Source organism: Carassius auratus, chromosome 31 (assembly GCF_003368295.1).
Source record: "Carassius auratus strain Wakin chromosome 31, ASM336829v1, whole genome shotgun sequence".
Taxonomy (NCBI): domain Eukaryota; kingdom Metazoa; phylum Chordata; class Actinopteri; order Cypriniformes; family Cyprinidae; genus Carassius; species Carassius auratus.
Window position 1 is genome coordinate 17920415 of NC_039273.1, and position 144179 is coordinate 18064593.

Consider the following 144179-nt stretch of genomic DNA (forward strand, 5'->3'; position numbering starts at 1 on the left):
TAAATGACCAGCACGATGGCATGCAAGTGTTTAAATCCATGTATTTTGCTTTTGTTTTGTCTATTCGCTTGTTAAGTCTGACATCACGTAGCAGCGCTTCCATGTCCAAACCCTCTATCAGTTACCACGAGAAAACAACAAAAGGTGCTAATATAAACTCACAATGTGATAGAATACTATCGAAAATGTTATAATATTAACCTTTAACTCCATACCGAAGTCCAAGTTAGCCATACAATTAAAATATAAATATAAAAAAATATATATATAAAAATTATTTGTGTTTGGGATGCTGTGAGCACGGAGACTGTAGTGTATATCGTAAGTTTGAAAGCGTTTAGCTTAAATTATTACAGTTTTTGCCTCTTGCTTGAACACTCTAGACCAATGCTTAGACTAAAGTAACACAACTTGAAGCTTTTGTTACCATACCTCAAACCATACCTCAAACACATGTACCGGTACCTTATACAAAAGCGCTGCTTTACACTCTAGTTGCAATTCTGCAACACACTTACTCCTTTATGCAACACACTTGGTCCTGCATACTACACTCTATTTCATACATAAGACACTTCGTTCAAAAATGAAATCTAAGAGTGCCATTTGGAAAACACATGTATCCAAAATACAAAACACATCGGATAATTGCTACCACTCAAATACACAACTGAAGGCACTTACTTGCAAAACTGAACACCAATCAGACAGCTACAATAAGCCCTCAGTTTAGCCATTTCAAGAACTTTGCAAGCATGGATGGAGGGAGAGCAAGAGGAAGAGGAAGAACAAGAGGAAGAGGAAGAGCAGGAAGTGGAAGAGGAGGAGGAGGAGGAGGAAGAGGAAGAGGATGATGAGGAGGTCGAAGAGGCCATGCACTGACCCCTATTTCTGAGGATATAAGAGCTGTGTTTACAAGTATAGTGTTTATATATGTATGTATATATATATATATATATATATATATATATATATATATATATATATATATATATATATATATATATATTAGGGGTGTAACGATACGCGTATTCGTATTGAACCGTTCGGTACGAGGCTTTCGGTTCGGTACGCGGTACGCATTATGTACCGAACGGTTCGTTGGACTAATTAATTATATTTGGAAAATAAATTAAAAATTGTGAAATATAATGATATGCGTTCAACAAGGTAGCCCAATAACCCAAACGACGTAACAGGCAACGCCCCTGACACCCCCGAACAAGAAAAAAAAAACCACCAGCTTATATGTTTATGTTAGGCTACTCAGTCAGGCGCTCGCTCACTCAGTACGCGCTGAAGGCTCATTGCAAAATGGCCAATGCGTTTAACAGACAACAAATAGAAGATCCTCCAATAACCAACAGGTCTGGTGTTTGGGTGCACTTTACCAATCGATCGGGGCATCCAAACAAGTACGGTAATCAAAATGGACTAGTACTGTACTGTGTCGGAATTTCCTGAGCAGTACGATTCAATTAACAGGCCTGCACGTTATTAGATAGAAGAACTGTTATAAATAGAACGTATGCACGGGAGAGTTTTAAAAACTCCACCTACTTTGCTCTTGGCATAGTGCAGCGCAAATCGCGTGGTATCTGAAGGGCAACGCTGAGCCCAGGGTCCAGCGCCGTGCATATCGCGTCCTGTGTGAAAGACCCTTTAGCCATTTTGCAACGAGCCTTCAGCGCGTACTGAGTGAGCGATCGCCTTACTCTGTAGTGGAAAACGCAGGTTTTAAGAACATTCTTAATGTAATTGAGCCCCGTTACAATTTTCCTTCACGAGCCCATTTCAGCCAGACCGTAATTCCTGCTTTGTTCTAAAAAACATAAGCCCTATAGAGAACCAATTGAGTAAAAACACACTCAATATAAAGAGTTATAGAGTTCCATATAAAAAGTTACATCTTTGTATTTGTTCATAACTACTACAATAATATAACATTTTCATTTTTTTTTTATAAGGAGCTGTTTTTGTTTTATACAGTATGCTGCTAAGAAAACACCATAGAAGATGGGTAAAGAATAGCTCCATCATTGTTCAAAGTAAAAAAAAACAAAAAAACATACTTTGTAGCCAATTTTTTTCTTTTTGCTGTATCTAAAACGTACCGAACCGTACCGAACCGAACCGTGACATCAGTGAATCGTATCGAACCGAACCGTGAATTTTGTGAACCGTTACACCCCTAATATATATATATATATATATATATATATATTTTTTTTTTTGTTGCTTTATCTGAATTCATGTTACTGCAATGTAGAGTGCTACAATGTACAATGTTGAGCAGGCCTATTTGCTTTTTTGATTGTTTGAAAATGTGCCTCCTGAAAATATGCCTTCTGAATAAACAGTGAAAATCAAAGACTGCAGTGTTTTATATAAAGTAGACTAGTGTGTTCCCCCTGATCTGAAAGTGTATGCATATGATGCAAGTATGTGTCATTTTGTCATCAGAGTTACATTTTGAGAAAGGAATGTTAGGTTTTGATAGCAGAGTTTAGGTTTTGATAGTAGAGCTTCAATTTGACACAGATGTGAATGGTATATTTCCTAGTGTTGTGTCATGTTTACTTGTGTGTAGAGTTTTGGCACAATGAGCGAAGTTTTGCAAAATGTGTTCAGGCAATGGGCAAAAACTGTAATATGAATAAACAGTGCTCATAAACGGCTGCAGAGGTCATATTCTCAAGTGAAGTGAGTTGAGGCCTGGACCCGGAAACAGCGCTTCTTACGTCATCACTTAACAACCGAATATTTTCACCACCATTAAAAGGCAGCAGGTGCATAAATACACTTTTGTTTACTCCATGTAGTTCTGAGAGCTGAGGTGTACATTTAGATTTTCTGAAATACATCAAGGTAGGGGCGCAAGGTCTCTCTCACACACTCTCTTTCTCTATCACACACACACACATAGACACACAATATAATATGCTGTTATACTCCATATAGCTTCATATACAAGTCAGAAACTAAGCCTTTTTTTTTTTTTTTGCACAGGCCTATCTAAAGGGTTAATAGTCCCACCTAGTGATCAACTGTAAAAATATCAAATGTTACCTCTTCCCAACAGGGAAAACCACCAACAATCAAGAATTTCTCACACACACAAACACTAAACGACTTCATGTATAAAAATGTATGTATTATAAATCTAAAGCTGCACAAAAACTAAAAATGCATTAAGCCAATGTTGCTACTAATCTTTGACATGCCCAAGACTGTTATAAAAAGTAAAAAAAAAATCCAGCCAAAATTACTTTTATATTGAAAATAAGTCATTTTGTGTGTCCCCCCCCCAGTCATAATTTATGAACTTGGCAATTAAAGAGTTAAAATCTTGGATTTTTTTAAAACATTTGGTAGTTTGTGTGGCGGGGGTTACTCATCCATTACCTGGTCAGAACCTAACAGTCTTAAAGTCTCTCCAACAAATTGGTCCTTCGAGCCAGATGAGTATTCCCTTCTGACATGATGGATCCTGATGAGGAGATTGTTAGTGGAGCTCGTCCTAAACGCCATGCACGTCGATCAGCTCACCTTAAGCACTATGAAGTACAGTATACCCGTGTCAAACCTGTTGCCAAGTTCTGATGGCTCACAGATCATATCCTCAAATTGTCAGCCTCCACAGCATGCTGAATTCCATCAGCCATCCTTCTCCTCACCTCAAGCGGCTTGTTTCATTTCCTCTACACACAACAGTGAATTAGAGCACCTGCGTCAGGAGCATGCACAACTAATTCAGACTCATCAGGCTTTCCAAGCAGACCTGAGGGTGCTGAGAGAAGTCCGTGCGGAACTCAGAGAATTAGTTCAAGTTGCTCAGTCACTTCGAATGGACCTTAGTCTAACCAGAAGCCAGAATCTCTCATCAGCACAGCCACCGACATTGCAGCTATCCAGTCCTCCTGTGAGATGGTATGAATCCACACCTTTCACGGATGAGGGAAATTTAGCGGATCTTCCCCCTGGCCTGAGCCTAATGTTGACTTGATGAACCAGGTGGGTGACCTCACACACTCCAACACGGGCGCCACTGTTTACCACCTGGTGATGCCAGATAATAGAAAGTATTCCTTTGTGCTCCCGGCTACTGAAACACGACCTCCTGAGCTTTATGCTCTTGACACTTGTGGGTTTCTCCCAAATCCAAACCCTAAATAGCTTGGAGAGTTACTCACATCTGTGGCCATGCCCTTTACTGCTAACTGCACGACCATGCCTGTTACTTCACTATTCAGTTCAGTACCTTCTCATTTGAATCATCCATCCTTTGCACCAAAGGCAGAGCACAGCCTATGTTCTGTAGCACCTCATTTTAGGTCTGAATATTTATACCTGGGACCTTCTCCTACAATTCCTAAGTTCAGCCGGTCTGATCCTGGTGAGTTTGCTCGGCTCCGGATAGCTTTGGAGAACCTGCTTCCCCCAGATGGGACTGAACTTTTCAAATATCAGATCTTAGTGGATCACCTTAAGCTGGAGGAAGCTAGAATAATAGCAAATGCTTATCTTAACTCACCTACTCCATTCACTGATACGATGGCAGCGCTTCATGATAAATTTGATCAACCACATCAGATAGCTTTAAGGAAGATTGTGAGTGTTTTTGAGAGTCCTGACATAAAGAAAGGTGATATCTCAACCTTTCAGAAGTTTGCTCTCCAAGTGCAGTCAGTACTGGGCCTATTGAGAACTCTGGGACGTGATGGTGAGCTGGAGTTGAGTTGACATATGTTCCGCCAACCTGGCACAACCCCTAATCTAATTGATCTTTCAAACTGGCTTCGTTATGAAACTTGGTGCCACAGTTATGGTACTGAGCCGATGTCCAAGGGTTCACATGCAAAATTAGATTCAGGGAAGAGAACCGTGACCATCCTACATGGAGCTGGAGAATCCCTTGTTGAGACTCCCATCCATTGTAAAGGTACTGTTTCACAGACAAAGCCTGCCAAAGTGAGAAGTTATTTTGCTTTCTGTGATAAGACTGAGCATTACCTGAGACAGTGTGCCTCCTTTGCTAAGCTTACCTTAGACCAGGTCAGGACTTCGCAGTGACAACCGTTGTTGGCGCTGTGACGGGGCACACCATGCTGCTCAGTGTGACCTTAAAAAGCCCTGCAACATCTGCCAAGGCACCCATCTCCGCCCTCTCCATGAGGTGAATCCATCCCCAAAGGAGGATTCAGCTAACATGGAGAAGCGCTGCCTAACAAATTCCTCCCCAGAGCCCATCTTCTTTCTGGATAAACCCTCTGTCAAACTACAAGTTGTGCTCAAAGTGGTTCCAGTGAATCTACATTATGAAAATGGTTCCTTGGACACATTTGCTCTTCTTGTCGATGGGTCAGAGAGAACCATTCTAATCTCCACTGCAGTTAAGGCCTTGGTGATTCAGGGTATCTCAGAAAATCTTCCATTGTGTGGGGATATTAAGGCGATGTTCCATCAGGTTCGCCTTATACCTGAGGACTGTCCTCTATTGCGTTTCCTTTGGCGGGACCTGAAGATGGATGAGGCACCCAGAATTCTTGAGTGGCAGGTATTACCCTTCGGCACAACCTCCAGTCCTTGTTGTGCTACCTATGCATTACGGCGTCATGTGCAGCAACACCCCCTATGTCGATAACTGCCTCCAGAGCCTGCCTACTGCAGATGAGGCTCGGAGCTTGATTGATCGACTGCGGAATACCCTGTCTGGAGCTGGATTCGAAATTCGCCAGTGGGCCTGAAATGATCCTACTGTACTGAGTCACCTACATTCTCATGCACAAGCTGCAAGTGTGGAGCTGTGGTTGACGCAGGAGAAGTCTGACATCCCTGAATCGACACTGGGTCTGAACTGGAACTGGCAGACGCACACTTTGTCCTACAAACACTGACCTGTGAACTATGATACTCCAACCTTGAGGAACATCTATAAGGTCCTAGCTACCCAGTACGACCCCCTGGGATGGCTTCTACCTTATTCCACTCGGGCAAAAGTCATCATTAAGCAGCTGTGGAACAAGCAGAGAGGGTGGGATGACCCCAATCTACCACCTGAGCTCCTCCAGTCCTGGAATGCATGGGAGGAAGAACTCTAATACCTTCCTTGTATCTACTTCCCCAGGTCTTATATTCCTCCTGAAGTTGTGAGGGATGGAGTAACCCATGAGGTACAGATGCCAGGAGTTCAGATGCCTCTGAGCAGGCATATGGAGCGGTCGCCTACCTCCGGACTACTTACCAGGATGTTCAAACCTACCTGTCCTTCATTATAGCACGCTCTCGTGTCACTCCTAAACAAGCTCACTCCATTCCAAGACTGGAACTCTGTGGTAGTCTAGTAGTGGCACAGCTGGTTAAGCTACTGGAGACAGAGTTAACTCTACCAATCAAATCTATTTCCCTGTGGACAGACTCTACTACAGTCCTCAAGTGGTTGAATTCTGACTCCTGCCGTTACAGAGTCTTTGTTGGGAATAGAATCGCTGAGATCCAGGAGCTGATGGAGAAGTGTTCCTGGCATCATGTAAGTTCTGCAGACAACCCTGCTGATGACCTCACGAAGGGAAGACCTCTCCAATACCTCCTTCTTCCTCCTTCAAGGTCCCAAGGAAATACGGAGATACTATTGGATTCTCCGAGGCCACAAAGCTGTCCACTGGTTTCAACATGACTGCCCAGAATGTCAACATTGGAGGGCCCAACCGACAATCCCTAAGATGTCAGATCTACCTGAGGCGCGCCTTCAGCTATACAAACCTGCCTTCTATTCCTGCTTTGGGCCTCTGTTAGTCAAAATTGATAGACATACAGAGAAGTGGTGGGACATTCTCTTTAAACCCTCTGGAGTCTAAGGGTATTTTTGGGGCCCAGAGAAGTTTTGTTAGGCCCTCACATTTGTGCTTTTTCAGTTTCTTATAAATATCTAAATGGGTAAGTCTAATCTCACTGTAATCAGCACAAACTGGGCTATAATAATATGTGAAATGCATGCATGTACATGATTGTATTTTTGAGAAAAATTTATGCGTGGTTAGTGAAAAACTAAAAATGTTAAATCACTTGAATAAGGCCATGGAACACATACAGAACAATGGTTTCAGATTTTTGAGAACTGGAGCCTGTAGCCAAGAATTTTTCTTTCTAAATTATGTGAAAATCAACTTGTTTACTCACTCACAGAAAACAATATATTGATTTAAATTTTCTAAGACACTCTTTGTTGGTAAAAGTCATATGCGAGTAGGCGTCAACTATCATGAATATCATTGTGATTTACACTTGAGAAAACAAAGGCCTGCACAATGAGCTGCATAATGAGCCTGTCAGTCAGCTGTGCCACTGAGAGGGAAGAGTTACAAGAATGAATGTGAGAACAAAATAAATGTATATAATTGTATTTTTGTAGTTTATTAAGAGTATATTTAATTATCCCACAACATAATTTAAAATCCACTTGGGGGAACAGTTAAACAGTTTATTAGAACAAAGCTGCCTTTCAAACTAATTTTTTGGCATCATTACTCAAGTCACACAATCCTCCAGAAATCTTTTTAACAATCTTATTTTCTAAAAAAAAAAAAAATAATTTATTGTTATTATTATTAGCATTATTATTATTATTAATGTTGAAAAGTGCTGAGAATATTTTTCAGGTTATTTAGGGGGAATAAATTGAAAGAACAGCATTGTTTTTACATTTGTTACAGTTATCTATTTGTTACATTTATATTATTTACATCAAGCTTTTCAATGGTATAATATTGTATATTGTTATTGAAACTTCATAATGTATAACTTGATTATACATTTAGTCAGGAATTATAGTTTGGAAAAAGTCGGGCGCTTCAGTTGAAATCTTAATAGCACGTTCAGCGCGGGGGCGTGGTCACATTAGATATAATGAAGGGAGACGTGAAAAACGGATATCGTGTTGTTTTCATATGGATTACTTTATCACAGAATATCTGTTTTCGGTGGGACTTGTTTAGTTTAAAAGTAGACATCAAGCTTTCTATAGATTTCTATTGATCAAGCTTTCTCATGTCTGTTCATTGAGTATTCACGGAGTTACAGTTCATTTTAATGACGTGTTTGTTGCAGACAGCACAACTTGTTGGTTATCTTTATTTTATAAGTGCACAAAGTTTTGTTGTTTTTATGTCTGTATCCAAAAAAAGTAGACCCTTTACAGATCGATTGATGTATTGCTCTTATCTGCACGATTAAAACTGAAAGTGTAATTTAAGTTCTTTTCGGGGTTATCAGGAGAAAATGACTCCAGATGGTTATAGCGGAAGTGGATCCTCTGGCCTGCAAGATGACCCTGTATGTCAGGAACCAAAGCAGCATAAGCTTCCCATAACTCCCTTTCACCCCCCCAAGAAGTTCGTACCTCGATCTGACCATAATTCTGCCGGCGTCCCTCTCCTTGCAACAAACCTTCTTAAAGCCATAAGCAATATGTCGGTACTCAGGCTAGGGAGTAGGTCAAAATGGACAGCTCTAGTGGTCAGACATTTAAAGTTTCATGGTGGTGTATGCAGCCCATATAAACCATAAAGCGATCCTCATAGTGGGAAGTGACACAGACAGGGGAATCAGTTCAGGCACTGGAGAGTTTGAGAGCGCTGGCTTAGGGATACCAGCTGCAAATGCCGGTTTAATGGGTTACATTCATTTACTCCATCACAGAAAAAGTCTGTCAGTACACAGTCTGGCACATCAGAATAACATGCAATGTCCATATATTCTTGAATATAACCTTCAAGCAGGCGTGTGCCCTGCTTCAGTGCTAATAACAGTTTTGCAGTGTTCATAACTGGCCAATGTCCACATAAAAAGCTGCTGGATCCTTGGTGGGCTGAGTATTCTGTTACGGGACAGACGAGACATGCGGATCCATACGCAAAGCTTTATTCATAAGGCATGGTCATACACAGGCAGGGTCAAACGCCGGCAAACAGGTATAGCTATAGGGCAAGACACAAGAGCAGTCCAGTAAACTGTCATGGGTCGATTGACGGCTAATGTAATCCAGGGGGCAAGGCAAATGGATAATCCAAGCAGACAGACAATTGTCCAGACGAGGGGTGAACAGAATCCGAAATGCCAAGACAAGGGCTTAATCCAAGACAGGCGATAATTCCAGGGCAGGCGGCAGACTGAAGAGACAAGATAAGCATGCTACAGTACAAGACTAGACTAAACTAAACTGGACTAGAAAACATGGAAAGTAGCTATCAGCTAAGAGGGATAAGCACTAAACAATACTCAGCAGCCTGAATGTGTCTGAGTGAGTGTTTATATAGTGAGTGTGTGGTGGGTACAGCAGTGTGCAAATCAACATATTCAGTGTGTGTGTGATCAGTTCCTGCAGCTGTGTGTGCAATTAGTGCAATGGGTGATGGGAACTGTAGTCCAGGGCGAAGTACAACAGTGGGTGTAGTGCAGGAGTCCACGTAGTGAGCGGGTGACCACTGGTGGCGAATGGAAGTACATATACCAGATTCGTGACACATACAGAATTGTGTGCTCTGGTATTCTGGAGCTCAAATACTGGATCGAACACCTTTCACGAGCTCTCTTTCCACTTCTCTTCTTGTCAGATCTAAACTATTCTATCATTATAACGGCAAACACGTCAGAAATTGATAAATAAATACTTTGCAAAATCATTTATGTAGAGAAATTTAAAAAAGGAATAAAGAGATGATGTCTCTAATTCTAGGCATGTAGAACATAAGCGTTTCTGCATCAATGTACAGGTGCATTTCAATGAATTAGAATGTTGTGGAAAAGTTATTTCAATAATTCAACTTAAACTGTGAAATTAAATAAATTCAGTGCACAGAGACTTAAGTAGTCAGTCTTAAGTCTTTGGTTCTTTTAATTGTGATGATTTTGGCTCACATTTAACAAAAACCCACCAATTCACTATCTTTGTTTGCATGAGTGCATGTGGCATGGGCAGCTTACACATCTGGAAAGGCACCATCAATGCTGAAAGGTATATCCAGAATCTCCTTGACCTTGTAGATATATCCTTCCTTCAGCAGCAATGGGAGAGGGGGTTCCTCGGTCTGGTCAGGCTCTGTGGAGACAGGAGGGTGAAAAGGTTTTAATAGTGATACATGGAATGTGGGGTGAATTCTGTATTGTGGGGGAAGTTGGAGTTTGTACATGACGGGATTGATCTGTTCAAGAATGGTGAACGGGCCAAAGAATCTGGGACTGAGTTTCCGGCAGGGCAGGCGCAGTCTGATGTCCTGAGGGGACAGCCATACCTTCTGACCCAGTTGGTAAGTTGGAGTAGTTGCTCTGTGATGGCCTGCACACTGTCTGTTGAAGATGGTGATGAGCTTCGTCCCACACACTCTCGCTCTCCCGGAACCAGTAATCCACCGCAGGAATGTCAGAGGGGTCTCCTGACCAGGGGAAGAGAGGGGGCTGGTACCCATGTATGCATCGGAATGGTGTGAGACCCATAGATGGTTGACACAGTGAGTTCTGGGCGTACTCGGCCCAGCCCCCCAGGAACTGGTTCCAGGAGTTCTGGTGACAATGGCAGAAGGTTCTGAGGAATCGTCCTACCTCTTGTATCTTTAGTTCCATCTGACCATTGGATTGAGGATGGTACCCACCGAAGAAGCTTGCGGTCACACTCAGGAGGGAGAAAAAGGGCTTCCATACCCGGGAAATGAATTGGGGTCCACAGTCTGACACAATGTCCTCGGGGAGGCCAAACTGGCAAAACACCCAATTAAAGAGTAGTTCTGCTGTCTCCAAGGCTGTGGGTAAACCCTGTAGGGGAATGAGACAGCAGAATTTAGAGAATCTAGCAACTATTACCAGCACACAAGTGTTACCATCTGAAGGAGGCAGATCCATAATAAAATCCACTCCTAAGTATGATCAGGGAAGGTTGGGGATGGGTAGTGGATACACTTTACAGACTGGAAGATGACATGGACTCTTAGAAGTAGTGCTCTCAGTGCACCCCCTTATGAACTGTCTTACATCTCCTGCCATGTTGGGCCACCAGAAGTGGTCTTTCAGCAGCAAGAGTAGCATCAGCCCCAGGGTGGCCAGTGCCTATGGAGGTATGAGTGGTCAGAATGAGTGGAGTGTGTTGGGTCCTTGGAACATACTGACATCCAGAGGGGCAGCATGGTGGATCAGCAGGAGGAGCTTCTGCAACGACTGGCGGTGAGGTCCACAAAAATAGGGCTAGAAATAAGTTGCATGCGGATTATGTTTTCAAGCTCATCCGTTGGGACAGGGCATCCACCTTGATGTTACAAGATCTGGGTCTATAGGACATCGTGAAATTAAACCTTGTGAAGAGGAGAGCCCATCTAGCTTGGCAGGGATTAAGGCGTTTTGCTTCTCTAAGGTATTGTAGATTTTTATGGTCAGTAAATATGGCGAATGAATGAGCCGCACCTTCCAATGTCATCACTCTTCTAAGGCCTTGTTGATAGCCAGTAGTTCCTGATTCCCGATGTCGTAATTCCTTTCCGCCGGGCTGAGCATCCTAGAGAAGGCGTCGCATGGATGGAATCGAGGAGGAGAGCCTTGCCGTTGTAGAAAGAACCGCTCCCACTCCAGTGGTAGAGGCATCCACTTCCACTACGAATGGGAGTTCTGGGTCTGGGTGAACTAGGAAGGGAGTGGTAGTTAAGGCTTGCTTCAAGGTGGTGAAGGCTTCATTTGCAGCTGGAGTCCAGAACAGAGACCTGGGCTTGTTACGAAGGAGGTTGGTGTTGGCACTAGTGATGGTACTGTAGTTCTTGATAAAACGGCTGTAGAAATTTGAGTTCTTTCACTGTGGAGGGTTGTGGCCAGAACGTGATTGCTTCTATCTTCCCCTCGTCCATGTGGATACCTGACTTGCTTCATCCCAGGAAGTGCACTGACAATTGGCGGAAGGAGCATTTTTCGGGCCTTGAGGAAGAGTTGAAACTGTCTGAGTTTGGCTAGGATGGTCCTTACATGCACACGATGTTCTTCCAAGCTCAGGGAGTAAATGAGGATGTTGTCGATATATACTATGACAGAGCGGTTGAGGTCCTCCCGGAGCACTGCGTGCATGAAGTCCTGGAAGATAGAGGGGGCGTTAACCAGGCCTGACCCTGTATTCATAGTAGCCAGTAGGGGTCACAAATGCCATCTTCCATTCATCCCCTTCTCGTATGCAGATGATATTTTATGTACTGCATAAGTCTAGTTTGGAGAATATGGTGGCTCCTCTGAGTTGTTCCAATGCAGCTGGGACGAGGGGTAGAGGGTACTGGAACTTGACAGTTATCTGGTTGAGTGCACGATAGTCTATACAGGGCCACAATCTTCGTTTCTTTTATACCACAAAGAAGAAACTTGATGCTGCAGGGGAGTTGGATGGGACAGTGTAACCTTGTTTAAGAGCTTCCTCCACATACTCCTCCATGGCCTTCTGTTCAGGGATTGAGAGAGGATAGATCTTTCCAAGAGGCACTGGCTCACCCAGAATCAGATCAATCGCACAGTCCCAAGGGCAGTGAGGAGGCAATTGTGAGGCTTTGTGAGGGCAGAAGACATCATGGCACTCTTGATAGCTGAAGGGAATGTTGATATAATGTTTCTCAGGAGGGCTTTCAATGGAGGTGGTGTTCAAGGGTAACTCCTGCTTGGGTAATTTCACAGAAGCTGGGCGATTGTGAAAACATGAAGAGAAACACTTTTGTAGTGACTGAGGTGTGTGCTTATATGTGCTGGTGAGCTGATGAGATGATCGTGAACAGGTGCTGGTGATTAATACTCAGGTGAGGGGGTGCACTGTTATTGGCTGGGTGATGAGCCTGACCGACTTGTGACAACATGTTTCATAATTTGAGTTTAATTAATGAAATAAATGAACCTTTCCACAACTTTCTAATTTATTGAGATGCACCTGCATGTATGTGAAGCTTTTTGGAATCTTATCTAAGATGTAGATGATGTAGTATTCAGTGATGGGAATAACGGCGTTATAAATAACGGCGTTACTAACGGCATTACTTTTTCCAGTAACGAGTAATCTAATTGATTACTCTTCTCATCTAAATAACGCCGTTACCGTTACTGCCAAAAAATGCGGCGCGTTACTATAACTGATGATGAAGCTGTTCTTTTTTTTCATCAGACCAACTAGATCTCTGAGCGAGAGGCAAATACTTTTTTTTACTGTTCTTCCTTGGTTAGTGGGCAGAGCACGAGACAAGCGCATGAATGCTGACGATTGGCTGAGGTAGAGTAAAATTTCATTGTAAGCCAATCAGAGGTAGAGTTGGGCGGGTGTTCGAAAGCACGCATAGTAGTGATGGGAATTCGGCTCTTTTGACTCAGCTCACTGAAAAGAGCCGGCTCTTTGGCTCACAAACGGCTCTTTAAATGACTTTGAGTATAATATTTCAATTTTTATTACATAATTATTTAATTTCTATAGGCTAAATTTGAAAAAATAGAGTCGGCTCTTCAGATATGCGAGCCAGCTCCCGAAGTTCAACTAAAAGAGCCGGCTCTTAGAGTCGGCTCATTCGCGAATCGCGAACGACTCATCAAAAGCTCATTCGCGAACGAGTCGATCCATCATCACTAACGCTCATTCGCGAACGACCCATCATCACTAACGCTCATGAATTGCGAACAACCCATCATAAAGCATAGTCGGACAGGACAAGACACACAAGGAACAACACAAGCCAGTCAGTCAACGAGAGACAGGTATGGCGACGAGCCCAAATAATCCAACAGTAGCCTTCTCTAAATAGAAGTATATACATTACTTTTTCCTTCAAGAATTTAAAGAAACAATAAAAGGAAATATCAAAAGTTCCCAAAAATCTATCGTGTTATTTGCATTGATCCACTATATAAACATAATATATACATACATGGCATTTGATTGGAGGCTAGTCTCACTTCAGATGTGTGTACAATGTTTCATGTTTCTGTTAATAATGTATTGTATTAAGTGTCCATTTCATTATACTATTCAGATTTATCATAAATAATTGAACATGCACATGTATTTTAAGTTCCTTTAAAGAGGGGTAGAGGTGGGGTCACATTTGAGCATTTAAAATTAAATTTTACTTGAAAGTAACGCAATAGTTACTTTCTTAAGTAACTAGTTACTTTTAAAATTTGTAACTGAGTAACTAATTTAGTTACTTTTTGGAAGAAGTAACTAGTAACTGTAACTAATTACTTTTTAAAAGTAACTTGCCCAACACTGGTAGTATTCCCAGTGAATGATATTTAAAGTGCCTCCTTACAACCTGCCCAAAATTGAATTCATAATGAGCTCACACATTACTCACACTGTGAGGATCGCAGTATGAGGATCGTTTGAGCTCACAATGAGCTGACGTATTACTCACACTGTGAGGATAAAAGTATGAGGATCTTGTGATGTCACTGTGATCATTGCATGATCTCAAGTGTTGACTGTGTTGCCGAGCAAATTAGATTTTTGATCAGACATATAATCAATCAGAATCCAACTGTATTTCAAACTCACAATCCAATATATGAAATCATGATCACAATGTTGCATACTGTAGATAGATAGATACAAACAAAACACACACCTCTGTCTATATATATTTTTCTGTTTCATAGCCACCTCCTTTGCCCCATTAATGTTTCCTTCTCAGATCATCTTATTTTCTCTACCTGCAGCTCTTGATGTGCAGCAGCCCTTAACTTATTTATGTCCCACCTCAATAACAGCCGAAGTGGTTTGCAATACCATGTACACAATAAGAACATTGTACGTAACATTTGTAATTTTCTGTGCCTGTAAAGTGACTTGTTTGGTTCAGTTAGTTTTGTCGTGGCCACGACATATAACTTGTGGGAACGTGATATGTCGTGGCCACTAGATATTAATTTGTGTGAACGTCATATTAACTCGTGGGAACGTCAAATTATGTCGTGGCCACGAGATTATTTTGTCGAGGTAAGGACATCCTTATGTCGTGGCCTCGAGATGCTATGTGGAGGGAACGACATCCATTTCTCATGACCACGACTTCTTATGTTGTTGGGGCAATGACATGATTTTCTCATGGCCACGAGTTTAATGCGTAAACAAAACTTTGTGACCATAGCAAACCAGGATTATCAGAGATGGAATCATTAATATTATTTATACATATAAAATTTATGCATTTACATTTTATGCATTTATGACATTTTATGTTAATGTCGAGCATTTACACTATGCTATTCAGACTAAAAGTATTCAGAATGTTAAGTAAAGAAAACGAAATTGAAGCAAAATTTTTTTTATATAAACAAAATAAAAAATATACAACCAATAATTATAGGTTAATAATAATTCACACATATTACGTGGGAAATACTATCAGAACTTACAAGATGGATAAAAGTTAAATATTTATGATAAACTTCATTTGAATGCTGACGATCGCATGTAATACAGCCCGATAGCCAAAGCATACGGTTAATATAATAATTACTTAATTCAAAATAAAATATTAATGAATCCATCTCTGATAATCCAGGGTTTCTATGGTCACAAAGGTTTGTTTACACATTAAACTCGTGGCCACGAGAAAAACATGTCGTTCCCTCAGCATAAGAATATAAGGATGTCCTTACCCCGACAAAATGATCTCATGGCCACGACATAATATGACGTTCCCATGAGTTATGACGTTTCCACAAGTTATTATTTCGTGGCCACGATGAAACTAAGTAAACCGAATTAAAGATTACTGCATAGGGTGACCATTTGAGCCATTTTCCCAGGACACATCCTTGCCAGGATTTTTATATTGTCTAAAATATCCAGATTTTGGCTGTTTGTGCTGTTCAGATCGATCATTGTATGACATTCATAAGAGTTAGAGAGCAGAGCAGATGGCTCCTTATGCATTCAAATCACTCTCTTGGTACTTTGGTGTCATACAATGATCGGTGTGCAGCAACGCTTCAAGTTGAAGGAACAAACAAACACCTAACATGTACGTGTATTTAATTTCTTTGATCGTTCTCTGTAGCTCTTGTTACGTCCCGCATATGTCTAGGGGTAAATGTGGACGCAACAAAAGTAAAATATTTTAAAGAGCATTGCTCTGAGTCCTGCCACAGCACCACACGCAACAAGTTGTCCAAAAACAGATTTTATTACTTTACAGCTCGTGGAACAAGTACAAAAAGAGAAGGGAAGCATTAACTTCAGGAGAGGATAAGGCCAAAACAAACAAAACAAGCTAACTGGAATTAATGACCTGTAACTATACGAACAAAGAAAAAGAAAACAAATACAGGTTTATACCCTAGCTCCCTTCCTAGCCCAAAAACAGGAGAAAACAGGGTTAAACAGAAATGGCATCCACCTCCCTGCAGCTTCCAAAATCAAAAATAACAAAACACAAGTAGGCAAACATTAAAGTGGCCGCTAAAAGAGATGTTAATAATAGCAGCGACAAACTAACTAGAATAACAGAAGGTAAGTATTAAAGAATATCACAATGAATAAAGAAACAAAACTACTACAATACCCAAAGCAGAACACTAAGCAGCTCAACAACCACCAACTGAGACAACAGGCTGGGCAGAACACAGGCAACGCTCTGGAGAAAGCTCTTGGGGAACGTTCTCTCTTCTCTGGTAGCTGGATCTCTGCTTTTATTCGGACTCTCTCTTGATTGGTAAGCAGGTACAGCTGGAAGCAATCAACTACCTGCCAGGCAGTTGGAGGAGAAATCATGAAAAAACACAGAAACACATTAAAAGAATACAAATCAATGAACACTTCGTCTCCGGACGTAACACCCCCACCCGTAGTTACAAACTATGATTTCTTGTAGTTTGTAAAAAGAGAGAAACAAGGATCAGTCATCAATATGAGCTCTTGATAAAGCATCTGCTACTACATTCTCCACTCCTTTTTTATACTTTATATCAAGAACAAACTCTTGCAGCATAAGAGACCATCTCATTAATCTATGGTTTGAGTTTGCCATCCGAGACAGGAAGATGAGAGGGTTGTGGTCAGTGTATACAATAATAGGGCCCATATTACCGTTACCCACGTAGACCTCAAAATTTTGCAGGGCCAACAACAAGGCGAGAGCTTCCTTTTCGATGGTACTGTAATTTCTTTGGCACCTGGTGAATTTCTTCGAAAAGTAGCATACTGGATGTTCAATTCCCGCTTTGTCATCTTGCAACAACACTGCCCCGGCACCCACGCCACTAGCATCCACCTGTAGCTTAAAAGGCAAATCAAAATTCGGAGCAGACAACACAGGAGCATGACAACACTGAAGCTGCATTTTATTCTGCTAAAGATCTGTTATGTCATGCTCCTCTCGCAGCATTCCACACAAACTTCTGTTCTGCTTTAAAGGAGATCAGTTAAGGGTGTGACAACAGTAGCAAAGTTCTTACAAAAGCCACGGTAGTACCCAGTCATCCCCAGAAAACGGCGCAACTCCCGCTTGTTACTTGGCTGTGGGAAATAGATTATAGCCTGTATCTTAGCTTGCACAGGCCTCACTTGGCCCTGGCCAACTAATTTGCCGAGGTAGGTCACTCTTGCCTTAGCAAATTCACACTTAGCTAAGTTTAAGGTAAGCTGGGCTTCCAGCAATCGTTTGAACACCAACTCAAGACTTTGAACATGTTCCTCCCATGTTGCAGAATAGATAACTATGTCGTCTAGATAGACTTCACAGTTGGGCACACCCGACAGTACCTTCAGCATCAACCGCTGGAATGTTGCTGGCCCATTTCTCATGCCAAACGCCATAGATTTATACTGTAGGAAACAATCAGGAGTCAGAAAACACTGAGATTTCCGAAGCACGGGGGGTGAGAGGAACTTGCCAGTATCCTTTTAATAAGTCTAGCTTAGTAACAAAACTAGCTGACCCCACTCGGTCAACAGTCCTCAATTCGAGGAAGAGGAAAGGAATCAGGCTTCGTTACAGAATTCACCTTCCTATAAAATCAGTACAGAATCGCCACGAGCCGTCAGGTTTGGGTACGAGCAAACATGGTGAACTCCATGGACTTTGACTTGGCACTGCGAAGCCGTGAGTCAACAAATATTCTACCTCCATCTTCATAACCTGACGCTTATTGGGATTTGCACGGTATGGATGCTGTTTGATAGGCCTGCATTCGCCAACAGCAATGTCATGAGTGACCACGGTAGTTTGTGATGGTACATCATTAAACAGCATATGATACTTTTCAATTAGCCGGACCACACGATCACACTGGGGGGCAGACAGATAAGATAGATGTGACTGCAAGTTAGGCAAGAGGGCAGAGTTAGACAGTGTATCACATGAAGCAATGGCATCTTTACTCCAAAGACCATCTAAATCAGGAGAGTACACAGAAGACAAGTTAACAGCAGTGGTAGCAACAACAGGGAGAGGGTCAACAGGATCATGCTGAGACTTATCACCATCTCTACTAATGTAAGCCTTAAGCATATTAATGTGGCACACACGAGTCTTATGCTTACGATCGGGAGTAGAAACTACATAATTTGTGTCACTCAACCGCTTCTCAATCTGATAAGGTCCAGAAAATCTTGCCTGCAAAGGTGAACCAGGCAGAGGAAGCAGTGTTAAGACCTTATCACCAGGCTGGAAGTTACGCTGAAGACTACCCTTGTCGTAGCGAAGTTTCATTTTGGACTGGGTTTCAGCAAGATGAACTCTAGCTAACTCCCACGCTTTGTGTAGATGCTCCCGTACAGTACTCACATAGTCTAGCACAGACTTACGAGGAGATTCCTTAGTTAGAAACTGCTCACTTAGAAGTTTTAATGCGCCGCGAACTGAATGGCCAAAAACCAGCTCAGCAGGGCTAAATCGCAGGGATTCTTGAACGGTTCCTCTCACAGCGAACATCAAAAATGGCAAACCCTCCACCCAATCTTTACCAGTCTCGGTGCAGTAATGTACGCAGAAGAGACTTCAGGGTTTGGTGGAACCGCTCCAGAGCTCCCTGTGTCTCTGGATGATATGCAGTGGACAACTGGTGCTCTACACCCAACTCTTTCGTTACCTCCTTAAATAATTTAGAGGTAAAATTGGACCCCTGGTCACTTTGGATGACTCTTGGCAAGCCAAAAACTGAACAGAACTTGATCTCACGGGCTACAGTTTTTAGCTTTGATATTCCGCAAAGGAACAGCTTCAGGGTAACGAGTACTAGCACACATAATGGTTAAAAGATATTGGTGTCCAGTTTTAGCTTTAGGCAATGGGCCTACACAGTCAATAATAAGCCTCTCAAACGGTTTTCCAAAAACTGGCATGGGCTGTAGTGGAGCAAGTGGAATTGTTTGATTGGGCTTTCCACCTAACTGGCAGACGTGACATGAGCGTACGAATCTAGACACAGCGGTTTTCATGCCCGGCCAAAAAAAAATGTCTGGCAATTCGATGATACATCTTTGTGACACCCAAGTGTCCTGAACACACATGTTCATGGGCCAATTTCAAAATCTGATTACGGTATGCCTCCGGTAACACAATTTGGAACACAGTCAAAAATTCTGCATCTGTGGCACGTGGTCTCCACCAACGCATGAGAACGTCATCATCCCAAAAATAACCAACTGTTATCTGAGGAATTACAGCCTTGTCCACAGTACTTCCAATACATGTAGCAAGTGACAGATCAGAATGTTGTTCAGCAGCTAACTGGGTTCTATTCACTTTTAAAGGGAGTTTACCTTCACTACTCATGCCACTTAATCATGCTTACCCCTTCGACGGGCAGTTGTGATCGCACACCAATGTTCACGCAACCAGAAACAAGAGCAGACTTTAAATAGATACTATGCAGCGGAAGTGAGATGCAGCCCAATTCAAGCCCACGGACTAGTACACTAGAACCAGTGTAAGAATCAGTGGAGAATGGAAGCACGTTGTCTAAAATTAAGGACTTCGCTGCTCCTGTATCTCTAAGCATCAGAATTGGCCTAAAGTCAGAATCTTCAGAAAGAGCTATAGAGCTCTTCATTACAAATGGACTGAAAGTACTCGGGCCAAATTGTAAACTTACAGCACTCTCAGGAACAGCATTAATGAATACTACGCTTTTAGATTTAGCAGAGTTTTTCTGTGTCCAGGCTTTGCAATTTGAAATAAGATGCCCTGGGTCAAGACAGTAAAAACATACCCGCTTATCCTCGATTTTCCTGGAGCCTTGCGAAATCGGTTTAACAGGGTTAGCCACCGACAAATTCTTAGCGAATTTCTCCTCGGAGGAGAAAGTTTTAACAGAACGCATAGAAGGAAAAACAGTTCTGTGTGTAAGCACATACTCGTCTGCCAAAACTGCCGCCTCCGCAAGCTTACTCACTTTTTGTTCATTCATATGAACTACGACGCCCTCAGGAACACAACTCTTGAAATCCTCCAGCAACAAAAGTTCCTGAAGTTCTTCAAAAGCCATGACCCTGCTTGCGAAGCACCACTTCTCAAACAGTACCCGCTTTACCCTTGCGAACTCAGTAAAAGTTTGGCTAGGCAGCTTCGAACACATCCTAAACTTCTGCCTGTACGTGTCAGGGACTAATTCATAGGCACGGAGCACAGCGGATTTAACAGCATCATAATCTAACGAACTCAACTGGCAATGCTGCACATGCCTCTTGAGCTTTGCCAGCAATATTGCTCTGCACCAAAAGAGCCCACAAATCCTTTGGCCAGTTCAATTTTGTGGCAATACGCTCAAATGCTACGAAGTACGCAGCCACTTCCCCTTCACGAAAGGGAGGGACCAATCTCACATACCTACTCACATCAAACACCGTTTCTACTGGTGCAAAAGCACTGTCTGAGGGAGGACGAGACCTATGCAAAGGAGTCGGCCTACTATGAAGTGTCTGAGCTTCGAGGTCCAACTTTCAAAGCTTAATATCTCGATCTGCCTCAATTTCTAGAGCTCTCAACTTTAACCGCTGAGTTTCATACTCCTGCTTCTTGAGCTCAAGCTCTAATTCTTTTAACCGAAGTGCAGTCAAAGGATCAGAACTTGCGTCACCACCTTTACGAGGAGAAATCGACTGTTCTACCGTAGCTTCCACACCCACGTTAGAATCTGCTGGCAAAATACCTTCTTGAACAAGCTTTCGGTACAACTCATCTTTGATACATTGTTTCTTTGCCTCCTTGCTGACAGGAACATTAAAAAAAAAACTCTGCAATCACAATCAGATCTTTTTTTCTACACCTGTCAAACTCTTCCACTGTCGGAGATAAAGTAAACTTAACCAAATCAAATTCCATTATTCGAATTATAACGTATACACTTCCTCACCCACACGAGTTCGAAGCTGCTGAAAAACTTATGACCTGTAACTATACTAACAGAGAAAGAGAAAACAAATACAGGTTTATACCCTAGCTCCCTTCCTAGCCCAAAAACAGGAGAAAACAGGGTTAAACAGAAATGGCATCCACCTCCCTACAGCTTCCAAAATCAAAAATAACAAAACACAAGTAGGCAAACATTAAAGAGGCCGCTAAAAGAGATGTTAATAATAGCAGCGACAAACTAACTAGAATAACAGAAGGTAAGTATTACTGAATATCACAATGAATAAAGAAACAAAACTACTACAATACCCAAAGCAGAACACGAAGCAGCTCAACAACCACCAACTGAGACAACAGGCTGGGCAGAACAAAGGCAACACTCTGGAGAAAGCTCTTGGGGAACGTTCTCTCTTCTCTGGTAGCTGGATCTCTGCTTTTATTCGGACTCTCTCTTGATTGGTAAGCAGGTACAGCTGGAAGCAATCAACTACCTGCCAGGCAGTTGGAGGAGAAATCATGAAAAAACACAGAAACACATTAAAAGAATACAAATCAATGAACACTTCGTCTCCGGACGTAACACTCTCACCATCTCACATGCCACGACTGGTTGATTATATAACATAGCTGCATGTTATTGGTCAAACTACTTTGGATGTTTTAGGCAATATATAAATCTTGGAAAGGACGCGTCCTGGGAAAATGGCTCATATGGTCACACCCTATTACTGCATGATTGCCTGACTGGAAATAATTCAAATTATGACAATGTTTCTTTTATCCTAAAACACAACATAATTTGATTGCATGTGTTGCTAGGTCAACATATTTTGTTGACCCTGGAACAACATTTTACTCCAAAAATTTAATCTTGACCATATCCATACACCTAAACCTAACCTTAACCATGAGTAATCCCTAAAATCTGAGGGAATTTTACATGAATGACACTGACGTACAAGCACCAAACAGTGATGGTAAGCATAAACTTCACAAAATCTATAAACTTGTTAGTCAAATCTGATTGTTGATCTGATCAACAATGTTGTTCCAGGGTCAACAAAGATGTTGTCCCAGGAACATGTCTCACTTGGTAAAATCAGGTTCTGCGAATACCACATCATCACACAATATCAAGATCACAAACTGCTTTAAAGTGTTGTGTTAACCTTTAAACTCATTGGTCAGTCTTTTATTCTCACACTGACCTCCTGCTTGTTATGTTAAAAGGTGTAAAGAAAAAGAATGTACAGGAAGCTCACTCAGGAAACAGGAAAGGTGTTTGCACGCTCCTGCACAATGCAGTTTTTAGTCGCTTGAAGAAGTTGTTGATGAGGTTTATGCTCAGAAGTACTGTCACAGTAATACAGAAAAAAAGCTGGAGCTGCATTGTTATCTTTTAAAAAGGTATGTGCATTTTTAAAGATACCTTTCTGGATTTTCTGAAGAATTTTAGCAAATGAACATATTTTGTTACCTCAGACAAGTTACAGGAACAATAGGTACTGTGATCTTTCACATGTATTATTTATTGACATTTATAGTGTTTGGTTACCCACTGGGAGTGGAACTACTGGGTGAAAAACATAACGTTACAAAATGGAACTTGTCTTCAAGACTATTGCTATCTTACTTTTCTTGAATGTACATTTATTTAAATTATATTTTGGTCTAATCTATTATTATTATTATTATTATTATTATTATTTTGGTACAAAACAGAAATATGATGATATAAAAAATGTCTCTATAGTAAGTAATCTAAACATTGACTAACAAAAGGTTTTTAGTTTTATATTTAAGTAATATTTTGGCTTGTATTTAAGGAAAATATATTTATTGAGCACAGATTTACTTAATCATATTACTTATGATTCCATTCATTTTCTATGTGCAGTCTACTAGATTGTAATTAAGGGCTCAAAAATAATTTTTAATGTTGAAATCATTTGTAGCTCCTACATGCTTTGCATGGGACTCATGGGATTTTTTTATTTTCTTCTTTTCTTCTTTTTTTTGTTAACAACTTGAAATGTTCTTCTGGAAACAATAGTATAAAACAAAAAGTAAGCCCTTCCTCCTTTGACAAAGTGACAAAATGATGTGACATACAGCCAAGTATGGTGACCATACTCAGAATGAAGTCCGAGGCTAAAGTGCCCTTGTGATCTGGTCTGCCCTCGGTCCGTGATTTTAGAAGAGGGAACGAGTGTGCTATATGAAGATTTTTGATCGTGGATAATAAAAATGTCTGCACGATCTGCTTTTGAATAAATAACCTTGTATTGTGCTACTGAGCATATTCTATCGCGCTAGGGAGGGGCTAGCAGGTGCTTCAGCACCCCTATAGCATCCCCCCATAAAAAAATTATAATAGCCTGTTTTGGTTATATTTAATTGCAGGACTCCAAAATGTAACTTTTTTTTCTGCCTATGTGACAACATTTTGTGAGCGGTTTCCCTGGCGTGACTACCGCGTTGTTCAACAGTAGACAGTATGTAAATAGGTATTCAACTATAAGCACTGCCATTTCTGTTGCATATGTGAAACATCAATCGGCAACTCGTTTGAACTGTGCAGCGTTTCGAGCCTGGTTTCACTGCATCAGCACGAGCGCAAAGCTGCAGGCAGCAAAAAAAAGCCTAGTGAACCAAACTGAGAGACCATTTTGATAGTGAATTGGTGAATTTTTGTTAAATGTGAGCCAAAATCATCACAATTAAAAGAATCAAATACTTAAACTCCTTCAGTTTGTGTGCATTGAAGTAATACACAAGTTTAACAATTTGAGTTGAATCACTGAAATAAAGGAACTTTTCCACGACATTCTAATTTATTGAGATGCACCCTGTAATACAGCATGTGGTGTAGTCTATGCCATGGCTCATCTTATTAGTTTTTGTTAATAACATTTTGTAAGCTAGATTGTCATTGTACCTTGTTTTAATGTTGTTGTGGTTTTTTAATGAAAACATAACATTGAATCCATATTTTTTTTTAATCTCAATAAGTGAAAGGTGTATAAATTAAAAGTTCTCTGGTGCTGCCCCTGGCTGAAGTTCTGGCGCAGCGTAATTAATATAATGCGACATACATTAACATCAGTGTTAACTCAGCGATAGAGTTACTCTCATGGTACACTGCACTTATTCACAAAAGTATATATATATTTTTTTTCTTTAAAGCCTTACTGGTTATTTAAATGTTTCATTCATGTCCTGTTCTGACGTGCATTTTTTCTGAGTACACTAAAAGCGTGTGCACGACAAAGCCCTTCAAACTGTGCCTGATTACTGAACTAAGTTATGTTTTGTGTTAATGTTTTTTTGTGGTAATACTGTGTAATGAGTTTGAGTTGTGTCCGCTGTAGCATTCTTTCATCTTTTTTCTTGTTATAGGTCCTGTGAACAAAGACTTAGTTTGTTGTTTTTTGGCTGTCAACAACCCAGCTCAAAACTGATGCTTTTGGTTCATTAATGTGGCACACCTTAAAGTTAAAGTGGTGTCCGCAGCAAACTTGGAAGAGTGTATTTTGGTTATTGGAGAAGTTGTTAGACATAAAATTGTTTCATATTGTTTATTGTAAAATTGTATCATATGTTTTGGGAATGTTCAGTAATCAGTCATTTTTGGACTCAAGTTTGTCAGTGGAATTGATTAACTTTAAGATCATTTCAGATCCTTGCCTGTGCTTTCTTAATGATAAGTCTTCTTTGAACCTTGGCACAATGGACAAAAGGACTCTTTTTCATGTTTCACTGCTGCAAAGAAAACAGCAATCACACATTGGTGGGACGCTAAGGCAGACTTCTCAAGACTGTGGTTATTGAATATTCAACATATAGTTAATATGGAATGCTCTTTAGCTAGATTTAATAAAGCTAAACCAAAACAGTACAGGTCTGGCAAAGAGTTTATTAGGTAGTAAGATGTATCTACTTAGAATCATAAGTACTTGTATCTAGGGTATTACTATGTCATGTAAAGCAGGGATCCTCAAATCTGGACCTTGAGATCCACTTTCCTGCAGAGTTTAGCTCTAACCCTAATCAAACACACCTGAGCATGCTAATCAATGCCAATTAATGTCTTTGGGATCATTAGAGAATCCCAGACAGGTGAGGTTGATCAGGGTTGGAGCTAAACACTGCAGTGCATTGGACCCCAAGGGCAAGATTTGAGGAAGGGGGATGTAAAGTATTAATCTTAGATGTAGGTAGTGCTGACAGAATTTTTTTCTTATATGTATCTCTGTTTTGTTAGGTTCTGGTTTATTTTTATTTGTGTGTGTGTGTGTGTGTGTTCTTTTGAAGAAAAAAAAAATTAAGTACAATTGTGTAACAGGACTAACAGCATTTTTTTGGTAATGAAATTGTCACATTTTGCATTAGATTTATCATGTAATTACTCTGATGTTACACAGCATCTACCAGTAATTTATGCTTCACGTATAAATTGTGGTTGGTGTCCAGAATGTTACGCTTTATAATGTAGACAGTTCCTGAGGAGTTACCATGTAAATTCACCGGAATTACTGTGGTGCACCAAGCCAACTCGAGATCCAACTAGTCCCAATTTACATATCCCTAAACCTACTCATATCCACCCCTTTGATCCCACTTCCACCTCTAAACCTCCCCATCTCCACCCCTGGATCAAATGGTTCATACTGTTGTTACATACTGTTGTTACAAAATGTAGTTATAATTCATAATTCATTCAGAGGGTTTTTACATGTGTGTAGTTAAATAAATATTTCAGCTGTAGATACTATGTACCAATGTGTATTTACACTGTGGTTATACACTACATGCACATGTAGTTACTTTGGAAGTTCACAGGTGCAGGGAGAGGTGCAGTAAGATGTTTAAGTTTGTACTGTATGTATAGGGAGGATACTGTTTCTCTATATTGTTTTTATTATTATTATTATTTTTAAAGATATGTTTATTTTGTATATATATATAAAATTATGAAATATGCAAGCACTAGCACTAAGAACATTCATTCCCTTTGTTAACAGTTAAAAAGAACAGAAAAAATAAAATACACAGACACATTGTGTAACTGTCTCAAATGCTTGTCAAAACATTTGTCATATCAGTGAATAACTGAACGAATGAATTGTACAATGGTAAATAAAGGTATAGAGTTACAATAATTAATGATAATAGTAAATAAAAAACAGCAATGTCCAGAAATGAGGCAAATAAATAAATAAGAGAAAGGAAAAATACACAACAATTAATATACAAACTAAATATGTAAATCATTAAAGTCTAGCAAAGGTAGTGTATCAAAAAAGTGTCCCAAATATAGTCAGAAAACGTTTTCTATAAGATACAAGCTCATTAATCCAGTGTTTTCGGTCTGGGGGATTCTCAGATTTCCAGTTTTTAAGAATATATATATATATATATATATATAATGAATTTGACTTTAATGTACTGGGCTGCTTTATTTATTACTGAGATATTTGTGAATTAGATCAAGTAATACTGAGTGAATATGATTTTTTTTTTTTTTTTTATCATTCTTCACCTTCAAGTATTTTAATAAAGGGGCTCACTATAGCTTTATTGCTCATTCAGCTTCTCAAAACTCCCAAATGCTTGCTCTCCAATATTGCATTCTCATGGATGAGATATGAAAAAGTCCAAAAGTCAACAGTTGAAACAAAATGGCAGAGTATAAAATGAGTTTTTTTGTGTGTGTGTGTGTGCATTTAAATTTTAATTTTTGCATATTTTCTAATATAAGTGCACTGTGCTCACATTTATTTGTGCATTAAACTACAAATAAAAAATATATTTCAGCGTGTGCATTATATTGTGATCTCGTATTGCCACATATATTTTAGTATGCATTTGAGAGACATTCTAGTGTGCTGTGTGTACATGAACAGTTTGCAGTTCGCCTTTTTTGTAATTTCATGATTTGGCTGACGACAGAACTAGGTATGTATGCTCATAGTTTCTTGCGTGGGTTATTTATGATGAAGTGATATAGAGCGTGCATCACATATTTGAGTACTGTTGAAGAGTGTGCGCCATGAACATAGTAAAATGGCTGATGGGACAGGAAAGTATGTTTTACTGAAATATAATGTCTAACAAAATCTCATCAGTTCAGTTGTTCTACTGAAGCTCATTTGGCTGCTGTAGCTTTTACACGCTCATTTGACTCGTGCCTGATTGCTAAGGTGAAGCTGAAGTGTTTAGAGAGAGCTGATGTAGTCATAGAGTAATACGGCAGTTCCGCATATTAATAAATGCATTTCTTGTCAAGAAAAAAAAGGATTAAAAACTACAGTTTTGAGTGTAGTGGCCCCTGGTGATAGGTAATGTGAAGTGAGCTAATATCACCTAATATCCACATTTTAGGATCAGGATCAATATGATTATTTGATATTTCAGAAATTGTTGCAATAACACACTTCCAAAATGTTTCCAAGGCTAGACAACTCCAGAGAATATGAAGAAGAGTCCTAGTAGATATTTAATTATCTTTGACACATAGGAGAAATCTCACCACTATGTAGAGGTATGTCTGATATCGAACAGTCAGTCTTCATATAGGTTTTTTTCATCTATATAAGTGGAATGACGCCAATGATTGATTTTGAATCCAGTGTCTTATTTTCAAGTAGTAAAAAGGTTATGCTTAGGCAAGCCAAATAAACTGACATGACATGTGGCCAAGTATGGTGACTCATACTCGGAATTAGTGCTCTGCATATATCCCATCCAAAATGCACACACACTGTCAGGGACCAGGACCAATCAAGCCCGGTCCCAGCGATCACACTCCCCTAAGTATTAATCACCCTCACCTGTTCACCATCAGCGACGTCATCAAAGCACTATAAATCACTCACTCCAGCCCCAGTTCAATGTCAAGCCTCCAACAGGAACAGACCTCATGCTACAGTCCCCTGCTCGTCCCATGTCTTCCAAGACGTAACGTATACCTACTTTTGAAACACTAACCTTTGTGTAAATTTTCTGCTGCTACGAAAGAGAGAAATCGAAACGACCAAAAAAAAAGAGCCCACCGAGCCTGCCTGGAGTTAAGTTGTTTGGCGCACCTGATGTATTCCAAGTTCTTATGATCGGTCCAGATGATAAAAGGTATCCCCAACCCTTCTAACCAGTGGCACCATTCCTGCCATGCTAATTTGACTGCCAACAACTCCCTGTGACCAATATCGTAATTACGTTCGGCAGTCAATAATCGATGAGAAAAAATGCGCAAGGATGCATCTTATTGTCCGCAACAGTGCACTGGGAAAGAACTGCTCCTACCCCCACCTCTGATGCATCGACCTCCACCACGAACTGATGTGATGGATCAGGGGCTACAGGGATGGGAGCTGAAACAAAGTGACTCTTAAAGGTAGGAAAATGCAGCTGAGGCTAAATGTCATTCTGGTTGAGGTCAAGGCAGTCAGAGAAGTGGCTAGTTGGCTGAAATTGCAGAGATCTCAGAAATCCCAAAAATCTCTGCAGGGCCTTACGAGAGTCTGGGATTGGCCAATCTACCACAGCCTTAACCTTGTCAAGGTCCATGCGCACCCCCTCAGATGAAACGATATACCCCAAGAATGGAACAGACGGTGCAAGTAACCCCTTAACTACTGTTGGGTTAGATCTTATTGGGGACAGTCTCTGAGATAATGTCCAGCCCTCCCACAGTACAGACATAATCCCCTCTCTCTACAATGTTGTCTCTCCTCCTTGTTCTGTCAGGGGATACAGAAAAAGAAGCACAGAAGATACAATTGTAAGTTAAAAGTTTATTAACACAGAAGATTCAGAAAGTTCCAGAGAAGCAAGGTGCTGAGAAGCAGGTGGCTGCAGGGATGCTCCGTGACATAGGGACTACAATGGGCAAATGATAGCAGGAATCACAGAGAATATTGACACAAGGTAACTTCACTGGAACTTCAAGCACTAGGTAACTTCACCGGAACTTCAAGCACTTCTACATCCAGAGCCTACAGCGAGAGAACCCGAACATAACCGTGGAATCGCTTGAAACATCCAGTGCTGACAGCGAGAGAACACAAGCGGAACCCCAGTAGCGCCTGCAACGAACTGACAAACAAGACATGCAAACACACACATTAAATAGAGTGCTTGATGAGTAGCAGCTGTTGCTACTAACACAATCAGCACTCTGACACGGTAATTCCCAGTCATACACACACAACAGGGTGAGTCAGTGAATGATGAATTGTGACAGACACTGGATGAGATGGAGTCACAAATGGAGTGGAGACCTGCATAAGCAAATGTCTTGAAGAGACTGAGCTTCCAGAATTGTCAGAACCAATTAATGAAAGAGTGCTGGATTTTCTAGGCTTATCAGACCATCAAACCCCATCTGCCCAAGATGTTTCATGTGACTAACCTGTCCTGGATGATGACCTTGAAGCCACTGTCATGGTCAGTCAACCCCAAGCATTCCCCAGGACATGCTTAGATTTAGGGGTAAAAGTGTAACCCAGGTTACTAGATAGAAGCAAGATAGAAAAGTAGTATTGGGAATTGTTAGAAATTTTCTGGTTCCACCTAACGGTTCCAGTACCAATTCAGGTTCCATTCTAATCATTTAACAACTATAAAAAAATAATGGTAAGGGAAAATGCACAATAGTCAAATATTCAATGCTCAATACTTTTAATTACTTACTGTCAACTTAATTTAAATGTTGTAAATGTCAAAATGCAACATATATTACAGTATACAAATTGAATTGAATTTAGTGTTGTTGGAAGGTAGTAAGTAATGTCAATTAATGCTAGTCCATCAATCAGCATGTGCTTCAAAGTTTACGTTTTTTACACTATCAATAACATTTTGCTTTTCAAGCAGAAATAAGCTGGTTGTCCAAATAGTCCCTTGAGGGTTAAGACACTAGTTAATTTCCCTAAATTAATTAAATATAAACTGTCTAATTATAACCATGTATACACACACTCCATAAATCCTGTAATGACGACTTGATAGCTAGGACTGTAACAGTAGCTTGTTGGGGACAAGTGACCACTGTGGTGCATCGATAACAATGCAATTGGATGCTGTAAATCTCTTCGATGGGTTTATTGACAGTCAGCAGAGGATTATCAGTATGTGATTATCAGTATGTGTGTGGTTCTACAATAAACAATAAAAGAAAGAAAATATCAGCATACAATTAAACAACAGTGCTGACATGATTCAATTAGCAAAGCTAATAAATTGTAATTACTATACATTTCCCTTTTCAGTAGCTTTAGCTGCTTATACATATCAAATAACCAAATAAAATACCAGGTAACACATTATCTTCTTATTGAATTAAAGAGCAGCCTTCATACTGCTAGTTTTCATTCTATCAACCCAAAAAACATAGTTCTCTACTTCTCAACAATAATTACACTCAAATATTAACTATACAGTGTCAAGTGAGAACATACATAAACACAATATTAATATAAAACTAATATTAATAGGCATTAACAGCGAACTTTGCCAACATACAAAATTTCAACGAAGTATCTCAGAATAGACTCTTAACAACCTGAGGCACCGAAATACACATACCTAAACATTTACACCAGGGTACTCACATGTCTCTGAACGTACACATGCACAGATATCGACACAGACGACAACTATTCACCTCAGTAAAATCTACGATGCAGTAAAATCTGCTGCATTTGACACAGTGGATCATGAAATATTCATTACACGTTTAAGGCAGTGGGTGGGCCTCAGTGGCATAGCACTGGAGTGGTTTAGGTCATACTTAGCGGATCAAACTTTTTGTGTTAGCTTAGGTGACTCTGTATCCTCCTCTGCTCCTCTCTTGTGTGGGGTCCCACAGGGCTCAGTCCTCGGCCCTCTACTTTTATCTCTGTATTTGCTTCCACTTGGTTCCAAACTTAGAAAGTACGGCATTTCATTCCACTGTTATGCAGATGACAGTCAGATTTATGTACCTCTTAAAAAGAAAAATTATAACTCTGTTAGACAACTACTCAATTGTCTCGACGACATAAAGGCCTGGATGGCTCTGAACTTTTTTAAATTTAATGATAAAAAAACAGAAGTGATGGTTTTTGGAGGCACCACTGGGACCCCGCCTGTAGATCTGGGCTCCTTAGCACCCTATATTAAACCTAGTATCACAAACCTAGGAGTTAAAGTGGACCCTGAGCTTAAATTTGACAGTCAGATCAAAGCTGTTGTCAAATCAAGCTTCTTTCATTTAAGACAGCTGGGCAAAATAAAGCCAATTCTGTCAAGACAACATTTTGAAACTGTAATCCATGCCTTTGTAACTACACGGCTAGACTACTGTAATTCCCTATATGTGGGGGTTAGTGGGTCCTCCATCACCCTTCTCCAGATGATACAAACTGCAGCAGCACGTATTTTAACGGGCTCACGTAAACATGAGCACATTTCCCCTATTTTAGCTTCATTATACTGGCTGCCTATTCAATTTAGGATCCATTTTAAAATTCAGTTATTTGCTTTTAAATCACTAAATGGTCTTGCTCCGCCATACCTCTCTGAGCTTCTACACTCTTGTAAACCCGTCCGCTCTCTCAGATCAGATGATCAGCTGCTCCTGACTGTGCCTAAAACTAAGCGTAAGCTCAGAGGGGACCGTGCCTTTGCTGTGTCTGCCCCTAAACTATGGAATGATCTGCCTTTGCATGTTAAGCAGGCCTCTTCTTTATCTGTTTTTAAAACCCTTCTTAAAACCCATCTTTTCTCTTTGGCTTTTGACACCTAGTAAGATGTCGACTTTATTTACTTGATTCAATTTGTTACTTTGAATGCTTTTATTGTGTGTGTAACGACAGGTAAAAGAGGAGGAAGCAATTGCAGGCAATCAGATGATGTTTATTAGAAAGAGAGTCCAGAATGTTGGCAATGGCAAGGAAGGTCTACGGTGGCGTGAGAAGAGCTGGATGGTGAAGTCGATGGTGCAGGTGAAGGAGGTCAATGGATGAAACCAGGAACAGACCGGAACACTGACACGAGGACGACAACACGAACCCAATCCAGCACACGAACACGGAAGACGGTAATCCAACTAGGACACGGAGACATGAGAGAGGATCTGACAACAGAGAGAGAGCGAGGTGAGTATAAGTAGCTGAGGTGTGATGAAGATCAGCTGGAGCGAGACAATCAACACCCAGGTGATGACAATCAACTAAACGAGCACATGGAGACAACGTAAGTACAAAAACAACCACAAAACATGACACGGAGGAAACACTGGATTTCCTACCGTGACAGTACCCTCTCCCCTAGGACGTCACCTGACGTTCCCAGCCTGCTTTACCTGTAGATTGTAATCATCTATAAGGTGGTGATCCAATATGTCCCGAGCAGGAACCCAGCTTCTCTCCTCCGGACCGTAACCCTCCCAATCCACCAAGTACTGAAAACCGCGTCCCCTCCGTCTAGAGTCCAGAATACGATTAACCGAATAGGTGGTTTCCCCATTAACGAGACGAGGCGGGGGGGGGAACCGGGGCAGGCGGATTAAGATGGGAAGAAATCACCGATTTAATTTTGGACACATGGAACACGGGATGAATCCTCCTGTACGCCGGAGGAAGGCTAAGACGCACGGTTACCGGATTAATAATCTTGGTAATAGAAAACGGGCCAATAAATTTGGGAGCAAGTTTGTTAGAAACGGAACGCATAGGAATATTCTGGGTAGAAAGCCACACTCTTTGACCGACGACGTAACGGGGAGGCTTCGACCGGTGGCGATTGGCCTTAGCCTTGGTGCGCGACCTAGCCTGGAGCAGAGCTCTGCGAGCTCTGGTCCAGGTGCGGTGACACCTCTGGACTAGTGCGTGTGCGGAGGGGACCGAAACCTCGGATTCCGTACTGACAAAATTAGGTGGTTGGTACCCTAAACTACACTTAAATGGAGACATGCCCGTAGATGACACTGGCAAAGAATTGTGTGCGTACTCCACAACTGAGAGTTGCTGACACCAGGACGAAGGATTATTGGAAGCCAAACATCGCAAAACCCTCTCGACATCCTGATTGGCTCGTTCGGTTTGACCATTGCTCTGGGGATGGAACCCGGAAGAAAGACTAACAGTCGCTCCTAACAATTTACAAAATTCTCGCCAAAATTTGGACACAAATTGGGGACCCCTGTCAGAAACCACGTCTGTCGGAAGGCCATGTATGCGGAAGACGTGGTCAATGACAGCTACCGCTGTTTCCTTGGCTGAAGGTAATTTGGGCAAGGGAATAAAATGAGTCGCCTTCGAGAACCGGTCCACTACGGTTAAAATCACCGTATTGCCTTTAGAGGGCGGGAGGGCGGTGATAAAATCTAGCGAAATGTGGGACCAGGGTCTTGAAGGGACAGACAGCGGTAAGAGTAACCCATCTGGAGGTCGATTGGAAGTCTTACCAATAGCGCAAACTGAACAAGCCAAGACGAAATCGTGGACGTCACGAGCCATACCAGGCCACCAAAATCGTTGCTTGACTAGAAATCTAGTTCTACTAACCCCTGGGTGACAAGCAACACTGGAACAATGACCCCACTGGAGAACGTCTGACCGTAACCCCTCCGGCACAAACAATCGGTTCGGTGGGCAACGAGCCGGGGGCGTTACCCCTTCTAAGGCAGTCAACACCTTCGATTCGACCTCCCATCTGAGCGCGGAGATAATGATGGTCCCCGGTAAAATGGGCTCGGGAGTAGCAGTGCGATCTGAACGCTCAAAAAGACGGGATAAAGCATCGGGTTTGATGTTTTTGGAACCCGGCCGGTAAGAAAGTGTAAAATCGAAACGACCGAAAAACAATGCCCACCGAGCCTGCCTGGAGTTAAGTCTTTTGGCGGTTCTAATGTATTTGAGATTCTTATGGTCCGTCCATACAATGAAAGGTACACCCGACCCCTCAAGCCAGTGACGCCATTCTTCCAGTGCAAGTTTGACTGCCAACAACTCTCGATTGCCAATGTCATAATTAACTTCTGCAGGAGATAAACGGTGAGAATAATACGCGCATGGATGCACCTTTCCGTCTGAGGATGCGCGTTGGGATAACACTGCTCCTACCCCCACCTCTGACGCGTCGACCTCCACTATGAATTCATGTGAGCGATCAGGGGTGACGAGAATGGGAGCTGAAACAAAGCAGCTTTTCAGTTTGGCAAACGCAGCCTCAGCTGCGTTTGACCACCTGAACGTCAAACTAGGGGAGGTCAAGGCGGTCAGAGGAGCGGCTAGTTGGCTGAAATTGCGAATGAAACGCCGGTAAAAATTGGCGAACCCCAGAAATCTCTGCAGGGCCTTGCGAGACTCTGGGGATGGCCAATTTACCACAGCCTTAACCTTCTCAGGATCCATGCGAACACCCTCAGTCGAAATGATGTGTCCTAGAAAAGAAACAGACTGTGCATGAAAAACGCATTTCTCCGCCTTGACAAACAATCCATTCTCTAGCAACCGCAGAAGCACTCGTCGTACGTGTTGCACGTGTTCCTGGAGAGACGAAGAAAAAATCAATATGTCATCCAGGTAAACATATATGAACAGATCGACCATGTCTCGCAACACGTCATTAACGAGTGCTTGAAAGACTGCCGGCGAGTTGGTTAGCCCGAACGGCATCACGCAGTACTCAAAATGGCCTCTAGGGGTGTTAAAGGCAGTCTTCCACTCATCCCCCTCCCTGATGCGGACCAAATGATAAGCATTACGTAAGTCCAATTTAGTGAAAACGGACGCTCCCTGCAACCTCTCAAAAGCTGAAGACATAAGCGGCAAAGGATAGGTATTCTTTACCGTTATGTTGTTCAGCCCTCGGTAGTCAATGCAAGGTCGCAAGGATCCGTCCTTCTTTCCCACAAAAAAGAACCCCGCCCCCGCTGGAGAAGAAGAAGGGCGGATAAACCCCATTGCTAGAGAACTGGATATATATTTCTCCATGACAACGTAAGTACAAAAACAACCACAAAACATGACACGGAGGAAACACTGGATTTCCTACCGTGACAGTGTGGTTATAAATGCTACATATGTTTATTTTATCTATTTTATTTTTATTTATTTATTTTTTTTTTCTGTACAGCACTTTGGTCAACTTTGGTTGTTGTAAAGTGCTTAACAAATAAAGTTGGTATGGTATGGTATGGTATGGTTTACCAGCCAATCTCACAACCAACTCGGAATGAAACTAAAAACTGTCAGCACTAAAACTGTGTTCTCTCTGTGACCCCGAACGAAGCCGCTGAAGAACTCTCTCACAACAGACACGGAAGAGAAGACAATGCTGAATAAAGTCGTAGTTTTTGCTATTTTTGGACCAAAATTTATTTTCTATGCTTCAAAAATTCTAACTGACCCTCTGATGTCACATGGACTACTTTGATGATGTTTTTCTTACCTTTCTGGATATGGACAGTATACCGTACACACAGTTTCAATGGAGGGACTGAGAGCTCTCAAACTAAATCTAAAATATCTTAAACTGTGATCCGAAGACAAATGGAGGTCTTACTGGTTTGGAACGACATGAGGGTGAGTTATTAATGACATAATTTTCATTTTTGGGTGAACTAACGCTTTAATAATCGAACGCTCACTGGTGGGCAGGGCGAGGCTTCATGAAACACTGAAACAGTCTGAGCAAATGTGACGAGGCATCGAAACAATTCGACAGCCATCATTACCTAGTGGTAATTTTCAAGTATTGCTCTGAAACATTAAAGACTATTAATGTAAATGTTGTGCTCTTCATTTCACCATGTGGGTTGGGGGAGTGGTTAGTGTGTATGACTGGCATGTTGTCAGAACCTGTCAATTTATTTTCGAAAATATGGGGTGAAGCATAATTATAATATACAGTGCCCATAAGGAGACATGGTCAGTTCATTTAGTTTTGTCGTGGCCATGACGTAACTCGTGGGAACGTGATAATATGTCATTTTGTCGAGGTGACGACTTCTTATTTTGAGGGAATAAAATGTTTTTGTGGCATATAGCCACGAGTTTAATGTGTAAACAAACCTACGTGAACATAGCAACCCGGTATTATCAGAGATGGATTCATTAATATTTTATTTGGAATTAAGAAATGCTTAAATTTAGGGCCGGGACTCGATTACAAAAATGTATCTAATTAATTAGAGGCTTTGTAATTAATTAATCGAAATTAATCGCATTTTAATCGCATATAAATATTTGACCTGAGAACAGTGAGAAGTAATTTTTTTCACATGGATTTATAGTATACCATTGAATAATGACTGAATACATAAGCTTAAGCAAAAAAATATTGTTTATTTTTGTTCAACCAAGTCTAGCGCAGACCAGTGCAATTTTTGCCATGAAGTGTAGCAATAGCATATTTAGAAACAATTTAGAAATAGTACATTTCAGAAATTCAGGAAGCTTATCGGTATATATATATATATATATATATATATATATATATATATATATATATATATATATATGTATATATATATATATATATATATATATATATATATTAGGGGTGTAACGGTTCACAAAATTCACGGTTCGGTTCGATACGATACACTGATGTCACGGTTCGGTTCGGTTCGGTTCGGTACGTTTTAGATACAGCAAAATGCAAAAACATCTCAACTTTTCAGAATGCCGCAAGCGCACCGCGGGTCATGTGACAAGAACTAACCAATCAGCTTCATCCTTTCCCGTAACAACGTTGAAAACTCAGCCAAGATGAAGGAACAGCTGATCATAGTTGTATATGGATTGCAATTTTGAAATAAATTTAGTAGCAGAGCTACTGCAAGCGATTTTTAGAGCTGCAAATCCATTTATCCTTCGCTGAAATTTCCGCGTCTCATGGAGAGAGCACGTCATTGTTGCTTAGCAAAGACAGACGCCTCATGAGCGCTTCTGCCCGAGCGCTTTGGAAAGGAGGAGAAAGACGCGCTTAGCGTTTTCCACGCGTTTTTAGGAGCGATATGTGAACGGACCCTAAGGCGCTCGCTCACTCAGCACGCGCTGAAGGCTCATTGCAAAATGTCTAATGCATTTAACAGACCAGAAATATAAGATCCTAAAATAACCAACAGGTCTGGTGTTTGGGTGCACTTTGGATTCCCTGTAAGCTATAATACTGGTGTCTAAATGCTGCAGGCATAGTTTGTTGCGTGCATGTTTCTCCTTTTTTTCGTCTTTTCCCAGATACTGACACAATAAGGTGATGTCGGCGTAAATGAGTTGACATGTTTCAAGTATTCACGCTGGTGTTTTTTTTTTTTTTTAAAGCAATGAAGCAACCGCGCGAAGCCCTCACTATATAGGATTTTAGAAAGAATGCAGAGCACTAGTGTAGTGTGCAAACTTACCACAGTGTGGATTTCAGAAAGTGTGCAAAGACTTCACGTGCACACTTACCATAACATGGATTTACAAATAATGTTCTAAGGAGGGGCTCTCATGTCACTCTGATCGAGCAGCTCATAGATGGAATCATGCATCTCAAACAATATGTTTGAGAGTCATCTTCTTTTTCTAGTCTGTTAAACGCATTGGCCATTTTGCAACGAGCCTTCAGCGCGTACTGAGTGAGCGAGCGCCTGACTGAGTCATAACATAACATAAACATAAGTTGGTGTTTTTTTTCTTCTTCGGGAGTGTCAGGGGCGTTGCCTGTTACGTCGTTTGGGTTATTGGGCTACCTTGTTGAACGCATATCATTATATTTCTCTTTTTTTTTCTTCAAATATAATTAATTAGTCCAACGAACCGTTCGGTATGCATAATGCGTACCGCGTACCGAACCGAAAGCGTCGTACCGAACGGTTCAATACGAATACGCGTATCGTTACACCCCTAATATATATATATATATAACATTGGAAACACTGACTATTAGAAAACATCTCTCTGTTGCTTCAGAGGCCATAACATACTTAGTCCAACTCTCAATAACCTTGGCCAAAACAATAAAGAGTTCAACATAAACTGTTGCACCAACAAAATAATACATAGTTCAACATAAAGTGTAAAGTTCACGCTAGCTGCTATATGTTTTGCGTTGAGGTGATACTTGAGGTGCGATCATGTGCTGCGTTGATAAGCGAACGCTAGTTGGTGCTTCAGTATAATCGGTCCGCCGAAACGCATCCAGTGAGAAACGTTCCGCGGAGCAAAAATAAGTTATTAAAAATGCGGGAATTTTTTTTCTGCAATTAATTAATCTTAGTTAACGCGTTATTTTTTGTGTAATTAATTAATCTCAATTAACGCGTTAAAGTCCCGGCCCTACTTAAATTTATTAAATTATACTTACCATGGGCCTTGGTTACTGGGCTGTATTTCGTGTGATAAACTTCATTTGAATGCTGACTATCATAAATAATTGTTACATAAAGTGCATCATTTAAAAACATTTATCCATCCTACAGTCTTGTAAGTCCATAGACTAATCGTCTTTTTACCGTAATATTTGTATATGAAAGTGATGTAACATACAGTCAAGTATCATGACCCATACTCAGAATTAATGCTCTGCATTTAACCCATCCAAAGTGCGCACACACACAGACACAGACAAACACCCAGAGCAGTGGGCAGCCATTTATGCTGCAATGGGGAGCAGTTGGGGGTTCGGTCCCTTGCTCAAGGGTATCTCAGTCATGGAATTGCCTACCCAAGGCTCTCAAACTCACAACCTTACGGTAAATAAGGTTGGGAGTTTGACAACCTTAGTAACTCTGCGTTCACACCGCTGTTGTCAAGAGCTTCAAAAATTGCTCTGGCCGCCCTGCTTACAATGCTCCAGAAAGATTCGTGAGCACTCTGATGTAGATCGAATGCTTATCTTGTATTTAAAGTGGCCGCAAAGCAAACAAGTTTGATGATCTTGTGCAGACCAATCGCATTGAGGGTACCGTTATAGGTTAACTTCATTAAATATTGTTGTGGATGAAGTATTAAGATCCTTTAGCTAATAATGATGTATAAAGCACTGTAAAAATACTCTGATGCAAGTAAAAGTCCTGCATTGGAAATGTTACTTAAGTAAATATAAATATATAAACAAATATAAACATTACTTAATGCAAGTGTGATCAGGGAAATTTGTTTATAAGAAAACTGGGATGACAGTACTATTATTATATCATTAGATTCATATAACGTTACTGCACATCAGCTGCTCAACAGTGTGATTAAGATCAATGCTGCTGTCAGAAATTTAATGGGGGAAAGTATAAACTTTAAAGGACCAAATAAGGCCAAGGAAGGAACATGAGGAGCAAAACGCAAAACATGGACCAGAGTCTGACAGTAGGATGGATAAAAACGTTTTCTTGTAGGCCTATTTTATATTATGCATTTTATGTAACATTTATTCATGATAATTTTAATTTTAATACAAACTATCGCACCTAATATAGCATGGTAGGCAAGGCCTATGGTTAATATAATAATTTAATAATTAAATATTTTCTATAATAAATAATATAATAATTAATTAATTCAAAATAAAATAATAATTAATAAATCTCTGATAATGTGACGTAACATCTCTCTGAAAGCTGAATTAACTCTTTGTGAATGTTATTTTGGTCATGAAAAAATTAACATCAATAAAAGACATTAAGTAACATATAATTTGTGCAACATGAGCAACAGAAACAATTTTTAATACAGCACCATCTTTACAAGAATAAAGTTCAACATAATCATATACTAATAAACGTGACTCAATACAACAGAATGGTTAGACTAAAAAAGCTTTTACCATTCTAAAAACACAGATTTGTGGCCATTATTGGAGCTAAAAATGTTTGAATCCCCCGAAACATGTGATCGTTGTCATGCGGTGAATCTGGCTAATCGTGAAACAGCTGTGTTGCCATCAGTGCTCCTGCAGTCACTAGCTGTGTCCAAAAGTTAAAGGGTTAGTTCACCCAAAAATGAAAATGACGTCATTAATGACCCTCATGTCGTTCCAAGCCCGTAAGACCTATGTTCATCTTCGGAACACAGTTTAAGATATTTTAGATTTAGTCCGAGAGCTTTCTATCCCTCCATTGAAAATGTATGTACGGTATACTGTCCATGTCCAGAAAGGTCATAAAAACATAATCAAAGTAGTCCATGTGATATTAGAGGGTCAGATAGAATTTGTTGAAGCATGGAAAATAAATTTTGGCCCAAAAATAACAAAAATGATGACTTTATTCAGCATTGTCTTCTCTTCCGGGTGTGTTGTGAGCTTGTTCACAACACTGCAGTGACACTGCTGACATATGACGCAGCTGACGTGTTATCTTTGTTTTTGATCACACCAGAAAACACTCCAGCAGTGTCATACCTCAGCAGCATTGTGAACGCACTCACAACAGAACCAGAAGAGAAGACAATGATGAATAAAGTCGTAATTTTTGTTATTTAACTCTCATGAAATCCAAAATGAGCCTGGCATGAAATTTCAAAAAGTCTCACTTTCAACATTTTATATTTTATCTATATTCTATTGTGAATAAAAAATAAGTTTGAGATTTGTAAATAATTCCATTCCTATTTTACTCACAATCTGTACAGTGTCCCAACTTTTTTTGGAATCGGGTCTGTATATTGAAAATAGCAGACAGATCCTTGTGGCACTCCATATTTTACTGGTGATAAATGAGATGACTCCCCGTTTAGATAAACAATGTTGTAGCGATCGGACAGGTGGGATCTAAACCATCTTAGAGCCTGCCCTTGAATACCTGTATAGTTTTGTAATCAATCTATGAGTATGTAATGATCTATGGTGTCAAATGCAGCACTAAGATCAAGTAAAACTAGCAATGAGATTCCGACTTGGTCTGACAGAAGAAGCAAGTCATTTGTAATTTTTAACAAGTGTTAATATCTAGAATACCTATAATATTTAGATGATTTAGGTTTCTGGTTATTTGTTAATTTAGCCGCTGTGCTAAATAAAAACCTTGGATTGTTTTGGTTATTTTCCATGAGTTTGTGGATATGCTCAACCCTGGCAGTTTTTAGAGCCTCTCTATAGCTGGACAAACTGTTTTTCAATGCATTTCTGGTTTACCTAATTAATGCAGCCTAACAATCCTTTAATGGGTTTAAATTATATAAATGCGATAGTGATGTATCTGTATGCCAGGTTAAAGAGATGGGTCTTTAATCTAGACAGAGTATGTCTGCTTCCCGAACAACGCTTGGTAGAGAAATAGGAAAAGGACTGCCACCCACAGTTGATTTTGATATTCTAGTTATTATCAAATGGCCAGAGTTATGAGATTGTAGTGGACAACTATTGAGGGGCTAAACCATTCGGGGCTTTACAAGTTATTAACAAGATGTTAAAATGTATTCAGTGTGTTCAGTTGGGAGCCAGTGTAGTTGAGAGAACCAGGCTAATGTGGTTGTACTTCCTGGTTCTAGTAAGTTTTAAAACCAGTTCTCTTCCTTCTGCGTTTTGGACCAGTTGGAGCATTACAATAATTTAACCTTGAGGTCTTGATTGTGTGAATTAACATTTCTGCATTTGATATGGAGAACAAAGGTCTTAATTTAGATATATTTTTAAGATGGAATTATTTTTTTTTTTTTGCTAGAAACATAATTTTCAAAGGAACAACTGCTATCAAATAACACACCTAGGTCCCTAACTGCTAATGAAGAATTAACAGAGTAAACATTGAGTGTCAGACAGTGTTTAAGGTTAGTACATGCAGAAGTTGTTGGTCTAATAATTGATATCTTTGTTTATTCTGAATTTAATACTAGGAAGCTACTATTTTTATATATATATATATATATATATATATATATATATATATATATATATATATATATATATATTTATATTTACTATGCATTCCATTAGTTTTGCGAATTAGTATGTTTTATCAGGTCGCAAAGAAATATAAATAATATAAAATAAAACCAAACACTTTATTGAAACTATTCGACAACACACAACTAATCTAACACACACACACTCTCACACACACACACACACACACACACACACACACACACACACACACACACACACACACACACACACACACACACACACACAAACACATTCATACAGCAATGAGGAAAGGAGTGATGTTACAGAGGTTGACTGGATTTCTGAATAACCAAAATTCAACACTATTTCCTGACTTTGCTGCAGCCTGGAATTGAACTGATGGTTTTGTCTGGGCAGAGGAGAACTGGCCCCTGGTGTCTCCCAAGGTTTTTTTCTCCATTCTGTCACCGATGGCAGTTTTGGTTCCTTGCCGCCGTCTCCTCTGACTTGCTTAGTTGGAGTCACTTCATCTACTGCGATATCATTGACTTGATTGCAAATAAATGCACAGGCACTATTTCAACTGAACAGAGATGACATCACTGAATTCAATGATGAACTGCCTTTAACTGTCATTTTGCATTATTGACCCACTGTTTTCCTAATGAATGTTGTTCAGTTGCTTTGACGCAATGTATTTTGTTTAAAGTGATACATAAATAAAGGTGACTTGACTTGACTAACCACAACCTGAGAGAAATTGTAATAATAGCAATTCAACCAGGGTTAATTTGCTTAATAAGATTTAAACCAGTTCAGCATGTGTTAAGAGGTTGTGGTACTTGATTCTGATTCTGACTCTGAAGGGGAATATTTGCCTTTTGGAAATGACGATCGGTCACTATCGGTCTAATAGTCACACTTCTCCCTGTACATCTTTGCAGCACAATGGTGCTGCCGTGCAAGGTGAGAGTGTTCACGAAGCACAAACAAATGATCATTTCGACCATTTGCCAAACGTACTGTAGTGTCCATAGGAGAGCTGTTGCTCTCTGATGATCAGCCAGATTGCGTCACTTGTTCTTATATAAAATCGCCAAAGCGATTGAGTGCACGCACTGAGATGAGAGAGGTATGTATCAACTCGTCTTAGTTAAGGGGAAAACATAGTTTAATATGAAAACACGGTGGAGTATCCCTTTAAAAAAAATAAAAAAAAACCTGTTGCCTAAAGGGTTAATACACTGAAACAAACTAATCACAGGTGCAGACAATAATCAAACCATTGTGTAACTGAGGTAACAAACAAGTGGCAAGAAAATAAGAACAAAAGAAACTAGTTCAAACAAGGAGAACTGGAACAAAACCAAAACAGAACATGTGACAGAAACCCCCCTTCTGAAAGGTGCATCCTCACACCATTAGCCGTGTTTCCACTGTCGAACTTAAACCGGGATGCTAGTGCATGCCAGGGCCAGTTGTGTTTCCACTGTCACTTCCAGGGCTTGATCGTGCCTCGTCGGGGCTTTCTCGTGGCCAATGGCCAGGGTTTTTTGGCCCGACGAAAACCTTGGGCCAAAGTAGAGAGTCTGCGCTGCGGATTATTACAAAAAGCAGCAATAACACCAGCATTAAAGTTTTTTTAATAAATTTAGCTCAAAAAGTACTTTCAGTCAGCAACATGTGTTTGAAATAATCCGATGTGGATTATAATCATACAAGGCAGAAATACAGTATTTATAACATTACCACAGTAAACATAGTAAATATGACGGCTTGAAGAAATCAGACATCAGCTTCTCTATCACAATAGTGTATTCATTTAGTAACTTATATTATCTGTCATAACTCTCGTTTTGAGAGTTTAGCTCCACGTTTCCTATCATAAAAATATAATAATGTTTTTTTTTTTTTTTTTTTCAGGAGCTTTAAAAATTTAGAGATTATCCTTAATTCTAAATGTGACGTATAGCCTATTGTGGCTACAAATAAACAGAAATGGACTCGACTGAATAAGGAGGCTATTTTTATAAGCATTTAAAATAAATAAATAAAATACAAATAAATGTATTTCTGTGTGATTTAATTATGAGTCCGGATAAATTAATTCACTATGATCAATGTATCACTTATTCTATAGTAAAACATCAATGCTTTTGAATTTGAATATTTAACAAAGCATACAAACACATGGCCACTTTTATCATGTTCGTTTTTTGATCGTGCTAGTTCCAGTGACTTATTTCTTAGTTTTCTGATAACTTTTCTTTGTTGTTGAAATGAAGGGGTTTCATGAGTGACGTTGTTCCGGAGAGGCGTGTAAAGGGCGTGTTTTAGTGAAGCACAGTGGAGCTTCAGGCCCTGACTGTGGAAACCCTGCGCTATTCTGGCCTCGGTGCTACTGGCTCGGGGCTATGAGCCCCACCCTGCCCCGCCCGTTTTAAGCCCTGGCTCGCACTGGCCCGACAATGGAAATGCAGCTATTGAAAAGCTTAAGCCCAACAGAGGAGGGGGGATTAGGTGGGGGACACAGAGCCAGAGCACAGATAAAGGTGGGAGATGCCAGAGCAGAAGCAGGAGAAGCCAGTGTGGAAATTACAGCAGGAGAAGCCAACGTGGAAACCCCAACACAAGGACCAAGATACAGGCCCACAGCAGAGTCGAGGGAGGGAGGAGCTGTGGTGGAGCCTTGCAGGCTTATCCAGGGAGACCTTGGACTGAGATGGATCCAAAGAAGGTGGAGACCCAGGCGAGGCTGAATAGATTGAGACCCAGGATGACAAAAGAAGCCTGGAGGGCCAAGAGGATAATTGGGGCCCTGAAGGCCAAGGTCAGAGGGCAGGAGAAGCATAAATGAACCAGAGAGATGGAAGGATGTGTGGAAGACAGTGATGGAGGCAGGTCAATTACTGACCTAGGTAGAGCCAGAGGAATGAGGAGTGGAGTCTGAGGACTGACGGAGCCAAGAAGGAGGTGAAGGGATGGAAAAGCCGAGCTGGAGTCCAGGGCTTGGAGGATTGAGGTGGAGCCATGGGATTGACACCCCAGGATGGAGATGGAGATGGACTTGAAGATCTGAGGCTCATCCACATTGCAAAGTGGAGAACATAGAGGAAGAGCAGGGGAGCAAGAGGGAACCATCGGAAGCCAAAAGACTTGGTGGTTTTAAAAGAGGAGGCAAGAGAGGGAGGCTGGGCAGAAAAATCAGTGATGACAGAGACTTGGTCATGGGCGGAACCAGTGGAGACACAGGATATTCAGGGCTGGATGGACCTGTGGGGAGACAGGAGATACAGGGCTGAATGGAAAAAGTGAAGACACAGGAAATTCAGGGCAGAGCAGCAACACAGTTTCTAGGAGTGTTAGTACTGTGAGAAACAGACTTGGTGCAAGAAAACGAAAGACAGAAAACTCTCAATTAATCAGAAAACAATTAATTAGCACTGCATCGTCAGCCGTTGCTTAAGTGGGTTATGCTTGATGACATCCCCTCATACTCCAACTGGCACAACTGATGTTGCTGGCTCACACACCTGGTCAGATGTAGTTGGCTTGGGCTCCAGGGTGATCTGTGGACTAATCACCATGAAAAATGACAAAAGACTACAAACCTGGCAACCAGGAATCATAAACATAAAAGTCCAACACAAGACAACAGAAGGGGTATATAACAGCATCTCACAAGCACCATTATACAAAGTATAATGGCAATGCTAGTAAAATGGCAATGGCTACCAGAAGTAGTTTTTAATAGTTGTGATAAATTGCATGAAAGTTTTTTTTCTTCATAGGTGTTACTATGGTTATGAATTCAGTGGCTCTAAAATTTTATGTTCAACATGTGTTGATGGCAATGCAATGAAAGATTAATGTGTGAGTGCCTGAGAGATGATAAATTATTGTCTGTTGCTTGTATCTATATGGAACCATATTTTTGAAAAGCTCAATATTCTGTCACAGAAATTTTGGACATACAATGTGACTGTATAGACAGAAACACATTCAGTTTAATCTTTTCATCTTTACGGGAAAGCACTGCTTAAAAACAAACACAGGAAGCAGAAAGACACAAACCATTTTTTCGGCTACTGTCCAGCTTTCCTGAGCATTGTCCAGATTTGACCTTTGTGGTCAATACACGCTTCCTCATACACTCCCAGAATCTGTTGATTAAGAAAATCTTTGAGTAACTGATGAAGAGTCTATAATGGCATGTTAAACCTTAAACAAAACAAAAAACTACAAAACAACTAAATTCTGACTAACTTAAACATTTTATTAATATTTCAGTAGTTTTATAGTTTCTGTAGCGGCCACCTCCTAAAACATTTAAACCCACCTATATTGTAACATGAAACCGAGTTTTCTTTGAAGTTCAGGTGCAGAAGGAGTTGCTTTCTCATATCCAGTGTATGAAAGAGGACATTGTGGTTAAAGTTCAACTTCAAGAAGAATAATAATAAAAAAAAAAAGATTTAAAGAAGACTATTGTTTTCAAATGATCCACATTAAACAAACATTGTCACATTACACAAATGTCTTCTATGGAAGCATATGGGTAGCAAAGTTCTTTTTTAAATGTAATATGCAAAATGGCAGTTTGTGAAATGGCAATGTATTTCGATATCTAAATGTAAATTTTTTCCATACATATGTGCAAAATTTAGTGCAAAATGAAAATGCTATTATATAATTTACAGTAGTCATTTCCTACACTAGTTTTAATATGTACATTTAAATCATATTTTAATGCTTTTTAAGTTTTTATACATTTAAATAAAATTGAACCCAAATTGATTGGATGTTTAACATGTCCAAGAAAAACTGTAGCAAAATATAGTTTCAATTACATTTTTCCTAAACACTTGGGATAGCATTTTCTTGTTATACAGCATGATAATTGTAGCAAAATTCAATTAGAATTAGAATTAGCCTAAGGTGCAGCAAAAGGGTAGCAAAAATGGTGATTTAACTGTCTTTTATTTTTCTTAAATGCATTGACACGTACACTTATGAAGTTTCAATTGCATTTTCATTAAATACTCCGCAATAATGTCGTTTAAGTCAATGTGGATTTGAAAATGAATTCCGAGCCGATCATACCCACAACCTGTTAATCATTACATCAAGGCGATGCTTGGTGTCACGGGAGGAGCACAAGACAGACAGAGGGGGCGTGGCGTCAGGCCTCGGAGAGGCATTTTATTAACAGAAATCATAAAATAACACAGGGAATAAAAGTGGCCAAAGGGGAAAAGTGGCCAAAATAACAGGGAATCTGGTGTCCTCGTCGTGCTGCGGGGTTTGTGTAGGTCGGGCAGTGTTCATCGAGGAAGGGTCCAGGCAAGGGGCGGAGTACGGCGACCGCACGCGCTCCCCTCCTCGGTCCGGGGCGCGAGGGGCGGCGGCTTCTCCTAGCGGCCGCGTCTCTCTCGTTGGCCGCAGCGCTGATAGGGGATGGACGGCCCGGCATCCTGGCCCGTCGGCCGTGTATACGGGTGCGGTTCCCATCCGGCAGCTCCGTCTTGGTGGCGCGGGAGTCCCTCAACACACCCTTCCTGGACCCACGAGGACACCAGTGTGCATGCACGGGGGAAGAGACCGGTCTCCCGAGGAGAGGCGCGTTGGGCTTTTAAACAGCGGCGGGGATGAGGCTCCATTCACATCAGGTGTGCCCCATCACACGCCGCCAGCCCTGACTCGTCCAGCGCCCCTCCTCTCACACACCCACTCCAGTCGGGAGCCTGGTGAAGGGCGGCGATTTAGGACGGGGTGCCGGTGACAATCAGGGAGGAGGCAGCTGACTCGTCACATTCCCCCTCCCAAGCGACATCCCCGTCCCCAGGGCGCCACCCACACGGGAGTGCTATCATCCTCAACCAGACTCCAAACGGTCGGAGTGGGAGGGGATTCTTCTCCGGGAGGACCTCCCTCTCGCAGCGCGCCGGAACAGGGACAGAGAAACCGGGTTTTAGTGACAGCCTCAACCAACCACAGGGCAAAATGACGATAACAGAAGTCACTTACCCTTTTGTGGCTGGGAGGCTGTCCCCGGTTTTCCTCCGTCCCAGTCCGGGTTCTCACGAACATTTGCAAACGAGAGGGAGTGACGTCACCAGATGTTTCCCAACTGCGCTGTCTAGGCTCCGTCTTGCCCGCATTCTCCACCACTGTCACGGGGTGAAGAAACACTCGACAAGAGGTGCGTGAATTAAATGCCCCGGAGGGTGGGTTTATTGATAAGTGAAGGGTGCCTGGTGAAGTGTCCTGATCCGCTTTCTGCTGGTTGGTGCTTCCCGTGTGCTCTCCGTGCTCTTCGGTGCCAATCAAGGTGAAAGTGGGTGTCCTGACGTGCTCCAAAGTGTGTGGGCTGTCGGTCACTCGCTGCTTTCTGTGAAAGGGAGAGAGAGGGATTAGACCAGCAGTGCATTCGGTTCAAGAACGTCTTCTGATTGTAACAAGTGCTCCTTTTGTATGTGCTGGCTGATGGGGAGCAGCTGTGACCGATCAGCCGGTGACGAGGACGTGCAGGTGTTTTGCTTTGGTTTCCAGGGCGACGCTGATTCCTCTGGGAGTGCTCGTCACATTCCCCCCCCCCCCCTAAGCGTAGTTCTGGTCCTGCGAAGACATGTAGCAAGTAGGGGTGAAATTAGGGGAGGGTGGGGAATGACCCCTGACAGACCTGCATAAGCTGTCCAGATCCAGGAGAGGCCATCGGCGTTCGCGTTGGCGGCCCCAGCTCGATGGCGGACTTCGAAGTGGAAGTCCTGGAGCGCTAGGAACCAGCGAGTCACCCTGGCGTTGGTGTCCTTGGCGCGGGCCATCCACTGTAGGGGCGCGTGGTCGGTTACCAGGGTGAACTTGCGGCCCAGGAGGTAGTTCCCTGAGCTCCAGGACTGCCCACCTGATGGCCAGGGCTTCCTTCTCCACGGCGGCGTACTTCCTCTCGGCGGGGGACAGCTTCCTGCTGATGTAGATGATCGGATGCTCCTCACCTTCCTGGATTTGGGAGAGGACCGCTCCTAGTCCTGTGTCGGAAGCATCCGTCTGCAGCAGGAAGGGGCAGCTAAAGTCCAGGGCGCAGAGTACTGGCGAGGACGTGAGTGCTGCTTTCACCTGGGAGAAGGCTTCTTCCGCCGACGGGGTCCAGCATACTTTCTCCGGCTGCCCCTTCCTGGTCAGGTCTGTCAGGGGGGGCGGCTAAAGAGGAGAAGTTGGGGATAAAACAACGGTAATACCCCGCCAACCCCAAGAAGGCTCGTACCTGGGTCTTTGTCTCGGGTCTTGGTGCGGCGTGGATGGCCTCAACTTTCTTGTCTTGCGGCCGGATGAGTCCTCGGCCGATTTGGTAACCCAGGTACTTGGCCTCAGAGAGGGCTAGGTGGCATTTGCGGGGGTTGGCGGTAAGTCCAGCCCGCCGGAGCTCCGAAAGCACCCTCCGCAGACGATCCAGATGTTCGTCCCACGCCTTGGAGTGGGCCACGACGTCATCCAGGTAGGCGGCCGCGTAAGCTTGGTGAGGCCGCAGGAGGATGTCCATCATCCGCTGGAACGTCGCGGGGGCCCCATGTAGGCCGAAGGGAAGGGTCCGGTACTGCCAGTGGCCACTGGGGGTGGAGAAGGCGGTTTTCGGCTTGGCAGCCTCGGAGAGCGGTACCTGCCAATAGCCCTTGGTGAGGTCTAGGGTGCTGATATACTGGGCCCTTCCTAGCCGGTCCAGCAGTTCGTCCACCCGAGGCATGGGGTACCTGTCGAATTCGGAGACTTCATTCAGGCGGCGGAAGTCGTTACAAAAGCGGAGGGTGCCATCCGGCTTTGGGACCATCACAATGGGGCTGGACCACGGACTCCGGGATGGCTCTATTACCCCCAACTTTAGCATCTGTTGGACCTCTTCCTCAATAGCCTGCTGACGAGCCTCCGGGACTCGGTAGGGCCGTTGCCTAACAATGACTCCTGGGGGCGTCTGGATATGATGTTGAATCACGTTGGTCTGCCCGGGCTGAGAGGAGAACACATCCTGGAACTGACTGACCAGGTGCTGCAGCTCCGTCTTCTGGGCAGCCGAGAGGTGGGTGTTGACATCCACAACCACAGGCTCTGTGAGGCTCAGGGCAGCTACTTGGTCCCGGGTCCCCACCCATTTCTTTAGGAGGTTGATGTGGTAGAGTTGCTCCGCCTGCCGTCGTCCCGGCTGTCTCAGGCGGTAAGTGACCGGTCCAATCCTCTCCACGACCGAGTAGGGTCCCTTCCAGGAGGCCAGAAATTTGCAGGCAGAGCTGGGGACCAGGACCATGACGCGGTCTCCCGGTTGGAACTCCCGTGGTTGGGCTGCCCGGTCGAATTGACGTTGCTGTGCCTGTTGGGCCCTGGTGAGGTGTTCCCGGACTAACGGCATCACTCGGTCGATCCGTTCCCTCATTTGCCGGACATGTTCGATGACGGTACGATGCGGGGCCGGCTGCTGCTCCCACGCTTCCCGGGCCACGTCCAAGAGGCCCCGGGGTTGTCGGCCAAACAGGAGCTCGAAGGGGGTGAAGCCAGTTGAGGCCTGGGGAACTTCACGGATCCCAAAGAGCATGTAGGGGATCATGAGGTCCCAATCCCGATTGTCCTCCGCCGTCACACGTCTGAGCATTTGCTTGAGGGTTTGGTTAAATCTCTCTACTAGGCCATCAGTTTGGGGGTGATAAACAGTGGTCCTCAACTGCTTCACCCGCAGCAACCGGCAGAGGTCAGCCATTAGCCGGGACATGAAGGGGGTTCCCTGGTCAGTCAGGATCTCCGAGGGGAGGCCGCCTCGGCTGGCCAGCAGAAACAGCTCCTGGGCGATGGACTTCGCGGTGGCCTTCTGCAGGGGGACTGCTTCTGGGTACCGGGTGGCATAGTCGACGATGACCAGGATGTGTTCATGCCCTCGGGCAGACTTCGGCAACGGCCCCACTATGTCCATTCCAATCCGCTCGAAGGGCACCTCGATGATAGGCAGCGGGATGAGCGGGCTGGGGGGAGGAGTCCTGGGTGACGTGGCCTGACAGGTTGGGCAGGCTTGACAGAACCGCTTTACCTCGGCTTCCAGGCCCGGCCAATGGAAGCGGTCGCGGATGCGTTGTGCAGTATTGGCTGCCGCAAGGTGTCCTGCCATGGGGTGGGAATGGGCCAGCTCCAGAATGGTCTCGGTCTTGGCTCGAGGCACGACTAGTAACTTTTTCTCCTCCCCCCTACGCTGGGCGATACAATACAGCAGGCCATTCTCTACAACAAAATGTGGGAGAGGGTGGGGCCGGGGGAGGACGTCCTCTCCATCCACAACTCGCACCTGGCTCCAACAGTGCTTGAGTCGGTCGTCCTCCCGCTGTTCCGGCGGGGTCCAGGCAGCCGCCTCGGTCTGCGACGGTTCCCCTTGGGGCTGGCAGGCTGAGTAGCGGCGGACAGCAGCTTCTCGAAGCCGGGCCAATCCCTTCCAAGCAGTACGGCCACTGGCAGGTCCTTCACCAGGCCTACCTCCACCGGCCAGGTGCCTTGGGGGGACGAAATGACCACATCATGTCTTACCTCTCCGTGCACACAGGTAATCGGTAGGAAGTTTTTCCGGCTGCTTCGAGGGGCGCACAGCCGCGACTGGATGAGGGTGACCGCACTGCCTGAGTCCAACAGGGCCCGGAACCGTCTTCCATCCACCTTCACGTCTGCTTCGGGGGCTCCCGCCGGCACTCGTTGGTGAAGGATGCAGCCTGCCAGCCAGGCTCGCGGAGGCGACGGTGGTTCTGCACTTGGCATGGGCTCATCTCGCGGTGGGGGAACCGTCGGCCTGCTGACTGGTCGCGCGGCGCCTTCGAGCGGGCGTCGCTCCTGGACCACCCTCCGGGGGAATGGCGGCAGCCGGTCCCCTGCCCCGCTGTGATGGACAGCATCCGCCAGCTCGATCGCCTCCACCAATTCCCGGATGTCACGTGGGTTCCTCATGCCGACGGCCTGTCGGTGGGCGCGAGGCAGTGCGCGCGGGAGGCGAACCACTCGTTCCGCTACCTGCGTTGGGGTGGGGTTTCCTTCCAACAGCCAGTGCTGGGCGATGCGGCTGAGTTCGGCCGCCTGGGCACGGGCTGGCACCCGGGGCTTGTATTCCCACTCGTGGAACTGCTGGGCGGCGCTCACAGGAGAAAGGCCCAGCCTCGCCAGGATCTCTCGCTTAACCTCGATATAGCTGTCGGCACTTGTCAGGGGGAGCAAGAAGTAAGCCCTCTGTGCTTCACCGGTGAGGAGGGGTGCCAGCGCACGTGCCCACTCGTCCTCTGGCCATCCCTCTCTGTGGGCGGTGTTTTCAAAGACCTGAAGGAAGGCTTCCACATCGTCATCTTGTTGGTGATTCCTCACTGTACTGCCCGCATTCTCCACCAGTGTCACGGGAGGAGCACAAGACAGACACAGTGGGCGTGGCGTCAGGCCTTGGAGAGGCATTTTATTAACAGAAATCATAAAATAACACAGGGAATAAAAGTGGCCAAAGGGGGAAAGTGTCCAAAATAACAGGGAATCTGGTGTCCTCGTCGTACTGCGGGGTTTGTGTAGGTTGGGCAGTGTTCATCGAAGAAGGGTCCAGGCAAGGGGCGGAGTCCGGCAGCTGCACGCGGAGTCCGTCTCTCTCGTTGGCCGCGGCGCTGGTAGGGGATGGACGGCCCGGCATCCTGGCCCGTCGGCCGTGTATACGGGTGCGGTTCCCATCCGGATCGCGGGTCCAGCAGCTCACGTCTTGGTGGCGCGGGAGTCCCTCAACGCACCCTTCCTGGACCCACGAGGACACCAGTGTGCATGCACGGGGGAAGAGACCGGTCTCCCGAGGAGAGGCGCGTTGGGCTTTTAAACAGCGGCGGGGATGAGGCTCCATTCACATCAGGTGTGCCCCATCACACGCCACCAGCCCTGACTCGTCCAGCGCCCCTCCTCTCACACCCCCACTCCAGTCGGGAGCCTGGTGAAGGGCGGCGATTTAGGACGGGGTGCCGGTGACAATCAGGGAGGAGGCAGCTGACTCGTCACATTGGCAACAAGACATACAATAGGTCAATATTCGCCACTGAACAAATACTTTTCACCTGCCTCACTGTTTACACTCCGATTGATGCACATAAGAAAACATTGCACATTTTGGTCTGCACGCCGAGTGATGCACGTAAGTAACTACTGTAGTTCTAACATTATACTTATTTACCACATTACATTATATTTTGTTCCTCTCTTTTAATCCGTAATATAGTGTGTGTTCTGTGGCACCTAAACATCACGCGTCTGCCACAAGAGCAGCAACTGGACACCGCAATTGATGCCAGTATTTTTAATATTAAGTTATGTCACTTTGGCTGTGGGATGTTCTGTTACAGCTGCATCTAGATCGGACTGGTGAAGTGTCATCTCGGCCAGGCATGAGTAGAAGCTAGGTATCTATTGTATCTGTAGGCATTCTTTTTCTTCCATTTTTTCTTCTGTTTCTTCTTCCACTCTTCAGTCTATGGCAGTCCATAGAACCACTTGCGGGAAAGTTGTGAAATTTGGCACACTGATACAGGACAGTCTGAACATTCTCATCAGCAAATTTGGAGTCTGTGACTCAAACTCTATAGCGCCACCACTTGTCCAAAATGTTCACTCATGTTAATGCTAATAACTTAAATAAATAAAATAAATCAAATAAATTTGGTATAACAAGCATGACATGAGACTACCTGCAGTGTTTCGGCGCTGTGCCACCTAGTGGTCAGGAAATATGAAAAATGCATATTTTTGCTTATAACTTCTGAATAGTTGGCAAAAAATCCCCCAAAAGGCACATCATGCCGAATCAAATTAATTCCCAGTTTTCCCAGTCCACAAACTGGATAGATCTGAGTTGCAGGGCTCGCAAAATCATTAGCCCGATGTCCCAAGGCTATAGTGTTTTCCAGTCTGGTTCCAAAATGTATCATCACTCTGCACGATGGGCAATCTTGAATAGTGACGTAAAATTCCTATTCGTGTTGTTCACTCAACGGATCGTAGTTGATTGTTTGCACTTGTTTCTAAGTCTTGCTGATTCAAAGGCTTTAAACCATTCGCGCACATTTTGAGCTTGCGTGGAATCATTCAAAACACGGGTTGAGAGAAGCTTTTCAGACAGTGGCCTTACACTGAACTGATTCGTCTTTCGTAAACTTGCTTCTGAATGAACACAAACACAAAGTTATCACAAAATAATTGTCTCTGCAAGTATTCTCGTAAACACAGTCAGATTATGTCTTAAGTGGAGAAATACGTATAAAGTGGAGAAAGAAATTTACTGTACATTATTAAATTGGATCCATGCACTCGGTCTTAAAGGGGCAGCAGCCTTTAAATACCTGCTGTCAGAGAGTGACAGTAATTCAAATGATTTCCTCTGATTTAAAATAGAGCACACAAAGCAATGTGCAGCATTGGGGGGGCTAGTTAAATTAATTTTGGGCTACCAAAACCTGAAGAATGCCTGCCCAAAGGGCTACCAGGGATTTGGAAATGTTTCAAGCCCTGAGGTGTGTTTCCCAAAAGCATTGTTATTAATGACATTGCTTGCAGTCATGGGAAATGAGCACTGTCAATTTTGACTCAGCAATTCTTTTGCAGCTCTTTTTCAATTAAAGTTTGGTCCATTCATTAGACAGATGTTTTGTATAACTTGGACAACTGTGCCAGTTGTTTTGGCTACTTTTATTATGTGTTTGGTGTGTCTGGATTCGTTTTGGAGCTTGGAATGCAGCATGAAACAGCACAGAATCCCATTCATTGTATTCAAATCAAATTTATATTGATTGTAAGATTTAAATGACATAATTTTTTTGTTGTTGTTGTTCATTTAAATTCTGTGGAAAATGTATGTTCTTAAAAATAAAATGCAAAGAAAACAAATCTTATGACTGGTAGATGCCTCTTTAATTTAAATTTGAAAAGCATAAAAACAAGACATCAAGTTAATTTGTTCCTTTGTGTTACAAAGCTTAAGTATTTTAAAGTATTATAAAGTATTTAGATTAAGTTACTAAACCTGAGTAATCTAACGAAATACGTTACTTATTACTTTATAAAGCTTGTATTTTGTAATCTGTAGTGAAATACATTTTAAAAGTAACCTTCCCAGCTCTTTCCACAGGCAACCCGGTTTGGGCGCAGGGAGGGGCTTTTTTTCTAATAAATATGAGCAGCACAGCACAGCGGTTTCTATATTTATCCATAAATGTGTAAATATTAATTCTACTGTTAAAAACAAATAAAGAAATTGTGTAGGAAATAGTTTATAATGTGCAAACAGTGAGAAACTATGAAACTATATATTTATATATCACTTTCACTATTTGAACAGTGTGAGCATGTCTAAAAAATTGCTTGTGACAAATGCGCACATCAACCCGATCACTTTATTTAGCATTCATGTAAACACTTCATTCAGATTCATCAATCGTAATGAATTCAGTCCGAATTGAATCAAAAAGTGTGCATGAAAACGTAGCCAATGATAAATAGGGCCTAACATTAATTATAATATATTAACTTATCCAATCGTATCTAAAAATATAACAATTATGTGTACCAATTCTGATAATGTATGGAATATTATATTAACAGACTAGCCAGATTTTAATAAAGCAATAGGCCTATACCTCTAGAACTCACAGAAAACGTGAATGAGAAGTTTTAAAAATGAAAATATAGGATATTTTTATGTGTAAAATCTACAAATCCCCCACAATGTAAAAAAACAAAATATGTAAAATGTAATATGTGTAAAATATATACTCTTAAAACACCCAGAGTGCAAAATCAAGACACTAACTCACATACAGAATTATACATAGTCAAATGAATTGGTAAGGCTATAACCATATAGCCAAAATGAGTCAGAAGACTGAAATAAAAGGTTAAAATCAGATCAGACCGTGAAGGATTAAGCTCTGATAAACCATTCCTGTTCATTTTTGTTACATTTTTATAGAATTTTAATGTTTTGTGTAACAAAGTGCTTTCTTGTGTTCAGGTTTGAATGTATTAATAATAATGCAAATAATAATAATAATAATAATAATAATAATAATAATAATAATAAATTTCAAATCAACATTTAAAACAACAAAAATATAAACCTCAATGAAACAGCCTTAATATATACATTTAAATCCACAACATAATAAAAGTAAACTATTTTTATAAAAACAACTAGGGAATTCACAAGCATCTCTGTAGAGTCCTATACAGGAATCTAGTGGTTACACCATGATATTACAGGTTTTTTTTTTTTTTTTTTTTTTTTGCTCTCACCAGAAGGTGCTATTCTGGCTTCAAAAATTAGATTTTAACAGCCTAGTCTCTATTTTAATCTGAAATACTGCATTATTTGAAAAGTAATAATAATAATAATGAAAGTTGTACTACTTTTAAATGGGAAATCATATCGTAATTATTTCATAAATATTCAATAGTACCATGAATTTACCCTAGCATACAAAAGTTTATAGAACAAAAATATATTAGATTGATTTTACTGAAGAACAAAAAGTAAAATTTCAGGTGTTTAGTCACTTCTGAGCGCCTCAAATGAGGACCATACAAGGGTTAAATTATCTTATTTTATGTTTAACAGAAGAAATGAATTATTAAAGGCTTGGAATAACTTGTGGGTGTGTAAATGATGACAAATTTTTATTTTTGGGTGAACTATCATTTTAAGTTAGACAGTCCACTGTGAGCAACGGAAATGCTTCTCTGCAAACTGTGTGTGCATCATTAGTTACTGGACAGAACCATTGATAATTTCCCATTCAGCCCTTCCCATTCAGGGTTCAAAGGCCAGATGTGAGCTCCATGGTCCAGTTGTATAAACTTAGCCTCTGTGCTAATACTGTGATGGCTCGTAAAAGAGGAGGAAGCAAATGCAGGCAATCAGAAGAAGTTTATTGATAACTGAGTCCAGAATCTAGGCAATGGTGAAAGAAGGTCTACGGTGGCGTGAGAAGTGCTGGATGGTGAAGTCGGTGGTGAATGTGAAGACGGTCAATGGATGAAACCAGGAACAGACCGGAACACTCACACGAAGACGACAACACGAACACAATCCAGAACACGAACACGGGAGACGGTAATCCAACTTGGGAAGCTGTGACATGAATGAGGATCATTCATGATGACAACAGACAGAGAGATGGGTGAGTATTTGTAGCTGAGTGGAGATGAGGATCAGCTGGAGCGAGACAATCAACACACAGGTGACAACAATCAACCAAACGAGCACATGGAGACTACGAGAGTACAAATACAAACGCAAAACATGACACGGAGAAAACAATGGATTTCCTACCGTGACAGTACCCCCTCCCCTAGGACGTCACCTGACGTTCCCAGCCTGCTTTACCTGTAGATTGTAATCATCAATAAGGCGGTGATCCAGTATGTCCCGAGCAGGAACCCTCCTTCTCTCCTCCGGACCGTAACCTTCCCAATCCACCAAGTACTGAAATCCGCGTCCCCTCCGTCTAGAGTCCAGAATACGATTGACCAAATATGTGGTTTCCCCATTAACGATACGAGGCGGGGGGGGAACCGGGGCAGGCGGGTTAAGACGGGAAAAAATCACCGGTTTAATTTTGGACACATGGAACATGGGATGAACCCTCCTGTACGCCGGAGGAAGGCTAAGACGCACTGTTACCGGATTAATGATTTTGGTAACAGAAAACGGGCCAATAAATTTGGGAGCAAGCTTATTCGAAACGGAATGCATAGGAATATTCTGGGTTGAAAGCCACACTCTTTGACCGACGACGTAACGGGGAGGCTTCGACCGGTGGCAATCGGCCTTAGCCTTGGTGCGCGACCTAGCCTGGAGCAGAGCTCTGCGAGCTCTGGTCCAGGTGCGGTGACACCTCTGGACTAGTGCGTGTGCGGAGGGGACCGAAACCTCGGATTCCGTACTGACAAAATTAGGTGGTTGGTACCCTAAACTACACTTAAATGGAGACATGCCCGTAGATGACACTGGCAAAGAATTGTGTGCGTACTCCACAATAGAGAGTTGCTGACACCAGGATGAAGGATTATTGGAAGCCAAACATCGCAAAACCCTTTCGACATCCTGATTGGCTCGCTCGGTTTGACCATTGCTCTGGGGATGGAACCCGGAAGAAAGACTAACAGTCACTCCTAACAATTTACAGAATTCTCGCCAAAATTTGGACACAAATTGGGGACCCCTGTCAGAAACCACGTCTGTCGGAAGGCCATGTATACGGAAGACGTGGTCAATGACAGCTACCGCTGTTTCCTTGGCTGATGGTAATTTGGGCAAGGGAATAAAATGAGTAGCCTTCGAGAACCGGTCCACTACGGTTAAAATCACCGTATTGGCCTTAGAGGGCGGGAGGGCGGTAATGAAATCTAGCGAAATGTGGGACCAGGGTCTCGAAGGGACAGACAGCGGTAAGAGTAACCCATCTGGAGGTCGATTGGAAGTCTTACCAATAGCGCAAACTGAACAAGCCAAGACGAAGTCGTGGACGTCACGAGCCATACCAGGCCACCAAAATCGTTGCTTGACTAGAAACCTAGTTCTACTAACCCCTGGGTGACAAGCAACACTGGAACAATGACCCCACTGGAGAACGTCTGACCGTAACCCCTCCGGCACAAACAATCGGTTCGGTGGGCAACGAGCCGGGGGCGTTACCCCTTCTAAGGCAGTCAACACCTTCGATTCGACCTCCCATCTGAGCGCGGAGATAATGATGGTCCCCGGTAAAATGGGCTCGGGAGTAGCAGTACGATCGGAACGCTCAAAAAGACGGGATAAAGCATCGGGTTTTATGTTTTTGGAACCCGGCCGGTAAGAAAGTGTAAAATCGAAACGACCGAAAAACAATGCCCACCGAGCCTGCCTGGAGTTAAGTCTTTTGGCGGTTCTAATGTATTCGAGATTCTTATGGTCCGTCCATACAATGAAAGGTACACCCGACCCTTCACGCCAGTGACGCCATTCTTCCAGTGCAAGTTTGACTGCCAACAACTCTCGATTGCCAATGTCATAATTAACTTCTGCAGGAGATAAACGGTGAGAATAATATGCGCAAGGATGCACCTTTCCGTCTGAGGATGCGCGCTGGGACAACACTGCTCCTACCCCCACCTCTGACGCGTCGACCTCCACTATGAATTGACGTGAGCGATCAGGGGTGACGAGAATGGGAGCTGAAACAAAGCAGCTTTTCAGTTTGGCAAACGCAGCATTTAATCTTTTTTTCAAGACTCAAGATGTAGGTGTCAAGGTATAGAAACCAAATAATTAAATGTAAAATAGCACTGGATAGTCTTCAATGTAAAAATCAATATACAATCAAACCTACATTTAGTCAGACACCTTCAACATTTCTCACATTATTACAGGTTTGCTATATATATAAAAAATTATATCTGGTGTCTGAATAATTTTTGGTTTGACTGTTAAAACTACAAAGTAATTCAGTCAAGAGCAGTGAGTGATTTTCATTTTCATTTTCTTGGATTAACATTACAGCAGTCAGTAGCTAAATTGGCGTGGTCACTTTAAGAGACGATGAACGCATCCAATATAATACACATCCCATTTTTTTCCTCAACTGTTTACTTTCACTTAAGAAATAACTGACAGTTTTTTCTAGCATAATTTCTAAGGTGGATATTTTGACATATTTTGTATGTATTTGTCGGCACAAGAGCAAAAATAAGCAAATTCGATGTTCAAGTGTTTTTAGACGCCTTTCTCTGCATGAACCCTGAACACCAGAACACTGCGGTACTGAACTGGGCTCTTTCACATCTTTTTGTTTGTTCAAACTGCTATTTGTATTTGTTTGTTCAGGTGCAGGAGGGACTTCGAGGAGAACTTCGCAGAAGAGAGCTCGATTCAGTGTCGCTGTCCGTGATACGCGGCTCTTGATCTCTCTCGTGCACACCGAACACAGCGCGCGAGTGACCAGCTACTCTTTTCAGCTTTTCCGCGTCTTGTTTTTGGATGCTTTAATATTTAAATCGACAAGCGATAAGGCTTATAAACACGTGAAAAGATATGCTTTCGTGACGATGTGCAGCAGAGGCCCGTCAACTGTCCTGAGCATCTTTTTAGGTTGTCCTCAGCGGTTATATAAAATATCAAGGTCAAAGTCATCATAGCTTGCTTAGTATAGACCCAGCTCCCAACCCAACTTTGAGAATAGATTAACGGCGATATTTTTTTTATCACCCGATAAGAGTCTCACATTAACGCAGCACGTTAACGACGATAACGGCCCACCACTAGTAAATTTACTTAAAGAAATGCATTGCCATTTTACATATTGCATTGACATTTTGCATATTACATTTCAAAATTAATTTTGCTACCAATATACTTCTATTGTTTTCTCTATCTTCCATTTCTTCCATAATATAAAAGCTAAAACTAAAAAGTAAAAAAAAAAAAAAAAGATAGTATACATATATTGTATATGGTAACACTTTATAATACATTTCATTTATAAATCATTAAAAAACATTATTATAACAATATTACATATTTACATTGCTACAAATATGGGTTAATTTTCTTGTTGATTACTAATGGAGCTAACTGTGCTGACCTCTGGACTGGAAAAGAAAGATGGCGCCTGTATGTGGTGAGCCGTCTCTTGCTCTCGGCTTTGCATTTTGTTTGGTTGTTTTTATGTGCCTTCCTACTCTCCAACTATGTTAAGTCTCTCACGTACAATCGTCAGACTCTCTTGGACATTCATAGTTTCTGTGTAGATATCTTAGGCGCAAATTTGAGCATTTCCGCGGACCACACACATGGGACTCTCTTACAGGACATCCCGGCCTTCCTCCGGTGACTATCTCTGGACAGTACTCCAAGAAAGCGTTGGAAAAGACGTGGGAAACGTGGGAATATGATCATTATAATAATAAAATATAATATAATAAAGACCTTCATGAGAGCTGGTTCACTGGCTGTACTCAGTTCTCTGCCTCGCTTACGAGCTATAGTGTCGGAACCGCGCTGGAGTGGCCAACCCAAATGACACATTGGCTAAGGTAAATTGTGAAGGAGCCCCCGCCTCTGCTACTACTTCTCCTGTCACCTTGACTCAAGCAGTATATCTCCACTCTCAGATTATTATCCGGCTGCACCACAAGGTTGCAAATACTGCCAACCTCTGTCCTCAGAGTAAAACATCTGCTTCGCACACCATTTTACGCTCCCCCCAAATTTTGTTGATAAATGCTCACTCTCTGGTAAACAAGATGTAAATGAACGATTTCACCACTGCTCACGACCTGGATTTTCTGTGTATCATCGAGACTTGGGTGAAGGTAGGGGACCTCGGTCCATATTCTGAACTTGTTTCAGCCAACTATTACTTTTACAAAACTCCACGATCATCAGGCAGAGGTGGTGGGCTAGCTATAATTGATAAAGATTCTTTCAACCTTGATGCCAACTGTTATCTTTTGCCACCTTCATTAGTTTTGAAGATCAGATTTTATTTCTGCAACTGGTCTGAACCTGTGGTTTTAGCTCTGATCTATCAACCACCTAATCTAATCCAAGATTTCATAGTAGAGTTTTCAGTGTCTGTAGGCGATTTGATCACTGACCACGATTGCATCCTTATTTTAACATCCTCGTATGTTGCCCCTCTAAGCAGCAACTCCTGAGTTTTTAAACATCATTGACTCTTTTAACCTGTTCCTACACATACTCATAGACATATTTTGGAATTAATTTTGTCACATGGTCTATCTGTAATTGATGTTGAAGTTGTTGATTCTGTCATCTCTGATCATTTTCCTATTTTATTTAAATTGTCCTTCCCACTGCCTTCTCTTACACCTGCCTCTTATGGTACAAAAGCCAATGAATATTGGCTTATTCAAACTCTATAATGAGGTCAACCCTCTTGTATAACTAGAGTCTTTATTATCTGTTCTTAATTTTGTAAAATAATTTAAATACTGCATGGACAGATACTTTAAACCTTACAGCTCCTTTTAAAGTGATGGTTCACTTTCAAATTAAATTTTGACATGTTTTAGCTTACCTCAAGGGCATCCAAGATGTAGGTGTCTTTGTTTCCACAGTAGTTCCCATTTTTATATTTTTAGGTCAAACCTTTCTTGTCTGTGACTCATATAATTGAGGTCTATGGTCACTACCTCAAAGAGCATGCACAGAGAAGTCCAAATTAAACAATTCCCCATCGTAAGTACAAATTGATGACCTAAGACACGAAATGAGCGGTTTGTGTAAGAAATCGTATTTACCTCTTGTACACAACCACATCTAAGTGATCTTAGGGCACGCGTGCTTCCTGTTATGTGACTTGTGCATGCATTCTGGGTTAGTCTGCGCAAGCGCGGAAAGCGCCGGAAGTGATCTCTAACAGGTGTTTGTCACTCATTGTTTACACTTACTGTCTATGGTTTACACAGAGATTTTGGAAGTGTTACCTTTTACAGTGAAGATCTAAACATATTTAGACGTACAGGAAATTGCAATGGAAGACGATTTCAATATATCAACAGGAAATTGCAATGGAAGACGATTTCAATATATCAACAGACAACGTTGAATTTTTTTCACGACCATATTTATTTGAACCAGAATACAGTGGTGAATACAAAAATTAGTGGTGTTTTAGTAGCAAGTGTTGTGAGATGCCAACAGAAGTGGAGAGCATATGTTGTCACGAATGGAACATAGCAATGCCCCAACTACAAGACGACAAGGACATTGACAGTTTCGCATCACTGCCTGACTGAAGATCCTGAGTTTTCTCCCCTGTTGAGCAGCAGCGTTTTGCACGTTGTGTTTTGTTTGCCACGTATAAACTGGAGGCGACGTCCAATGCGAGAGGGACCCAATGGAACGCTGTCAATAGAGTGAGTAATGTGTTACATTTTTATTATAATCACAACGTTAATGGGGGGCATTATAAACTAATTAATTAATTGCAATAACTGCATTATATTTCAGACAGTGCAGATTGGTGGCATAATGTGTGGTAAACAGTAAACAATGAGTGACGTACATGTGCAAAAGATCACTTCCGCCAGCCCAGCGCCACTGCACAAGGTGGCCGCCAGCCCAGCACCACTGCACAAGATAGCCACCAGCCCAGTGCCACTACACAAGATGGCCGCCAACCCAGAGCCACTGCAGAAGATGGCGGCCAACCCAGTACCAATGCAAAAGATGGCCGCCAGCCCAGCGCCACTGCACAAGGTGGCCGTCAGCCCAGCCCCACTGCACAAGATGGCCGCCAGCCCAGCGCCACTGCACAAGATGGCCGCCAGCCCAGAGCCACTGCACAAGATGGCCGCCAGCCCAGCGCCACTGCACAAGATGGCCACCAGCCCAGCACCACTGCACAAGATGGCAGTCACAGTTGACTTTCCAGACTCGAGTCAGATCCCCGTTGACTTTCCAGAGTCGAGTCAGGTCCCCACTGATCAGATCCCCGTTGACTTTCCAGAGTCAAGTCTGGTCCCTGTTGACTCTCCAGAGTGGAGTCAGGCCCCTGTTGACTTTCCAGAATCAACTCAGGTCCCCATGGATGCTCCAGAGTCGAGTCAGGTCCTTGTGGACGCTCAAGAGTCGAGTCAGGACCGGGCGGATCAGGTCCCCATGGATGATCCAGAGTCGAGTCACCCAGCCAACATTTCCATGTGGGCCCCATGTGGGTTTTTGGTGGGCTGTCTGTTGGGCCTGCATGGGCAACCCAAATGGGACCCGTACATTTTTGTCCATTGGCTCCACTTGGGCCCTGTGTGTGTTAACCCATAGGGGCCAATGATGGTTGCATAGTGGGCTCCAAGTGGGGCCCATTTGGGTGTTCATTAGAGGGACACATGGGTCCCAAATGGGTTCTAATAACTAGGGCCAAGGTGGGCCACATACAAAACCCTACTGGGGCGCAGATGGGTGATTACACTAGACCCAGAAATGGCCTTATATGGGGTTTTAGTGGGACTACAGTGGGTCAGAACTGGGCCCCATTTATATTTCTTTATTAATTCCTCTGGATAAAGTGAGTGTGCTAATATGCAATAAAACTCTAAATTAAAATGTTTTATTTACCTAAAAAATTGGTGCTTAATACATTTTAAATTATATTTTAAAATATTTCAAATGTGAAGAAAATGACTTTAACTCAGAATCTCTAAATCACATTGTGTATTGGGTAAAACAAAATAAAACAAAACAGGATAAAAACTGGATAAAAATACGGTAACACTTTCTATGAATCCCATATTCATAACAAATTATAAGGGTACTCTTAAGGCATTTTAATGAATGCATAATGCATTATAAAAAACGTATAATATGTTATATTAACTCATGAACAATCATAACAATTATAATACGTCATAATACAATACATAATATAATTCATCATGGTTATAAGTTTAAGAGTATGATTATTTATAACACAATGAAAACCATATTAAATCTACTTAATTTACAGGATAATGGACTGTTTCATATCTTAAAATTGTTTATTTAAGATCTGCACAGTATCTTTTTACAGCTTGTGATTGGTTAGATGTTGAGTGTTACTTGAGTGTTTCCTTTGGAGCTAATGTGTGATGTGTGATGTGAGCTTAATACTCTTAATTGAAAAAAAAAATGCAATCTATTATATGGTTACATTTTATTTTGATGGTCCCCTTAATCAATCAATTATAAGCAACTTTGTCACTACATCCCAACTCTTATTAGAGTATTAATATGCTCAATAACGTCTCAATAACCCTCGTTCCCTGATGGAGGAAATGGAGACATTATGTCGAACGACATATGGGGTCTCACTTGGGAGGCCAATCATCTCTGAATTTAAGAAAAAACGCCAATGTAAGTTGGCTAGTGGATTAACATACCTGAGCCACTCCCCGTGCCAACGGGTATAAATTGGGCGACAGGTGCATCCACTCATTAGGTTTTACGCTGAGGAGCCGAGAACGTGCCCCGGCAACAGCGACCGGTTCAAGGTTGTGGCATGGGGACAGACTGCTCCGCCAAGTCTGACTGCCGAGGGTGCTGGAGGATGCTCGACCAGGGTACACCAACCGGGGAACTCTACTGGGAGAAGAAAGGTGCTCACATCCCTGTGTTAGGGGGAATGGCGCAGCAAGCTTGACACTGAGCCAGCCCTTCCCGTCAATTACCTGTCACCCAACACACGGGAAGAAACTGGCTCTACACAGAGGTTGTAAAACCTCGCAAAGGTGTTAGGTGTCGCCCAGCCCGCAGCTCGACAGATGTCTGCCAGAGAGGTGCCGTGCGCCAGCGCATAGGAGGAGGCCACACTCCGTGTGGTGTGGGCCCTCACCCCCAGGGGGCATGGCTCGCCTTGGGAATGGTAAGCCAAGGTGATGGCATCCACTATCCAGTGGGCCAACCTCTGCTTAAAGACAGCCTTCCCCTTCTGCTGACCTCCAAAGCAGACCAGGAGCTGCTCAGAGCTTCTAAAGCTCTGGGTGCGGTCCATGTATATGCGAAGCGCTCTTACGGGACACAGCGACGCCAAGGCTGGATCTGCCTCCTCCAGGGGCAGCGCTTGCAGATTCACCACCTGGTCTCGGAAGGGAGTGGTGGGAACCTTGGGCACGTATCCAGGCCGGGGTCTCAGGACACCGTGAAAGTAGGCCGGCCCGAACACAAGGCACTCTTCACTTACCGAAAATGCTTGGAGGTCCCCGACCCTCTTGATGGAAGTGAGCGCGATCAGGAGCGCTGTCTTGAGAGACAGGAACTTAAGCTCGACTGAATCCAACGGCTCAAAGGGACCCCTCTGAAGTCCCGCCAGGATAATAGAGAGGTTCCAGGAGGGAATCAGGGGTGTCCTAGGAGGATGTAATCTTCTGGCACCCCTCAGGAACCTAACAATCAGGTCATGCCTCCCCAGGGACCGGCCATCTACTGCATCGTGATGGGCTGCAATGGCAGTCACATACACCTTCAGGGTGGAGGCTGACAGCCCACGCTCCAACCTTTCTTGCAGGAAGAAAGCACGACTCTGACCGGGCATCTCCGGGGGTCTTCTCGGTGAGTAGAACACCAATTCGTGAACAGACTCCACTTCAGGGCATAGGCCTGCCTCGTAGAAGGGGCTCTAGCCTGAGTGATAGTGTCTACCACCGCTTAGGTTTGCCGAGTCCCGTCTAGAAGCCACATGTGGAGGTTCCAGAGATCTGGACGCGGGTGCCAAATGGTGCCAAGCCCCTGAGAGAGGAGGTCTCTCCTCAGGGGGATGCGCCAGGGAGGGGCTGTCACGAGGAGCATGTTCCTCGTCCTCCCTGACCTTGCACAGTGTCTGTGCAAGCAGGTTCACTGGGGGAAATGCATACTTGCGTAAAGCCAGAGGCCAGCTGTGTGCCAGTGAATCTGTGCCCAGGGGGACCTGGGACAGGAAATAGTACAGCTGGCAGTGGGAGGACTCGTGGGAAGCAAACAGGTCTACCTGGGCTTCCCCGAATCGACTCCAGATCAGCTGGACCATCTGGGGATGGAGTCGCCATTCCCCGGGGAAAGTGAGCTGTCGTGAGAGCGCGTCGGTTGAGCTCCCCCGGGATGTGACAGCGCGCAGCGACTTGAGCCACGTCTGACTCCAGAGAAGGAGATGGCGGGCAAGTTGAGACATGCGACTTGTTCATAGACCGCCCTGACCAACACGTGCTTGTCCAGCAACAGCGAACGAAACCGTGACAAAGCTAGATGCACTTCCAGCAACTCCAGACAGTTGATGTGCCAAAGCAGTCAAGGTCCTGTCCAGGACCCTGAAGCTGCCTGCCCGTTGCATGTCACGCCCCAGCCCGAGTTGGAGGCATCTGTTGTGACAACAACGTGCCAGGACACTTGTTCTAAGGGCACGCCGGCCCGTAGAAAGGCAAGGTCCAACCAGGGGCTGAATAGGCGGCGACACATTGGTGTGATGGTGAGACGATGTGTACTGCGGCGCCATGCCCATCTCGGGACTCGGGAGTACAACCAGTGCTGAAGTGGCCTCATATGAAGCAACCCGAGCGGTGTGACTGTGGCTGCGGATGCCATATGCCCCAGGAGCCTCTGAAAGTGTTTCAGTGGTACCACTGTCCTGCCACTGGTGAGCCGTGTCGTCATACTCACCGAGTCTAACTCAATACCGAGATAAGAGATTCTCTGCACAGGGGAGAGCTTGCTCTTCTCCCGGTTGACCTGAAGCCCCAACTGACTGAGGTGCCGGAGCACAAAGTCCCTGTGATCGCACAACTCCTCTCAGGACCGGGCCATAATGAGCCAGTCGTCGAGATAGTTGAGGATCCTGATGCCCACTTCCCAGAGTGGGGCAAGGGCGTCCTCCGCGACCTTCGTGAAGACACGGAGGGACAGGGAGAGCCTGAAGGGGAGGACCTTGTACTGCCACGCCTGACCCTCGAAGGCAAACCGCAGAAATTGTCTGTGACGAGGGAGGATCGAGACATGAAAGTACGCGTCTTTCAGGTCGATCGCTGCAAACCAATCCTGGGGCTGGACGCATTTGATAATGCGTTTCTGCATCGACATCCTGAACGGGAGCTTGTGTAGGTCCCGATTCAAGACTCGCAGATCCAGGATAGGTCGAAGGCCACCGCTTTTCTCGGGCACGATGAAGTAAGGGCTGTAAAACCCCGTCCTCATCTCGGCTGGAGGGACCGGCTCGATTGCATCCTTAGCCAGCAGGACAGCAATCTCCACGCGCAAGACAGAGGCGTCCCTGACTGCCATGAAGTCTCGAGCACGCCATTGAACTTGGGGGGTCACCGGGCGAACTGAATCGCGTAGCCGAGTAGGACCAGCTGGAGAGGCATTGCGTCTCCGAACCGCGACCTCTTGACCGCTGGCGAAAGGGGGCGTCGTGGGCGAGAATGAGGAGGTAGTGTGTCCCTCATCGTCAACCCGCGAGCCTTGCACCTCGGAGGAAAGGAAAATTTGCTCTTTTATGAAAAAGTGGGTGCCGCCAGCCATTGGACCAGCGGCGGAACAGAAGAAACATAAACTGAAGATTTTCCACCTGGGGGAAGGAGTGGCGCTGTCTTCGCCAGCTCCTGAAGAGCAGTTTCCCACATCTCCGAGTTGCCCGTGTCAGGGCCGCTTAGTCGACTTCTTTGAGGACTTCGCAGCTGGGAGTGACACGGGGGGCGCCGCTCTCCTGCGCGGGGCTCGACGCACCGGCCTCGAAGAACTCTCAGCACGGGGCGGAGCTGGTGTGGAGGACGCAGGGGGGCGCCCACGGCGACGAGCAGGCTAAGGCACTGACTGCGATGGAATGGTGGCAACCGGAGGATCACGTCGTGACGAGATGTGCTTTATGGCCTCAGTCTGCTGTTGTTCTGTCAGGAACTACTGGGCACAGCCCCTGACAGCGTCGCCACACAGGACAGCCTGGGATATGGGAGCATCGAGAAAGTGCACTTTGTTAATGTCTCTCATACAGACCAGGCTGAACCTGAAACGGCACTACTGGACCACCAGAGTGGACATCGCCTTCCCGAGGGACTGCGTTGTGACTTCCGTCACCAGGAAGGGGGAGGTCAGTCGCAATGCACTGCTCCTGCCTCAACCTCGGGTTGGTCCTACCCTCGTGCATTTGTTAAAGCCTTGGCTTGCTGGGTTTGCAGGATAGCCATGGCATGCAAAGCAGAGACAGCTTGGCCCGCAGCACTGTAAGCCTTGGTAGCGAGCGCAGCCGACAGCTTACAGGCCTTGGGTGAGAGGCGCGGACTATCCCTCCCAGTGGCGGCGTTTTGCGGACACAAGTGTACCGCAATCGCACTCTCCTGCTGGGGAATGTCAACGCACCCTTAGCTGCCCCGCCATCGAGGGTAGTGAGGACGGAGGAACGAAATGAGCTGCTTCCGGCCGTAAAAGGCGCCATCCACGACTACATCACTTCCCCATGCACATCCGGGAAGAAAGGAACCAGAGTAAAACACGGCTGTGAGTCACGCTCCACACCGAGAACCAATCAAACAGCCATGAGCACTCAGGGCTGGGCGGTGCATTCAACTCCATCCTGATGCTCACAGCTGACTGGGCAAGCACGGCTGTCAACTCTGGGTCCAATTCGGCAGTGGCGACAACACCTGAGGGGGGCAGCCCCGCCGAATCTTCATCCACAGAGGTCAACAGCCCATCCCCGATGCTGCAATCGACATCTGATCCCCGGCGGCAAACTGAATGACACGTTGGGACTGCCATAAGACAGCCTAGCAAAATCACCCTGCAGCCGCACAGGACAAACACTGTGGAAGGGGTAAGAGGTCCGTGGGGCGTGGCCCGGCGGAGAAGCTCTCACTGTCACCTTCAAATCTCCCAGAGCACTAGCCGGCAGTCCTCTGCTTGAGACAGAGAAACCGGAACGGGTAGTGACAGAGGGGTCTGCTCCCTTCCCTTTATGAAAGGGGAGACACGATCACAGCGTTGCCATGGTCACACACGCAGTGCGTGCATGAACCATCCACGAACGCGCCTTCAGCGTGCTGAATGCCCAGACACGGAAGACAACGAATGTGGCCGTTGTCAGAGAACAGGAAACGACTGAATCCAGAAGGACGATTTGCGTCTTTTTAAAGAAGCCGTTTTGTCCGCGATTTGCTCTTTTAGGAAATCTGCTTTCTTAGTTGAAGCGCCTAGAGGAATCGCTGAAAGGGACACCGCTGTTTACGCCATACCGCCAACCAGAACAGCTTCCCGACACAGCAGATGAATGGCTTTGTGGAGTATAACAGCTTTCATACAACCACTCGGCTCCGAAGCAAAAATCTAATGAGTGGATGCACCTGTCGTCCTATTTATACCCGTTGGCACGGGGAGTGGCTCAGGTATGTTAATCCACTAGCCAATTTTCATTGGTGTTTTCTCTTAAATTCAGAGATGATTGGCCTACCAAGTGAGACCCCATATGTTGTTCGACATAACTCGTAGTGACCGACAGATAGGGAATGGTAGAATCTAGTATGGGAAAATCAGTTGACGTATTTGCAAAGACACCTATGTCAGTTAATCTGTGGGTTGACCATCAAAATAACGTGTTAGCATGTATTTACAGCATCAGACATAGTAATACTCCAATGACTGCTAGTTGATATAGTTGCAGAGTTATCCAACAGCTGTCTAAGGTGTACCATCAAAATAATCAAACTGATATTACAATAAAATAGTTTAAAGCAAATGTGTCATATTACAAATTCGTCTGATCTGATATCTGATCTTATGGCTGTTTGAGAGAAAACATTTTTTTAAAGTATTATTACTATTACTACTACTACTTATAAGTGGTCTTTGACCAATTTAAGTAAAGTAGCATCAGAAAATGGCAAGATATGAGACTTATAATACATTATAACTATGAGAAATATAATCCATTGTAAAAGTGGATGCAACGTGTTCATTGTGTTATAAATAATCATACTCTTAAAAGCTATAACCACAAATAAGTGAAAAAAGTAAATATATTAAACCTGTTCTTATGAATATTCATGAGATGACCCAACAAATTATAAGTTGTATTATAATGCATTCCTTATAATGCTTTAAGAATACTCTTATAATGTATAATATGGGCTTCATAGAAAGTGTTAATACAAAACAGGATGAAATGGTATTACTGTATTCCTGGGCCTGTGCAGACTTCTCAGCTTCATACCTAATAATAAAAAAAAATAAATAAAAAAAAACGGTAAAAAGAGAAAAACAGAAAAGGCAAATATTTTAAAATACTACTAAAACATTTACAAAAGCATTAAAAAGCATGCGTGGTTATAATGAAGTTCTGCCAGTACTTCATATTTTTGCCCAAGTTATACTACTAAAGGTAATATGAACAAGTTAAAAGTGACACTATTCAGTTTAGAAATGTAATTTTAAAAGTAGTATTATTTTATTATTTTGTTATATATTCAATAACACACGTTATTGCTTCACACCAACAGCTTTATTAATGATTCATCTTTTATTTTTTAGAGTTGAACTATAACAACACAGAATTACCAGAACATTAACCATATTTCATCAGTGAACATACATATAGCCTACAAGTAAAATCATAGATAACACATTTTGCCAGTGGAAAATAAATGGTGTAAATATAAAAATAAAAGGTTTAAGAGTTAATGTACTTAATTAATAAGACTATACAACAATATTCAGAGAACACATATCATCTCAAAACATATAAAATGGTCTTCTTTATGGCGACGACCCTTCTCATGATGGTCCAGCTGTTCAGTCAGCACCACTGCGGGAGGGAAATACTGGTTAGTACGGCTTAATTGATAAAACACACAAGACAACTTCAAGTGTCATGCCAATGAATGTATAAATAAAACATCCTATGTTTGCTAAGTAAACTGCCAACATTTAATTTTTTTATACAGTGTTAACTTTAAACCTTAAGCTACGACAGTTCAATCCCGACTGACTTCATTTAGTTTCATTAGTGACTTTTTTTAAACATGCACATCCAATTATATAACAGCAGCAGTAATTCGGCTAATATAAAGTGAAATATAATTATCATACCTTGATAGTTTAGAGAGTTTATCCATTGACACGCAGGCGCAGACCGTGTTGAAGTGGAGAGTAACGTTAACAAAGTTTTTTTTTTTTTTTTGAATGAGAAGGGGCGGGAAGACACCCAAGCCAATCATCGCATGATTCAATGACCGCATAACACAAGTGCTTTTAGATTATAAGAAGAAAAACCCTTTGAGATACTTATAAACAAAATAAAATAGGATTATTCATAAAATAAATAATTTTGTATTGTTAAATTATGATATAACCCTAAATGTTATAAGACATGAAATGCATACAATTAAATAAATTTAATTGTTAGGGTTATGTAGCTACCCATAACTGCACAGAAATAAATAATCTGCAAAAAAATTAAAATAAATAAATAAATAATTCAGCCCATCAAAGTGCCCACTCTGAGCCCATGCCTAGTTGACACCCACATGGCCCAGATAAATCCCATGTGGGGCCCACATGGACATGTTGGCTGGGCAGGTCCCTGCTGATCAGGTCCCAGTTGACTTTCCAGACTCGAGACAAGGTCCCCACTGATCAGGTACCTATTGATTTCCCAGAGTTGAGTCAGGTGCCCGCTGATCAGGTCCCCGTTGACTTTCCAGAGTGGAGTCAGGTCCCTGTGAATGCTCCAGAGTTGAGTCAAGTCCAGTGGATGCTCCAGAGTCGAGTCAGGTCCCCGTGGACTCTCCAGAGTCGAGTCAGGTCCCCATTGATCAAGTCCCCGTTGAGTTCCCAGAATCGAGTCAGGTCCCTATTGACCAGGTCTCTGTTGAGTTCCCAAAGTCTAGTCAGGTCCCCATTGATCGGGTCCCCGTTGATTTCCCAGAGACTAGTCAGATCACCATTGATCAGGTCCCCGTTGACTTTCCAGAGTCGAGTCAGGTCCCTGCTGATCAGGTCCCCGTTGATTTCCAAGAGTCTAATCAGCTCACTATTGATCAGGTACCCATTGGTTTCCCAGAGTCTAGTCAGATCACCATTGATCAAGGTCCCCGTTGACTTTCCAGAGTCAGGTCAAGTCACCATTTACACCCATGAGTCAAGTAAAACCACAGTTGCTGGTGGTCCTCTGCCCCATCTGCTCGACTGTGGTGGTTCTCCGCTCCACCTTGATGGGCTCCAGTTCCGCCTGCTCCCCCCTGGTGGGTGCCAGTTCCACCTGCTCCATCCTGGATTCTCTGCCGGCACTGCCCTGGCCCCCTGAACTTTCTGATCCACCCGGGCCCCCTGAACTGTCTGATCCACCCTGGCTACCTGCTAAGCCATCACTTCCTGTCCCTGTTCCCCTTCATGGACCTGGCCCCCCATCCTTCACCCTGATCTTCCACCATTCCACCTCCCTCCTGGACTCTTTGGTTTGTTTTTTTGTTTTGTTTTTTTTCAGAGGAGCATCTGGAAGCTGTTCCGTGGGTGGGGGGGGGGGGGTTGTGTCCCTGCACATGACAGCTGGTTTGTGTGTCCCAGCGTATCCACCAGAGGTCTCACTTCCACATATCGTCACCCTACTTCAGGAACTGCATTTTCCACTAGCCTTTGTTATGGACTCATCACTGTTCATTGCACACAGCTGTTCCCATTCACATTGTTTGCAATGCACTAACCCTGTTTGTTTCTGTCATTGTTATGGAGTCCTTGGTTTATGTCACCCTGCTTTTTCGTGTTCCCTGGTGTTTGTTGTGTTTCTTGTTTTGGACTGACTCCCTTTATGTTGACCTTTTGCTTGACTGGATTATGATTTTTGGATTCTCCTAATAAAACACTGCAACTGGATCTCTCTGTTTGTGTGTGCGATTCGTGACACCTTTGAAATCATTGAGAAAATGCCAGTGGAATTTGCAAGCAAACATTGCATATACGGCCACTCCCTGGATATCCATGTATAAATAGGCAAGTGTAGCATATTTTTACTCATTCTGTTTTCCAAAGCCAATTCAGTGTCTCTTACAGAGAAGCAACAGTTCATACTTGCTCATAAACATATTTGTGTAGTAAAAATGCCCAAGAGTGCTTAAACAACTATCTTTGAGAGCAAAATTCCTCTAAAAAGGAATCCACAGTTGGATTGTGTATTGCACACCATGCCTTTTCGTCCATGGCATTCTGGATGTGGTTTGTACATCTTACCCTCTGATTGGCATGATTGCTGTTAAGTTTTTGTGTGTGGTTTATGTCCTTCTTGAGAAGCCATGGTAATTGGCACATCATGATCGTGGCTCGCTTTCTATTTATAAAATACCACAAGTCACTTCAGCTGCTTCTCATCCTGGCCCTTCTACTTCCAGGTACAAGGTCTCATTGAATGCACTGAAGGAAAGCAAGGAGATATTGCAGGATGAACTGTGGGTTTGATCTCGCATTCAGAGCTCGCAATAAGATGTCAATCGCAACATCAGAGGGAGGGTCTGACCAATTGGAATTAATCTACTTTACCAAACTGGTAATTCTGGGTGTTATGTTTTGGTCTGAGCCAGCAGAGAGCATCAAGCCTGGGTGGACACCTCCACCCTGTCCTGAGCGCTCTATTTTTGGTTCTTGGAGTTCTTGGACTGTCATGTTTAGTCTCCAAAAACCTAACATCCAACCCAGGTCCTTTCTTTTCGGAAATGCACAAGGAGCTAATGAAAACATGTAGGCATCTTTTTCTGTCATAACATGATACACCAGCTCCTCCATTCTCACCATCCTCGTTGGGGGTCCAGCATAGAGTTTCACAGTGGGCCCTCAAGTGAAGAGGGCAACACCGTCCCGGGTGTGTAAGCTTACTTCATACTACTTCATAGAACTTAAAATGTCTCTGGACAAGCTGTATCCATCCTGCACGCTGTTTCCTGCAGTTCTGCACGAGAGTGTCCCAACCTAGAGTTTAGGGTTGTACAGCAGATCCAGTATTTGTATCTCTATCTGTAACAATCACCACATTATTCATATCTGTATTCTGATAAAGCTGGAAGTAAATGGGGTTTGAACCAGAAATTTGTACTCCTACTTGAGAAGACCGTTATGTCTAGATATGTCGTGGGAAGGCAGCAGAGAATCAGAGTCTGTAAAAAATCCAAAGGTCAGGTACAGCAGGAACAAACACAAGGAAAAATACTCTGAAATGTCAGAGAGGCTAAACAAGACTTTGCAGTGAGTGAGAGTTATTGTGGTGCTTATATGTGTGTGTGTAAATGAGGTGCAGCTGTGGCAAGGAAATTGGCTGATGAATGAGGTGCAGGTGTGACAAGGTGATTGTGATGCAGTGAATCATGGGAGATGTAGTTCGGGTGTGGTACAACAGAATGAGAGGTGCTAGTGTCCAAGTGATAATATGGTGACATCTGGTGGTTGATGGGTGGAATGGTCCTGAGTGGAGTGCCCTCTACTGAAGTTCATGGGCACTCCTGCTATTGATCTTAACATAACCAGCCTATATTGGGCAGAACTCTGTCTCATTAGTGTTAATCAAACAACAAAATTTGTCAAATAAAGTATACCTGTTAAACCTACTGTATTAGAAAAACAAGTTAATTTTATATTATATGTCTATTTTTGTATTTGTCTTATGGTTTGTAATTTGCTTCATTATTCTCTGTGTGTGTAGGTAGATATATATCTGCAGCAAAATCTGTCTAAACTAGATGCGACAAAGTGACTGTTAAAAAAATCATTTGAACTCTGTCAGTACGTCATAAATAGAACTGAGCATTAGTTTACTGTCTGGATTTGACGTGTAGCGCTTCACCGCATCCAGTGTAGAAAGCAGCTATTATAATGGATTCTATTGTGTTTTGTTGTGCTGTACCACTCCTCTTGTGTCTGGTGAAGACACGGTGTAAAGACTTGCCTAGTCACAGGGCTCAAGTCCAAGTCAAGTCTCAAGTCACTGTTGTCAAACAAGTCTTCTTTGATTATGTCGAGTCAAGTCACAAGTCCTCAAATTTGGGACTTGAATCTTTGTCAGGTCTCAAGTAATGCGACTCAAGTCCACAACTCTGGAAAATAGTGTAATGAAGACCAAGTTCCAGTGAAATACTGTATTTCACAATCCTCTATGATGCCTTTAAGTCCATCATTATGTGTATTTTGGTGTGATTGAGTGGCAGTTACTCTCTGCAGATGACGAGGTTGCAGGATGTGGCCGTATCTGAAAACCACAATTTTATGTTTATGCATTAAAACACACACATACAAAAAAAAAAAAAAAACATATATTCAATATTTTTCTTACTACTGGGTATGGGGGAAAAAGGTAACTTTAACTAAAAAATAAAATAAAAAAAAAAGCCAAGTATGGTGTCCCATACTCAGAATTTGTGCTCTCCATTTAACCCATCCAAAGTGTATACACACAGCAGTAAGCACACAAACACCCCGTGAGCACACACCCGGAGTAGTGGGCAGCCATTTATGCTGCGGCGCCCGGGGGGCAGTTGGGGATTCAGTGCCTTGCTCAAGGGCACCTTAGTTGTGGTATTGCCGGCCCAAGACTCAAATCCAAACTTAAACAGGATATTTCTTGAATTATAAATGAAGAGGAGAAAACAAATATTTTTTAAAAGTAAATACATAGTCATTTATCAAAACAATATAATACAAAAAGATTAAACTGAGTTTCCTTATGATCAAACTGACCCATCTATACCACCAAACCTGTCCCTCAACTTACCCGTGTCACACCTCAATAGCAGCAAAAGTGTTGTTAAAATCATTTGTAGATTTTCAATAATTGCGTGATCATTTGTAATTGACAGTTTAATGACATTTGTAAGCATTTTAACTTATATGAAATAATGATATTAACAAGCAAATTATATCACATTTCTAACACTTTGGATATATATTAACTAATGATCCATAAAGCAATATATAATGCTTGTTATTGATTTATTAAAGAAAGTTATTACAAAGTGGTACCAAAGTAATTTTTTTTTTTCATGCTACTAAAGCTGAAATATCTTCAGTATGCAGTTTCCTGTTCTTCTCTTCATCTCATCTGTTTCAGCAGTAGTTGGTGAGTTAATCCTCTCATTGGTAAGTTATCCCTCTTCATCATAGTTGGATATGTAGTAATTTGCAAGGTCTAACGCAAAAAAATAAAATAAAATAAAAATAAAAAACCCTAAAGACCTTAATTCTGCTGGCATTAGCTTGTTACTATGTATTTTAGTTAAACATTTTATTTAGGTGTAAAATTAATGCAAATATTTGCATGTATTTTTGTTTATTTACTGTGTTAAAACAAACTTTTATAATGACATTATATTTTGTATGAATCATTACCCAGGAAAGTTAATTATTAACTTTCAGGTGTATTTTATCTTGTTGTCATTTATTACTTTATTTTATCTTGTTGTCTTATCTTCACTGTGTCCACAGACAAAATAAAATGAAGAATTTATTTAGTCTCCATCTGAATTACTGTCTTTTTCTTTCACAGGGATAGTGAGTGTACTAGTTACCAAACCTGTGATTTCCTACTGCCACCAGGCTATCACTCTGCACTGCAATGTTTCTCTATTTGATGCAAAGGACCATGAACTCCAGGTTACTCATCTGAGCTGGATTAAAGAATCAAATAAAACAGTATGCTCAGAAAGCATGACAGCAAAGAAAGGTTCCATTTACTGCCAATACATGCCAAACAAACAGCTGGTACTAAATATTGCCCACCCAAAATCAGATGACATCGGACGCTATATCTGCAAACTCCGATCCTCCTATGGACATGCAAGTGCTGATACCAATGTTACACTGGGTATGTAGGATGAAATGTTATGACTGAAAGTGGAGGATAAACAAGAATAAAACCCCTTGACCCTTAACCTTAACATAATATCTAACATATTGTTGGGCTAGACAATATTTCAAAAGGCAGCAACTAAACAGAAGCTACAGTGGTGCAGATGATGAAGCGCATAACACATTTTGTTTGATGTGTTGAATCTGAGTATGAATCTGCCTTTTGCCGAACTCATTGTTCTTCTTTTTCAGATCTCATATCACATTGGAAAGGCATTTATTTCCTATAAAAATGAAGGAAATAATTGAAAAGTAGAAAATAAAGTAACAGGTAGGCTTAGGGGTAGGTGTAGGGGGGGCCTTATTGTCCCCAACATGGACCCCAACGTGACGCGTCCAATTGCCCTGGTTGTCATAGAGGGAAAACATACCTTGAAATTTCATGACTGACCAATCAGTATCAAATATACCACAAAGCTGTATACATCCAGTTGTTATTGCAAAGCTTCCCATGGTGAAGAATGCATGGGATGAAGTAGAATTTCATTCATCATTATAAGTAGTAATAGGGTGAATTGCAAATAGGTAGCCTAATTCTAATACACGCAATGACTATCCATCATTATATTTTTATATTTATGTAGCCAATAATAACACAATAATATTATTTTACACTGTAATCCTTTTGTTTTTAATATTTGGCATGTTTGTGTGATGCGCATCCCTGTGTGTAATAAGCAAAGTCAACGCGCACTGTGGACCCGTCTTATAGAGGTGCATTTTCTTCCAACGTGCTCTTTAAATTACAAAAAGAAATCTAGTTTCAGCTCTTTAAAATAGCATTGCGCTAGCAATGTGCCTGAACACACCTCTTTTTTAGACCAGCACGCCCATGGGTGCACAAATGGGTGCAAATGCATTTGCTAATTAAATGATGTGGTGCTGGACAGGAAAATGCGAACGGCGCTGGACTGAAACTAGTAAACACATTTGTGCTGTGCCTTGCGTTGCATGGCGCCAGGTTTTTGATAGGGTGCTACATGTCACATCAGAATGTCACGTGTCTTCATGGGTTCTTTACAGGATGTCTAGAAAATCACTGGCAGTGTGGATGAACCAAAATCAAACAATCCCAGGAAAAAAATTACGGAACACTTTATTCGTGTTTATTTAGTCTTTTTCCAGATTCTCTGAGTGAAAGGGGCTTTAGAGACTAGGCCTTTAAAATCCACATTTTGAGTGCAGATTTTACCCACCTGGTGAGAGCAAAGAAAAAAAAAACTTAGTAGAATTAGCTTTATTCACTAGGTGTGTGCAAACACACAAGGAATTGTTGTGGGTTTTTTTAGGTGCTCCTGGTACACACAAACATACATGCATACATGCACATCTGACGAGAACAAACAAGAAAAATAAATTTAGCAAGACTTTGCAATAAACAATGTGAAAGAAACTGGAAAAGTATATTGAATTTGTGCATTTTTACTCTATATAGAACTGTTTAAATAATATAATAAATATATGCATATGTATTAACATGATACTTGAGAAAGGCAATAATTAAAGATGTAGAATGATTTAAGGAAATTAATAACATGAAAGACAATTGGGAAACAAAACCACAAGGGAAAATAAAAACTCCACGAGGGGAGAAAACTAAACTAGAGCATGTGAACAATCAAATAACTAAGAACACCTTACTTGAGGTAGCTTGGAAAGACTTGGAAGGACTTGGAAACACAATACCTGGTAGCACGCAGCCTGGACTCAAAAACCAAGTGTCAAACAAAGGGAAAGACTCAGCTAAAATACTCTAAGAGAAACAAGGCACAGGTGACCTGGATAACGCTAACAAGAGTATAAAAAGAAAAACTAAAACAGAAAGGAAAAAGGGGGGCGGGCAAACGGAGAAGACAAGACAGGTTTTAGTAATGAGACATGAAACGTGGGGTTAATTCTAAGGGAACGAGGGAGAAATAAACGGTAAAAAAAACAGGGTTAACTTTCCTTGCTATGCGAAAAGGGCCAATGTATTTCTGGGAGTTTCTTGGATTCGACCCGGAGGGGCAGGTGCTTTGTATATAGCCAAACTCTTTGACCGGTTCAAAAGTTGGGGGCTGTTCGACAGCGATGATTAGCCTGAACTTGGTATCTCTGGGAAGTCCGAAGGAGGGTACGTCTGGTCTTCCTCCATGTAAGCCAACAGCGTTGGACAAAGCGCAGAGGGAACAATAACTTGTGCCTCTTCCTCTGGGAATAATGGAGGGGTATATCCAAACTGGCATTCAATGGGGGATAGTCCAGTGGCAGAGGACTGGAGGGTGTTGTGGGCATATTCAGTCCAAATAATATAGGTGGTCCAAGACGTGGGATGGCTAGCCGCCATACACCATAGGGTGGTCTCCAGATCCTGATTAATATGTTCTGTCTAGCCATTAGACTCTGGATGGAATCCAAATGATAGGCTGGCCTTGGCCCCAATAAGCCTGCAGAAGGCTAACCAGAACTGGGGCGAGAACTGGGGACCTTGGTCAGAGACAATGTCCAGGGGAATACCAAATATGCGGAAGACATGGTTCATGAGGAGCTCCGCAGTCTCCTTGGCTGAAGGCAGCTTGGGCAGGGGAATGAACCGGGCAGCTTTGGAGAACCGGTCTACAACCACCAGGATGACTGTATTGCCCTTGGATGGTGGAAGCCCTGTAACAAAGTACGGAGAGAGATGTGAACATGGCCTGCGGGAAATAGGTAAGGGACGGAGCAGTCCCTGAGGTCACTGATGTGCAGACTTTCCTTGGTTGCATACAGGGCAGGCCTCCACATAGACCTTAACGTCCTTCTTGATGGACGGCCACCAAAACTGCCGCTGGAGGAAGTCAAGGGTGCGGGCACTTCCTGGATGGCAAGTCAAGGGAGACTCATGAGCCCACAGCAAGACCCGGGATTGGGCAGCTTGAGGAACGAACAGGCGTCCAGGTGGACCACCACTTGGATCAGGCTAATGGGCAAGGGCCTCTCGCACCACTCTTTCCAGTTCCCAGCGGAAGTGAAGCAGCGCTTGAGATCTTCTAAGGCCCCTGCTGCCTCCGGACCCCACTGAACCTTGGTTCCTCCTCCCTTAGTAAGCGCCGTCAAGGGGGCCATGACAGAGCTGAAATTATCAATGAACTTTCTATAGAAGTTTGCAAAGCCAATAAAACTTTGTACCTCCTTGACATTAGTAGGTATGGGCCAGTTGTGGATCACCTCTACCTTCTTAGGGTCCATCTCCAGGTGGCCAGGAGTGACAATGAATCCGAGAAACTGAGCCTGGGTTACATAAAACACTTCTCTGGCTTTACATAGAGGTGATTGTCAAGGAGTCTCTCGAGAACCCTGCTAACATGCCCCCCATGCTCCTCCAGTGACTTTGAGAAAATGAGAATATCATCAAGGTATACAAAGACGAATTGATTAAGAAGGTCCCGGTGGACATCATTAATTCGTGCTTGGAATATTGCGGGGGCATTGGTGAGTCCGAACGGCATTACGAGATACTCATAGTGGCCTGTAGGGGTGTTGAAGGCAGTCTTTCATTCGTCTCCCTGCTGTATCCGCACAAGATGGTAACCATTGCGGAGATCCAGTTTAGTGAAAACAGAGGCTCCTTGAAGCAGTTCAAAGGCTGTGGCCATGAGAGGTAGGGGGTATCGATTCCGAACTGTGATCTTGTTGAGGCTCTAAGGCCTAAAACCCCCGTCTTTCTTCGGAACAAAGAAGAAACCTGCCCCAGCTGGGGAGGCTGAGGCACAGATGATACCGGCTGCCAATGACTCCTTAATGTAGAGATCCATAGCTGAGCGCTCTGGGGGAGACAAGGAGAAAATCCGACCCCTGGGAGGGCAGGAGCCAGGGAGTAATTCAATAGCACAGTCGTAAGCGAGGTGAGGTGAGGTGGTAAGGAGGTAGCCTGGGACTTGCTGTACACTGCCTTAAAAATATGATAAACTCTGGGGACTCGAGACAGGTCGATAGACTCTTGAAACTTAGAACAAGGGGCTGGGGAACTCTGAAGTTGGCAGGAAAGTTGACAAGTAGAACCCCAGCTTAGAATAGTGCCAGTGTGCCAGTCGATATGGGGATTATGTCTGCGCAGCCAACGGTGGCACAGGATAACAGGGTACTCGGGGGAGTCAATAAGATAGAGGGTCTCCTCCTGCTGGTGTTGAAAGATGGTAAGTCGCAGGGATTGAGTGGCCTCTGTTACTTTGCCCGGTTCCAGAGGTCTGCCATCCAAAGCAGTAACTGCATGGGGGTGAGGAAGAAGTTGGGTAGGGATATTAAGTTTCTTAGCCAAGGTTAGGTCTAGAAAGTTGCCTGCGGCCCCAGAATCAATCATAGCCTGGACCTGATGCTGGTGGCCCTCCCAGGACAACGTGACTGGAATGGCTAGGACGGTGTTAGCAGGAGGAGCTCTAATTTTACCCATTACAGCCCTCCTGTTGCTGTATGGGGACAGGCGTTTCCCAAGAGCTCAGGGCAAGAGGAAGAAGTGGGAGAGTGGGAGAATCAGCTTGTGATCTGCACACCCCCGGCCACGAAACAAAAATAAGAATTTCAACATGTCCTCTTTAAAACAAATCAAAAAGAAACAATTTGAAGATGGTTGAAGTTGTGTTATCGGAAGTGCATTCAAAATGTGGAATTTTATTTTCAAGCTTACATAGTGGAGTATTACGGCCTAACATAAGGAAGCTTGGCAGCACAGCACAGTTAATCTACCAGTCATCATTCTCTGCATGTCTCTAAAATATGTATTTTCTGCAGCATTCTTTCAACCAAATCTAGCACTAGCGATATATCAGTCATAGGAAATGTTTATCGTTATGCCTCATTCTGGCCATTTTATACAAAACCATTTCCATTTTATTGGTACATCTATTGGTACATCCCTAACAAAAGTAATTAATTATTTGAAAAAAGTGTTACATTTGCAGATTATATTTGGCCTACCCATTTATGTGGGGCTGGGAGCAGGAGTAAATTTTTTGTGTACCAATAAATTTTGTGTGTGATGTGCGATGATGGATCAGGACGCGGAATGCCAAAATCACCTAAATTAATCACCAACCAAAACTGAAGACATTATGCTGATATTTGAGTAAATGGGAGTCCACCTTCCGCTAACTGACAAGCAGCCATGTAGGTCCAAATTATGCCTACTGCAAAATTTGTCGTTGTCAGGAAAAAACAGCGTTTCGCAGCAGGAAATTATTATTAATATTAAATTATTATTAGTATTACCTTATTCATAAATAAATCACTTTTAACATATTAATTGGTCTGTCATTCTTTAATATATATTGTGTAGTTATAAACTCTTTAGACTGTTAATGATTAGTGCTTTTTTTAAGTTTGTAGAAAAGAATCGTGTAAAAAAAAATCCCTTTTTTTGGGAATGGATTCCGGGAAATCTCCCTTATTTTCAATGTTCAGTGTTGACAGCTATGCCCATAGGTTTCTGAAGAGCATTTCTGAAGCCTAAAGTGTGAAGTGGAAACACAGAAAGCAACAGGTCTCGGGGGAAAATACAAACCCGATTCCAAAAAAGTTGAGACACTGTATAAATTGTGAGTAAAAAGGAATGGAATAATTTACAAATCTCATAAACTTATATTTTATTCAAAAAAGAATACAGATAACATAATAAATGTTGAAAGTGGGACATTTTGAAATGTTATGCCAAATATTGTCTCATTTTGGATTTTATGAGAGCTATACATTCCAAAAAAGTAGGCACAGATAGCAATAAGAGGCTGGAAAAGTTAAATGTACATATAAGGAACAGCTGGAGGACCATTTTGTGTCTCTGTGTCTATTCTGAGTGTCTCTCAGAAGTCAAGATGGGCAGAGGATCACCAATTCCTCCAATGCTGTGGTGAAAAATAGTGGAGCAATATCAGAAAGGGGTTTCTCAGAGAAACCTCTTTTGTATCCTTCCAATCTCCTCCGTGTGACGCGAGACCGGTGAGTGTCGCAGATGTGGCTCATTTCCAATCACTCCACCGGCCTCACTCTTCACATAATGGAAATCACAACACGGGCTCAGGAATACTTCCAAAAAACATCGGTCAACACAATCCACTGTGCCATTCGCCGTTGCCGGCAAAATCTCTATAGGTAAAAAAAGAAGCCATATCTAAACATGAACCATAAGTGCAGGTGTTTTCTCTGGGCCAAGGCTCATTTAAAATGGACTGTGGCAAAGTGGAAAACTGTTATGTGGTCAGACAAATCAAAATCTTAATTTCTTTTTTGGAAAACTGGGACGCCATATCATCTGGACTAAAGAGGACAAGGACAACCTAAGTTGTTATCAGCGCTCAGTTCAGAAGCCTGCGTCTCTGATGGTATGGGGTTGCATGAGTTCATTTGGGCAGCTTACACATCTGGAAAGGCACTATCAATGCTGAAAGGTATATCCAAGTTATGGAACAACATTTGCTCCCATCCAGATGTCATCTCTTTCAGGGAAGACCTTGCATTTTCCAACATGACAATGCCAGACCACATACTGCATCAATTACAACATCATGGCTGCATAGAAGGTGGTGATGGCGCAGTGGATAAGACGCATGCCATTGGTCGGAGAGACCTGGGTTCGAATCCACTGGTTGACACCAATGTGTCCCTGAGCAAGACACTTCTAGCTGCTTGAGGGGCCTGCGACCTCTGACATATATAGCAATTGTAAGTCGCTTTGGATAAAAGTGTCAGCTAAATGAATAAATGTAAATGTAGGAGAAGGATCCGGGTACTGATATGGCCAGCCTGCAGTCCAAATCTTTCACCCAAAGAAGACCTAAGATAGTTAAGCAAGTGAAGTATAGTGAAGCCTGAACAACATTCCTGTTCCTAAAATGTAACAACTTGTCTCCTCAGTCTCCAGACGTTTGCAGACTGTTATAAAAAGAAGAGGCAATGCCACACAGTGGTAAACATGGCCTTGTTGGAAATTTGAAACTTCCACATAATTGCAATCTGTTTTTATTCACAATTTGCACAGGGTCCCAACTTTTTAGGGCCCGGGCACTGCAGTGCGAGGACCCTATTGGAATTGCTCCGTTTCTTCTTCTTCTTCTTCTTCTTCTTCTTCTTCTTCTTCTTCTCCGTAATGGATCACATTTTTGAGGGCCTAAACATGCTCCAAAACTCATGAAACTTTGCACACGCATCAGGACTGGCGAAAATTTACATCTGATATAGGTTTCAGAAGTGGGTGTGGCAAAATGGCTCCATAGCGCCACCTGTTAAATTTCAACGGAGTGCGCCTCGAGCTGTGTTTCACGTACATTGATGAAAATCAGTACACACTTGTAACACACTATTACCTACAAAAAAGTATCTTGGTACAAAATCCAAAACCCAACAGGAAGTAAGTTATTTTGAATTTCCTGTATGATTTTTGTGCAGTTTTTGCCATTTCCATGCCTCGTACTTTGACGAACTCCTCCTACAGTTTTAATCGGATTATCTTAAAATTTAGTAAGGTTCACCATAAGACCTTTGTGATGTTAAATTGCGAAGGTTTTGAGTTTTCGTCAAGGGGTGTGTCCCTGGCGGCATGACAAAATTTGATGTTTCGCCGTGAAACAGGAAGTTGCTGTAACTCAGGCATGCAATGTCCGATCTTCCCCAAACTTCACATGTGTGATAGGTGTTCTGTCCTGAACAAAGACCCATGACCAAATTCAGTTATAGTCATAGCGCCACCTGCTGGTAACAGGAAGCGACAAAGTTAACACTGTTATGGACTCCTAGGAACATATTAAAAAGCATCAACAAGTGTTAAATAGGCTGGCAACATACTAGATACATACTAATACATGCTAGCAACACTTAGCTAAGTGCTAATGCATGCTACTAATGTATTGAAAAAGGAAGTTGCTATAACTCAGGCAAGCAATGTCTGATCTTCCCCAAACTTCACACGTGTGATAGGTGTTCTGTTCTGAACAAAGACCCATGACCAAATTCAGTTATAGTCATCTATAACTGCTGGTAACAGGAAGCGACAAAGTTAACACTGTTATGGACTCCTAGGAACATATTAAAAAGCATCAACAAGTGTTAAATAGGCTGGCAACATACTAGATACATACTAATATATACTAGCAACACTTAGCTAAGTGCTAATGCATGCTACTAATGTATTGAAAAAGGAAGTTGCTATAACTCAGGCAAGCAATGTCCAATCTTCCCCAAACTTCACACGTGTGATAGGTGTTCTGTTCTGAACAAACACCCATGACCAAATTCAGTTATAGTCATAGCGCCACCTGCTGGTAACAGTAAATTACAAAGGTTAACACTGTTATGGACTGCTAGGAACAAATTAAAAAGTATCAAAAAGCGTTAAATAGGCTGGCATCATGCTAGAAACATAATAAAACATGCTAGCAACACTTAGCTAATTGTTAAAGCATTCTACTAAGGCAGTGAAAAGGAAGTTGCTGTAACTAAGGCAAGCAATGTCCGATCTTCCCCAAACTTCGCATGTGTGATTAGTGTTCTGTTCTGAACAAACAACCATGACCAAATTCAGTTATAGTCATAGCACTACCTGCTGGTAACAAAAAGTGACAAGGTTAACACTTTTATGAACTCTTAAGAATAAATAAAAAAAGTGTCAAAAAGGGTTAAATAGGCTGGCAACATACTAGATACATATTAATACATGCTAGAAACACTTAGCTAAGTGCTAAATGTAGTGCACTACTAATGTAGTGAATAAGGAAGTTGCTGTAACTCAGGCTAGCAACGTCCGATCTGCCCCAAACCTTGACAAGGGTCCTGTCCTGAATACATCAACATGCCCAGATTCGGTTATAGTCATAGCGCCACCTGCTGGCAACAGGAAGTGTCATGTTTAACAATTTTATGCACTATTTGCAACACAATACAATTTGCCATTGTGTGCTAATCATGCTAGAAATAATTTCAAACATTTTAACAACACTTACTATGTGTTAAAGGATGCTATTAATACTATGAAACAGGAAGTTGTTGTAACTCATGCATACAATTCCCAATCTGACCCAAACTTCACATGTTTTATAAGAGTCCTGGCCTGAACACAACTAAAGGTCAATATTCAATTATAAGTATAGTGATGCCTGGTGGTAACAGGAATGACTTATTTCATACTAACTTAAACATGAGATGTCTGATCTGCCTGAAACTTTGCATGTTTGGTAAGAGTCCTGGCATAAAGACATTTACATGGCGATATTCAGTTATAATCATAATGCCACCTGTTGGCAGCAGGAAATGTGGCAAAAATATTTACTATTTTATAAGCATATGGCCCAACATTCACCGGATGCAACATTCACATGGGCACCGGGTGGTGGTGAGCCCGGGTGCGAGGGCCCGTTCATCGCTGCTTGCAGCTTTAATTTGGAATTGGGTTTGTAGTTCCTGGGAAAAATAGTTACTGGTACAATTGTTCCAGGTTATTTCATTGGAGAACAGCATTAGAGTTTCACTGTTAGTAGAGACGCTGCTGCCAAACAATTTTGGGACACACAGACTCAGAGAGTTAATAGTCTCTCTCTCTCTCTCTCTCTCTCTCTCTCTCTCTCTTCTCTCGCTCTCTCAATCTATCTGTCTTGTTTTATAACTTAATTAATCTGCATTATCTGCTATCAATGGCTCAAGCCTCAGTTACTAGGTCTAAAATGAAGTTTTGGAATTAGCAACAAAGGCACTGGATGAAACGCAGAAGAAATTAATCCTACTCACAATAACATTTTAAGTACAAAAACTTCATATATATTCAGGGCTATGTTGATAGACAATACAGCAGTGCATTTGAAGACAGACAAATCTTTCATCATGACATTTGAATAATTTTATTCACTACATTATTTAATTTAATTGGTTTGCTTGTTTGAGGCTAAAGGCAAATTTAGCCAACACCATTTACTTTGTTTAAAGCCTGAATTTTTGTTTTAATTTTAATGAGCATTTTAGCTTTACAGATTAACATTCATCATAGTCTCTCTTCCTTCTTCCTGCAGAGTGTCCTCAGGAAATTGTACAGATAAATGAAGATGGAAAAAACAGGGTGACATGCAAGGTTGGGAAGTCAAACCATCATGGCCGTATCCACTGGTTTAATGGAAAAGACAATCTAACAAGCCAGTCAACCCAGGACATAAGTTCTGCTGCTGATGGATCATATACAGTGGTTAGTTCTCTCAGTCTCAGTTTAAACTTGAGAACGTATAACTGTTCTTACTGGGTACCTCAAATTGAGCAATATATGATAAGCAAGCTCATTGTTATGGAATATAATACACAGTCTAAAACAAAGTCTTTCAGCAGTTACAGTTGCAGTGGTCTAGTCTTCTGTTTGTGTCTCCTTTGGAGTCTCATTCAGCAATAATGGAAACAATGGTAGCATTAACTCCAAAAATCTAATTTTGAACTTTCAGATTAACAAACACATTACACACCACTCAAACCTACAAATCAAAGATCAAGGAACACCAACTTCCCCAACTTTTCTCCTCGACTCCACCATTTCTCTCTCACTCTTCTACCCCACTAGGCTCAAGAAGGCCTATACCACATATGATTTATCTCGTGAATCTGTTGTTTTTCTCCTTTCATGTGTGATATCATTTTAAGTTCAAGTTCAAATTAAATTTTCCTGAATTTACTCACCCCCATGTCATCCTAGAACTTCAGTCGAAAAGAAATTAAGGTTTCTGATGAAAACATTCCACGATTATTTTTCTTATAGTGGACTTCAACGGATACTAAATATTGAAGGTCAATATTACAGTTTCATTGCAGCTTCAAAAGGCTCTGCATGATACCAGACAAGGAATAAGGGTCTTATCTAGTGAAATGATCTGTCATTTTCTAAAAAAAATTAAAATGTATATGCATTTTAAACAGAAATTTTCACTTTGCACTGCTCTGAGATGCACGTCCACAACTTCACATAATCACGTTGAAAAGGTCATGCGTGACATAGGCACAAGTACCGACTGAGTGTTTACAATCCAAACGTTTAAAGACTAAGTCAAACACTGTTTGATATGTGTTATTGAACAAACAACAACCTTTGAACGGTCCTCCTTCTGCACATTTGTAGTTGGAGTTGGTACTTCCGGCTACATCAAGCATGACCTGTTCAATGAAATTACGTATTGCATGAAGTCATGAACACGCAAAGCACTGCAAGGTTTTTTTTTTTTAAATGACCAATTGTTTCTCTAGATAAGACCCTAATTCCTCGTCTGGTATCATGTGGAGCCCTTTGAAGCTGCACTGAATCTGTAATTTTGACCTGCTAATTGTTTGGTAGCCATTTAAGTCCACTATAAGGAGAAAAATCCTGGAATGCTTTCATCAAAAACCTTAATTTCTTTTCGACTGAAGAAAGAAAGACCTAAACACCGTAGGGCGGAGGGTAAGCTCTTATTTTTTTAAATAAACTTTTATGCCAGACTCTACCCATAAATGCCTTCCACATCTTTGAACTGCAGTTATATTAGTTAAATTCCTTTAACCCGCTGGTGGTGGCTTTGATCTACCATCAACCAAAACTTTCCAAGGATTTTATTGAGGAATTTGCAGTCCTTATGTGTGAACTCTTTATTAAATATGATGATTATGATAATTCTTTGGGACTTAAATATTAAAATTTGCATTGGATCTGACTCTTTGTCTAAGGACTTTTAAAACCTGATCGAATCATTTGATCTCATACAAGGCCCTAATCAAGTTCAGTGTCATATGTTAGACCTGGTTTTGCCACATAATCTGCTCATCTCTGATATGACTGTCTTAATAATATGTACATGGATGATCATCTTGTGCTTTTTATTTACACCTGTCTTACATCCTTGAATCTGCTGCTCCATTAAAACTTAAATCAGTTAAAGTAAAAAAAAAAAAAAAAAAAAAATGCCCTGGTTAAATAAAAGTACTTTCTTTTTTTGAGGGAAATCCAGACAAGCAGAACATAAATGGAGAAAGTCTAAACTTCAAGTTAAATATGAAGTTCTGCAGGTTGCAAATTTCCAATAAGCAGCAAAACGTGATTATTATTTGGACATTATTAATCAAATTGTCATTGTCATAAGCCTAAGACTCTTTTTTCTGATATTGACTCTGTTCTCAATCCACATGCAGAAGTTCAGTATAATCTTTAACACCTGAATACTTGCTCAAATTTTTAATTAATAAGATCACTGATCAGCGACCTCAGACTGTCAAAATGTTAACACTCCCAAACCTCTCACAGGCACTCTTATCTGAAGTGTTTTGAATCTCATTTGAATCTCATTGATCTCATTGCTTGCCCTACAAGAAATCATTGCTCAAATAAAACCAACTTTTTGCTTGTTTGATCCCTCTCATATTAAAAACAAAAACACAAAAAAACTATTTGATATTTTGGGGTCTAGTCTACTGGCGATTGTCAACAAATCGTATAGTTTGGATACAGTTCCAGCAGATCTTAAACATGCTTAGGTGGTTCCATCTCTTAAGAAGCCAAATCTTGACCCTGTTGGTCCTTCGAAATTACTGCCTTTTCTTTCTAAAATTCTTGAAAAAAGTTGTTTAAAAAAAGTTACGCTCTTTTCTGTCTCAAAATTCTCTCTATGAAACATTTCAGTTAAGTTTTAGAACATTTCACAGCACTGGGTCAGATTTATTAAAGGGATAGTTCACCCAAAAATTAAAATTATGTCATTAATAACTCACCCTCATGTCGTTCCAAACCAGTAAGACCTCCATTTATCTTCGGAACACAGTTTAAGATATTTTAGATTTAGTCCGAGAGCTCTCAGTCCCTCCACTGAAGCTGTGTGAACAGTATACTGTCCATTTCCAGAAAGGTAAGAAAAACATGATCAAAGTAGTCCATGTGACATTAGTGAGTCTTTTAGAATATTTTGAAGCATCAAAAATACATTTTGGTCCTAAAAAAGCAAAAACTACAACTTTATTTAGCATTGTTTTCTCTTCCGTGTCTGTTGTGAGAGAGTTCAATACAAAGCAGTTTGTCATATCCAGTTCGCGAACGAATCATTCGATGTAACCAGCTCTTTTTGAACCAGTTCACCAAATTGAACTGAATCGTTTTAAACGGTTCGTGTCTCCAATACGCATTAATCCACAAATGACTTAAGCTGTTAACTTGTTTAATGTGGCTGACACTCCCTCTGAGTTAAAACAAACCAATATCCTGGAGTAATTCATGTACTCAAACAGTACACAGCTTGTTCATGAGTCAAGAACCGGTTGCATCGGTTTTCGGATCACCAGTAGTTCTTTCTGAGAGTTTGATTCAATAAACCGGTTGAAGAAAACGGTTCACCGGTTCTTTTGCGCTCGACGTAATGGTGTCATTGATGATGATTGCCCTTGATACAAGCCTTTGGTTTACCTGGGCTCATAACATTAGCACAGAATCAGTTCAGAATCAATCACCAAAAGAATCAATTAGGTTCAGACACTCTTGTGTGTCATTTGACATGATCATTTGAGTCATGAAATTCTCATTGCCCATCTTAAGACCTATATGGCCATGACTGGAACAGCTGGTTTAGTTCCTATTTAAAGGACAGGAGATTCTCTGTTCGCCTTGGCAATCTCATGTCATCAGCTGCCAATCTCCCATGGGGGTTCCTGCAAGGATTTATACTAGCTCCTACCCTTTTTTCTTTATATACTGTATGCTTCCTTTGGGCTATATTTTCCAAAAGCATAGTGTATATTTTCTTTGCTATTCTCATGACACCCAGATTTATTTGCCCCTTAAATGCTCAAGTAACATCTCCCTGCATGGGCCCTCTTATGGAGTGTATGGAGGACATAAAAATCTGGGTGTCATTAAATTGTCTTAATCTAAATGAAAAGAAAATGTAAATTATTTTTGTTGGTCCCCCTGTGGCATTCCTGCAATATTTGTTAGTGATCACCGTGTCACATTTCAAGCCAAAAAACTCGTAAATGTACGTGTTTTGCTTGACAATAAGATGAAACTTGACAAACAAGGGAACTCAGTGGTTAGATCCTGTTGTTTCATACCTGCCTTCTTTCCAAAATGAAGCTTTTTGTCTCTTTTCAAGATTTTGAAAGAGTCTTTTTATATATATATATATATATATATATATATATATATATATATATATATAAATTCACAGTTATACTACTGTAACTCTCTTTATTGTGGATTGAACACTATTTCCCTGGCCCATCTTTAGTTGGTCCAAAATGCATCAGTAAGACTTTTATTGGGCCTCCATAAATCCACTCACATTGCATCTGCATTATTGTCATTGAGGTGAGGTGAACGTGCCTTTGCAGTCAAGGGTCCTAAACTCTGGAACAGGTCTGCTCCTACAATACCGATTTTTAAATCTTCACTTAAAATTCATTATTTTTCCATTGCTTTTAATGTCCCTTGATGATTTTTTATTTTTTAATTAATCCGTTTTTCTTTTGATATCCTGTTGATAGTTTTTTTTTTTTTTGCTTGTATTTATTTTATCTGATGCTATAAAGCACACTGATCAGCTGCCACTGTTTCAACGGCTCTATATAAGTAAATTAATCTCGGATGACATGGGGGTGAGTAAATTATCAGGAAATTTTAATTTGTAAATTAACTAATCCTTTAAGTGCGATTGGTAAAATAATCTCAAATTCACAGCAGTCTCTTATATTGTGAGAAAGACTGAAAATATCAGAAGAGTTCTGTTGTGGTGCCTGAGGGGTGTGTCTTCCTCAGGGTCTCTGGTGAGCATGTTTTCCCATCTCTGGTCAGGTGTGACCCTCTGATCAAAGATGCTGGCTAATATTTTATGTTTTAACAACTAATTTGAAGATTTCTTTGTTCTGGTCTGGATATTAAAGTAAAGTGGCAAACCAGTATTTTGGGATTATGTAACATGAAAACCCATGCACAGTGTGTGTGAATACCTGGAGATCTGCATCCAGAACACTCACGTGCTGCCCTGTGTATTTCTGCTGTCAGGTATGCATCTTTCACTGTTAGATTCATCTTTAAGCAACTGATGTAATGTATTTATCATTTCTGAATGGTATTGTCATTGTTTAGTTGTGTAATTTGTATGATACATTATTAACTGACAAATAAAAGTTTTTCATGTTTTATCATAAACTCTTCTAACAAAGTTGTTACATGATTTGTTACATGGTTTATTGTTTCATTTGTTCATCCCGGCCACTAGAGGACACCAGCAGCACACCTACATTTTGAATAATAATAATAAAAAAAGAAGTAGTTCAGCTCAAAGCTACTAGAAGGCAAACCTGCAACCTTTATCCAAAAAAATGCATAATGGATAATGCTAACGCTTCTGGTTTGCCAGCACATAGGAAAGGAATAGTGGTGGGTAGAGCGATGCTTAAAGAAACACTGAAACAGTCTAAGCAAATGTGCCAAGGCTTCAAAACAATTCAAAACCTGTGTCGGTATGGTGACACTTAGTGGACACTTTCAAATATTACTGTGAATCATGACAACTAATCAGTTAAGCGAATCGACAAATTATGACATATATATTGAGTTTCTCAATCCACCAGGGAAGTGGTTAGTGTTCTTGACTAGCATGTCAGAGCCTGTCACCTTAGGTTCAAATCCTGGTTGAAGCATGCATGTAATTATAATTAGCATTTAAATGTTGTGTTATTATTATTCTGTTGTTACATCCCTGTGACAGCTAAATGAACTCTTTGTGAATAAATGTTATTTTGATAATGAAAAATGAACATTAATTAAAGACATCAAGTTGCAATGTCTGATATTTTTACATATAATTTAAAAATATTGTTCTGCTTCATTAACTCCACTTTTATACTTTGTGAGAGTTAGGTTTAGACAGATGTACGATTGTGTGGTTTGTTCCCGACTCTGTCAACCAAACACAGATTTGTCAGGTAGGCTATGGCCGTCTCGAAATACTTATGAAACCTAGTCACGTGACATGGGTGTTTCAAATCACACTTTGGTGCAATGTTTCAAAACATCTGCGTGATCGGGATCTCGACACCATGTCAAAACGTCAGTTTTGTGTCAGTCATCCCTAGAAAGGAGACAATATGTCTTTTTTTATATGGATGTCAATGGAGAAGAGGCTTCACTAGGCAGAATAAACAGCTTTTTAGAAGAAAAAAAAACAACAGTTTATCATTTAATGAATCGTCAGTCTATCAGCTAATCACCATCGTGTTTTACACCATGCTATACATTTGGATTTAACTATTTTGCTGTTTTTTTAAGAGAAGTCATTGACTTTTTTGACAAGTGAGATGCAGCTTACGGCATTTGTCATTCATTACTATGGTATCCGTAAATAGCAGTCGAGTGTCTCACAACTCATAAAATGACATCAACACTGTAATGTGATTGGTTATTAAGGCACATGTGATCCAAGTTGACCGTTACACTTTCTCATATAGTACAGTAAGTAATACAGACACTCTCAACTCCCTATCTCTGGTTCAGCTTGTGTTACCTAATGGCATCTGCTGTTCTCAAATGATCCTGGCTTGAGAAACATTTTGTTTTATTTTCAACCGTGAGTTTGTTGCTCTATATTTCATCTTTTGCCTGTGTATGCTCTTGTGAAGACTTTGTGAAGTTTATTGTTTGGAAATGGTTACTTATTCAGCGGTGTTATGTGCCATGTTTGTTTTATTTGTAAAAAAGTGAATGAGTTGTTTTCTTTTGTAGAGAATTTTAAGTTATACATAAACTTACACTGCGTTGTTGAGTGCCCAACTTTGGAGCTGGCTTGGGAGCAGTGTTGTAGCAGCCCAAGGACTTTATTCAAAGGTACAAAACCTGTACTACATTTCATTACTGAATCAACTCTACCATCAAAAAATAATATGGTTTGTGACTTCTCTTTACCTTTGTTAGACATCTCATACTCATACTCATACATATACATAATTATTTTTGACATTGACTATTTCCTTAGTAATTATTTTATGTGATTGGTGTTTGCTAGCTTTGTTTATGGTGACTTTTATTGTGTGAGTAATTCAACATAGCATTTCACCATTTGAAGATAGCTGGGATACTTTCCTGAAATCATTATGATTATTTGGAGGATGATGTTACCTCAAATCTATGGCCAGGATAGAGCAAATTGAAAGATCCTGGATGAATGGGAGTTTGCCTCTTTGCAATCCTCCTCCCTTCTTTGTCTCTTTGCAATCCTCCTCCCTTCTTACTCGTCCTCTTCCACAGGTGTTTCCTATTTTTCCTACATATGACGTGTTTCGTCTTTTCTTTGTCTTCTAACATCCCTCTCCTTGTCTCCCTCCTCCCATCTGTGTCTTCTCTCTCTCTATGCTTTAGTCTTATGTCTCTTTACCCAAATGTATATGCACATGCGCAGATAATACCTAAAGGTAAATCGGTGAAGATTGGTGGGGGGACCATTTAGGCCCAGGTTGATGAGTTTAGTCTAACCTTTGCATAAAGTTGAAAGGCTCGGTGCCAGTATTATTCCTTATATGTACAGTTATTCCTGATCACATGTATGTTATATATAACTTGTTGTTTTGGCTGATATCCAACACATATGTAATACATATCTCATTGGTTGAAAAAGATCATTCCACCTTTATTTTATCCTATATAAACTCAGTGTATAACAATAAAGATTTCAAGTGAAGGTATACTCCGATCTTGTGTCTGTCATGCCTTTTCTTACCACGGCCGTGAACACTTCTGAAGGACTGAGAAAACGTTTGGGGCGAAGACATAGAACGGGACCATTTTGACACTTTACCAAATTTAACAGTAAGCTACACTATTTGTTAAGTGAAAGCAGAAAGCAGCCAACTTAAAGGTATTACTCAACTGTGACGAGGCGTGATGGAAAACTGGTCACAAGAAATGATGGCAGGGCCGCAATCGCACTTCCAAAATGCAAGTGATATCTGTAAAAATAGACAAAAATATATACAACAAAGTGCTTCGCTGTTAAAACATTCTACAAAAAGATATTACACACAAGACACTTGCAATGTTTGCCTTCGACTACTATCCAATGCCCCACCCCACGTGGACTCTACAATATATTTCCCAGGGTGAGTAATAACACGATGCACTTAGATAAATAATAATAAACACAAGACTCAAATAATACTTAGTATTATAACAGTAAACATAACCATAATTATTCATCATATTATACAATATGTGATTTATTCGCTATCATTCCTGTTTTTGTATTACCAACTCACCCACAAAACAAGCAACATTTAAGATAGTCCAGTTACAGCTGCATTCACGCAGGAGCAACGCGGGAATTCAGTGTCACCTGGCTTTTACCGGAGTTTGTCATTTGCTTCTGGTAACCTGTATTGCTACACCACACAGACGGGCAACGAACAACGATACGTAATATGTGCAGTTACGTCCAATAAATGCTTACATGTAACCTTATCTGATGTCTGTGTGTGTTTATTTTGGGATATTAACATAGGATGTGGTAATCGGGTGGATATGTGTGTGTTATGTATGCAACTGTAACACTAACCCAGGGGTAGACAAGTTCGATCCTAGAGAGTCGCAGACCTGTTCAGCTTCAACCCTAATCAAACACACATGAACAAGCTCATCAATCCATTCAGGATTACTGAGATACAGGCAGGTGAGTTTTTTTTTTTTTCAGGGTTGGAGCTGAACTGTGCAGGACTGCGGCTCTCTAGGACCGAACTTGCCTACCCCTGCACTAACCTAACCCTCATTTACAGCCAAGGGTAGGAAACAGCAGAACATTTGGGGATAGTGGATCATGTACTGTCTGCTTAAAATTTTGTGCTTTTGCAATTGATACGGAGCCCTCTGACTAAAATCAGACTGAGGAGTTTCTGATCGTGAGATCCATGTAAACACTTATTGAAAGACTCAAAATTAAATTCAGATCCCTGATGAATGAATAAGTTTGGGATATTTAAAATGATCAAATATCTAAATTAGTACATAACCAGTATTTGTGATCTGCTCCTAATTTGAAATAGTCTAAATTTAAACCAGATGGGAGTTTTACTTATTCCAAAATATTCTGTGGGCACAATGGAAAATGATTGGCTTACAAATTCAACCAGTAAAATTGAAGCAGAGGCGGGGTCAAACAATTTGGACATGTGGAGGGAATATTTCAGACAGATACATTAACAATGCTTTGTGGGAGGCATTTATTGCGAGGTAAGTGAATTTACCATATATTTTATGAAAAAAATCAACATTTCTAACGTTTACTAAATATGCACATAATAAACAACCATTGATTAAATATCATATGGGTTTTCATTCCACAGCTTCATCAGTCGATCGCAGCAAAGCTGCTTACACTATGATAAAACATGCTTTTCCAATGCTACCCCGCTGTCTGTGAAGCTGATATGAGTGACAACAGAGCTTGTTCATATCTCTGTGACATTCCAACAGTCCATTAGCATTAGCATTAAAGGGATAAATTCACCCAAAAATGGAAATTAGCCCAGGATTTACACCCCCTTGAGGCATCCTATATGATATTTAGAATCTAATCAGATTCCTCGTCCTTCCAAGCTTTATAGTGGCAGTGGGCGGATGTTTTTGTTCAACAGTCCAAAAGAAGTCCAATAAAGTACATCCATCGTAATAAAAATTGCCTCACACAGCTCTGGGGTGTGAATAAATGCTCTCTGTAGCAAATAGATGTGTTACACCGACATCCTGCATCATCCACCTGGAACCGCTTACGAAAGTCATATACACCAAAGTCCCTTTAAGGCAAGTCATGTCACTCAGTGCCCATCTTTAAAATAACTCTTAGGCATGCAAGTGCAGCTCCTATCTCTTTGAATGGGGAAACATCAAATTCTCCAAACATGTTCGCTAAGTTTAAGATTAAATTTCATGGTCGGCATGCGCAGTCGATGGTGATGGGTGCTTAATATCAATGCTCTACCTCAGTTGACTTTTTTTTTCGGAATTATCTATCCCTACTAAGAAGAAAAAGTATAAAGACTAGATCACCTTCACAACACCATTGCTGAAATGCTCGATAAGCAACTGAGCGCCATAAAAGCATGTTGACAATTGTTCGCGAGGAAATCTTGACGATTACAGCACGATTTTACTCACTGGAAAGGATGTTAAAAGGGACTCCAGGAGAAGCTATTTCTTTATGAAGATAAATCCTGACAAAATAACATAAGGTTGGTGTGTCTGCGGGAAGGAGCTGAAGGAGGGAACTAAATTCAGTTCTTGCAGACCCTTATTCCCACGTGGAGTCCTGCTTTGCAAGGGAGGATGATGAGATTGAACGGACGCACCTATGGGGGTAAATTAATGTCAAAACTATTGAAAGTTGACAGACTAAAAGTCACAAATATATATTACAACTTGTAAACACAAAACACAATCTACAAATCTACAATCTTTGTATAATCTACAAACAAAGTCCTCATGAACCGCAAATGTAAAATAAGATCCACAAATAGATACAAAGTCCTCAAACAAACTCTTTGTGATCATCAAATATAAAGCATGATCTAAAAAAGATTACAAATCCACAAATAAACACATCCTGATTCACAAATAGAAATCAGTGACTTGTACTTGAAAACCAGAATTTGAATGAATGTAAAGTGACTTTTTTGCAGATGAAGATCATGTTCTGTTTGTAGATTGTGTCACATTTGTTTTCAGAATTGTTGTGCTGTTGTGACAAAATAATGCCATAACCATTGAAAATGAAGAGACTATGAGTCAAAAGTCATTGAAAATGAAGAGACAGTCAAAAATCCATATTATAATTTGTAAACACAAAACAAGATCTACAAATAATATTAAAATCTACAAATGTAAAACACAATCTGTAAATAGATTCCAAATCTGCAAACAAACTCCTCATGATCCGCAAATGTAAGACAAGATCTACAAATAGATAAAAAAAAAAAATCCACAAACGGACTCTTCATGATTCACAAATAGAAATCAATCACTTGTACTTGACAACCAGACCCTCCTGTGCATGAGGGTCATTATTTGTTTTTAGATCGTGTTGCATTTGTAAAAAAAATCTACAAATGTCCTCCTCACAATTTGCAAACAAACACGGTCTAACTTGTATTTTCAAACCACTGTAAAAAGACATTCTTACACATTCTGAGCAAAGCTCAGCATGCAAGTGTTGAATCTGTGTTTATATATTTTTTGGCGTATAGCCAAAATCCCCGCGTAGCTCCTGCGCGAATGCAGCTGTAACTGGACTATCTTAAATGTTGCTTGTTTTGGGGGTGAGTTGGTAATACAAAAACAGGAATGATAGTGAATAAATCACATACTGTATAATATGATGAATAATTATGGTTATGTTTACTGTTATAATACTAAGTATTATTTGAGTCTTGTGTTTATTATTATTTATCTAAGTGCATCGTGTTATTACTCACCCTGGGAAATATATTGTGGAGTCCACGTGGGGTGGGGCATTGTCGAAATCATACTCTAGATTTAATACTGTCACATGGAATTGATGTTGATAGTGTTGAAATTATGCAGCCAAGTGATGATATCTCACATCATTTTTTAGTATTGTGCAAACTTCGTATAGCCAAAATTGTAAATTCTACTTCTTGTTACAAGTATGGAAGAACCATCACTTCTACCACAAAAGACTGCTTTTTAAGTTATCTTCCTGATGTATCCAAATTCCTTAGCATATCCAAAAACTCAGAACAACTTGATGATGTAACAGAAACTATGGACTCCCTCTTTTCTAGCATTTTAAATACAGTTGCTCCTTTATGCTTAAGGAAGGTTAAGGAAAACAGTATGACACGATGGTATAATGAGCATACTCGCACCCTAAAGAGAGCAGCCCGAAAAATGGAGCGCAGCTGGAGGAAACAAAACTAGAGGTATTTCGTATTGCTTGGCTTGAAAGTAACCTATCCTACTGTAAAGCATTAAAAACTGCTAGATCCGATTACTTTTCTTCACTTTTAGAAGAAAACAAACATAACCCCAGGTATTTATTCAATAAAGTGGCTAAATTAACGGAAAATAAAGCCTCAACAAGTGTTGACATTTCCCAACATCACAGCAGTAATGACTTTATGAAATACTTTACTTCTAAAATCGATACTATTAGAGATAAAATTGTAACCATTCAGCCGTCAGCTACAGTATCGCATCAGACAGTGCACTATAGACCCCCTGAGGAACAGTTCCACTCATTCTCTACTATAGCAGAGGAAGAATTGTATACTTGTTAAATCATCTAAAACAACAACATGTATGTTAGACCCTATACCATCTAAGCTCCTAAAAGAGGCGCTTCCAGGAGTCATAGATCCTCTTCTGACTATTATTAATTCCTCATTGTCATTAGGATATTTCCCCAAAACCTTCAAACTGGCTGTTATTAAGCCTCTCATCAAAAAAACCACAACTTGACCCCAAAGAACTAGTTAATTATAGACCAATCTTGAATCTCCCTTTTCTGTCCAAGATAATAGAAAAGGTGGTATCCTCACAATTATTTATATTCCTTCTTAGAGAAAAAAATGGTATATGTCAGGATTTAGACCGTATCATAGTACTGAGACTGCTCTCCTTAGAGTTACAAATGACCTGCTCTTATCATCTGATCGTGGTTGTATCTCTCTATTAGTTTTATTGGATCTTAGAGCTGCGTTTGAAACAATTGACCACAACATTCTTTTGCATAGACTTGAACACTTTGTTGGCATTAATGGAAGTGCATTAGCATGGTTTAAATCATACTTATATGACTGCCATCAGTTCGTAGCAGTGAATGAAGATGTATCATATCGATCACAAGTGCAGTATGGAGTACCTCAAGGCTCAATACTAGGGCCGCTACTCTTCACGCTTTATATGTTACACTTGGGAGATATCATCAGAAAACATGGTGTTAGCTTTCACTGTTATGCTGATGATCCTCAGCTTTATATTTCTTCATGGCCCGGTGAAACACACCAATTTGAAAAACAAATGGAATGCATAGTCGATATAAAAAATTGGATGACAAGTAATTTCTTACTGCTAAATTCTGAAAAAAAAACCCCCAGAAAACTCTGCATGTAATAACCTAGAACACTGTCTAAGACTTGATGGCTGCTCTTTCAATTCTTCGTCATCAGTTAGGAACCTAGGCGTGCTATCTGATCGCAATCTTTCCTTAGAAAGCCACGTTTCTAGCATTTGTAAAATTGCATTTTTCCATCTCAAAAATATATCTAAATTACGGCCTATGCTCTCAATATCAAATGCAGGAATGTTAATCCATGCATTCATGACCTCAAAGTTAGAGTATTGTAATGCTTTATTGGGTGGTTGCTCTGCACGCTTAGTAAACAAACTACAGCTAGTCCAAAATGCAGCAACAAGAGTTCTTACTAGAACTAGGAAGTATGACCATATTAGCCCGGTCCTGTCAACACTGCACTGGCTCCCTATCAAACATCGTATAGATTTTAAAATATTGCTTATTACTTATAAAGCCCTGAATGGTTTAGCACCTCAGTATTTGAATGAGCTCATTTTACATTATAATCCTCTACGTGCGCTACGTTCTCAAAACTCAGGCAATTTGATAATACCTAGAATATCAAAATCATCTGTGGGTGGCAGATCCTTTTCTTGTTTGGCGCTTAAACTCTGGAATAGCCTACCTAACATTGTTCGGGAGGCAGACACACTCTTGCAGTTTAAATCTAGATTAAATACCCATCTCTTTAACCTGGCGTACACATAACATACTAATATGTAAAACACAATCTGTACATAGATTCCAAATCTGCAAACAAACTCCTCATGATCCGCAAATGTAAGACAACATCAACAAATAGATTAAAAAAAAAAAAAAATAATGTAAAATGAGCTCATTCAAATACTGAGGTGCTAAACCATTCAGGGCTTTATAAGTAATTGTCACAGGTCAGGGGGGCCAAGCTGGACTGCGCCCTCCCCTAAACCAGGACCACCTCGAGGAGCGTATCAGAGGGAAGAGTCGGAGACAGAGAATAAATTTAACAAGTTTTATTTTGAAGTAAAAACAAATTGGGAATCCTAAACTAAAATCTTCTTTGTTACCCTCAGGGCTTGAAGGTAAACAATGCAGCGACCGGGGACTCTCCCGCCCTCTTCCTCTGTGCGGGCCCCGCAATAGATGGACAGATGGGTGGTCAAGTAGGTATTTCACAGGTGGGAATACAATCGGCAAGCCCGCAGTCTGGTAAGTCTCCTCTGGTAATTAAATACTTCCAAACTCCCTTCCCTTCTTCACAGATGCAGAATTTGGGACGGATGGATATCGGTCAGGTCCGTACACGGCAGATACACAGCCTTGAGGTGGGGATGTGTTTGGCAAGTGAGGGGTCCGGTAAGTCTCCTCCGGTAAGTATGTAATTCCAGCCTTCCTTCCTTCTTCCACAGGTACGGAATTTGAGGCGAATGATATCAGTCAAGTACGTATACGGCAGGTGCACGGTCTTACAGTAAGGTGGCTTCTCCTGACACCGTCAGAGTGGATATTCCAGACAAAGCGTGCCCCTCTCACGTTCGTGACAAAGGACAGTCACCTCTCTCAGCACAGGTGGGCCACAAGGATGCAACAAACTCTAAGTCAACAGGCTGTGCAGGGTTTCTACTGAAACAGACAGAATGGATGCTTCAGACCAAGTATACAGTTCACATGCGTTGGAAGGAACGAACACTTCTCACAATACGGATGAATAGCAGGGATACAGCAGACTCGAAGTCAACAGGCTGAATGGGGCTTCCTCATACAGATGAGTAGCAGGGATACAGCAGGCTCGAAGTCAACAGGCTGAATGGGGCTTCTTCTGAGACAGACAGAATGGATGTTTCAGGCAAGTATACAGTTCACATGCATTGGAAGGAGCGAACACTTCTCACCATGCAGTTGAATGGCAGGGATACAGCAGACTCGAAGTCAACAGGCTGAATGGGGCTTCTTCTGAGACAGACAGAATGGATGTTTCAGGCAAGTATACAGTTCACATGCATTGGAAGGAACGAACACTTCTCACAATACAGGCGAATAGCAGGGATACAGCAGACTCGAAGTCAACAGGCTGAATGGGGCTTCTTCTGAGACGGACAGAATGGATGTTTCAGGCAAGTATACAGTTCACAGGCAGTGGAAGGAACGAACACTTCTCTCCATACAGTTGAATGGCAGGGATACAGCAGACTCGAAGTCAACAGGCTGAATATGTGCTTCTTCTGAGACAGACAGAATGGATGTTTCAGGCAAGTATACAGTTCACATGCATTGGAAGGAACGAACACTTCTCACAATACAGACGAATAGCAGGGATACAGCAGACTCGAAGTCAACAGGCTGAATGGGGCTTCTTCTGAGACGGACAGAATGGATGTTTCAGGCAAGTATACAGTTCACATGCAGTGGAAGGAACGAACACTTCTCACCATACAGTTGAATGGCAGGGATACAGCAGACTCGAAGTCAACAGGCTGAATATGGGCTTCTTCTGAGACAGACAGAATGGATGTTTCAAGCAAGTATACAGTTCACATGTATTGGAAGGAGCGAACACTTCTCACCATACAGTTGAATGGCAGGGATACAGCAGACTCGAAGTCAACAGGCTGAATATGGGCTTCTTCTGAGACAGACAGAATGGATGTTTCAGGCAAGTATACAATTCCCATGTATTGGAAGGAGCGAACACCTCTCACCATACAGTTGAATGGCAGGGATACAGCAGACTCGAAGTCAACAGGCTGAATGGGGCTTCTTCTGAGACAGACAGAATGGATGTTTCAGGCAAGTATACAATTCACATGTATTGGAAGGAGCGAACACCTCTCACCATACAGTTGAATGGCAGGGATACAGCAGACTCGAAGTCAACAGGTTGCACAGAGCTTTTCTGAGGCAGATAGTAAATATTTCAACAGGGCATCTCTTCTCCTATTAGCACAACAGAGGGGTTAATTCACATCCCAGATGATAAATCCTCAACATCCAGACAGTTGGAACAAATCAGTGTCGCAGGACTCTTACTATTGACAGTCAGCCCTCATGACACATAGAGAGTGCATGGCAAACAGGAATGTAGCTTACACACACACACGACAATTCCACTTCAAACATATATTGTGGGGGAAAACATCAATTTTAGCCACTGCAAACTCACTTCACGACGTGCAATTTAAAGCCAGCACTCACATTCGGGTTTCTGTCCGAAGGGAAGGGGGAGGGCGCAATCCTCACTGCCACTGAGGATGTTCTGAGATGTTTTTCTTCACAGTCACAGGCAGAGTTCACATCACCATTTATAGAGGAGGGAGAGGTAAGAGATCGGTAATGAATCAATACAATCCACTCAGTGATATTTATGATCGTGATCCAAACACTCCAAACCACATCCAATTCAGTGTCAAACGTGTGCAATTACAAGACTCAGTTCTCAGTTACTCAGCTCCTCTCCAATGCAAACAGGGTAATTCGCTCTCCTGCTGTTGTTCTCGAATCCCTCATCAAGCAACACTGTCCTCTTCATTCACCCGTCCTCCAGTAACTATTACCACCCAATAAAACGACTTTTCACAAGGGAGAAAAACCACACGCACCACCTCTCTCTCTTGCTTTTTATCCTCTCCACTGTTGATGAGGCCTCACGCAAACTCTGAGTAAATCCCCCACACCTGTTGCCAATCCATCATTTGGGGTTGTCACAGCAACAAACGCACACACAGGCCTGGGAACAGGGTTACACTCAAAGCGTTCCCCCGGGAACACTGCTTCAGCGGGAATAAGTTCCACATGCCATTTGTCACACTGTGACATACCCCCCCGCCAAACCGTTCTAGTCCCGAGAACGGTCTCCAGACACCCAGTCTCCAAACCTAGCTGGAGGCTGACCTCGATTCTCACGCTGGGACCGTCGAGGTGGGGAAATGGGTGCTTCAGGTCGTAGCCCTAGGCCCAGGCCTCCTGGAATCACCGCCCATCCTACCAGCGGGGGCATCCCGGACGTTTCAACCGGTGGATTCTCTACAACACGTTTTGGGTAGTTTGGGCAAGGGCGGATCAAATTTCGATGTAACACCCGTTCGGGGCCCGCCTTTCCTTCTGGCCGCAATGCATATACGGGTTGGTCTGGGTGTGGCTGTCGCAAAACGACAAACGGCTGAGCCTCCCACCGGTCACTCAATTTTCCCTTCCCTTGTCGGCGATTATCCCGCACCAGCACCCTCTCCCCTGGTAGTAACGGTGCCTCTCGAGCCGTCCGGTCATACAACCTCTTGTTCTTCAACGCTGCTCGGTTAATCCGGCCCGAGACTCGTTCGTATGCCGACTGGAGGCGTTGATGATGTCCCGTCACCCAATCTGTCAAACTACCTCCCTCTTCCCCTGTAGTGGTCCCCAGAAGCATATCCATCGGAAGTCTCACATGTCTGCCGAACATCAGGTAGGTGGGGGCGTAACCAGTGGTACTGTGTACACTGTTGTTATAGGCCTGTACCATCGCCGGGAGTCTGTCGACCCAATGGCCTTGCTGTTCCTCCTCTAAGGTTCCTAATAAACTCAGCAAGGTCTGATTAAACCTCTCACACCCCCCGTTCCCTTGGGGGTGATAGGGAGTCGTATGGGTCTTCTTGCATCCGTACAGTTGGCACAGCTCATGGATCACCCTGGACTCAAAGTTGGTTCCTTGGTCTGAGTGGAAAATTTCAGGGCATCCAAATGGTTGGATCACATACCTCCAAAGGGCGTTGGCAGTCGTAATGGCGGTTTGGTCCACAGTTGGGATGGCCCAAGCATACTTAGTAAACAGATCGGTTACCACAAGGATGTTCTGGATCCGATCCACTGGCCGTCCCAAAGTCAGATAATCCATGGCCACCATATGTAGCGGTGCCTTGGCCTGCATCGGAACCAGCGGTGCCCATACGTCCTTCTTGGTCTTAAACAACGTGCAGCGTGGGCACCTCTGAAGGTAAGTCCTCGTGGCACCCTCCATTCCGGGCCAGTAGAAGTGTCGCCTCACCAGTGCCAATGTCCTCTCCTGCCCCTGATGTCCCATCTTGGTGTGATATGCCTCCAATAAAGCCTGACAACGCCCTTCAGGGACCACGATTTGACAGACCTCATCGCCCCGACCTGGGTCCTGGAGGGCCCTACAGAGCACACCTTCCTTCAAATAGAGTCTCCCCCTCTGTCCCAGCAGGCCCCGCACAATCCGAGTCTGAGTCCGGCGTCCCACACCCTCAGGCCAGGCCTTCTGTTCTAGCCACGTTCGAACCAACGCTACATCTCCGTCTTCGCCCTGCCACCGCCTCCATCGCTGTGGGTCCCACCCCCAACAAGGGGGGGGTTCCTCCGATACTTGCCCTGGTGCCTCTACAACTCCCACCATCAGTCCCTCATCGGACCCCGCTTCTGGTGCTGGTACCTGACCTGCCGATCCTTCGCCGGGTAACCTTGATAGTACATCGGCATTAGTGTGTTCTCTTCCTGGCCGGTACTGGAGCTGATAGTCAAAATTGGCCAGTTGTGCCACCCAGCGTTGTTCCACCGCCCCCAGTTTAGCAGTCTGCAAATGAACCAACGGGTTATTGTCCGTGACGACCCGTACCTTGGCTCCCCACAAGTAATCCTTGAACTTTTCACACAACGCCCACTTCACTGCCAGCAACTCAAGCTTAAAAGAACTGTAATTGGCGTCGTTCTTCTCCGTTGGATGTAAACTTCGGCTTGCATAGGCGATTACCTTTTCCTCTCCCTGTTGCTTCTGGGCCAAGACAGCCCCCAAGCCCAGGTGGCTAGCATCGGTATACAGGATGAAGGGTTGTGTGAAGTCAGCGTAGGCTAGGATCGGGGCCTGTAGTAGTTCCTGCTTGAGTTTCTGGAAGGCAGCTTCACAGGCCGGATCCCATTGGATCGAAGGGGACCCTCGGCCACGAACTCGTCCCATACCTCCCAGCAACTGGTTGATCGGCCTAGCGATTTTAGAGAAATCTTTAATGAATCGCCTATAGTAACCCACGAAGCCCAGGAATGAACGAACCTGGCGCACCGTCTTGGGCGCAGCCCACTCCTGCACTGCCACCACCTTCTCGGGATCAACTGAAATCCCCGCTGCACTCACCACATGCCCCAAGAATTTAACCTCTTTGCGGAAGAGCTGGCACTTGTCTGGCTGGAGCTTCAACCCATATCGCTCTAGGGAACGGAAGACTTGCTCTAGGTGCTCGAGATGGGACTTGAAATCTGGGGAGTAGACAATGACGTCGTCTAGATAGACGAGGGTGGAATCCATCAGTTGGTTGCCTAAACAACGCTGCATCAGCCGTTGGAACGTGGCTGGGGCGTTGCAAAGGCCAAACGGCATCCGGTCCCATTCATATAGGCCAAAGGGGGTAGTGAATGCAGTCTTCTCCCGGTCATGCTCGTCCATCTGTACCTGCCAGTAACCGCTGGCCAAGTCAAGGGTGGAATACCAGGTGGCTTGTGTGAGGCTCGTGAGAGAGTCTTCAACTCGAGGCAACGGGAAAGCATCCCTTTTGGTGACTTGATTCAGCCTTCGGTAATCCACACAAAACCTCCAGGAACCAGTTTTCTTTCGAACCAGTACTATCGGGGCAGCCCAAGGGCTACTGCTCTCTCGAATAATCCCCTTGTCAAGCATTCCTCGCAAAAGGGTGCGGACCTCTGAATACAAGGTCGGGGGCACAGGTCGATAGCGCTCTCGGCTGGGTGCAGCATCCCCAGTTGGGATTTGATGTCGCACCACATCCGTGCGGCCGTAATCCTCATCGTGAGTGGAAAACAAGTGCTGCCATTCCATCAAGAACTCTTTGGGTTGTCCCAATTGCTCTTCACCTAGTCCTTCACCCCGTAAAGACTCCCCCATCAGGTGGGTAGGCAACCCTCCTCCTATCTCTCCCGCCCCCGAACCTGCTCGTGTCAGGGCCACCTCTACCACTGTCGGGCCTACCCGATTGAAGTTGACTTCACCCTGTTCACGAACCTGCTGGGGCCTCACTGAGGTCACCCGGGCCAAACGCTGGTGACGATACAAGTGAACAGGGAAAGGATTCATGTTCCTGACTCGCACTGAGACCCGGCCCCCCTGAACAGTCGCCAATCCTCGAGCAACTTCCACCTTGGGACCATCTTCATGGGGTTCCACCATGACCCAATCTTCCGGACTATAAAGTCGAGGAGGCAACCTGACCCCGACCAAAGCCTCACTCTGAGCTGGAATGGACAAGGCGTAACGGCAGGCTACTCTTCCCGTGCTTTCCCGATCCCCCTGTTGTTCGGCCAGACATACTCGATGGCAGTCGGCCCTGATGCGGTCCCACTCCTGCCCGGCTGATGTTGCAGCTGTTCGAGCTGGTCTACTTCGGAACAGCTCCTCCCAACAGTCCGAAATGACGTTCATCCCAATCAGGGCACGATGAGACCCCAGGCATGTGTCTCGTACGACCACCACTCCTTTCTGTGGCACCACTACTCCCTGAATCTTTAGATCAGTCACAAGGTATCCCACATACGGGATGTCAAGACCATTCGCCCCACGTAGCGTCAACCAGGGGGCTTCCGCAGGTGGACGACCTTCGGTGCCAAACAACTCATGGGCCAAGCTTTCGGTGAATAGGGTCACTTGGGAGCCTGTATCCAAGAGGCACTGCACTTTCTGGTCATTGACCTGAACCACCACCACTGGGCAACAGCCCACCAGGCGGCTCCTAGAAGTTGTAGGCAGAGAGGGGTCTGATAAGGGGGTCCCGACCACTTGACCCACAGTGGCCGGAAACTCTAAAAACCCCCTTGCGATGCACGTCGAGCAGGACACTGCCGGAAGTAATGTCCCAGCTCTCCACAGCTGTTGCAGATGGGACGCCCACGCTCATCCCACTGAAATCGCGAGCCAGAAGGTCGGGATGGACGGCGGTCGGGAGGACGGTTCCCATCAGAGTAAGCCCGCTCCCGCGGTAAAGAGGACAACTGGAGGCGCTCTCGCCGAAGCTCCTCCATAAAAGATTTAGATAGGTCAGACATTTGTTCCCGCACATCTCTCTTCAACTCTTCCCGGAGGGCCTGCTTCCAGTCAGATGTCGTAGTAGTCGAAGGGGTGCTAACAACATTCGTGGCTAGGCAGCTGGGAGGATCTACATTCTCCATGTGGTCACACTCAAGGGCCAGTGCTTCTTGTCGAAGCTCTTCAAAGGTCAGGTTCGGGGTTCGTCGAAATTGCACCCGCAGACTCTGACGCACAGGGCCTTCCCGCAGCCCCACTAAAAACTGATCTCGTAGTAAAACCTCTTCGCCCCCCAGGCCATGATCCTGTCTCCCTGTAAGTCTAGAAAACTGTTCCCGTAATTGTAGGGTAAATGCCCGAACAGATTGCCGAGGGCCTTGCCGAGAATTGAAAAATTGCGTCCTCAGAACAGCTACCGGGGTGGTGTCTCCATATTGTCCCGTGAGGAAGTCAAAAATGGCCTGGACAGTCGCTCGAGTTGCTGCCGGTGCTGCCTGAACTTCTCTCCTCGCTTCCCCTTCCAAAGAGTTTAAAACAAACTGAACCTGCTGCGGGGCACTCAGACCTTGGAGCCCTGCCAGGTACTCCACCTGTACCTTCCACATCGACAAGCTCATTTCGGATCCCGGGCCTCCATACTTCGGAGCCCACGGAGCCCCCATAAAGATTGGCACGACGGGTTGCCGTGCCCCAAGCACTTCCTCTTCTGCCATCTCGACCTCTGGTCGCTCAACTCGAGGTAGTACCCTGCCGACTACGCCAATCTGACACAGGTCAGGGGGGCCAAGCTGGACTGCGCCCTCCCCTAAACCAGGACCACCTCGAGGAGCGTATCAGAGGGAAGAGTCGGAGACAGAGAATAAATTTAACAAGTTTTATTTTGAAGTAAAAACAAATTGGGAATCCTAAACTAAAATCTTCTTTGTTACCCTCAGGGCTTGAAGGTAAACAATGCAGCGACCGGGGACTCTCCCGCCCTCTTCCTCTGTGCGGGCCCCGCAATAGATGGACAGATGGGTGGTCAAGTAGGTATTTCACAGGTGGGAATACAATCGGCAAGCCCGCAGTCTGGTAAGTCTCCTCTGGTAATTAAATACTTCCAAACTCCCTTCCCTTCTTCACAGATGCAGAATTTGGGACGGATGGATATCGGTCAGGTCCGTACACGGCAGATACACAGCCTTGAGGTGGGGATGTGTTTGGCAAGTGAGGGGTCCGGTAAGTCTCCTCCGGTAAGTATGTAATTCCAGCCTTCCTTCCTTCTTCCACAGGTACGGAATTTGAGGCGAATGATATCAGTCAAGTACGTATACGGCAGGTGCACGGTCTTACAGTAAGGTGGCTTCTCCTGACACCGTCAGAGTGGATATTCCAGACAAAGCGTGCACCTCTCACGTTCGTGACAAAGGACAGTCACCTCTCTCAGCACAGGTGGGCCACAAGGATGCAACAAACTCTAAGTCAACAGGCTGTGCAGGGTTTCTACTGAAACAGACAGAATGGATGCTTCAGACCAAGTATACAGTTCACATGCGTTGGAAGGAACGAACACTTCTCACAATACGGATGAATAGCAGGGATACAGCAGACTCGAAGTCAACAGGCTGAATGGGGCTTCCTCATACAGATGAGTAGCAGGGATACAGCAGGCTCGAAGTCAACAGGCTGAATGGGGCTTCTTCTGAGACAGACAGAATGGATGTTTCAGGCAAGTATACAGTTCACATGCATTGGAAGGAGCGAACACTTCTCACCATGCAGTTGAATGGCAGGGATACAGCAGACTCGAAGTCAACAGGCTGAATGGGGCTTCTTCTGAGACAGACAGAATGGATGTTTCAGGCAAGTATACAGTTCACATGCATTGGAAGGAACGAACACTTCTCACAATACAGGCGAATAGCAGGGATACAGCAGACTCGAAGTCAACAGGCTGAATGGGGCTTCTTCTGAGACGGACAGAATGGATGTTTCAGGCAAGTATACAGTTCACAGGCAGTGGAAGGAACGAACACTTCTCTCCATACAGTTGAATGGCAGGGATACAGCAGACTCGAAGTCAACAGGCTGAATATGTGCTTCTTCTGAGACAGACAGAATGGATGTTTCAGGCAAGTATACAGTTCACATGCATTGGAAGGAACGAACACTTCTCACAATACAGACGAATAGCAGGGATACAGCAGACTCGAAGTCAACAGGCTGAATGGGGCTTCTTCTGAGACGGACAGAATGGATGTTTCAGGCAAGTATACAGTTCACATGCAGTGGAAGGAACGAACACTTCTCACCATACAGTTGAATGGCAGGGATACAGCAGACTCGAAGTCAACAGGCTGAATATGGGCTTCTTCTGAGACAGACAGAATGGATGTTTCAAGCAAGTATACAGTTCACATGTATTGGAAGGAGCGAACACTTCTCACCATACAGTTGAATGGCAGGGATACAGCAGACTCGAAGTCAACAGGCTGAATATGGGCTTCTTCTGAGACAGACAGAATGGATGTTTCAGGCAAGTATACAATTCCCATGTATTGGAAGGAGCGAACACCTCTCACCATACAGTTGAATGGCAGGGATACAGCAGACTCGAAGTCAACAGGCTGAATGGGGCTTCTTCTGAGACAGACAGAATGGATGTTTCAGGCAAGTATACAATTCACATGTATTGGAAGGAGCGAACACCTCTCACCATACAGTTGAATGGCAGGGATACAGCAGACTCGAAGTCAACAGGTTGCACAGAGCTTTTCTGAGGCAGATAGTAAATATTTCAACAGGGCATCTCTTCTCCTATTAGCACAACAGAGGGGTTAATTCACATCCCAGATGATAAATCCTCAACATCCAGACAGTTGGAACAAATCAGTGTCGCAGGACTCTTACTATTGACAGTCAGCCCTCATGACACATAGAGAGTGCATGGCAAACAGGAATGTAGCTTACACACACACACGACAATTCCACTTCAAACATATATTGTGGGGGAAAACATCAATTTTAGCCACTGCAAACTCACTTCACGACGTGCAATTTAAAGCCAGCACTCACATTCGGGTTTCTGTCCGAAGGGAAGGGGGAGGGCGCAATCCTCACTGCCACTGAGGATGTTCTGAGATGTTTTTCTTCACAGTCACAGGCAGAGTTCACATCACCATTTATAGAGGAGGGAGAGGTAAGAGATCGGTAATGAATCAATACAATCCACTCAGTGATATTTATGATCGTGATCCAAACACTCCAAACCACATCCAATTCAGTGTCAAACGTGTGCAATTACAAGACTCAGTTCTCAGTTACTCAGCTCCTCTCCAATGCAAACAGGGTAATTCGCACTCCTGCTGTTGTTCTCGAATCCCTCATCAAGCAACACTGTCCTCTTCATTCACCCGTCCTCCAGTAACTATTACCACCCAATAAAACGACTTTTCACAAGGGAGAAAAACCACACGCACCACCTCTCTCTCTTGCTTTTTATCCTCTCCACTGTTGATGAGGCCTCACGCAAACTCTGAGTAAATCCCCCACACCTGTTGCCAATCCATCATTTGGGGTTGTCACAGCAACAAACGCACACACAGGCCTGGGAACAGGGTTACACTCAAAGCGTTCCCCCGGGAACACTGCTTCAGCGGGAATAAGTTCCACATGCCATTTGTCACACTGTGACATAATAAGCAATATTTTTAAATCTATACGATTAGGGGTGTGATCAGGGCCGTGCACAGACCTTTTGAGGGGCATGTGCTGAAACTGAAAAAGGGCACCCCCCCCCCTTTTATATCAAGATTATTTAGTAAGCCTGCATAAAAGGAAGAAATGGTCACATCTTCATGACAAATTCAATAACACAAAATAATAGTCTCAAAAGCTTTAGATTTGTTCACGATTAATAACAACCATAATAATAATATTAGATAATTAGATAATATAGATAAACAGGGTTTTAAGGGCTTCTTTAAACCTAATACAACAGCAACCTTCTGTGAGCCATGTATCTGGCAAAAATCTTATACTGTGGTGTACCAGGGATGTTGGTCTCTTGAAGGTCTCTTATTCACTACACTTTCCCTAAAATAAGCCAGCAATGAAAAAATAAATAAAAATGTGAAAAGTACAGTTGCAGTGAAAAGCATTTCTGAAGGATCACGTGACACTGAAGAGTACTGAACTGGAGTAATGATGCTGAAAATTCAGCTTTGATCACAAAAATAAATTACATTTTAAAATATTCAAATAGAAAACAGTTATTTAAAATTGTAAAAATATTACACAATATTACTGATTTTGCTGTATTTTGGATCAAATAAATGAAGCCTTGGAATGAATCATGAATTACATTCTGCATGATAAAATATAAAGATTTCAGTGATCTTCTGTAATTTTTTTTTTAGTTACTACTACATTACTGTAGTAAAACCATGGGTAACACTTTAGTATAGGGTCCAATTCACACCGATAACTAGCTGCTTTTTAGCGTGTCTATTATTAACATATTAGCTGTTTATTAGTGCTTATAAAGTACATATAATGCATGACATCCATAATCTTACCCAATTCCCTAAACTTAACAACTACCTTATAACTATAAGTAAGCATCAAATAAGGAATTAATTGAGGCAAAAGTTATAGTTAATGGTTAGTTAATAGTGTGAATTGGACCCTAAAATAAAGTGTGACCAAACCATGTTTTACAACATTTTATACAGAGAGTATACAGAGAGTATAACATAACATGATTAGCCTAAATGTTAATAAATTAAGTGTATCAGCAATCATAAATCAAAGAAGAATTTCTTAGAAATATATGTTATCTAGGTGACGAGGATCACTCGTCGCTGTGTAAGTTCCAGTACGAAACAGCGCAGGGGCGCACCTGTTATGATTTTCCGATGGTAAAAACAAATTATATGTTGTTGTATTACTTATTAATATATCGTTTTTGACCAGCGAATGTGTCAAAAATGTGTCCGTCATTAAAACGGCGACGGCGCCTGCCGCTGCCGGGATCACATTACATTTTCATCTAGTTTACAAACTAGTTTTTTTTAGCTATATAGACGGAGCACTCAGTTTTTCCTGTGGTAAAATGCATTTGGCCAAATTAGCATTTTATAAAAGATGAAATGCAACTGTATGCACAGACTGTGTTGGCTATGTATTGGCTATGACTAGATGGCAAATGCTAGCCCTCTCTCTCAGGCGACGTCAGTCAGACATCAAATAAATAAAATATGAGCCTTTATAGACATAGTGTTTAGTAGTACTTATTCAAACAACAAGATATTTATTTACCCTTCGCAAAACTTTGTTCAGCTCAGGTGGTGTCTACTGTGCGGCTGCTGTGGAACTTCAGTTTATTCAATGAATATAGAGGGGGCGGAGTTATCAGCTTACTGACAGCTTGAGGATCGAATAAGATTTACTCAAGCTCGTTTTAAGAACTTTAATTTGGTAAAACAGACAGACAGGTGTGTAAGGGGAAAAAGGGCATGTGCTCTGCACAGGTTGAGCCCTACCTGTGCACGTGCCTGGGTGTGATGGTTAGTATTTAACCGTGAGACCGGCGGTTATAGTTGAACACCGTCATTAGAACTCTATAACCGCCAAAACCGTGTCATTAAAATATTTTTTACAAACATTTTTTTATCAAAAATTATTTTCATTTTTTAGATAGGATCATAAGATGCGCAATATATCGGGAGACATGGTTTTTACCACTTAATGAAGTTTTGTAAATCGTCAGACATGATATTTACCACTTCATAAATTTTGCTTTGTAGAAAACCTTTCTTAAAAACGAATTTCATTTTGTACTAATTTTATCTTAATTTTAATAAATGTTTCATCAACCAATTGCATGTATTTTAATAAATAAAAAGCAAATATAGCAGACAATGATAACCGTGACATGTAAGCACCAGCGCGCGTCGCGTTCACTTGCACTGCACTGTAAACTAGAGTACATCTCATCGTAAATGAAACTCAGCGTAGGCCTATGCCTCATACATTAGCATTAAATATCTTTGCTGCATCCTTTCTAGAACAGACAAGGGCTTTTTTTTTTGCGGCTCGCATCAGCAAAGCATTGCATTGCCATAGACCGCAAAACAATCAGCGGATGGTGGGTGGGTGCGGCTTTGAAATTTGCTCAAAAACGTTGGCGTGGATGATGAGTTTTGTGACAGATCTCCTTAATAATTAAACGGAGGTCTGAAATCTCTGCCCCTTTATAGATCAGAGCGCGCGCTGACACGTAGTTAACCCGCTATCTCCAAGAACAACCAATTGACTCTACGGCAGATCTACTGCCCCCCCACCCCCCCTCGACGGTTATGTTATGAACCGTCACATTAGACTCACGTCATAACCGTCATCACCAATTCTAAAACCGGCACACCACTATATACGATGTTTGATAGGGAGCCAGTGCAGTGTTGACAGGACCGGGCTAACATGGTCATACTTCCTGGTTCTAGTAAGAACTCTTGTTGCTGCATTTTGGACTAGCTGTAGTTTGTTTACTAAGCGTGCAGAACAACCACCCAATAAAGCATTACAATACTCTAACTTTGAGGTCATGAATGCATGGATTAACATTCCTGCATTTGATATTGAGAGCATAGGCTGTAATTTAGATATATTTTTGAGATGGAAAAATGCAATTTTACAAATGCTAGAAACGTGGCTTTCTAAGGAAAGATTGCGATCAAATAGCACGCCTAGGTTCCTAACTGATGACGAAGAATTGACAGAGCAGCCATCAAGTCTTAGACAGTGTTCTAGGTTATTACATGCAGAGTTTTCTGTGTTTTTTTTTTTATTTAGCAGTAAGAAATTACTTGTCATCCAGTTTTTTATATCGACTATGCATTCCATTAGTTTTTCAAATTGGTGTGTTTCACCGGGCCGTGAAGAAATATAAAGCTGAGGATCATCAGCATAACAGTGAAAGCTAACACCATGTTTCCTGATGATATCTCCCAAGTGTAACATTTAAAGCGTTAAGAGTAGCGGCCCTAGTACTGAGTTTTTAGTTTTTTAGTTTAGTTTTTTAGTTTTTCAAATTAGTGTTTCACCGGGCCGTGAAGAAATATAAAGCTTAGTATCATCAGCATAACAGTGGAAGCTAACACCATGTTTCCTGATGATACCTCCCAAGGGTAACATATAAAGCGTGAAGAGTAGCGGCCCTAGTATTGAGCCTTGAGGTACTCCATACTGCACTTGTGATCGATATGATACATCTTCATTCACTGCTACGAACTGATGGCAGTCATATAAGTATGATTTAAACCATGCTAATGCACTTCCATTAATGCCAATAAAGTGTTCAAGTCTATGCAAAAGAATGTTGTGGTCAATTGTTTCAAACGCAGCTCTAAGATCCAATAAAACTAATAGAGAAATACAACCACGATCAGATGATAAGAGCAGGTCATTTGTAACTCTAAGGAGAGCAGTCTCAGTACTATGATACAGTCTAAATCCTGACATATACCATTTTTTTCTCTAAGAAGGAATATAAATAATTGTGAGGATACCACCTTTTCTATTATCTTGGACAGAAAAGGGAGATTCAAGATTGGAAGATCTGGAAGCACCTCTTTTAAGTGCTTAGATGGTATAGGGTCTAACATACATGTTGTTGTTTTAGATGATTTAACAAGTAAACAATTCTTCCTCTGCTATAGTAGAGAATGAGTAGAACTGTTCCTCAGGGGGTCTATAGTGCACTGTCTGATGCGATACTGTAGCTGACGGCTGAATGGTTACAATTGTATCTGTAATAGTATCGATTTTAGAAGTAAAGTAGTTCATAAAGTCATTACTGCTGTGATGTTGGGAAATGACAACACTTGTTGAGGCTTTATTTTTCGTTAATTTAGCCACTTTATTGAATAAATACCTGGGGTTATGTTTGTTTCCTTCTAAAAGTGAAGAAAAGTAATCTGATCTAGCAGTTTTTAATGCTTTACAGTAGGATAGGTTACTTTAAAGCCAAGCAATACGAAATACCTCTAGTTTTGTTTCCTCCAGCTGCGCTCCATTTTTTGGGCTGCTCTCTTTAGGGTGCGAGTATGCTCATTATACCATGGTGTCATACTGTTTTCCTCAACCTTCCTTAAGCATAAAGGAGCAACTGTATTTAAAATGCTAGAAAAGAGGGAGACCATAGTTTCTGTTACATCATCATCAGTTTTTGGATATGCTAAGGAATTTGGATACATCAGGAAGATAACTTAAAAAGCAGTCTTTTGTGGTAGAAGTGATGGTTCTTCCATACTTGTAACAAGAAGTAGAATTTACAATTTTGGCTATACGAAGTTTGTACAAAACTAAAAAATGATGTGAGATATCATCACTTGGCTGCATAACTTCAACACTATCAACATCAATTCCATGAGACAGTATTAAATCTAGAGTATGATTTCGACAATGAGTAGGTCCTGAAACATGTTGTCTAACCCCAATAGTGTTCAGAATGTCTATAAATGCTGATCCCAATGCATCTTTTTCATTATCAACATGGATATTAAAATCACCAACTATTAAAACTTTAGCCAGAACTAACTCAGATGTTAAATCACCAAACTCTTTAATAAAGTCTGTATGGTGCCCTGGTGGCCTGTATACAGTAGCTAGTACAAACATAACAGGGGATTTATCATTAACATTTGTTTCTCTGGGTAATGTTATTTGAAGCACCAGTACTTCAAACGAGTGGGGGGGGGGGGGGACTCATTTAGAATAATGTAATCATCAGATTTTAGCCAGGTTTCTGTCAAACAGAGCACATCTAGTTTATGAGCAGTGATCATATTATTTCCAAAAAGGGTTTTCGTAGAAAGGCATCTGATATTCAATAAGCCAAGCTTTATCATTTATTTATCTGTATTGCATCTGTTTTTTATTTGTTGAACCTCAATTAAATTGTTAATCTTAACTTGGTTTGGATGTTTTTTTTTTATTTTCTAGTTCAGGGAACAGACACAGTCCCTATAGTGTGATATCTAGGTGAAAGAATGTCTATGTGCTGAGAATAAGGCATTTGTGTGTCGAGCCAAGTCAGAGAAGTCTCAAAATTCACACACAAATGCAGTGAAGTTCAAAGACCGCAAGCAGTTTGTAAATCAAGATATATGTGTGTGTGTGCATTAGAAATACATTACTGAATCTTGTTCTGTGCATTTGTGAATCTTGAGTGCATTTGTAAATGTTGTTTGCATTTCTGAATTGTGTGTGTATTTCTGAATTTTGTGTGCATTTCTGAATTTTGTGTGCATTTCTGAATTTTGTATGCATTTGTGAATCTTCTGTGCTTTTTAAATTTTGTGTGTGCATTTGTAAATTTTGTGCACATTTGTGTATCCTGTGTGTGTATTTATGAATCATGTGTGTGCATGTATGAATCCTGTGTGTGCATATGTGAATGTAGTGTGTGCATTTATCTTTATTGAGACTCTTTTGGGTCCATATACATGTGACAAGAGGTGAAAATAACAATAGCAGGAGAAGCCATTACTCACCGTGCTTGATGAAATATTTTTACAACAGTTGTTTGATGAACTTGTGAAAAACTGTAGCGAGAGAGATGAGAGGAGAAAAGAAAACAGCGATAGGTTTGAATTATAAAGCTAATGACAAGCTAACGAGTGCTAACGCAATGCAGGTGTACTGCACTCACGGATATAAAATAAAAGTGAACATTTAAAATTAATCTAATACGATTGATCGATAATATCAATTAAGTTATATTTTATCACTTAAAAAAAACAGAGAGTGATAGTAAAATAAAGATTCTAGAGAAAAAAAAATACGTGTGGATACGTACTGGATCCGGTTGACTGCTGTGACCCTCTGATCTGGATACAGACTGGATCTGGTGGCGAGAAACAGACTAATATTAGCGTAGATGCAATTCTTCTAATGATGTAGCAAGTACATCGTGTGTTATGGGAAGTGTTCCCGGTTCAGATTTACCTAATTAATGCAGCCTAAAAATCCTTAACGGATTTGAATATTAGAAGCGTATTAGTGTGTTATCTGTAAGCAAGGTTAAAGAGATCAATCTTTAATCTAGATGTAAACTGCAAGAGTGAGCCTGCCTCCCGAACAATGTTAGGTAGGTTATTTCAGAGTTTAGGTGCTAAATAGGTAAAGGATCTGCCCGCTGTTGATTTTGATATTCTAGATATTACCAAATTGCCAGAGTTTTGAGAACGCAGACATGGAGGACTATAATGTAACAAGAGCTCATTTAAATAGGCTACTGAGGTGCTAAATCATTTAGGGCTTTATAAGTAGTCGTGTAATGTAACTAGAGCCCGATATGAGCTAATTGCATTTAAATCGGCATCAGCGTTTATAACGGCCGATGAAACATGAGAAACAGAGTCTCATGCTTCACTCATGTTATGAGTGTTGCATAGTTGGCCCACCAGAGGGCAGTCTGCAACTCCAGAGTTGACAACAGCGCCAGAAACTCACTACAGAAGAAAGCGATCAGCCAAGCCACCCAGGTGAGTCTGTCGTTCGTCATGTGAAATGATTGTAGATTTAGTTCATACACTGTATATAAAAATGGTGTGGTAGTTCTAGCTAACGGTCCTATCATTATCACTTCTAAATATTCTGCAACATCACTTACAGCCGCTAATGCATTGCTATATTAGATTAGCCACAAAGCTAATACCATGTTCGGATTTATCACTTTATCACTTATGTTCTTCGGATAAGACGGAGATATTAATTATTGGACCAAAAAACACTACACAGAATCTTGTAGATTACAATCTGCAACTAGACGGATGTACTGTTACTTCCTCTACAGTCAGAAATCTGGGTGTTATATTAGACAGCAATTTGTCTTTTGAAAATCATATTTCCAATGTTACAAAAATTGCATTCTTCCATCTTAGAAACATTGCCAAGCTACGAAACATGTTATCTGTTTCTGATGCAGAAAAGCTAGTTCATGCATTCATGACCTCTAGACTGGACTATTGTAATGCACTTCTAGGTGGTTGTCCTGCTTCTTCAATAAACAAGCTACAGGTCGTCCAAAATGCAGCAGCTAGAGTCCTTACGAGGTCAAGAAAATATGATCATATTACCCCAATTTTACAGTCTCTGCACTGGCTACCTATTAAGTTCCGCATCAGTTACAAATTATCATTACTTACCTATAAGGCCCTAAATGGTTTAGCTCCAGCGTACCTAACTAGCCTTCTACCACGTTACAACCCATCACGCACCCTAAGGTCACAAAACGCTGGACTTTTGGTAGTTCCTAGGATAGCAAAGTCCACTAAAGGAGGTAGAGCCTTCTCACATTTGGCTCCCAAACTCTGGAATAGCCTTCCTGATAATGTTCGGGGTTCAGACACACTCTCTTTGTTTAAATCTAGATTAAAAACACATCTCTTTCGCCAAGCATTCGAATAATGTATCTTTTTAATTGTGAGTGTAGTTGCATCTGATCAAAGGTGCATTTTTATTCATTAGCTTGGGTTAAACTAATTTTACTTTGTTGGATCAGCAGCTATGCTAATGATGTCTGTATTTTGTTTCTATGTGTTCTATGTTTTGCCACGGGATTCACATCCCGTGGTAACTAGGATTTACACAAGCTCCAGTCTGGATCCAGAACACCTGAGAAGAGATGATGCTGACCATCAGAGGACCTCAGATGATGCTAACCCTGAATGAACAAACAGAACTAACAATTATTCCTAAATGTGTGACTGAATCATATAATAACTTAATTAATAATATTGATAGTTCATCGTCTAGCTGACTACGTCTTGTATTATTATTATTTTTTAGTTTTTCTAAAATCCTGTCAAAATGTGCACAAACTACTAGCTACTACTAAATATTGTAGAAACATAATTTTCTGTAAAGTTGCTTTGTAACGATTTGTTTTGTAAAAAGCGCTATACAAATAAACTTGAATTGAATTGAAACTTGAATGTTTATCAGTGGAAGAGCGCGAACGTTAATAAGAGGTCAAACTATAACGTTAGCATTTAACTTATTCTTATTCTATTGCGGTGTGTTTCCCACATAATGACCGCGTAATGGTCCTTTCACACAGGACGCGGTATGCAAGGCGCTTGCCCGCTGGGTTTAGCGTTGCCCTTCAGATACAACGCGATTTGCGCTGCGCTGCGCTATGGCGTTGGCGGAGTTTTAAAAACTTTTAGCGGGAGCTCTTTCATAGTCTGTTGTTCCTATTTTCGGTCAGCAGCAAACATGTATCTGTCCCGTTGTAAGAAGCGAGCGATAGCGCTAGTCTTGCTGATGAGAATTAAGAGAGAAGCAAGGAAGAAGAGGCTACCCTCAGGTCCAGAGAACAATTTGGTGAATTCAGGCTGGTTACGTTACTCTAACGCTAATATAGCTTCCTTTTTAGCAGGCCCCTTAAATGCTTGCTATTAACTTGTTTGAAGGTGGTTCTTCTCAAAATTGACAGCGGTGTGTTCATGGCACTAACGTTAACCATTCAACTTCGAATTGATTCCGTAATCTTCTGGTAACAGTAGGCTAACTTTACGTTCGCCAGCGCATGACGATGTTTTGATTCAGACTGCACAAAGAGAAGAGGAGAAGATATACGGGTCCGTTGTGAATGTGTCTGTGAGAGCAAATATAGTGCAGTTACAGTAACTACAGTAGGTGCGTCAGAAATGATTAAACCAGAGGGGACATGTAAATAAATGTGAGCTGAACACGTGCTTTTATTATTTATTTTTTTTTACATATTGTTTCAAAGCAGCTTTACAGACATAACAGGGAAATGTTGAAATAATATAGTTAAATATAAGTAGGTAATACCTATTGCTTGACAAATAAAAAATATATATTTTTTTTTCTCATTTTTGCCTATGTAGGAGATCCCTGTTTATTATTATTATAATTTTAATGATGACATGAGTAATGATACATGGTGATATAATTAATACACATGCTTATTCTTTCTCTGTCTCTCTTTCTGCCCTACAGATGGCTGAAAAAGGTGAATGCTGTAGCAGCAAAGTGTGGGACTACTTCTGCAAATACTTTAACTTTAGTATTATAATTTATTTACAGTACACACACAGACTGTTAAAACCAGCTTCAACTGGAAGAAAGTAAAAGTGTTTAAATGTTTAAAACCAGACTGTTTTTTGATCATTAAAAAATATATACTTTTGATGTGCAATTGTTTAGTCCATAATATCGGCATTGGCCCCCAAAAATCCATATCGGTCGGGCTCTAAATGTAACGAAGTAAAAATACTTTGTTACAGTACCTAAGTATTTTTGGGAGTATCTGTACGATACTTGTTTAAAATTTCAGCCAACTTTTACTTTTACTCCACTACATTTCCTAATTAAAATATATACTTTTACACCAATACATTTCCACTAAGGATATTCCTTACTTACAACAAAATAGTCAGAAGAACGCGGACTGCAGCAAAGCAGGTGTGATGAATCAGTGGTCTGACGTTTGCAAGTTAAAACACCTTTAGTCATGTGCTGTGCAAACAAGTGTGCGTCGCGCACAACCACAGATGATTTCATTTCCCACTCAAGTAGAAGCTGGGGTGTGTGATAAAGCATTGTCTGCAATAATATATTAAGTGTTATTGTAATAATGTGCAATCTGACATTATCAAGTAGGTTATATCACCAAATCATACACAGAGTGCACACATATTGATTTATTAGTCTATAAAAACTCAAAACTCCAGGGATTCTAAATTGTATATGACATAAATGCTTCTGTATGCTTTTTATATTTTTATAATTTAATTTAGGCATGTTTAACTTAATCTATATCAGCCTTGATCTGACGCAAGAAGCAAGTCATTTGTAATTTTAACAAATGCAGTTTCTGTGCTATAGTGGGGAAACCTGACTGAAATTCTACATAGAGATAATTTTTTTGCAGGAAGGAGCACACTTGAGACACAACTTTTTCTAAAATTTTAGACATAAATAGAAGATTTGAAATGAGCCTATAATTTGCCAGTTCACTAGGATCTAGTTGTGATTTCTTAATAAGAGGCTTAATAACTGCCAGCTTGAATGGTTTTTGGACGTCACCTAAAGATAACGATGAGTTAATTATATTGAGAAGTGGTTCTTTGGCTAAAGGTAACAACTCTTTCCGTATTTTAGTGGGTACAGGATCAAATAAACCCATCATGTTGTTGGTTTAGTGTTAAGTTTATTTAGCTCTTCCCTTCCTGTAGTTTTAAAGCAGTGCAGTTTATCTCCGGCTGTAGAATCTTTATTTTATTTAATATTTATTTGTTATTGTATTTCTGATGTTATCTATTTTATCAGAGAAGAATTCAGTGAAATCAGTGAAGTTCATTACTATTAAACATTGATTGAATATTTGAATCAGGTGGTGTCTGGTTATTTGTTAATTTAGCCACTGTGCTAAATAATAACCTTGTTTTGGTTATTTTCAATGAATTTGTGGATATGCTTAGCCCTGGCAGTTTTAAGGCCCTGTCTATAGCTGGACATACAGTTTTTCCACACAATTCAAAAAATGTCCAAGTTAGATTTTCTCCATTTTAGCATTTTTTTTTTTGCAATCTTTTTCAATTTGATGGGGGCAACAGCTTCTAATGTATTAGAGAAAATAGTGCCCATGTTTCCCGTCATTTCGTCTAGTTCATATGTATTTTGGGGTATACATAGCAGTTGAGAAAAATCAGGCAGGTTATTTGTGAATCTGTCTTTGGTGGCTGGAACAATAGTTCCTCCCAGACAGTAACGCTGAGCCATATAGTTAATATCAGTGATAAGCAGCATGCACGGTACAAGGAAATGGTCGGTAACATTATCACTTTGAGGTATAATATCTATATCAGTAGGATTGATTCCATACAATACAATAAACTCTATTGTATGATCAGAGGTGGGTAGAGTACCCAAAAACTTTACTCAAGTAAAAGTAATTCTAGAAATATTTACTCAAGTAAAAGTAAAAGTACTAGTCTTGAATAGTTACTTGAGTAAGAGTAAAAGAGTATCGGATAAAAAAATCTACTCAAGTAGTTAGTTACTAGTTACTTTGGGTCATATATACAGAGCCTATTTGTATTTAGATATATAGATAAAATGTGTGTAATGTATGTGTGTGTGTGTATAAATTTATATATTTCATCAGCCTTTACTCCAATTTATGTAATTTATTATAAAACCCTGTCTGTTTACTTAAGTAACAAATATAGGTGTCATGCCATAACATATTTTTAATACGACTGACTTTATATTAAATGTGAATTTAACATTGAAAGTTAATGTGATATAAATATTGCTACTAATCTTTCATTGTTCAGAAAGAGAGCAAATAACATTTACATTATTAAAGATCATTTTCACTGACAGTCTAGATTTCAATCACTCTCAGAAACTCCCATTAAAATCACTGAAACTGTTAACACTGTGAAATCAATATCTTAATTATAGATTCGTACACACATCTGCACTTTGTTGTTTCTGACGAGAGAATAATCCAGAAAGAGGTCTCCAGTCATTGAGCGAGTGAAGGAAGCACAGGCATTTTAGCGATGACTCATCTGAACGCCTCTGATTGGCCATTGCATTCAAAAGCTCAACAGAATCGTGTGTGATTGGTTAATGCGCAGCGCTGTAAAAACGCGTATATCTCTGTCTCAGCGCCAGCCAGCGATCACAGATCAGAATTTAGCAGCTGATGATATGACTTGCTGAATGTACTCGCACCGGTGTGATTGTAAAATTAATAAAATCTTAATCGGCTATTTTTTGTCTTTTGGAAGCTGCATTCAACTTGACTCCCCTCTGTTATAAGCCACACACGTACAACAAACTAATGTCACAGTGGTATCTTGTACTGTAATCGAATGTAGCCCAAGTTATTACCTGTTAAACAGTAGACAGCACACGCGTTAATCTAATAAGGATCTCCATCGCAAGCAAATAATAGCATTTGCAGATTTGCTTTCAATTCAGTGCAGTTTCATAGCCCCGTTTTCAACGCTGCTGATATTCTTACGTTACAACTCTGAGTGAACCACTTCAGACGCTCAGCGCGTGCGGCAGGGAAATGAACGACTCATTCAAACTGATTCATGAACCAATTCACTCGTTTGCCAATTGGTTTGATCAGCCTTTGAACAGAATTGACTCAAAAGAATGAATCATTCGCGAATGGGCATCGCTCATTGCCCAGAGAAAAGTAGACGGCGCGTTTGGAATAAACTGAAGCATTTATAACATTTATTGCATTAAGATAAAGTAACGAGAGGGGCGTCGCCCACAGTAACGAAGTTAAAGTACAGATTTTTCCCCAAGGTCCGTGTATAATCAGGGTGTCCAATCATTCAATTATTCCATTTAATCTGGCAAACCAAAAACGAAATAACGAATCAATATTTTGTTTTTCTGTTTTTCTGTATGAACCAAATATGAAAAACTGACGTTTGTTTCATTGCTTTCAGCTCGAAACGGGAAATATAATAAACTAGGAAACCAAAACGAAATAATGGATCAAATTTACGTTTTATCAATTTTTCTTTATTTGTTGTAGTAGGTCTAACTATTTCCCACGGTGCCGTCCTGCTTGCTTTGCGCATGCGCAGTGGATAGTTTCAAAGGAATATGCGCTCACTTCCGCATATTCCTCGCGGGGATAAAGAACACGTTTTTTTTTTTTTTTTTTTTTTTTTTAACGATCACAGGCATAGTTACAGTATGTCCAATAACAATACAACACGCTATAATAAAAATCAGAGATGGTTTAAATGTCCTTTGAAATCACGCTAACCACTTGTTTTGGTATGTGGGGCATTTTAAGTAGATAATTAATTATTAAATACTATCTATCTATCTATCTATCTATCTATCTATCTATCTATCTATCTATCTATCTATCTACATACACACATACAATACAAATAATAAAAAAAAAAAATAATTGAAAAAGAATACAGAAAGCTAGTGTTGAATGAAAAACTAGCAATTAGAAAAAATAAATAAAAATGAGATAAAATATAATTAGAATAGACAGCGCTAGAGTTCGAGGGTCAAAGATGAAAGAGATGCATTTTTAGATGTTTCTTGAAGATGCGTGTACTGCATGTAATATATATTTAGCTTTGCAATATAAAAATTTAAAAAATTTAAAGATAACAATGTAATTAAAAAGGTAATGGTTGATATATTGTAATAATGTTTGTAATAGTATTTTACCTGACAATTACTGTATCAGTTAAATATATTACACCCTTTTATTATACTGAATTTATAGAAAAGAACACCTTTATTGCACAGATGTACTTTGAAATGTAAGTTCTAGTAGCAATACACACTTACAAACAGTTCTAGTGCACATGTAAACAAATACTGTATGCACAGAACTACGAAGTTAAATATTTACATTATTTTACAGTTACATTGCAATCTGTACAAATAAAACAAATTAATTTATTCATTGTGTTATGTCTAAACTAGCATTAGCTTACCTACTACTTTGTGCCGTTCTTCAGTTATCAAATTATTGATGTAGTATCAGGGTTGAAATAACTATACACTTAGTACCTACTGTAAATCCATGGCTTTATCAGATCTCGTCTGAATTGGCGACAAGTGAGCAGAATTCTGCTGCCTATTTCCTTAGGTTGGAAAGGCAGCAAGTGAAAAATTATATTTAGCAGCTATGTAGGAAAATAACTAATTACTTTAAGATAAATGCAGATCTTTTGCTTTAATGATTTGTATTCTTCCAAACTCTGCAAGCAGACTTTTTTTATTCTTAATTCTCACATAAAATACATGAATAGCCTAAATAAGCCTTTTTTGTTTTTGTGAAGCATAAAATCAGGGTTTCATCCACATCTTTTTTTATTTAATTTTGAAATCTGAAAAATGAAATTAATTTACTTCAAACCTGCACTCACCAGAAATTATTCTATCAGTGTCATTTTAATCAGGGTATCTTCCGTCCATTTCAAATCCGTTTCAAATTAAAAAACAGAAAACGAAAAACTCAAGAGGATTCAAGTGAGAGAACATGAATTAAATAACGAGAAATGGAAAAATGGCTCGTTTATTCGTTATTCCATCTAGGTTAACAAACTGAAAATGAGTTTTTGACTTGATTTCTCATTTTGTCGCTTGGGGATTAAAAAACGGTTTATGGCTTCAATATTTCATTCGCACTTGTGGGCGGAGCTGAAATGCTCCTTTCATCTGATTGGTCGGATCGCTCCGCCTTCAACTCGAGCTTACATTCTTTCAGAATAAGAGTCTTATAAGAGTAGCGTCTGAAACCACCGCTCACTGTTAATTAACATAATATTTGAATCAGATGTTGCTGCGCACATAATTCGCGCTGCTGTGACTTGCAAGTCACGCCTTTAAATTATTTCTAGGTTATAGTATTGTATGAATATTGTCCCACTGTAAATACAGTGCAAATAGTTTTGTCTCCTTGGATAAAAGTGAAGTGGAAATAAAAATCAATAATAGACTGAACAGTTCCATGATAATATAACTGTAACATTTACCACTCTCATCTTTTAAGTCAAAAGGCACTAGGTAGGTGTGTGTGACATTAATAATTAATTGGGAAAATTACTATAGTTAAATTTATGAAATAAATTAGTAATATTCGTTTTATTACATACTAAATTGAATGGTTTTTCTTTTAGTCTTCTTTGTTGGCCTTGAGAAAGCCGACATATATTTGAACATTATTATCATTTATTATGAGAGTAATTGACAACGACTAAAATTTTAATGTTTCACCAAATTTCCTTCTCAAAAAATCCTAGTGACTTTCATTATCTGAGCAATGAAGGTCTTACACTTAATGTCCACTAGAGGGGGAGACAGGATTTCTATTTACGTAAAATGGCAAATAAATACATTAATTTCATGTGTACTATCATGAATATGCCATATCTGTGTACACGAATAAACTTCACAATTCAAGCTGTACTTTAAAACTTCCCATTCTGGCTTTTTCAACCTACCTCCAAATGTATTTTAATATATTTTTTATTCACACTGGTTTATGCATTTAATGTTTGTCCATCTAGATCTTTTATTTTTCATGAGCTGTACATTTTAAGATGTACTCAGTGTTGATAAATCACATGCACTGAATGTAAATGCTAATGTCAGGACTCTCAGTCCTCCTCTTGGATGGCCAGTGTCCTGCAAAGTTTAGATACCCCAAATAAACAGACCTAAGCTAAGCAAGGTCTTCAGGATCAGTAGAAATGTCCAAGCAAGTGTGTTGGAACTGAACTCTGCAGAACATGGTTCTCCCGGTTCAGGACTGGGTTTTAAATCTATAAATGAATTTGTACAGTTGGGTGTCTGCATGCAGAGGTGTACTTCAGTAAGTACAATGTAAACTGTAATCTATAAAGACAAATCTTCAGATAAGCATTAAGGCCACTGCCTTGAGGTCTCCATCCATTGGTCAAAACAGACCTCGCACCCCACCACATTCCTGTTAGCTGTCAACATTAATTGCGGCTGGTGCCAAATGAAAATTATTATGTATCCCTTGTGCATTGTTCAAATTCACTACCCTTTCGTTATGTTCGGGATGAAAACATTCACTCAATTAAACCGCTATAAGCATTAGATACAATTTTTTTCCCCTAATTTATTGTTGGTGGATGTTTTTTTTTTCACTGACTTCCATTATAATTACATTTTTGATTGCAAAGCCATGAAACATAATCATGCATTCTTGATTGTTTGTGGTTTTCTCTGTTGGAAAGAGGTAAAATTTGTTATTTTTTACAGTTGATCAATAGGTGGGACCATCAACCCTTTAGATAGGCCTGTGCAAAAAAAAAAAAAGCTTAGTTTCTGACTTGTATATAGAGTTATGTGGAGTATAACAGCAAATTATATTGTGTGTATGTGTGTAAGAGAGAGAGAGAGAGAGAGACCTTTGCGCACTTACCTTGATGTATTTGAGAAAATCTAAATGTACACCTCAGCTCTCAGAACTACATGGATTAAACAAAAGTGTATTTATGCACCTGCTGCCTTTTAATGGTGGTGATAAGTATAGACTAAACAAAAACATGGATTTAAACACTTGCATGCCATCCTTCTGGTCATTTGATGGTGAGAAGAGCAGCAAGCAATACGAGAAAGGGCTTGACTTGAACCAGAGTTTTAGAAATGATTATGCAGTTTGACCCCTCCAGCGAGTTGCTGCTTATTTGAATTTGGTATTGCATTTTGGTCCATAATCAATTATGTTCAAAGTAGTTTTTTTTATAAGATTTAAAGGTCTTAAACTGGCTTCACCATCAAGAAAAGACAAGCATTTCACACATAGGCCCTCCGTTCTTTTCACCATCAAAAGTCAGCAGGTGCATAAACACACTTCTTTTTTTTTATTGTTTAGTCCATGTAGTTCTGAGAGCATGAGGTGCATATTTGGATTTTTTCAGGTACATCAAGGTAAGTAAACAAAGGTCTCTCTCACTCTCTCTCTCAAACACACACACACACACACACACACACAGTATAATTTGCTGTTAAACTCCATATAACTCTATATACAGGCCAGAAACTAAGCCTTTTTTTGCACAGGCCTAAAGGGTTAATGGTCCCACCTAGTGATCAACTGTAAAAATAACAAATGTTACCTCTTTCCAACAGGGAAAACTACCAACAATCAAGAGTGCATGATTATATGGTGTCATGGCTTTGCAATCAAAAAATGTCGTTATAATGGAAGTCAATGGGACAAAAACAGCCACCAACAATAAATGAGGGAGAAACAATTAAAATCTAATGCTGCACAAAACTAACAATACATCAAAGCTAATCTACAGTTACTAATCTTTGACATGCCCAAGACTGTCATAAAAGGTAAAAAAAAATATCCAGTCCACAATTACTTTTTATATTGAAAATATGTCATTTTGTGTGTGTTTTTTCTTCCCAAATCAGTGACATAATTTATGAACTTGTTAATTAAAGAGTTAAAATCTTGGATTTTTTTTAACATTTGGTAGTTTGATCAGGACTGAGGGTGATTAATAGATTTATGCAAAAAAAAAAAAAAATCTTTATCTGAGACATTTTTACAGCATTTTAATTTAGTGGGTGTTTTCATCCCAAACATAACAAAAGGGTAGTGAATTTACCCACAGTATACTGTTGAGTTTTTGAAATATTTCAAGCATTTTCCCAAAATAAGTGTCAAAATAAGATTTGTCACCAATCATTCCATTAGCTGCAACACAGAGAAAGTTGTGGCCAAAATAAGACTCAACTTTACCCCCTAGTGGACGAAAACGTCCCCAACAACGCATATGGGGTATTATGTAACAGCAAGTCATTTGTGCAAGTACATTTGACTTTTTTTTCCAAAACTTAATCATTTTTATTTGGTACCAGCTGCAGTAGTTAATGTTGTTTTATATTATACAGCTATCATTGAGCTAAGGTATACCCCCCTACCACCCCATCTATCATTGAAGAACCTGTGTTACACAGATATGGCATATTCATGGTAGTACACATGAAATTAATGTATTTATCTGTCATTTAAACTTACATAAACAGAAATCCTGTCTCCCCCTCTAGTGGACCTTAAGTGTAAGACCTTCATCGCTCAGATAATGAAAGTCACTAGGATTTTTTGAGAAGGAAAAAGTCTGACCAGTTACAGCAACGAGTCAAACGAGTCTGAAGATCTGAGCTGAATTTGGTGAAACAATAAAATTTTAGTCGTTGTCAAGGCCAACAAAGAAGACTAAAAGAGAAACATCATTCAATTTTGTCTGTAATAAAACTAATAATTCTAATTTATTTAATAAATTTAACTATATTAATTTCCACAATTAATTATTAATGTCACACACACCTACCTAGTGCCATTAGACTTAAAAGATGAGAGTGGTAAATGTTACAGACATATTATCATGGAAATGTTCAGTCTATTATTGATTTTTATTTCCACTTCACTTTTATCCCAGGAGACAGAACTATTTGCACTGTATTTACAGTGGGACAATATTCATACAATACTATAACCTAGAAATAATTTAAAGGGGTGACTTGCAAGTCGCAACAACGCGAATTATGTGTCTACATCTGGTTTCAGATATTACTCTTGTAAGACTCTTATTCTGAAAGACTGAGGAGACCGAGTTGAAGGCGGAGCGATCCGACCAATCAGATGAAAGGAGCGTTTCAGCTCCGCCCACAAGTGCGAACGAAATATTGAAGCCATAAGCCGTTTTTTAAACCCAAGATGACAAAAAGAGAAATCAAGTTAAAAACTCATTTTCCGTTTGTTAACCTAGATGGAATAACGAATAAACGAGCCATTTTTCCATTTCTCGTTATTTAATTCATGTTCTCTCACTTGAATCCTCTTGAGTTTTTCGTTTTCTGTTTTTTAATTTGAAACGGATATGGAATGGACGGAAGATACCCTGATTTCGGATGATACACGGACCGTACACGGACCCGTGTATCTTTTGGTCATTCGATTTTCTATTTAAAAATAAATAAAGATAAATGAGAAACGGTTTGATTTTCGTTTTTTCATTTTGTTTAAGAAACGGAAAACGAAAATTTAGCTGGATTTTTCGTATTTTTGTTTGCGGTTAAAAAATGAGATTATGCTTTAATATTTGTTTGAATGTGTGGGCGGCGCTGAAACGCCCCTTTCATCCCTTCTGTACTGCACCGGCAAGGGGCAACCGCTCGCTCAGTTCATTTTCACCAGGAGAGAAGCTGCAGATGGCAGAGTTTATTAATCCTGCGAATTCTTTACTAGTGCTGCTTGGAAGATAAAATAATAATAATAATAATAATAATAATAATAATAATAATAATAATAATAATAATAAATTAATTAAATTAATAATAAAATAAAAAAATAATATTATATTTTTCCGGCTGCTGCATGTTATTGACAAAGCAGACTTGACAACTTTATTCATAAAACACCGTTTGAATTTTACTTTAGCCTGTGATCTACAACCACATGGAATAAAATATAGGCCTACTACTAATGTTTTGCCTACTTATTTTATTCTAGGCCATTCACAAAAAAAAATAAAATGGGAAAAATCCAACCCCACATTTATAATAAAATTTATATTAAGATAAGTTAAGTTTTTCCCATATTAGTCTACTTTAAATGCTTTAAATATTTTAATTATAGGCAATAGGCTACTTAGAATTATGAACTAAATTTACGAATTCTGTAGATGACCATATGAATATAGTGATGGTGTGACATCATTACAGATAATGAGTTCAGACAGGAAACACTGCACCTCTCATTTGTTTCATTTGAATTACATAGGCCTAAATATAAAATTATTATTATTATTATTCTATTTAAATGGCTTATTTTAAAAGTAGACATGGTTCGTCTAATGCATGAGCCTGGTTCATTTCTGACGTTTCAGAAAGAAGTTAATGTAGACAGAGATGGCAGAAAGCAAATCCGGTTGAGTTTTGGAAGGTTTTCATGTTATTTAGGGTGCCTTACGACCCGAACTGACGGATCCTATAGTAAAGTTCAAATGTCATTGAATAAATTAATAAAATTTAAAAAATTAATTTTAAATAGGCATAGAATAAAATCTGCACATTTCATGTCATTGTAGATCCTATAGTAAAGTTCAAATGTCATTGAATAAATTAATAAAATAAAATAAAAAAATAAAATAATATATATATATATATATATATATATATATATATATATATATATATATATATATATATATATATATATATATATATAAAGCTTGCAAGCAGCACTAGTAAAGAATTTGCAGGATTAATAAACTTTGCCGTCTGCAGCTTCTCTCCTGGTGAAAATGAACTGAGCAAGCGGTTGCCCCTTGCCGGTGCAGTACAGAAGGGATGAAAGGGGCGTATATATCGTTTTGATTGCTTTTATTGATTTCATTAGTAATAAAATAATCTGCTAATATAAATGTTATATATATATATATATATATATATATATATATATTGTATTTCGGATTTGGTTTTAGGACAGCTTTGATTAAAGGATTGGATCCACTTCAAACGTTGACTACTGTATACACACACACACACACAGAGAAAACAAGTAGTTAGAATGTAAATATTTAGAATATATAAAGAAAGCTGTTTTTTTTTTTTTTTTATCTTAAGTAGGCCTAGCCTAGATAGAAAACGAACAGAGAGCATGTTGATGGTCAAGAGTTCTCTTTATTTAAATGCAAACATGTAAACAAATATGTAAAGAATTATGTGAAGTTACATATTTACATTATTTTTACAGTTACATTGTGTGACATAGGTAAGTAGTAGTTTTCAGATGTGAATGGGTGGGGGGTATTTTCTTGACGTCATCAAACCAAAGTCACAGTAAGCGTAGACTATAGAGTGATGTATCATTCCTGAATCCTGATATGAATCAGTCTTTGAAAGACCCATTATTATAGACAATTCAGTGATAAATTATTAAACACAGACACTTGAATTTATTCCTGAAAGAATCTGAATCTTGGACGAATAGATTGAATGAAAGGCTTCTTTATTAACACAGTGACTTACCGACACCTAGTGGCGATATTACTTTCAGAAGTATCATAAAGTAGGCCTATCATTTCATTTTGTCATTACATATTTCTGTGTTAAAAATGTTGTATTAAACATTAATCTCATTTCATTATACAGTTATAATTGCTATGTAAAGGCATGTACAGACCTCTGATCAGCATTAAACTGTAAACAGGCCTAATACATCTAAAATCAACTTCAGAAGCAGCTATCTCTGAAGGCTTGATTAATACTGATTTAATTATTACATGTATTCCAATTTAACATTATCATTTAAGAATTTAACATTAAAGGGGGGGTGAAATGCTCGTTTTCACTCAATATCCTGTTAATCTTGAGTACCTATAGAGTAGTACTGCATCCTTCATAACTCCAAAAAGTCTTTATTTTTATTATATTTATAACAGAAAGATAGTCTGTACCGATTTTTCCCGGAAAAACACGAGCGCCTAGAGGCGTGACGTGTGGGCGGAGCTAAAGAATCACGAGCGCCAGTAGGCATTTGAGTTGAGAGCATGTGGAAGCTGTGACACAGATCCAGAGGCTGAAATTTAACAAGAGCAGCATCAGCAAAGGCGGTATGCTATGTGGTATGTACTGAAACTGTATATATTTGCTTAGCGGTTTTGGAAAATGACTAAGTTCCACTTTATGTCGTCTTTTTTTTTTTTTTTTTTTTTTTTTTTTAAAGCTGTACATGTGGAAAGTGCAGTTTGATGACAACATCGCATTTTGTTTACTTGATGTGCTTACGCGCTGATAGCTAAGTTAACAACACAGAGATATTTGAAGCAGTTTTACTCACCGCATGTGGTTCCAACACACAATCGTGACCCTTTTCCGTTGGGACTGCATTATCCTTAAGAAATAAACGATGTGCAGTCCGAAATGCAGGGAACAAACAAAAACACTTGCACAACTCCGTTGATGCTCTGTAAAAATAAACTCCATCCACTGGTCCCTTAATGCTGTTTCTCTTTTGGTAATCTGTGCAGGGTTGTCTTGCCCTGGCAACCAAAAACACACTTCTTTTGTGACTTTTCGCGACGCTCTCGCTCTGATCAGGCTGTGCTCAGCCTCTCTCAGTGCTCTGCTATACTGGAGCGCGCGCTCTTCTGCCGGAAGCACTTAGGACCCATATAAGGAAATTCCGCTCCATCTAATGTCACACAGAGCCATACTCGAAAAAAACTTTCCGAAACTTGTGACAAACCGGAAGAGGTTTTTTTGGAACAAAAATACTCCTTCAAACGTACAACTTAATTTTTGAAACTTTGTCCATGTTTAGCATGGGAATCCAACTCTTTAACAGTATAAAAAACTCAGTATGCATGAAATAGCATTTCACCCCCCCTTTAACGATGACATAAATACAAACACCGATTCTTAAAAAGTTGGGACGCTGTACAAATTGTGAGTAAAAAAGGCATGGAATAATTTACAAATCCGATAAACTTATATTTTATTCATATAGATCAGTGGTTCCCAACCTTTTTCAACTCGCGGCCCACACAACCAAACACATATGTTTGCGCGGCCCACTTCAAAAAAATTAACTGACCCCGCTATTGTTGGGTTAATAACTTAGTACTCAGAAGCTAGATTTTAAACTATATTTATTGAATAAACTAGGGCTGTGCTATATGGACAAAAAAAAAAAAAACTATCGCGATTTTTTTGATCAATTTTGCAATTGTGCTTTAACAGTCATAAATGCATTCAGGATTATTTTGAAACATATTTCCAAAAGAAAACCAATCAGAGCTTTATCAAAAAGTTGTAACATCTCTAGAACAGACATAAGTCAAAATTATCACTATAGTGAAGATGTAAAAAAATGTATAGACTGTGGCAAAATAAATAAATTAAAAAAAAATCCTGTATACAGGGACTTTTTTTTCTTTTTAGCCATGCATTGTTCATAGAGCTCATTAATTGTAGCGGTGCCTCAGGTGTTTGCAGTGTGTATACAGTATGTGTATGCGGTCAGCAGTGAGAGCGCATAAATATAACGCGAAAGCACATTAAAATAATGCACAAGTGTGAATCTTTCTGTTCGCAGCAGATTTCCTTTGCTCTGTCACAAAATTGGTCGTGCTTGCTCAGATACACGCTGCTTTGCGAGGAGAGAGTGTGCACACTTAAAACGTGTCTCCTCTCACTTAAACTGCATCCTGTTCACTAACAAATTCACTCTATACTCATGTGTTAGACATGAATTATTTTCGCACGTTTTTATTTCTAACCTTTTACCGCAGTGAGAACGCTCTGATCCGTCAACATTGGCTCAGAAAAAAGGCACATCACAGACAATGTGTGAACCTGGAGTTAGGCATATGCGCACGCTCAAATCGTGATTTTAGGACGTTTTCTTTTAATCGCACAGCCCTAGAATGGACTGGAAATGAACAGAAAATAATTGGCGGCCCACCTGCAATACCGCGGACCACAGGTGGAAAACCACTGATATAGATAATATTAGGGGTGTAACGATACGCGTATTCGTATTGAACCGTTCGGTACGACGCTTTCGGTTCGGTACGCGGTACGCATTATGTATACCGAACGGTTCGTTGGAGTAATTAATTATATTTGAAAAAAAAAAAAAAGAGAGAGAAAGAAATATAATGATATGCGTTCAACAAGGTAGCCCAATAACCCAAACAACGTAACAGGCAACGCCCCTGACACTCCCGAAGAAGAAAAAAACACCATCTTATATGTTTATGTTAGGCTACTCAGCAGGCGCTCGCTCACTCAGTACACGCTGAAGGCTCGTTGCAAAATAGCCAATGCGTTTAACAGACTAGAAATGAGAAGATCCTCCAATAACCAACAGGTCTGGTGTTTGGGTGCACTTTGGATTCCCTTTAAGCTATAATGGTGATGGCAAGAGAGTGGTGGATAAATAAACAACGGTATGTCGCATCTGCAACATGACAGGGTACACCAGCGGGATTACAAAAAAAAAAAAAAAAAAAAAACAGCGGGAATATCTGGGATATATGCGTCAGTACTATCTGGGAAAAGACGAAAAAAAGGAGAAACATGCACGCAGCAAACTATCCCTGCAGCATTTAGACACTATAGCTTACAGGGAATCCAACCCAAACACCAGACCTGTTGGTTATTTTAGGATCTTATATTTCTGGTCTGTTAAATGCATTAGACATTTTGCAACGAGCCTTCAGCGCGTGCTGAGTGAGCGAGCGCCTTAGGGGCCGTTCACATATCGTGCCTAAAAACGCATGGAAAACGCTAAGCGCGTCTTTCTCCTGAGGCGTCTGTCTTTGCTAAGCAACAATGACGTGCTCTCTCCATGAGACGCGGAAATTTCAGCGAAGGATAAATGGATTTGCAGCTCTAAAAATCGCTTGCAGTAGCTCTGCTACTGAATTTATTTCAAAATTGCAATCCATATACAACTATGATCAGCTGTTCCTTCATCTTGGCTGAGCTCTCAACGTTGTTACGGGAAAGGATGAAGCTGATTGGTTGGTTCTTGTCACATGACCCGCGGTGCGCTTGCGGCATTCTGAAAAGTTGAGATGTTTTTACATTTTGCTGTATCTAAAACGTATCGAACCGAACCGAACCGAACCGTGACATCAGTGTATCGTATCGAACCGAACCGTGAATTTTGTGAACCGTTACACCCCTAGATAATATATATTGAAAGTGAGACATTTTGAAATGTCATGCCCAATATTGGCTCATTTTGGTTTCATGAGAGCTACACATTCCAAAAAGGTTGGGACAGGTAATAAGAGGCCGGAAAAGTTAAATGGACCAATTTGCAACTCATTAGGTCAATTGGCAACATGATTGGGTATAAAAAGAGCCTCTCAGTGTCTCTCAGAAGTCAAGATGGGCAGAGGATCACCAATTCCCCCAATGCTGCGGTGAAAAATAGAGGAGTAATATCAGAAAGGAGTTTCCCAGAGAAAAATTGCAAAGAGTTTGAAGTTATCGTCATCTACAGTGCATAATATCATCCAAAGATTCAGAGAATCTGGAATCATTTCTGTGTATAAGGGTCAAGGCCAGAAAACCACACTGGATGCCCGTGATCTTCAGGCCCGTAGACGGCACTGCATCACATACAGGAATGATACTGTAATGGAAATCACAACATGGGCTCAGGAATACTTCCAGAAAACATTGTCGGTGAACACAATACACCGTGCCATTTGCCGCTGCCGGCTTAAACTCTATAGGTCAAAAAAGAAGCCATATCTAAACATTATCCAGAAGCGCAGGTGTTTTCTCTGGGCCAAGGCTCATTTAAAATGGACTGTGGCAAAGTGGAAAACTGTTCTGTGGTCAGACGAATCAAAATTTGAAGTTCTTTTTGTAAAACTGGGACACTATGTCATCCGAACTAAAGAGGACAAGGACAACCCAAGTTGTTATCAGCGCTTAGTTCAGAAGGCCGAATCTCTGTTGGTATGGGGTTGCATGAGTGTGTGTGGCATGAGCAGCTTACACATCTGGAAAGGCACCATCAATGCTGAAAGGTATATCCAAGTTCTAGAACAACATATCCAGATGTCGTCTCTTTCAGGAAAGACCTTGCATTTTCCAACATGACAATGCCAGACCACATACTGCATCAATTACAACATCATGGCTGCGTAGAAGAAGGATTCGGGTACTGAAATGACCAGCCTGAAGTCCAGATCTTTTTTGTCGCATCATAAAGAGGAAGACCTAATTGAGCAACTAAAAGCCTGTATTAGACAAGAATGGGACAACATTCCTATTCCTAAACTTGACCAACTTGTCTTCAGTCCCCAGACGTTTGCAGACTGTTATAAAAAGAAGAGGGGGATGCAACACAGTGGTAAACATGGCCTTGTCCCAACTTTTTGAGATGTGTTGATGCCATGAAATTTAAAATCAACTTATTTTTCCCTTAAATTGATACCTTTTCTCAGTATAAACATTTGATATGTCATCTGTTGTATTATGTTTTTATTCACAATGTCACATTTTTTTTTTGGAATCGGGTTTTATATTTAGGCCACATAAGACATTCTGTTTAAATGGTTCATAAAAATGATTTGTGATAGAAAATGACACTGATAGAATAATTTCTGGTGAGTGCAGGTTTGAAGTAAATTAATTTCATTTTTCAGATTTCAAAATTAAGTAAAAAAATATGTGGATGAAACCCTGGTTTTATGCTTCACAAAAACGACAGTCTTCTTTAGGCTATTCATTTATTTTATGTGAGAATTAAGAATAAAAAAATTCTGCTGGCAGAATTTGGAAGAATACAAATCATTAAAGCACAAAGATCTGCATTTTCCTACATAGCTGCTAAATATAATTTTTCACTTGCTGCCTTTCCAACCTAAGGAAATAGTAATAGTAATAATTGTTGCCAATTCAGACAAGATCTGATAAAGCCATGGATTTACAGTAGGCCTACTAAGTTACTTCAACCCTGATACTACATCAATAATTGATAACTGAAGAATGGCACACAGCAGTAGATGAGCTGATGCTATAGGTTTAGACATAACACAAGGAATAAATTAATTTGTTTTATTTGTACAGATTGCAATGTAACTGTAAAATAATGTAAATATTTAACTTCGTAGTTCTGTGCATACAGTATTTGTTTACATGTGCACTAGAACTGTTTGTAAGTGTGTGTTGCTACTAGAACTTAAATTTCAGAGTACATCTGTGCAATAAAGGTGTTCTATTCTATAAATTTAGTATAACGAAGGGTGTAATATATTTAACTGATACAGTAATTGTCAGGTAGAATACTATTGCAAACATTATTCAATTATGTCAACCATTGCCTTTTGAATTACATTACCTTTAAAATTGTTGTATTGCAAAGCTAAATATATATTATATGCAGTACATGCATCTTCAAGAAACATCTAAAAACACATCTCTTTCATTTTTGACCCTCGCATCTTTGAACTCTAGCACTGTCTATTCTAAGTATATTTTATATAATTTTTATTTATTTATTCTAACTGCTAGTTTTTCATCCAACACTAGCTTTCTGTATTCTTTTTCAATTCTTTCTATTTGTTTTTTATTTTATTTGTATTGTATGTGTGTATGTATTTATGGATGTGTGTTGTGTATATATATATATATATATATATATATATATATATATATATATATATATATATAGATAGATAGATAGATAGATAGATAGATAGATAGTATTTAATAATTAATGATCTACTTAAAATGCCCCACATACCAAAACAAGTGGTTAGCGTGATTTCAAAGGACATTTAAACCATCTCTCATTTTTATTATATCGTGTTGTATTGTTATTGGACATACTGTAACTATGCCTGTGATCGTTAAACAAAAACGTGTTCTTTATCCCTGCGATGAATACGCGAAAGTGAGCGCATATTGGTTAGTCTACAGTATATAATGTTCCAGATATAATTGTTTGCGCTCTGCTTTAACACTGGGTTTTAAAACATAAATATTTGACTGAAACTTGTCTATTAAAATCTGTTTGCATGAACTTTAACTTTGAAATATTTTAAATGTTGCCCCGCCTTTTACTTCTCAAACCTCGTATTTTCTAAGATATAATGCTGAGAAAAGACGGAGGAACTTTGTTCTTCGCGAGTTACCCATCGTGTGATGGGCGCTCAGCGACCTACTCCTTTGAAACTATCCACTGCGCATGCGCAAAGCAAGCAGGACACCACCGTGGGAAATAGTTAGACCTACTACACAAATAAAGAAAAATTGAGACAACCTAAATTCGATCCATTATTTCGTGTTGGTTTCCTTGTTTATTATATTTCCCGTTTTGAGTTGAAAGCTATGAAACAAACAACAGTTTTTCATATTTGGTTCATACAGAAAAACTGAAAAACAAAATATTGATTCATTATTTCGTTTTTGGTTTGCCAGATTTAATGGAATAATTGAATGATCGGATGATACACGGACCCCCCCAAAAATTACTCAAGTAAGAGTATAAAGTACCCATCTTTAAATATACTCAGAAAAGTATTAGTTACCCCGAAAAATTACTCAAGTAAATGTAACGCAGTAAATGTAACTCGTTACCCACCTCTGTGTATGATTAAAATGATAAGTGGGCCCGGTGACATTTTGCTCGACTCCAAAAAAGTGTATTAGGTCAGTAAATGCAAGTCCTAATGTATAATTTGTATTATCAACGTGAATATTCAAATCTCAGACAATTAGCGCTTTATCAAAGGTAACCAAAAGGTCTGAGAGGAAATCTGCAAATTCTTTTAGGAATTCTGTATTCGGCCCTGGTGGTCTATACAGAGTAGCCAGAGCAAGAGATACAATAGATTTTTTTGGCATATTTGACAGTGTAATATTAAGCAGAAGTATTTTGAATGAGTTTAACCTGTATTGTCTTTTCTGGGTAACATTGAGAATATCACTATATATTGTTGCAACACCTCCCCCACGACCAGTCTGACGGGGCTCGTGCTTATAACAGTAGTTTAGTTTATCACTTTGATAAAGCATAGGACGCTCCATAAAAGATTCCAATTATTAACAAATAGCAGTTTCTATTCTTTACACCATGACAATAACCATTAATTTAAAGCAACAAGTCTACTGAACCTTTCATGTCCTCATCAATACGTGGGGAGTGGTTTTGACACGATGATCATAGCTGCGGGAGTTGTACTGCACACAGTCTTGATCAGGGGCCTGAAGTCCGTCTTCAGTGTCTCCGTCTGCCGCAGCAAGGTGTTGTTAACCCCGGCGTGAAGCACAACCACTCTGGGGCTCTCGCTGGCCTTCAGGATCGCAGGTATCTGCGCAGAAACATAGAGAATACGAGCACCAGGGAAACAGTGAGTGTGCACTTTACCTTTGGCTAGCGTAGCACAGACATGTCAGACGACGGAGTCTCCAATGATCACAGCGTCGCGTTCCATCTCGCGGAGGGGAGCAAAACGTTTCCGGGTGGAGACCTTGAAGAACGGAGGGGGAGAAGTCATTGCCCAGTGCCTGGCTCATGTCCTCCGCTGTGGATGGACCCAGGGTCCGTGGTGTCCTAGCGCGAGAATGAAGGACATCGGGGAAGATTGCTTCCTGGGTGCACTGGGCCTGTGCAGAGAAACACACGGAGTTTAAGTTATGGGGGTTTCAAACGGGGCTCTCTGCTCTCTCAGCTGGGCCTGCCTCTCCTCCAGGTCATGAACCTGCTTCTCCACGGCCTCCAGGTCGAGCACCGAATGCAGCTCGAATGTGTCCTCACCTAGACATATATCTGCCATTAAAGCAAGTAACAGTGAGTAAAGCAATGGTAATGTGTGTGAATAGCGTATTAGCAATGCAAGCGGGATTTGCGGCAACCACGCTGGCGACACTAAGGGGCAATAAGCTAAATAGTGGACTCGGGAAATCAAAATAAAACTAGTGATAACAAGGAGCTCTGATGACAAATGTGACTGAGTTCAAACTCAATACACATTGCAGCAACAAACAGTAAGTGACGTAGTTCTCCCAGGAAGTGACGTAGTTATACTGTCACAGCCACACCTTCTACACTCCCGGAATCGGACACTTATGCCACACCCACTCGTCCCCAATCACCCGAATTCTGAACTCCTGTGCATCATCACCAGAACCACATATAAAGCCATCAGTCACCATCACTCATCGTCTGGTCTTGCACCAATCTCCTCACTTGCCTGAACGCCATTATTAAACCTACCTGTACTCTTGAACCCTCTTCATCCTCGTCAGTCTTCCTGTCCCCATCATCTTCATCTGAGCACCATCTGGATCACCGTTCACCATAAGGGAAGTTGTGTTGTCACCGTTCTATCCACGTGTCAAGATTCACCTGTGTCTGAAACCTCTGATTCACATTAAACTACCTTATCACTAAATCCTCTGTGTCCTCGTCTGTGTCTGACAGAAGACCAGACCGCATGCAGAGCTCTTCGGACACGGGCGAGGACCGCACCGCGGATCCCTTCACACAACTGGTTCACGCTGTACGGTCCTCACTGATGCAACAAACTCCCCCTTCTTCACCGGCTGTCAACAACTCAAACACCGCTACAACTCCGGTCACTTCTTCAGTTGCCCCTGCGAGTCCCATGGCCAAACCAGCGACATACAGCGGCACGGCGGAGGATTGCAGCGGGTTCCTGCTACAGTGTTCCCTCTATATGGAATCCAACTCTCATTTATTCACCTCCGATCGCAGTCGAGTAGCCTTCATCATCAACCTACTCTCAGGTAAGGCCCTCCAGTGGGCTGAATCTCTCTGGGACTCGAACTCACCTGCCCTTGGATCCGTCACTAACTTCTGTTCCCAGTTAAAATCCGTCTTTGGCCATCAAACTTCTGCATTGTCTGTCCATGACCAATTATTTACCATTCACCAACAGAGAGATGAATCTGTGAGTGATTATGCCATACGCTTCCGTACTCTCGCTTACATAAGCGGCTGGAATGAAACTGCCTTAATTACAGCATATCGCCACGGATTGAATGACAAGATACAAAGTTTGATAGTTGTGTACGAAGACTCACTAGGACTAGAGAATCTCATTCAGAAATCCATTCGAGTTGCCCAGAGACTCACTGCCTGTCATCCGCTCACTCCCGCTGTACTTCCTCCGCCCGCTATACCATCTGTCGCTCCTCCAGCACCTGAACCCATGCAAGTGGACTCTCACCATCTGTCCGCATCGGAACGTCAGCGGAGGATCAACACCGGGCTATGTCTCTATTGTGGGGGAGATGGACACCTCTTACCATCCTGTCCAGTTCGACCTCCACGCCCAGCGGTGAGTACCATCCATATACCTCCTCAAACTGCTCATCTAACTAAGACCTGGGTTACTCTAAGACACCTTTGCTCTTCTGTTTCAGTACAAGCCCTCATCGACTCCGGTTCGGCGGGGAACTTCATCAACCGGCAAACCTTAACTCGTCTCAACGCCAAACATCACCGAAGCCCTGTCGAACTCAAAGTAACCACCATACAGGGAAAGCCGCTGGGCAAGGGTCGTGTCCACTATTTCTCCCCCACAATCATCCTCCGCGTGGGACTCCTGCACGAAGAAGACATCACGTTCATGGTGCTGGAGGAATCCACCGCAGACATCATCCTGGGACGCCCCTGGCTTAACCTCCACCAACCTCACATCCATTGGCCCACTGGCGAGATCCTGAAATGGGGAATGTCCTGCCATCATACCTGCATCACTCCTCCAGCTAAAATCCCCAAGGTCAGTCCGTAGTTGGAACAACTACGCGGAGCCAGGATCTTCACGAAACTGGACTTGAGGAGCGCCTACAACCTAATCCGCATCCGGAAGGGGGACGAATGGAAGACCGCTTTCATCACTCCTTCCGGGCACTATGAATACCGGGTCATGCCGTATGTGTTATCCAACAGTCCATCCGTCTTCCAAAACTACATGAATGAAGTCTTCAGAGATTACCTTAACAAGTTCGTAATTGTCTACATCGACGACATCCTCATCTACTCCACATCCAAGCAAGAACATATCCATCATGTCATCCTCGTACTCCGAAAACTCCGGGAACACCACCTTTACCTCAAATCTGAAAAATGTGAGTTCCATACGCCCTCAGTCCAGTTCCTAGGTTACATCATCGACCCATGTGGCGTGAAGATGGACCGGGGGAAGGTGGATGCCATCACACACTGGCCTCAACCCGGCTCCATAAAAGAACTTCAACGCTTCCTGGGCTTTGCCAACTTTTATCGAAGATTCATCAAGGACTACAGTTTACTCAGCTCCCCTCTAACTTCTCTCCTCCGGAACCGGCCCATGTCTCTGTCCTGGAACCCCGAGGCCACTGAAGCTTTCCACCTGCTCAAACAAGCCTTCAAGACCGCTCCAATCCTCATCCACCCTGATCCCAGCCACCAGTTCATCGTGGAAGTGGACGCCTCATCCACCGGG

The 144179-nt window shown here is 41.4% G+C and overlaps 1 protein-coding gene across 1 annotated transcript; it reads left to right on the forward strand.

Moving 5' to 3' along the window:
• Positions 1 to 22670: 22670 nt before the first annotated feature.
• LOC113050717 (uncharacterized) lies at positions 22671 to 88243 on the forward strand. The gene is made up of 5 exons (XM_026213969.1): positions 22671 to 22754; positions 76710 to 76774; positions 77201 to 77518; positions 87564 to 87733; positions 87981 to 88243. Exons 2-5 carry the CDS (start codon positions 76726 to 76728, stop codon positions 88173 to 88175), a joined length of 732 nt encoding a protein of 243 aa, XP_026069754.1. The 5' UTR covers positions 22671 to 22754; positions 76710 to 76725; the 3' UTR covers positions 88176 to 88243.
• Positions 88244 to 144179: the final 55936 nt, after the last annotated feature.

What these genes read in the sequence shown, in the direction of transcription:
- LOC113050717 (XM_026213969.1), top strand. Translation starts at nt 76,726, where the DNA reads ATGCAGTTTCCTGTTCTTCTCTTCATCTCATCTGTTTCAGCAGTAGTT. An exon ending in ATCTGTTTCAGCAGTAGTTG is followed by an intron (nt 76,775 to 77,200) that starts GTGAGTTAATCC and finishes TTTCTTTCACAG; the next exon opens with GGATAGTGAGTGTACTAGTT. An exon ending in TGATACCAATGTTACACTGG is followed by an intron (nt 77,519 to 87,563) that starts GTATGTAGGATG and finishes TTCTTCCTGCAG; the next exon opens with AGTGTCCTCAGGAAATTGTA.